Below are 144,179 nucleotides of genomic sequence, written 5' to 3'. Positions count from 1 at the left end.
TTATGGAAACAAGTCCATGTCAGAAAACCAACAAATGTAGCTGAACTGCACCAATTTTGTCTAGAGGAGTGGTCAAAAATTCAACAAGAAGCTTGCCAGAAGTTTGTGGATGGCTATCAAAAGCGCCTTGTTGCAATGAAACTTGCCAAGGGACATGTAACCAAATATTAACAATGCTGTATGTATACTTTTGACAGAGCAGATTTGGTCACATTTTCAGTGGAATCACAATAAATTCATTAAAGACCCAAACTTCATGAATGTTTTTGTGACCAACAAGTATGTGCTCCAATCACTCTATCACAAAAAAATAAGAGTTGTAGAACATATTGGAAACCAAGACAGCCATAACATTATGTTTTTACAAGTGTATGTAAACTTTTGACCACGACTGTACATACACTCTAACATACATACACAACTACAGTACATACCTACACACTCACGGTACATACATCCACACGCACATTCACTATACAAACATACATATACACATACTGTATCCCACACTTCTCTTTTGTAAAGTAAATCTGTACAGCAGATATGGGCAAAAACGTTTACAAGTAAAGAGCAAGGTACAATCGTATAAGTCAGCAATTATTTGTAATTGAAGTAAATGTAATATTTAGACAGTGTAAAAAGTGTTTGGGATGTTGTATTCAAACACCATAAAGGATTGAAAATAAAACACTCCTTGCCACAATGTGTGATTGAAGTTATGAGGTGTGACAAAATATTCTACCATTTTTTTAAAATTAATTTCAAGCAGATTGTAGGAAATGGTGTTCTGTTTTACCACACCCATATCATATTTGCCAGGCCTTCAATTGACTTTGTAAATGTGGGTCTTTCTGCCTTCACCTTTGTCTTTCAGTAAATATAGAGTGTGCTTCAAACATGGGGAAACTGCATAGGTGTATGCTGGACACAATTCTTACAGCAGTGACAATGCAGGGAAAGCATAATATATGTATGTATGTTGTAGCATATATGTATATTATGATAATTTTGGGATATTATATATATATATATATATATATATATATATATATATATATATATATATATATATATATATATATATATATATATATATATATATATATATATATATATATATATATAAAATTGCAAATTGACATTAAACTGATAGAACAATATTGGATATGCATATGGATCTTTTTAGCCACGTCAGTATTGCTGATTTAATATGAGAGCAAGAACTATTGTATAGTAATAGGTAATTCCTACTGTATCTACTTCCAGCCTTAAAATAAGTCCAAATCAAATAAGCACATTATGTCTACTGAAATGCTTATTATGTGAATATACAGATGGGAATATCAAACTACTTTAATCACACACTGACTGAGGCTGACAGAACAACATATTCAATTATAAAATCAATAAAAGCGCATGTGTTTGGAGCAAGCTATAAACATGCAGGGTATAATATGATTACATAACATAAATACAATTTAGCACACTCTAATATGATTATGAGCGTAGCGGCCAAATGTGATGCGCCCAAATCTTGTTTTGCTGTAAAACCGAGAATTAAAATGATGCCTTATTTCTGTCTGTTTAAAGTGAGGTACCGTAATCGGATTTACAGCAGTGCTTGAGTCATGGTCAGAGATTTAAGGCCCACCTTGAGGCAGGAGCCATATGTTTGCAGAGGTTACAAATCAAGATCAAGTATAAATGTAAAATACATTTTAAAATCCTACAAAATAAGTCTAAAGGAAACATTATGACTTTGATGATGCTTATTGTAAATCAAAAATATGTTAAAGCTTTTATATATGTGACTGTCAGACAAAGAGCTCCAATTACCTGATTCATCATCCAATTAATCTAAGTAATTTTGGAAAAAACATTCAGCATGGAATCAGAATTTTTGAAATTAAAATCCAGATAATAGAAATATTAAATACAATTTTATAAAATAATTTATATTCATTACCACCCAGCAAGCGTTAGAACCCACACAGGCTGGTTAGTGGTTAAGGGCTCAAAAAACACCATCCCCCGTCACAAAAGCTTTGGGGCATTTTTCTCTGTTATATGAGGGAACTACACTTTTTTAAGAATCATATTTTGCCTATCGTTCACAATACTTATAAGAGACAAACAACACCTATATATATATATATATATATATATATATATATATATATATATATATATATATATATATAATTTTTATTTCATTTTTTTAATTCTAATTTGTAATAATCAGCTCGTTCTGGGTGACTAGCAATGTTGCTAATGGGAGCAACAATTCTTTAAAAGAAATTATAAAAAGCCAGACAAAGGAATTTTTCTAGTTTGTGTTTATTAGAATAAACAATCAAACTGAGCATTTGTTTTCTTGTTTGGTGCAAAGTTACACATTAAGTTTTATATTTATGTAATGTAGCTTTAATGTAGCCGTGTAGCTTGCTAAGATTCTCTGGGGATAGTTTCCCCTGTCGCTTAGCTAAAATTAATCGAGAGTAACTTGTAGCTTAGCTTACTACATTTTCCAAGTAGCTTGCCGTTCACTGGCTAAAACTAATTATTACTCCAATATCATCCATCACAATAGAAATTACACTAAATATTTGTTTAATACAGAAGCATTATTAACCCAACAATGACCTTCTCCTAGTAGCTCCACCCACTCGGCTGATGACTTTATGCAATTCTTATTCCCAGAAAATTGAATTAATTAGAAATTAGATGAAAGACACTACCTCCCAGCTCCAACTGAGTTCTATAAAGAGCGAATGCAAATGTATGCATTACGCAAAATGCTCTCCAAAATAATCTCTCTAATTTTGAAGAGGTAACATCAGAGGAACTTTCATGATTCTTTTAATGGGAAAAAACAAACATCAAGTCTACATGACCCATTTCCTGTGAAACTCATTAAGGAACTGTTTGTATTAGTTCTAGCAGTACTAAATATGACTTATCACTTTCACCCTAGCATTCATGACAGCGGTTATTCATCCTCTGCTTAAAAGACCTAACCCCAACTCTGACCCGCTACTAAACTACCGTACAGTGTCCCACTTCCCGTTTATCTCTACAATCCTCAAAAAATAATGATCACTTGGGGTCTGACATTCTTTAGGCCCTTTTCCACCAAAAGTTCAGGAACTTTAGGTTCCTAAAACCTCTAGTTCCTGGGACTATTGGTTCCTGTAGAAGTGAGTGGTTTGTGTTTCCACCAAATTTCACAGATGTAGTAGTTTCTACAAATCAGGCTGATGACATATGGAGGAGTAGTTTAGTATAATTCTATACTGATACCATGTAAATAAACAGACATTATTATGTGAGAGTTGTTTTACTACAATGTACGTTAATTAAATACTAAGCAATAGCATGCAAATTGATATGATGTAAAAAAAAAAAAAAAAGTACAGTGTACCGAAGTGTTCATAAAAAGTCAGGCTTTTGTCTGCGATGTCCAATAGTCAGAAAGTCGTCCTCTCAGTAAATGATGAATATATGAGAGTCAGGTGATTCCTTTTGGTTCATTTCAGCTCAACACATCGGCATTAGTGTTAGTTTGTTAGCATTACCATTTTGTTCACTCGGGTTGAGGACAATAACTACACAAATAGAGTGTTAGTGACTACTTTTACCACATGTAATAGAGTAAAAAGTTAATATTTTTTGTCATTTACACACGTCCACAACGTTAAATATATCCTGTGGCGTACCCCAGAGATCAATACTGGGACCAAAAATCATTTGATCTTTATATAAATGACATTTGTAAAGTTACAAATAACTTAAAGTTAGTATAGCATAGAAGCCCCCAGACAACTCTATGTGGAATATGACTGAAAGACAATGAAGACTGAAACAAATGGGGGTGATATGGGCTGTTCTGGGTGCACCATTCAAAAGTCTGGCAGCTGCATTGTGTACAGTCTGAAGTCTGTTTAGCGTTGCTTTGTTGAAAAGAGTGAAAAGAGAATTGCAATAGTCGATACGAGACGAAATGAACGCGTGAATGATCATTTCGCGATCCAATTTTGACAGAAAAATGTCTCACTTTAGAGATATTTCTCAGGTAATAAAAACAGTGTTTGGTCAGTTGACGACAGTGACCATCCAAAGACACTGACTGATTAAACACCACCCCAAAGTTTCTGAGGCTGCTTTTAGCAGATGCACCCAGAATATTTGCTACTACCACCAAGATCTGCACCCGGTCAGACAAGTCCTAACCTGGGGTGTACCACTCTTCTATAAACAGCTGGTGACCTCTCTGCGTTGCCAACTTCTGTACATTAAAGAAGATCCATCTACGACCCTCTGTTGGTTTCCCGATTGACTGGACTCTCACATTATCTATTAGTTTAACACAGGGGTCACCAACCTTTTTGAAACCAAGGGCTACTTCTTGGGTACTGATTAATGCGAAGGGCTACCAGTTAGATACACACTTAAATAAATTGCCAGAAATAGCCAATTTGCTCAATTTAGCTTTAACTCTGTTATTATTAATAATTAATGATATTTATCTTTGTGGAAACACTGATAATCTTAATGATTTCTCACAATAAATATATATAGAAACAGATAAATATCAATATGCAACACTTTATTTTTATATTTTCTCTAAGTGCACATTTTTTAAATTGAACATTTTCAAATGATCACTTCTAAGATAGTCTTGTGAAATCACAATATCCCATTTTAACTAGCTAGCCACTAACATGTTTTAACAAATCATGAATTACTTTGCACCATGTTTGTACAAATAATAACTCATGTAAAATACAAAAGTAAACTCTCAAATTTTTAAATCATGTCACACTTTGAACTGGACACCAAATCTGTTATCTGTTTCTTTGTCAGTTAGTGGGAATCCTGGCATTGCATGCTGTTAACTAGTGTGTTGTACTCTGGTGTGTAACTTGACACTGCAACTCTGAGTGAGTCTTGCAGATGTGCATCAGTGAGGCGTGTTCTGTGTTTGTTCTTGATGAAGTTCATGTCAGAAAAGGCTGATTCACAAAGATAAGATTTTTCCTCATTGTTTGCGGAACCTTCTTAATCTTTTGGACATATTTTCACAGCAATCTGGCCTTAAGCTTAATTATGATAAATGTAAAATGTTAAGGATCGGAAATCTAAAGGGAACGTCCTTTCGAATGTAATGCAAAGTGCCTGTTTTGTGGACAGATGGACCAGTTAACATACTTGGTGTTGTTGTCCCAGAAAATCTGGAAGATCTAGGCTCAGTAAATTATGATAATCAACTAAGAAAGCTAGACAAAATTATGCAATTATGGAAAGGGAAATCCCTAACCTTGTATGGTAAAATGTCTATTGCCAACTCGTTAATTATTCCTCAATTTATTTATTTGTTTTTGTCATTACCAGCTCCATCACAAAACTTTTTTAAGATTTATGAGCGGAGGGTCTTCGATTTTGTCTGCAACGGCAAACCAGAAAAGATTAAAAGAAAGGTTTTGTACAAAGAGTATGAATATGGGGGCCTGAAACTTCTCAACCTTGAAGCTATGTGTCTGTCTTTAAAAGCATCAATTGTTCCAAAGATGTATTTAAACATTGAGTGGTACACAAATGTCCTGTTGGACAAAAAACATGTACTGCATCAAAAGAAATTGTATCCTTTTTTACAAGTGATCCCCTCCCAGAGAGTCTGCTGGGAAACATGGCGGGGTTCATAAAGGAAACAATCCACTCATAGTGGTGTTTTCAATTTTATGTGCCAGAAAAAAGAGACAATATTTTGCAGCAGTTAATATGTATGAACTCTAATATTGTAATAGATGGAAAGCCTTTCTTTTGGAAAAATATGTTTGAAAGAGGAATCATTTTTGTCAATGATATTATCAATGAGAATGGTAAAATTATGAAGTATGATGAATTTAGAGCTATGTATGGTGATGCTTGCTCAAGCTTTTCATTTTATCAACTAGCTGGAGTAATTGGGAAAAGATAGAAACAAATAATTAATAACCAAGCTGCAGCTTCCTTTCAGTAGTCTGGCAGAGGAGTTCAAGGTTTCCCGGGCCAGAGAAGTCCTGCTCTACAGAGATTCTGCTGATGGGAAAGTATCTTCAGCAGGTGTGGAGGTCAGAACAGGAAGGAAGTGGCGTGTCCAGGATGCAGTGGAGCGGGCAGAGGCAAGGCTGCGGCACAGCACCCTGGTGGGAACCGTAGCTACTGGTCGGGCTGGGCTGGGTAGCAACACCAAACCAAACTACAGCAGAGCCAGAGGAAAGGAAAAACGAAAGCTTGTCCAAGAGGAGGTTCGCGCCGAGGTGGAGGAGGCTCGCTTCAGCAGAGTGGTGGGAATGAGCAAGCAGGGGGCCTGGACCAAGTGGGAGCACATAGCTGGTCGCAAAATCACCTGGACCGAACTCCGGAAAGCGGAGCCACACCAGTTTAAGTTCTTGGTCCAGTCAGTTTATGATGTCCTCCCAAGCCCTGCTAACCTGTTCACCTGGGGCCTGATAGACGCACCTGTGTGCCAGCTCTGTCAGAAAAGAGGATCATTAGAACACATCCTCAGCTGTTGCTCAAAGGCATTGGGAGATGGCAGGTATCGGTGGCGCCACGACCAGGTCCTGCGGGCAATAGCAGACACCATCTGCACAGGCATCAACACCAGTAAGCGGCAACATCCAACCAAGAGCACAATTGCCTTTGTCCGAGCAGGAGAGAAACCTCAACCCTCCAAGAAGACCCAGGGGGGCCTGCTAACAACAGCAAGGGACTGGCAGCTCTTGGTTGACCTGGGAAGGCAGTTGCGATTCCCAGACATCATCGCAACTACGACACTCCGGCCAGACATGGTCTTGATGTCTGGAACCAGCAAGCAGGTGGTACTCCTTGAGCTAACTGTCCCCTGGGAGGACAGAATGGAGGAAGCTCAGGAAAGGAAGAGGGCGAAGTACGCAGATCTTGTGGCTGACTGCCGGAGGAACGGGTGGAAGGCCCGCTGCGAGCCTATTGAGGTGGGCTGCAAGGGTTTTGCAGGCAAGTCCTTACACTGGGTCCTGGGGCTCCTTGGGATTTGTGGACTGCACAGGAGAAGAGCCATAAAAAACATCTTGGAAGCGTCTGAAAAGGCTTCACGTTGGCTCTGGTTGAGGAGGGGGGACGCGTGGCGTAGAGCGCTACCTGGACACAAGTCGAGGTACTGATCACCCTCGGCTGGGTCGCCCGGGTGAGGGTGTTTGATTAAGACCCGAAACACCCTATGACCCCGGGAGAATCACTGATGATGTGTCCAGGTTGCACCATGAGGTGTATTATAGTACTATTATGGAACTACTAAATTATTAGTTTGTAAACCTCTAATAAGAAATTCTAGTTGGCAAAAAGGAACTAAAATAAATAGAAAAATATATAGTTTTTATTTAATAAAGAAATCTTTGAAGGCTGCCTCATACAACACAAATGGAAAATGGGAGGACTTTTTTGACTGCCCGTTGCCATGGGATGCCATATTCAAACTAATCTATAAAACTACTATCGATGTGCAAAATCGTTATTTTCAAATTAAAATTATTTATAACTTCTTACCCACAGGGAAAATGTTAAAATTATGGAATATGACAGAGTCAGATGATTGCCGATTTTGTTGTCAGGAGCCTGAATCACCCTGCATTTGTTTTGGTATTGTCATATTGTGTCTTTGTTTTGGGTGGAAGTTGAAAAAATGTGTTTAAGGATTGGTTTGTTTATGAAGCTTAACGTGGTTTCTGTTATTTTAGGAGAGTTCATTGACAATCATGATTTAGTCAATTTAATGATAGTACTCGGTAAAATGTTTATTTTTAAGGCCAAAAACAGATATTCACTTAGTATTACTTTCTTTAAAACATTTATTCAGTATTTTCTAACTTTAAAAAGTTACATGGTTGAAAATGATAATGATGCCAAAAAACATTAAAAAAAAGATGAGAAGTCCTCAAAGGCTTATTTTGAAAGTATAATTATGTTTATAGATTATATGATATCTGTTGTTGTGTTCCCTAATTTGAGTGACCTGGACATAATCTGGACTGTAGATAAATGCTTATTTTGAAAATGTAATTTTGTTTATAAATTATATGCAATCTGTTGGGTTCCCTAATTTTTTACTGTGTACATGAATGAAGGTGTGTGTTGCTGAGTCCGACTTGGACATTATCTGGACTGGGCCTGGTTTAAAAAACCCTTTAAACAAATCTAATTTCATTGACAACCAGGTCTGTTGAAGATAAGGCCCTTTTTTAAAAAATAAAACAAAATAAGATAAATAAATAAAAAACATTGTCTTGGATAAAAAAAGAAAGTAAAACAATATAAAAATAATTACATAAAAAATAGTAATTAATGAAAATGTTAGTGGACCAGCAGCCTATACAATCATGTGTGCTTCAGGGACTGTGTCCCTTGCAGATGTGTTGTCTATGTTGTGGGAACCAGAATATTGGTAGCAGAAAGAAATAACCTCTTTTGTGTGAGTGGGTGTGGATGAGTGTGCATGGGGGAGGTTGTTTGGGTTGATGCACTGATTGAAAGTGTATCTTGTGTTTTTTCTATGTAGATTTAATTTAAAAAAAAAAAAAAAAAAAACAATTTTTTTTTTTTTTTTTTAGAACAGGCCCGCGGGCGACTCATCTGGTCCTTACGGGCGACCTGGTGCCCGCGGGCACCGCGTTGGTGACCCCTGGTTTAACAATTCAATAATTGAACCCACTCGGCATCCATTGTGGCTTGTCAACCTGGAGGGCGGTCCCCACATCTGTGGTCCCTTCCTAAGGTTTCTTCTTTTTCCCAGTTTGAGTTTTGAACATTTCCGTTGCCTGGATGTGGATTCAGATGAGGGGATTTCGTCATGGTTTGTGAAGCTCTTTGAGGCACTTGTGATTAAGGGCTAAAAAAATCATTTGTGTTTGAAATTGTGAATATATTAAATGGTACTTTAAAATTTGCAATGTGACAAGGGAACACTGTAACACAAAACATAACACATGATAGGAAAAATACTTACAAAAACAGTTACTTTTAACTTTCCCAAAAAAGTAACTGAATTACTAACGTAATTATTCTTTAATAGATGTAATTAATTACTAGGGAACATAATTAATATGTTCCTTTTTTTTTTTTAACTTTCCTATATTTGTTACGATCAGCTAAGCCACAGTAGGACCCCAAAGCAGAGAAGAATGAAGAATGCTTAATAACAAAAAGCGCACATTTAAAACAGGAGGAGAAACAAAAGACACATTTAAAAGGAGTGGGGAAAAATAATGACAAGGCACTGGAAATGGCGGCGCATGGCTATGGCTATGCTGCGGCTCGCTAATGCTCTTGGGAGTGTAGAGCGATTTGGCAAAAAACACCCGTCATTTCTGTCAATTCCATGGCTGGCTCAAAGCGTGAACACTCTGTGATCACATACGACCGACAGACAATTCTGGATGTGGATGGATCGGGTCGTTATAGACTGAAAGATGCATGTACGGTGGACCTCCTCGCTAGCATGGGAATACTTCGCGGACTACATCGAGCGGCCTTTGTAGCAGCGGAGTCAAGTGCTAGCGGTGACCGCCAAAGGAGACGACGTAAGCGGTGCGAGCGGAAGCAGAAGCGGGGTTGCCGAGCGGGGCTAACAACAAAGAGAAAAGCTAACCAAAGAAGCGTGGAGTCTCCGGGTAAGAAGCCATTTAAACTAGAACTAGCCGGCGTCAGGCTGGATAATCCCTGCACACATAGCAATTCTCTTAGAATAAAACACAACTCACATAATGTTTTTTCTTTTGTGACCGTGTCAGAAGCAGACATACATTGTACTGAGGTAGCTAACTATGATGCGTTCAGTTTATCGCAACATCAAGCAAACAATCTGAATAACCCCGTCGTATCAATTCCTAGATATGGTCGAAACTATTTAAAGTGAAATACGCATAATAAACGCAACATTATTAATATTGCTACTTCGGATAATTTCAACAAACAATCCTCAAAACAGCCCACTACCTATAATATGGGCTTTTTAAACATAAGATCATTATCTTCCAAAACGTTATTAGTTAATGAAGTCATTAGAGACAACAAACTTGACATCGTTGGTCTCGCCGAGACCTGGCTCAAACCAGACGATTTTTTTGCGCTAAATGAGGCATCTCCTCCTAACTATACCAATACACATGTTGCCCGACCTCTTAAAAGGGGAGGGGGTGTCGCACTAATATACAATGAAAACTATAATCTTACACCTAACCTAAATAATAAATATAACTCGTTTGAGGTGCTCACTTTGAGGTTTGTCACACCGCTGCCTCTCCACCTGGCTTTTATCTACCGCCCCCCTGGGCCCTATTCGGACTTCATCAGTGAATTCTCAGAGTTTGTTGCTGATCTAGTGACGCACGCCGACAATATAATCATAATGGGGGACTTTAATATCCATATGAATACCCCATCGGACCCTCCATGCGTGGCGATCCAGACTTTAATTGATAGCTGTGGTCTTACACAAATAATAAATGAACCCACACACCGCAACGGTAATACAATAGATCTGGTGCTTGTCAGGGGTGTCACCACCTCTAAAGTTACGATACTCCCGTACACTAAAGTAATGTCCGATCATTACCTTATAAAATTCGAAGTTCTGACTCATTGTCAACAAACTAATAATAATAATAATAACTACTATAGCAGCCGCAAAATTAATGCTGCCACAACGACGACTCTTACTGACCTACTGCCTTCGGTAATGGCACCATTCCCAAATTATGTGGGCTCTATTGATAACCTCACTAACAACTTTAATGACGCCCTGCGCGACACCATTGATAGTGTAGCACCGCTAAAGCTAAAAAGGGCCCCTAAAAGGCGTACCCCATGGTTTACAGAAGAAACTAAAGCCCAGAAATTATCATGTAGAAAGCTGGAACGCAAATGGCGTGCGACTAAACTTGAGGTTTTCCATCAAGCATGGTGTGATAGTTTAATAACTTATAAACGCATGCTTTCCTCAGCTAAAGCTAAATATTACTCAAATCTCATCCACCTCAACAAAAATGATCCTACATTTCTGTTTAGTACAGTAGCATCGCTAACCCAACAAGGGACTCCTCCCAGTAGCTCCACCCACACAGCAGATGACTTTATGAATTTCTTTAATAAGAAAATTGAAGTCATTAGAAAAGAGATTAAAGACAATACATCTCAGCTACAACTGGGTTCTATTAATACAAATACGACTGTATATACGACAGATACCGCCCTCCAAAATAGTTTCTCTCTCTTTGATGAAATAACATTGGAGGAATTGTCAAAATGTGTAAATGGGACAACACAAACAACATGTTTACTTGACCCAGTTCCTGGGAAACTTATCAAGGAGCTTTTTGTATTATTAGGTCCATCAGTGTTAAATATTATAAACGTATCACTTTTTTCTGGCACTGTTCCCCTAGCATTCAAAAAAGCGGTTATTCATCCTCTACTCAAAAGACCTAACCTCGATCCTGACCTCATGGTAAACTACCGGCCGGTGTCCCACCTTCCGTTTATCTCGAAAATCCTCGAAAAAATTGTAGCACAGCAGCTAAATGAACACTTAGCGTCTAACAATCTCTGTGAACCTTTTCAGTCCGGTTTCAGGGCAAATCACTCTACGGAGACAGCCCTCGCAAAAATGACTAATGATCTATTGCTGACGATGGATTCTGATGCTTCATCTATGTTGCTGCTTCTTGATCTTAGCGCCGCTTTCGATACTGTTGATCATAATATTTTATTAGAGCGTATCAAAACGCGTATTGGGATGACAGACTTAGCCTTGTCTTGGTTTAACTCTTATCTTACTGACAGGATGCAGTGTGTCTCCCATAACAATGTGACCTCGGACTATGTTAAGGTAACGTGCGGAGTTCCCCAGGGTTCGGTTCTTGGCCCTGCACTCTTTAGTATTTACATGCTGCCGCTAGGTGACATCATACGCAAATACGGTGTTAGCTTTCACTGTTATGCTGATGACACCCAACTCTACATGCCCCTAAAGCTGACCAACACGCCGGATTGTAGTCAGCTGGAGGCGTGTCTTAATGAAATTAAACAATGGATGTCCGCTAACTTTTTGCAACTCAACGCTAAGAAAACGGAAATGCTGATTATCGGTCCTGCTCAACACCGACATCTATTTAATAATACCACCTTAACATTTGACAACCAAACAATTAAACAAGGCGACTCTGTAAAGAATCTGGGTATTATCTTCGACCCAACTCTCTCGTTTGAGTCACACATTAAGATTGTTACTAAAACGGCCTTCTTTCATCTCCGTAATATCGCTATTCGTTCCATTTTGTCCACAAGCAATGCTGAGATCATTATCCATGCGTTCGTTACATCTCGTCTCGATTACTGTAATGTTTTGTTTTCGGGCCTCCCTATGTCTAGCATTAAAAGATTACAGATGGTACAAAATGCGGCTGCTAGACTTTTGACAAAAACAAGAAAGTTTGATCATATTACGCCTATACTGGCTCACTTGCACTGGCTTCCTGTGCACCTAAGATGCAACTTTAAGGTTTTACTACTTACGTATAAAATACTACACGGTCAAGCTCCTGCCTATCTTGACGATTGTATTGTACCATATGTCCCGGCAAGAAATCTGCGTTCAAAGAACTCCGGCTTATTAGTGATTCCCAGAGCCCAAAAAAAGTCTGCGGGCTATAGAGCGTTTTCTATTCGGGCTCCAATACTATGGAATGCCCTCCCGGTAAAAGTTAGAGATGCTACCTCAGTAGAAGCATTTAAGTCTCATCTTAAAACTCATTTGTATACTCTAGCCTTTAAATAGACTCCCTTTTTAGACCAGTTGATCTGCCGTTTCTTTTCTTTTCTTTTCTACTCTGCTCCCAACCCGGGGTGGACCGCTAGCCTGTCCATCAGATGAGGACATCTCTACGCTGCTGACCCGTCTCCACTCGGGATGGTTCCTGCTGGCCCCACCATGGACTGGACTTTCGCTGATGTGTTGGACTTTCACAATATTATGTCAGACCCACTCGACATCCATTGCTTTCGGTCTACCCTAGAGGGGGGGGGGGGTTACCCACATATGTGGTCCTCTCCAAGGTTTCTCATAGTCATTCACATTGACGTACCACTGGGGTGAGTTTTCCTTGCCCGTATGTGGGCTCTGTACCGAGGATGTCGTTGTGGCTTGTACAGCCCTTTGAGACACTTGTGATTTAGGGCTATATAAATAAACATTGATTGATTGATTGAGTGAGGAGAGCCACGAAGGAAAATTATGTTCGCCGGAAAACACCAAGCGAGTGGAGGAAGACCTTGGAGGTGAGTAAAACATATACAATCAACTGAAGCAAATTAGCAGCAGGTGTGTGTGGGTAGGTGGCACCTTTTTTGTATGAGGCGACCCCTGGGGGCCTACCTGGTTTGTCAGAATGGAGAGGATGGAAGTTGCATATTAAAGATAGATCTAGAATACAGGAGAGGGAAACCCATGAACGTTCTTCCGGCCCGTAACCTTCCAGGTCGACCAGATCCCACACTCCCCTGCCCCACCTTCTGGAGTCAAAATGGTATTCACAGAGTGCTCTGGGAGGCCATGGATCATGTGCAGCGGAGGAAGAGGTGCAGACGGAGGACAAAGCAGACTTGTCGTAACTGGTTTGATGTTTGAGACGTGAACCACCGGATGCCGCTTGATAGACGGTGGTAACTGGAGTATGACTGCTGAGGGACTGATGATCTTGTTGATTTTAAAGGGTCCAAAGAACCTCTGAGAACAGCTTCCTGAACACGCCAAACCTTTTGTACTGGATTCTGTGACAATTCGCCAGCCTACGGTTCCAAGCAGTAGTAAGGCCGACCACAGGTCCTGCCACAACCGATGAGTTTGGTGAGCATGAAGTGAACGGATACCTTTGACTCCTGGCTGGGACAAAAAGGAGGTTGATAACCATAGGCGGTTTTAAAGGGAGACATACCTGTGGCCAAGAAGAGGAGATAATTGTGAGCATTTTCAACCCATGGGAGAGGGGAAGACTAGGACAAAGGGACTGGAAAAGATACGTGTGAGGAGAGCCACAAAGGAAAATTATGTTCGCAGGAAAACACAGCACAGCCATTGGTCTGGGGTGATATTCTGAGGGGAGGCTCCTTGAGGCACCCAGCGCTTTGCAAAAAACCTTCCAAACTTGAGAAACGAACTGGGGCCCCTGTCCAAGACCAGGTCCAGAGGGATGCCATGGATCCAAAAACATGTCTGATGAGCTATTGAGCAGTCTCTAGGGATGAAAGTAGTTTGGACAGTGGGATGGAGTGTGCCATCTTGGAGAATCGGTCAATCACATTAGAATAACATAATTACCCGGTAAGACTGGGAGACCTGTAATAAAGTCCAGGGCTATGTGGGACCATTGTCCATTGTCATGGTGTGATGTGTAGAGGATGAAGCAGGCTGGCTGGTGGATGATGAGAAGCCTTGCTTCTGGCACAGACGGAGCAGGCGTTGACAAACTCCTTGACGTCTTTACCCATTGCAGACCACCAGAATTCCTGAGCAGCCATGAACAGAGTACGCCTCACACCGGGATGACAGGACACTCAGTACACCCGGGACAAACAGCTTGCCCGCAGCGACTTTGTCGGGCACCCTGGAAGCAGCGGCTGAGTTGGACACCCTTCTCTCTACCTCCCACTGAAGTTCTCTCATCACTCGAGCCCCAGGTAGGGTGGTCTCCGCAGCGGTCTCCTCTGTAGCGGCACTCTGGAGAGGGCGTCAGGCTTGATTTTGCGCGAACCGGGTCTGTAGGTCATGGAGAAATTGAAGCGTGTAAGGAACAGAGACCAACGTGGCTGGTGGTAGGGTTGCACAATTAATCCAATTTTAATCGTGATCACGATTTCGGCAGCAACAATTGAATGAGGGTGATCTGATCATCTGCGAAATTCACATTTAAAAAACAGGCTCAGCTGCCTTTCAAACCAAGCATGTTCACAACCAACAGTCAACCAAACACCTTAGGGGCAACCGATAAGACAGTGGACTCATGTGAAAGCTAGTAAGAGTGAGTGACAAGTTCACAAAAGAGGCTAAGTGTGCCCTCGCCTCCTGCAGAGTTACTCACTGGATAACACAGGCACATATTTTAACCTTGGAACACAACCGCATCCCTTGCCATTCCATTCTCTAGTCACTCCCGCTCATTTTACCGTTTGCTCCCAAGCGAATGAACCAACAACAAATGCCGCAAGAGTTGCACAGCAAAGCTGCATTGGTGTGCACATCCAAACAAATTATGGAGTTGTGGGGACACGTTAAAGGCCTACTGAAACCCACTACTACCGACCACGCAGTCTGATAGTTTATATATCAATGATGAAATCTTAACATTATAACACATGCCAATACGGCCGGGTTAACTTATAAAGTGACATTTTAAATTTGCCGCTAAACTTCCGGTTCGAAACGCCTCTGAGGATGACGTATGCGCGTGACGTGGCCCGGCGAACACGGGTATGCCTTCCACATTGAAGCCAATACGAAAAAGCTCTGTTTTCATTTCATAATTCCACAGTATTCTGGACATCTGTGTTCGTGAATCTGTTTCAATCATGTTCATTGCATTATGAAGAAGGAAGCTGAGCAAGCAAAGAAGAAAGTTGTCGGTGCGAAATGGACGTATTTTTCGAACGTAGTCAGCCACAACAGTACACAGCCGGCGCTTCTTTGTTTACATTCCCGAAAGATGCAGTCAAGATGGAAGAACTCGGATAACAGAGACTCTAACCAGGAGGACATTTGACTTGGATACACAGACGCCTGTAGAGAACTGGGACAACACAGACTCTTACCAGGATTACTTTGATTTGGATGACAAAGACGCAGACGTGCTACTGTGAGTATGCAGCTTTGGCTTTTTTTTGCGTATGTACGTAACTTTTTTTAAATATATAAGCTTTATGAACCTTGGGTTAGGTGAACGGTCTTTTGGGCTGAGTGATTGTGTGTGTTGATCATGTGTTTGAATTGTATTGGCGTGTTCTATGGAGCTAGGAGCTAGCAGAGGAGCTAGGAGCTAGCATAACAAACACGCAGGTGTTATTATGCAGGATTAATTTGTGGCATATTAAATATAAGCCTGGTTGTGTTGTGGCTAATAGAGTATATATATGTCTTGTGTTTATTTACTGTTGTAGTCATTCCCAGCTGAATATCAGGTCACCCCCGGCTCTCACAGCATCTTCCCTACCTGAATAGCTTCAACTCCCCACTAGTCCTTCATTTGCACTTTACTCATCCACAAATCTTTCATCCTCGCTCAAATTAATGGGGAAATTGTCGCTTTCTCGGTCCGAATCTCTCTCACTTCATGCGGCCATCATTGTAAACAATAGGGAACTTTGCGTATATGTTCAACTGACTACGTCACGCTACTTCCGGTAGGGGCAAGCCTTTTTTTTTATCAGATACCAAAAGTTGCAATCTTTATCGTCGTTGTTCTATACTAAATCCTTTCAGCAAAAATATGGCAATATCGCGAAATGATCAAGTATGACACATAGAATAGATCTGCTATCCCCGTTTAAATAAAAACAATTCATTTCAGTAGGCCTTTAAACATTAACAAGACTTCCCACTGTAAAGAGTGTGCCGCCCGCCACCGGTGCAAAGCCCCTGACGAACGAAGCGGGGGTGCATAATCTGTGCACCGAGGGACCCTGTATCTATCCACCCCTTAAAGACACGCCAGAATAACGGACGTAATAACGTTTTATTTGGCTAAAGACATCCATAATTTGTGTTACTTAAAACAAAATGTGTTCATACAGTACGCCTGAAGTTGCCATGAGCCAGCGCACATTTCCATGTCTACGTCAGTTTTGATACATGAAAAAGGGCGTACGGCAGGTTTTTGTGCATACACAAGCTCTGTACATGAAGCCCCAACATTTTAATTTGGTGTGTCCGAGTGGTTGGGAATCATTGGAATAGGGTCATAGGGTTAGGGTCTCATAGTTCACTCTCTCCAGGGGTGTCAAATGACCTAGAAACTGCGCTGCATAGAGCAATCATGGGCTGGTTGTTCTTTTATTTTTTAGCGCTTGTGTGCCACTGCACGCGAAAGACAAAATTATGCAAATTGGGTTTCTGGAGGGTGTTTGTTTGGTACCAAAAGCACTGTGCCACGCTTATTCAGCACCCCCCCGCGACCCTGAAAGGGACAAGCGGTAGAAAATGGATGGATGGCACTACTAGTGGTCTACTTGTAACCGACGTTAGTGATCATCTGCCAGTTTTCACAATATATGATGGAAACTACAAGAAGAAGAACATGGAAGACAAAAATAAATTTCAAAGACTTTGCACAGAGAAGAGGATGATTGCTTTCAAAAATGAGCTACAAAAGCAAATTTGGGACAATGTGTACAATGAAAATGAGGTTGATGAAGCATATGAACATTTCTTAAACAAGTTCATAATACTTTATAAACATTGTCCATGGAAACAACTCAGTAGAAAGCAGAGAAAGGATAATCAACCATGGATGACAAAAGGATTAAAAAATGCTTGTAATAAGAAGAATACATGATATAGAAAATATATAACACAAAGAACTACAGAGGCAGAAAATAAGTACAAAATGTTTAAAAAAAACAAGCCAACTAACATACTACGAACATGTAGAAAATAATATTACAGTCAATTATTAGACAGCAACATAACATTATTAAAAATGGCACTAAGAGGAATTAGCCCCAATACTTCTCAGACGGAAACAAAAATAATAACATAAAAGTAGTTGAAAGCTTCAATAATTACTTTGTAAATATTGGACCAAAATTGGAAAAAAGGATTCCAGACCAAGTTTCAATTGAGGACTATGATACCGTAGCGAAAAAACCCAACTCAATTTTCCTCAGTAATGTGACACAGGAGGAAATAGTTAAAATCGTGAAAAATGCAAATCTAAGACTTCAATCGATTGTAATGGAATTGATATGGAAACGATAAAAAGGGTTATTGAAGAGATCTCAGGACCATTAATGTATATTAGTAACCTATCATTTCAAACAGGTAAATTCCCAAACAAAATGAAAATAGCTAAAGTTGCACCAATTTATAAGACTGGAGACAAACACCAATTTACAAATTATAGACCAGTTTTTTTACTTCCACAATTTTCGAAAATCATTGAAAAAACTGTTAAATAACATATTACGGTGTTTCACAAATAAAAATAGAATACTCAAAGAGAACCAAAATGGATACAGAGCTAATGTTTCAACTTTGATGGCTTTAATTGAAATTACAAAATAAATTACCAATACAATACATATTAAAACATGTGCGGCAAAAGTGTTTATGGATCTAACTAAAGCATTTGACACAATTAATCACAATATTTTAATAAAACAAACTAGAACGATATGGCATCAGAGGGTTGGTCTTAAACTGGATAATAAGTTATTTAACGAACAGGAAACAACACGTGAAGATAGCCAAACACACATCTACAACAGTAAATATATCCTGTGGTGTACCTCAGGGATCAATACTAGGACCACAATAGTTCAATCTCTATATAAATGACATTTGTAAAGTTACACAAGATTTAAAGTTAGTATTATACGCGGATGATACAACAGCGTTTTGTTCAGGAGAGGATACACACAAGCTAATACAAATAATTACAGAAGCAATTAACAAATTAAATAGACGGGTTTGACCAAAACAGACTTCGAATCTCAGTAAAACTAAAATAATGCTATTTGGTAACAGTAGAAGATAATTTTTATTTTATTTTTATTTTTTTTATTTTTTATGTGTATATATGTGTGTGTATGTATGTGTATATGTATGTATATATATATATATATATATATATATATATATATATATATATATATATATATATATATATATATATATATATATATATATATATATATGTGTGTATGTGTATGTATGTGTATATGTATGTATATGTATGTATATATGTATATACCTGTATATATATTTATTTATTTATTTTTTATTTTATTTTTTTTAAAAATAATTTTTATTATTTACTTACTTTATTTTATTTAATTATTTGTATTTGTTATTTTTTATTTAATTTGTATTTCATTTTATTATTATTATTATTATTTTTTTAATTATTGTTATTTTTGTTTAATCTTATTATTTATTTGTGTGTGGCGTCGCGCGGGTCTCGCTTCCTGTTGGGTGGGGTCCGTGCCCGTGTGGCCCGACCTTGCGCTGTGGGGTCTCTGTTGGCGACTTGATGTGGTGGCGGCGCGGCGCCCGTGTCTGGTCTGGATACTGTGTCTCGGTTGTTTGGGCGGTGGTGTGTTTGTGCGGGTTTGGGTTGGGGTGGTGGGGTCTTTTGGTGGGGGGGGTGTTGGTGTCTCTTGTTTGCGTGTTGGCGTTTGGGCTTGCTGGCGGGCTGGCGCTGGCTGGTATCTGTGATCCTGTTGGCGTGTGGTTGCCGGTCGCGGTTTTTTTTTTTATCGCTTTGATTTGATTGGGTGGTGCTGGCTGTCTGGGGGTATTGTGGCTGCTGTTTCTGCTGCCGTTTGTTTGTGTTGTGGGCGCCCGTGGCTGCTGGGTCTGGTGCAGGGGGGTGGCTGATGTTGTGACTGGTGGCAGCGCGCGCGCGTGGTGGTTGTCGGGGCTGACAAACTGTGTATATGTATGTGTATGTGTGTGTGTGTATGTATGTATGTATGTATGTATGTATATATATGTGTATGTGTATGTATGTGTATGTGTGTGTATGTGTACATGTGTATGTTTATGTGTATGTATATATATATATGTATGTATATTTCTGGGGGTACGTTCTGGGCCTGCCTGTCGGGTGGGGGTCGGCGCCTCAGGCTACTGCATCCGGACTGCGTGTCTGGAGCTCCTGGGTCCCGCCGTCCATCCCTTCCGGGTGCCTGTCTTGGTTGGGGCCTGCTGGGTCTGGTCCCTGCGTCTACTGTGGTGGCTTGGTGCTGCAGGGTATTCCGAGGTGCTGCGAGTCGGCCAGTTGTTGGGGTAGCGACCTTGTGTGTCAGCATGTCTGTGATCTTCTTTTAATTCTTTTTTTATTTATTTATTTATTTTTTATTTTTATAAATAGATTTAATTATTTATTTATTTTTTTCCTTTTTTAAAAAAAAATATATTTTATTAATATTATTATTATTATTATTATGTATTTACTTATTTTATTTATTTATTCCCCTACCTCAGGGGGGGGGACTCGGCGGGGCGGTTGCTGGTTGTTCCATCTCCATCGTTGGGGTCCCTGCGGGTGGGGTGGGTGGTTCCTGTGGCCCCGTGCTGGGTGGTCCTGTGGCGGCCGGCTTGGGTGGGGTGGCCGTGGGCTGGCCTCGCCGCGCTCTCCGGGGGTGGGGGGGGGGCTCGTGGGGGCCCTGTTGCCGGTGGGGCGGGGGCGGTCTTCCCGTCCGGTTGCGGGGGGTCTCCGGGCCCCTCGGGCGGGGCGTCCCGCCTTTCTGTCCGTGTGGGGTGTGGTCTCTCGCTGGCTTGGGGTCTGGCTGCCCCCCGTTTTTCTCGTGCCTTGTCCTCTGCCGGGTGCGGAATAGAAATTGAAAGATTAAATGAAACCAAATTTGTAGGTATAATGATTGATGATAAATTGAACTGGATATCTCATATTAAAAAAAATATACAACATAAAGTAGCAAGAAACACATCAATAATTGATCAAACCAAACATACATTGGACCAAAAATCACTCCATATTCCATACTTGCCAACCCTCCCGTTTTTAGCGGGAGAATCCCGATATTCAGCGCCTCTCCCGACAACCTCCCGACAGAGATTTTCTCCCGACAAACTCCCGGTATTCAGCCGGAGCTGGAGGCCACGCCCCAAATAAAAAAAGTCTGCCGCAGCTGCGATTGGACCTGACCAGCCTCCGGGTACAAGTACTGGAGTACCAATTGCTTGCCAGGGAAGATCTTCCCCAGGAAGCAAGGATTGACCGGTTTTGGGCCATGCTAGGGAGAGATGGAAGATTCCACACTCTCGTGCATTTGATGAAAGCACTTTTGTGCGTGCCACACAGCAATGCATCATCAGAGAGGGTGTTCAGCATGGTTAGAAAAATAGTGACAGAGAATAGAAAGAGGATGGACAATTCAACCCTTAACAAAGCATTGTACTTTCAAGTACAACAATGAGTAGATGAGTGTTGTGTGTGTGTGTGTGTATATGTGTAAATAAATGAACACTAAAATTCAAGTATTTTTATTTTATTTATACATATAATAAAATATATATATATATATATATATATATATATATATATATATATATATATATATATATATATATATATATATATATATATATATATATATATATATATATATATATATAGCTAGAATTCACTGAAAGTCAAGTATTTATATAAATATTGAAATACTTGAGTTGGTGAATTCTAGCTGTAAATATACTCTTCTCTTAACCCCCCCCCCCTCCCGATATTGGAGGTCTCAAGGTTGGCAAGTATGCCATATTCTCTACTGCTCGCTAGTGTTACCATATCTGAGTTAATGTGTAGAAATATGGGGAAACAATTACAAAAGTACACTTCATTCACCAACTGTGTTACAAAAAAGATCAGTTACAATAATACATGATGTTGGATATAGAGAACATACAAACCCTTTATTTATTGAATCACAAATACTGAAATTCCACGACATGGTGAATTTGCAAACAGTTAAAATTATACACAAAGCACACTACAATCTGTTGCCAAAAAATATACAACAATTCTTCTCAGCAAAAGAGGAGAAATATAATCTTAAAGAAAAATTGTAATTAAAACATTTGTGCACACGTAACACGCAACACTTAAAACCTTTAGTATATCAGTATGTGGAATTAAATTATGGAATGGATTAAGCAAATAAATCAAACAATGTACTAATATGATCCACTTCAAGAAACTCTTCAAACTTAAAGTGTTTACAAAGTACAAAGAAGAAGAACCATGACAAACATTCTGAATTTATCTCCTCCATCCATTCATTTTCAAGATAATCTTACTCATGTCACTATATGAAATATAACTGTCATGTACGTGAGGGGTGGAAGGAGACGACACCACGAGGAAGCTCAGGTTACCGGGTTTATTGTAACCTTTGATGAGTGTGTGGGTGGTGTATGCTACTCTATGTGTTTGTTGCAGGACTATGTGTGATTTTAACCATGTGAATATTACCAGACGATGTTGTAAGTGTGTGTTGGATGAATCCTTCAGCAGTCCAAAAGGGCGAGACAAAAAGGGGGTCCGTAAGCAGGCAGGTGGTCGAGGGCAGGAGAGAAGCGACAAAGTCTGTGTCCAAGCAAGGGTCGAGGATCGAGGGAGGCAGTCCAAAATCCGGAGGGAGGTTGAGGCACAGTGCTCGAGCACACGGAGCAAGACGGGTACTGCGGGAGGAACAAGGAACATGAGACGAGGGAACAAGGAGGACGAGAAGAGAGATAGCGAGGACAACAGGAGGGAAGCCAATGCTTACTGCAAGGAGTTAACGACGTTCCGGCGTAGGCTCCAAGGGTCCACTGGTCTTTATGCTGCCGCTCTGATTATTCCCAGGTGCGCAGATTGCCGATAGTCTGCAGCTGCGTCGTTGTGTGGGCGTTAAGCGCCCGGCGCGTGCAGGGGTGTGTCCTGGTATACTGCCAGCCTGAGTGCTGGAGGAACTTTCTGCAGGAGAATTGTGGGTTCGAAACCGCGCCGTGACAATAACTTACTTCACCAATTATTTTTTTATGTTTTTTTATTGTTATTACTTATGGAGTATATTGTGAATAAATAGACAAGAGGAAGTGAACAAAAGTTTTAGCAACTGCTATGTAAAGGAAATGGGGTATGATTATATAAACTATGCTTTTTCCTACTCCTTTTCGAACATGTTGAATAGAGAAACTGGAAATTGTGATGTATCATGTTGTGTGCATGCATTTTCGAAATAAACTCAAACTCAACTCAACTCAGCTCAACTTTAGAAGGTATCCTTATCCCTGGTAAATAGGGTCTTGGTTGGGCCTTTGTTTGCATTTCTGGACTAATGGCCATATACAGTATTTTACAGTGTAAAGTAAGGGGTTTATCAATCTATCTCCAATGTTGAGATGCATTATGAGTTATTCAGAGCTTTAAAAAGCAATTGTTATTTCATTGTAGTCACACAGATTGTTGGATTAATATTATATTATCATTTTAACACATTTTTGTTTTGTCTCTTTTCTAACGAGCCCTCCTGTTCCAAAAACACACTCGTACTGACCTACATCCATAAATGAAGTGCATATAAAGGTCAAATTATGAGCAGTCTTGCTACAGTCTCTACCTCCTCTGGATATAACGGGCTAATACAAACAATATTAATGTCAACCCAGTGCTTAAGAGCCTGGAGGCGATAAGCATGTTTTAAACCTTCTCTACCTGTTACTGTTGCACTGGTTCATTTTGTATAAACAATACAATTTGTACTTTTAAATAGGACAGTCAAAGTTAACGCATTGACGCATGCGGTGAATCGCAAACAATAACCCATTTGAGATTATGTGTGTAGATCACAAATTATTTTGACAGTGCATGCACCTTTACCTTAACCACAGATGGCTATGTTAAAAGGCAGGAAGGGTTTCTATACGATCAGTGACCAGGTCAATGAATACATCAGGGCAAAGATGAGAGGGAAGATGCCGACTGATGTACTCGCTGACTAACTTTGCTTCAAAATACACCCTGATGGGACTTTACTTACATACAGTAAAACTGTATGTAAGTTACAGATTAAGTGCTTTTTAAATAAAAGGTTTTGAAAAATGTTCCTGTGTTCTTTCCGTCATAACCCAAAGCTCAAGACCATAGGTGAGGATAGGGATGTAAATCCACCGGTAAATTGAGAGCTTTCCCTTCCGGCTCTTAGCTTTTTCTTCACCACGACGGATCGATACACGGTTCGCATCACTGCAGACAACGCTCCGATCTGCCTGTGGATCTCACGATGCAATCTTCCCTCACTCGTGAACAAGACCTCTAGGTACTTGAACTCCTCCACTATAATCACGTTTTTACAATTTAGATCACACTTAAGACATTTTCTTTAGAACTGATCCAAAGCGAGCGTGTCAGCTCCCTGCAGCAGCAATATTATATGACTGTGATCGCGTAGTTTAAAGCAATGTAATGACCATATGTGACACAATCATGGGGTAAGCGCAGCAAAATGATGAACGGCACATTCAAATAGAAATAGGTGTATTCATGCAGACTGCATGCCTCGGTGTAAGAATCAATTGCATTAATTGTCAAACATGGAAGTGCACTGTCTGCATTTAATTGTCTTTATGCAACAAAAATATGCAACTTTATTGGCATTATTTGTCATTAAGCATCTGCCATGTTTCCTTCTTCTGCAGTAAGAATGATGTAGGAGTGAGAAAAGTGAGTAAAATGTGAGAAAAGTGAGCTAAATGTGATAAATATATCTGCTAGAAAAGTGTGAATGAACTTTTACATTCGGCACCTTATAGTTATACAAGTGCACATATAATCACATAATGTACATACAAAACCACATTAGTAAAGATTATTCCCATCAAAAACATTTTAAAATACCATTTTAGTTAAACTCATAATTAGTAGGTTTATTAGTAGTAATATTTATTTATTTTAACTGGGGAAATGCAAGCCAGCTGACTGTGCATCGAAGAAATTGCTTGCTATTTTTATGTGCCGGTTACAACGGGGAGTCCATAAAGAACGCAGTTGAAAGCTGATGGTGTCAGATTGGGTTTGTGCTGAAACTCTTCTTTCAAGTCACCGACATCAGAGTGATCTAAAATGAAATGAAAATGTGTTCTGATCAATTAGGCTTTTGACACAGCTAATTCTGTATTTCACATATTTTGATATAATATAAGTAATATTGTCCTTTCAGAGAAACTGAAATGTTAGAAATATGTTGTTTATATGGGAAACAAAGGTCACAGAAATGCTAATTTTTGTGATGTAGAGAACATAATGTACTTTACCATTTAATCCTATGGCCTTTTGGTCACATGATATCTCTCCGGAGTGAGTGTCTCGTCTCAAGGAATGGACAATCTGCCCAGAGGTCTGTTTGAGGCTCAGAAAATCTGTAACAATACAGATTAATTATAATTCATATATAATTCCCAAAGTTATGAGAACCCAACAGTGCAAACAGCGGGAAAAAATAATAATTTCGCATTAAAGGGAAACACTTTTTGGGGAATTTTTGCCTATCGTTCCCAATCATTATGAAAGACTTTAAGATGGATGTATTTTATTTTATATTTTAATGTATTCTAACGCGTAAATAAACATAAATAAAAGTACGCTTACAGCGGAGCCAATGGGTGGTCCTCTATTCCACCCATAAAATCTAATAAAAAAACATCCAAAAAGCGCCAACAATATTCCATTTACATTTCGTGACTACAATATTAACCAAGTATTAATGATATTGTTATTATAAGCGCTGACACAGACAAATAATTTATAGTGGCTCCGTGATCTCGAGCTAATATGTGCCAATGTTGACATGACCAACTCATGAGCTGCCTTTTTATTTCCTTGCTCGTCAAACTTTATTGCAGATCATAAATCATGCCTCTCACATTGATAGTGGAAGAGCAAAGACGTATTCCGACAAGTTGGTACACTTTGACAGCCACTCTAGACCCAGAAATGGCGAGAACGACACAGAAAGATGCTTGGTTCCATCCCCCCACCTTTTTTTGCGAGGATTATGAGTAATTCTTTATCTAAATGGGAATATATGAACACCTTAGCATACACCACCTTAAAGACAGCAGACATTGTACAGTAAGTGATGTTTTATTATGTTTGTTGGCTCTCATAAAGTCTGCAGTGAGTAGAAATCAGTGATGTAGTTGGAAAAAAAAGTGAACGTCGTGATGGATTTTTGAACTTATGCTTATGCTTAAAATGAGCAAAATAGGTAACTATTAAATGTTATTATAAATGCCCATTACTACATGACATTGGCTATATAAATAAACATTGATTGATTGATTGATTGATTGACATATATACTTACAATGTGTATACAAAACCTTGATGGAGGAGTTTGGATGTATTTTAGAGTGCTTTTAAGGCAGAATAGAACAACTCATATAGGCTCCATTGTAAGCAGACTTTAGATCGCATTAATTTTCTATTTACAATGCATTAACAAAAAATATATATATATCCGTCATCATGTCTTTCATACGGAGCCCCTAAAGGGACATGGGATTTTTTTTTTTTTTAGACATGTATCTCGTGGCCACGAGAAACTTTTTATTAAAAAAAACAAAAAAAAACAAAAATTTTTTTTTTTTTTTTTTTTTTACTAAAAGTTTCTCGTGGCCACGAGAAAGTATCTCGTGGCCACGAGAAACTTTCTCGTGGCCACGAGAAACTTTTTATAAAAAAAAAAATATATATTATTTTATTTTTTATTTTATTTTTTTTATAAAAAGTTTCTCGTGGCCACGAGAAACTTTTTGGTGTGTGTTAAAATGGCAGTTTAGGAGTTAATATGGCTGTATTTCCAATTAGGACTTTCCCCCATGTGTGTTGTGGCAAAATGTGAATGCTTGATTAGTAGGTGTGAGACAAACACTTAATCTTCCTGGTTATTGTAACGCTACGTGTTTGACATTATTTAAGACTTTATAATGCCCGGGAAAGGACAGTTTTCCTCTTCTGTGTCTAAAAAAAAAAAAATTCCCATGTCCCTTTAGGGGCTCCGTACTTTCATAATGATACGATAGACAATATTTTAAAAAAAAGTGTTGTTCCCATTTGATGAAAACAGTTAGATGTGAGTTAAATACGTACTATCCAAAAAGTTAGTCATGTATTGGGAGTTTTGTTGAAGGCTGCTATGCCACTGGTTGAGGACAATACAACTGACACCATTTAAGCTCATCAACATAGCGACCTCCAATGGCTTCTCCAAAGTGCGCCATCCTGCCCTGGAGGAGGAAATGAGCAAGGTTAAGTTTAAGAGGAAAAGAGGGCGCATGAGGCCAATATTACAACTAAACAAGACCAGTCACACCAAAAAAGGGTTTTTGAGATAGGTTGTCAATCACAATAGGAAAATGAATGTATTTTACTAATATGTAGAAAAGATAATTTTACCTCTTGTGCATGTCAAATTGTGAGAAGTGTTGGGTGTTGGTAGTGCTCTGGACCAGGTCAAAGAGAACAGCCATGTGACATTCTGAAGAGAGCAAAATCATCATTATCACTGTCTACACATATTGTTAATCACAGGATTGACGTATATTAATTTTTATAAGGATTATATACCATTCATTATTAATCTATCTTGAGCAAAGAGACTCAAGACATATTTGCATTTAATGTGTTTATTAAACACCTTTACTATCATGTTCATGTTAATAAAACCAACATGTATCTACGTTAATGTGTACATGTTACTCCTTTTATGTTATTGATGTCATATAGTCAGCCCTCGCCACATTGCGCTTCAAATATTGCAGCTTGACTATATCACTGTAAGGTACAGCCTTTTTTTGTGCATCTTCTACATTTTTGGGGCGTAAATTAAGTGTTAAATGACCTTTACTTTTGTCTTATATGTATTACAGTTCATTATTTGTCAAATGTTTTTGTGACAATGCCGCATGTCCGCTGTTGTCATGATCCCAAGACGCAGAAAAGGCAAGCGTCGTACAGGCAGGTCTTTTAATTAGGAACCAGGCAGAAAGAAGAATGACAAAAGTCTAGCAGGATTTAAGAACACAATAGCTCATTATGGTATACACTAAATAATTAACCAGCACTGAAGGAGGTGTAACAAGGTGGCATGTAATATAACTAATTAACAATGGAAGAGCAGGTGTCCTGCCAGGCAAAGGAACATAAAGTAAAGGTGCTTCAAAACAGAGACCAAAAAAAGAAGTAATGACAAAACAAGAGAACCAGGACAAGAAATTATTCTTAAACAAAGGAAAATAACAAACATAGCCAAAACTGTCATGTAGGATCATGACATTTTCTATTAATATGCTGTGGCGATTGAGAAAAGGAATTCCCCAAAAGGGACTTCCTTTTCCGGCTCAAGAGTAACTTCCAGTGTAGTGTACTGTGTACAAACCCTGTTTCCATATGAGTTGGGAAATTGTGTTTGATGTAAATATAAACGGAATACAATGATTTGCAAATCCTTTTCAACCCATATTCAATTGAATGCACTACAAAGACAAGATATTTGATGTTCAAACTTATAAACTTTTTTTTTTTTGCAAATAATAATTAACTTAGAATTTCATGGCTGCAACACGTGCCAAAGTAGTTGGGAAAGGGCATGTTCACCACAGTGTTTCATGGCCTTTCCTTTTAACAACACTCAGTAAACGTTTGGGAACTGAGGAGACACATTTTTTAAGCTTCTCAGGTGGAATTATTTCCCATTCTTGCTTGATGTACAGCTTAAGTTGTTCAACAATCCGGGGGTCTCCGTTGTGGTATTTTAGGCTTCATAATGCGCCACACATTTTCAATGGGAGACAGGTCTGGACTACAGGCAGGCCAGTCTAGTACCCACACTCTTTTACTATGAAGCCACGCTGATGTAACACGTGGCTTGGCATTGTCTTGCTGAAATAAGCAGGGGCGTCCATGGTAACGTTGCTTGGATGGCAACATATGTTGCTCCAAAACCTGTATGTACCTTTCAGCATTAATGGCGCCTTCACAGATGTGTAAGTTACCCATGTCTTGGGCACTAATACACCCCCATACCATCACAGATGCTGGCTTTTACACTTTGCGCCTATAACAATCCGGATGGTTCTTTTCCTCTTTGGTCCAGAGGACACGACATCCACAGTTTCCAAAAACAATTTGAAATGGGGACTCGTCAGACCACAGAACACTTTTCCACTTTGTATCAGTCCATCTTAGATGAGCTCAGGCCCAGCGAAGCCGACGACGTTTCTGGGTGTTGTTGATAAACGAGTTTTGCCTTGCATAGGAGAGTTTTAACTTGCACTTACAGATGTAACGACCAACTGTAGTTACTGACAGTGGGTTTCTGAAGTATTCCTGAGCCCATGTGGTGATATCCTTTACACACTGATGTCGCTTGTTGATGCAGTACAGCCTGAGGGATTGAAGGTCACGGGCTTAGCTACTTACGTGCAGTGATTTCTCCAGATTCTCTGAACCCTTTGATGATATTACGGACCATAGATGGTGAAATCTCTAAATTCCTTGCAATAGCTGGTTGAGAAAGATTTTTCTTAAACTGTTCAACAATTTGCTCACGCATTTGTTGACGAAGTGGTGACCCTCGCCCCATCCTTGTTTGTGAATGACTGAGCATTTCATGGAATCTACTTTTATACCCAAGCATGGCACCCACTTGTTCCCAATTTGCCTGTGGGATGTTCCAAATAAGTGTATGATGAGCATTCCTCAACTTTATCAGTATTCATTGCCACCTTTCCCAACTTCTTTGTCACGTGTTGCTGGCATCAAATTCTAAAGTTAATGATTATTTGCAAAAAAAAAAAAATGTTTATCAGTTTGAACATCAAATATGTTGTCTTTGTAGCATATTCAACTGAATATGGGTTGAAAATGATTTGCAAATCATTGTATTCTGTTTATATTCATATCTAACACAATTTCCCAACTCATATGGAAACGGTGTTTGTACTTTCAGGTCAACTTTCACTTTCATGTATAGCCTCCTAACACCCAAACTCTTGTATGACATGCATTTTTAATTTATATTGGCTATTTCGAACCCAAAGAGTAGAACAACTAAAAAAGTTGAAAGCTGCCATCTGAATGTTTAGAAATGTTTACAGCGATCTTGAATCCAACATAGGATGTGGTATACTCTTCCTTTCACCACTAATTGGCAGTATGATGTCCTCATAAGTGAACAAAATGTTGTACTGTGGTCTACACAATCAAAAATGTGATGTCCACAAATGTGGACGCCACGTCCTAAGAGGTACATTTTATGAAGAGATTAAATAGCTGTTGATGCACTTAATTTTTGACTCCTGTCCCACCATAACACATCTGTTCTTTGTGAGACTTTGACGTCAACAATATCAAAACACAACAGTTTCGGAGTTGCGGAGGGTGCTGGAGCCTATCTCAGCTGCATTCGGGCGGAAGGCGGGGTACACCCTGGACAAGTCGCCACCTCATCACAGGGCCAACACAGATAGACAGACAACATTCAGACTCACATTCACACAATAGAGCCAATTTAGTGTTGCCAATCAACCTATCCCCAGGTGCATGTCTTTGGAGGTGGGAGTAAGCCGGAGTACCCGGAGGGAACCCACGCAGTCACGGGGAGAACATGCAAACTCCACACAGAAACATCCCGAGCCTGGGATTGAACTCAGGACTACTCAAGACCTTCGTATTGTGAGGCACATGCACTAACCCCTGTGTAGATAAATATAGTAAATTACAGTTCTTCAAGGTACAATCCATTTACACAGTACTCCAATCGCTAATTATTGGACTCCATGGTCATTGGTTTTGACTTTTCTGTTGCTCGATCTTTGCTATGGCCAAGTACACTAATAATAAATCCCTTAAGCCTGGTTTATACTATTGCGTCACAAAACATGGGTAAGCAACACAGTCTTGCTCCTCCACTGCGTATCCTCACGTAAACCCTGAAAAGCTACTTTCAAAAATACTAGTTTGTGTCAGCGGCGACGCAGACCGCAGAGCTGTGATTGGTCAGCTTTTGCCGAGGAGGGTCCCTGAGCACAGGAGAGCAGACGTTGTGTTTGAAATGCACAAAGTAACTTATGAAATAAAGCATCAATGATTTAAAATTTGCATGCAAAAACTGATATTGTTTACTTAATATATTGATGTGCTATCAAAATTACTACTGAAAGTGTAATTTTTTAGCATATGTGTTGTTGTGTCCAAATAAAGTAACACAAAGTACAAAACTCTTTAACTTTTATTACCAAACTTGTGATAACAACAGGTTAAATTCCGACGCATATATTTTCTCGTGAACACACATATTTTTCTTTAACACACACACAACGCTTCTTAATTCTGTCAATCATATTTCAGGTATTAAAGATTAAAGATTAAAGATACCAATGATATGACATATTCACAAATGTGAGCTCTAAACATTGATAACACATGCATAAACATTAACACCAGCAGGCCGTTACAATAGTTATTTAACAGTTTTGTTTATTTTCAATTACATTACTCTCTTTTATACCATGTCTTGAACGGCAGGATAGCGTTGCAAATTCGCTGTCCTCTGTCGCAACTTGTTTAGGATTTGCACAGCCACAGCCCACCTTTGCGAATGTCTTCTCTTCTTCGCGAATTAAGAAATGTGAATACTAAAAGTGACTATTGCTTTAAAGGGATTGGTTGCAGCTCCAACATTAAAGTGAATGTCGTTTCAGACGCCATTGTTTGCAAGTTTACAACCACTCTCTCTCTCATGAAGATAGTCAACTAGAGTTATAGTTGCTCACTAGTGTTGGGAGTAACACGTTACAAAGTAACGCATTACTGTAACGCCGTTACTTTCGGCGGTAAATAGTAATCTAACACGTTATTTTTTATATTCAGTAACTCAGTTACTGTTACTACATGATGCGTTACTGCGTTATTTTACGTTATTTTTTATGTAGTATCGGCTAGAAACTGAGAAGATCTGAGTGTGTTTTATTGCAGCGCTGCAGAAGAGGCGACAAGAAAGAGTCTGTGTGTATGTGTGTGGGAGGGGGCATGTCTGTGTTTACTAACAAGACATCATGGCGAAGCCCAAAGCCGAGTTTCTTAACATAGAGATATTCTCAATACTTTTCTTTTGTCGACCACAAAGAAAAGAACATTTTAGTTCAATCTAAGTTGTGTCTTGGATCAAAGATCCTATCTACTGCCCAAAACAGCAATTAAAATCTGCTGAAACAGCTACAAAAGCAACATGCTTCGGCAAAGCTAGTAAAGAGAGACACACTTCACCTGCTAAGCAACAGCGGCTGGATTTTAACGAGGCACTGCGCACTGAAGGTACACACACTCTGTCAATTCTCTTATATACTGTTGCTCTTTCATTCTGGACTTCTAGAGTGTTTGATCATCACATCACTCTAAATGTATAGACTATAAAGTTCACAAACATAAAGAGGGATGCTAGTGGGCCAGGCCAATCTTTCCTTATCTCTAAAATACAACTGGGGAAATGTGTAGTGTTCTGGTCTTCAGACATGATTTTATTTCAAAATTCCTTGAGATAAAAAAAAATGCCTGGTTAGGCTTTGTCACGTGGGGGGGTCGCAGCTCGCTGCGGGGTTGTTCTTCCAACGCAAAAGACGGCTTCGGACGACAGCGTGAAGGTAGGCTTGGATTTATTTAACAAAATCACTCACTACCACAAACACAAAAATACAACAAAAAGGCAAGCGTGCCTAAAACACAAAAGAAGCTGCTAGTTAGCAGAAGCTATGACATGGACTATGACTTACTTGGTCAGCAAGAGACATGAACCGGTGTGACACAGACAATGAACGCAGAACGAGTGAACAGAAAGAAAGACTTAAATAACACAGACATGATTAACAACAGGTGCGTGACTCAAAACAGGTGCGTGACATGACAGGTGAAAACTAATGGGTGACCGTGGAAACCAAACAAAACAAGGAAGTGAAACCAGGAACTAAAAAAGAGTCCAAAAAACAAACAGCACATGGCCAAACAAAAACATGATCAACAGACATGACAGGCTTTGTGTATGTAGTGTGTGCCTTCCTTGGTTTACAGCGATGTTGTTATTATGCTGTTTGTTACTTATGTATGTTATGTTGCAGCTATTTAAAATAGTTTTGTCAATTTGTTCTGGCCTGAAACAAATCGGCCCTTTGAAACATATCTTTGTCTTTGTGTGTTGTATGTAGACCACATTGCTTAGCAGAGTTCAGTGATGCAAATGCATGTCAAGTTGATCAACATATTGTATTATTCTCCAGTGCAATAACAGTACTGAAATGAAGGCTAAAAGGGCATTAAATGGGGCCTTAAAAAAATAAAAATTCATATAAGTAACTAAATAGTTACTTTTCACAGTAACACATTACTTTTTGGTGTAAGTAACTGAGTTAGTAACTGAGTTACTTTTGAAATAAAGTAACTAGTAACTGTAACTAGTTACTGGTTTTCAGTAATTAACCCAACACTGTTGCTCACACAGAAAACACTACCCCTTTGGGTTTTGTAAGATAACTGAAAGTCATGCGTCTGCGAGCTATAAACGAACCAAGACACTGTCGGAGAGGACGCAAGCTAAATACCTGACGCCAGAGTATATACCAGTCTTTAAAGGCCTATTGAAACCCACTACTACCGACCACGCAGTCTGATACTTTATATATCAATGATGAAATATTAACATTACAACACATGCCAATACGGCCGGGTTAGATTAGTAAAGTGCAATTTTAAATTTCCCGCGAAATATCCTGCTGAAAACGTTTGCGAGTGACATCACGGATTGTTGCGGACATTTTGGGACACCATTATGGCCAGCTATTAAGTCGTCTGTTTTCATCGCAAAATTCCACAGTATTCTGGACATCTCACAACACAAACACGTAGCGGCTACATCGTAGCCGGTGTTTCATTGTTTACATTCCCGAACGATGACAGTCAAGCTTTACCATTGGCCTGTGGAGAACTGGGACAACAGAAACTCTTACCAGGAGGACTTTGAGTTGGATACGCATGCTTGTGGAGATGGGACAACAGAGACTCTTACCAGGAGGACTTTGAGTTGGATACGCGGTACCGTGAGTACGCAGCTGCGGCTTCCAAACATTTGATCGCTTGCCCGTACGTGCGTGCCGCTATGTGCATGTCACGTACGTAACTTTGGGGAAATATATGTGCTGTATGAACTTTGCGGAAGTGAACGGTACTTTGGGCTGTGGGATTGAGTGTGTTGTGCAGGTGTTTGATTTGTATTGGTGGGTTGTATGGACGGGAGGGGGGAGGAGGGAGGTGTTTGTTATGCGGGATTAATTTGTGGCATATTAAATATAAGCCTGGTTGTGTTGTGCCTAATAGAGTATACCTGTATATATGTCTTGTGTTTATTTACTGTTTTAGTCATTCCCAGCTGAATATCAGGTCCCACCCGCCTCTCACAGCATCTTCCCTATCTGAATCGCTTCCACTGCCCTCTAATCCTTCACTCTCACTTTCCTCATCCACAAATCTTTCATCCTCGCTCAAATTAATGGGGAAATCGTTGCTTTCTCGGTCCGAATCGCTCTCGCTGCTTGTGGCCATGATTGTAAACAATGTGCAGATGTGAGGAGCTCCACAACCGGTGACGTCACGCTACTTCCGGTACAGGCAAGGCTTTTTTATCAGCGACCAAAAGTTGCGAACTTCATCGTCGATGCTAAATCCTTTCAGCAAAAATATGGCAATATCGCAAAATGATCAAGTATGACACATAGAATGGATCTGCTATCCCCGTTTGAATAAGAAAATCTCATTTCAGGAGGCCTTTAAGGTGCAGTGTGTGTGAGTAAAATGTACCTGACAGATTGAGGGCCGCTAGTTTGGCAGGTGGCATGTGAGCCCAGAAGCGTTCCGTTCCAAGGTACAAGAATCCGCTGCAGTTGCACAGTATCTTCTCCATCTCACTCAAACTTATAAACATGGGGTGGGAAGGTAGGATTAGGCTTCTACATTGCCACATGTTGCATTTAATTTCATTGCTGCTTGAAGGTCACACCTGGGAGTTTGTTTGATGCCCACAAAGCCTGCTAACAGAGGGTTAAAATGTTGGCCCTGAGTTTCCCACTTCATCTTCATCTTCTCACCAAGTGTGGTCCCTTCTGTACAAAAATTGGACACCAATTATAATGTACAGGAAGCCTACAGGTGTAAAAGTGAGTTGAATTTGTAACAATGTCAGTACAAGTTATGAACAGGAAAACCCTTTCAAATGCTGACAGTTAAGAGGACATGCACTGGAGCAGTGCACTATAAAAAGACTATTGTCTACAACATGCACACCACCCATACATACACCAATGTACATAAGCTGCTGAAGCATTACTGGTGGTACAAATTATCAGTAACAAGCATTTTACTGGCCACAATGCAGACTAGGTTCAACCTTGCCCACCAAGCGCTAATAATTAAAAACTGCACTACTGCAAGAATGTTGTGTAAATCCCCTCCCCCCTCAAAAAATACTTAGTTTTCAAAAAGTCAGATATTTTTTATTCAGTGGGTTTGATAATTTAGCTGTATGAGAATCAAAATGTTTGTCAAAGCTCCCAGTTAGGGATGGGAATTGATAAGATTGTTCCGGTTCCAATTCCATTTTCGGTAACGCTAAACAATTTGGTTCTTTATGGATTCTCTTATCGATTCTTATGTGGAAAAAAAGAGAACAAAAGGAGGGTTAGGATCAATTTTGTTTAGTTTACAGCTAACATGTCCTTACAATGCCAACAGTGAGGTCTTAAAAGGCATACAGCATATCAAAAAACACTTAGAAAAAATACTAATACTAATAAATAAATATTATTTAGTAGAAATTAACAAAATAAAACATATGAGGAAATTACACAACAATGTAAAATTTAGTTACACTTTAAAAACTTTTAACAAACGTCCCTAGAAAATATATTGGTAAAACTAAAACAAATAATTGTGCAAAGGTTTGTTTCGATTTACAAGGTTACTAATATATGACATAAGCTCATAACATGAAGATATTTCAAGCCTTCTTGTTATATAATGTTGACGTTTATTGCTTACAACGTGGGTTTTCATTAAAAAAACAAACTATTGACAAAACTCACTTTGCATGCAATGAGTTTATATCACATATTAGTTTCACAGTTGAAGTTGAATTGCTGATATGAATGGACTTTTACACAATATTCTAATTTTCAAGTTCCACTTGTACTATATAAAGACTGAGTAAAAATGTGATTGGAGGAAAACTATGGCGCTATACTTCTGTCTCAATGTTGAGGTCGCAAAGGCAGATTTTGAGGACAGAAACATGTGTTTTGCAAGCTAAAACATTAAGTTGTGAAAATAAATCAAACTCCAAAAAAAAAGAGCCAATATAAATGTATTGTGTGCACAATAAAAGTGTTTGCTATTATCCATATTAACACTTAATAATTGTTGCTGTCTGCAGTCAGACATATGTGCACTCTCGTGCCTCCTTTCTTCCACTCTTTCCATCTCATCATTCTGCGCATTATTATTTTTTCTACACTCGCTCAGATTTCTGCTCTGTGCTTGCGCAAGTTTAGACACACACTGTTAGGTGTGTTAAAAAGGCAACCAATCAAAAAACTGGACAAATGTATGCTCAGATTGGCTGCTTAGTCTCCAATGAAATTGCTCTAAAAAACTATTTTCAATATTGCGGCGCTGCCTGCATGAAACGAAACGAGCGACTTTAAAATGTAAGTTATGCTTTATTTATTCACTTAAAACATCTAAAGCCAGACATGTAAAGCTGGGGTCACAGTAGTCTTATAAATATGAGTTTAAATACGAGACATCGACTATTAGAATATCGAGCGACCTCTGTGCCCTGCGCACCTTTTTGCCCTAGAGAGACTCATATTCGGCCATTGCAAACAGCTTTGTTTACTTTGTTTCCTTTTTTCAACGTTAAGAAAGTAAACGCCTTACATCTTTTCCTTTGAATTTTTATACCAAGAGCTTGATTCATGTCTTATTATATGTCTTACTAAAGGTGTGACTCTAATTGTTGATCTTTTTGAACTATGTTTACATTTTAAATTATATTAGTTGTTTGTAGACGCTATGTACATTTTATTTCACTGAAAATTTTTAACATTTATATGTTTAAACCACTGTTAATGTGAGCTTGTCTTTAGACAATCAAGGAGGAAATCTCAAGACAATTTACAGGACAACAGAGCAAAAAGAAATTGATATAACAACGAGTAGGTTTGACTGATCATCTGAAAACATTTTTTTTACCAGTATAATAAATAAACAGAGTGCTGAGACTACTGCTGTTGTGGTTAATTGTTTGCCTTAATTGCAACTATTCCAAAATAGGGTAATATATTCCAGGCATGTGATTTGACCACAATGAAAAAGACTGAAAACATTTCCGGGGGTCTGGGGGATGAAGGCCAGCCAGGTCCCCCCACCAGTGCCCTGGTGGGCTGGTGGGGGGACAAGGGGGGCAACGCCCCCCGAAGCTCCTGGTTTTTCACCAATTTAACATGCTAAAATTAACAAAGACAGCACCATTTGAAGAAAATATTTTAGTGTTTAAAGACATGGAAACATCATTAATAGAACATACATAACCCAATTATCCTAATGAATCACTGTATATGGTTCAGTCCCAACAGTATTTAGTCACTAATATTTACATCTTGTGTTCATTTTACATCCACAGGTGTCACATTGATCAGTGTTATTATCTACAGTTTATTTACAGTATTACCACATTACTTCAGTTCACTTCACACATTAGCTTTCTCTGAGAGCCCAGCCCTAACATGAGCTTTCCTTGCAAATTTATTTAACAAAATACCAAATGTAAACATTTCATTCTTTTCGCCAAAATAGGATATACATATATGACAATAATTAAACGTGTTTAGTATTGTTTACTCATATTTGAATATAGGAAATAATAATAATGTGAGGACACTGACATATTGCAAGTGTGAAAATATTTACCTTCAAGATTGTTACACCACTGACAATAGTTTCAAGAGACTACATAAGAACTTAATATTACAAAATAGTATTATATGCAAATTTATTTCAAATAAATTGTTAACTGGATTCAATAATGCGACTCTTTGAATTTCTGTAATTTCATAATATATTTTCACGTGGCTTTTTATTTTTAGAAAAACCCATTTATATTTCACAAAGCAATAATTGGTTAATATTTAAAACAAACATGCGTATTTCGCAAGCAAATATTTTTTAGCTTACCTCATTATTAACAACCCTGAACAACTGAAGTGGGTTGTTTGGGTGGATCTTTCCTCTCGATGTAAACAAAGGATGAAGTCCGTAAGGTTTGCTCACTTTCGGTTGACATCCAACAGTACCAGCTAGTGAAAAGTTTGTTTTCCTTGCTTCAAGTTGTTTCATATGTTTTTGGCGTTTCGCATGTACTTCCAAAGCCTTGAAACCTCGTGATCCATAGTCAATATTATTGACACCACAAAACCTTTCCGGGACGATCGGTTTTCCGAATAAAATCACCAAACAAAGTCGTAACTTCCTTCTTCCCAACAGTATCAGTGATTTCCCTTTCCATCCAGTCCCATCGAAACTTATTTTTGACATGTTTATCAATTTATTTTACTCGTAAAGCGTCCTTTCTCTCGAGAACTGACATCGTTTACATATGGAAAATGGCGGTATGATGACGTTATTAACGTCATCATTCATAACAGATGTCCTGATTGGTCACAAGGAACATATCGACCAATCAACTACGGTGTAATATAAACTACGTCTCGAATCTTGATTTAGGGTCGGAAAAAAAAACCAAAACAACCGGAGATCATTTTTTTCCCCCCGAGATTAAAAAAGACGGAATTCCGACTTTAGACGGAAAAATCACATGCCTGATATTCAGTTATTAAAAATGAAATTCTAATGAAGATTTACAAGAACAGTTAAAAGTATGAACCTTTACAACAGGATTTTAAGAAATAAAGTAAAAAAATTATATATATATATATATATATATATATATATATATATATATATATATATATATATATATATATATATATATATATATATTTTTTTTTTTTTTTTTTCATTTATTTATTTTTTTATATATATGTATTTTTATCAACCGCTATATGCCTACTCAGTGGCCTAGTGGTTAGAGTGTATGCCCTGAGATCGGTAGGTTGTGAGTTCAAACCTCGGCCTAGTCATACCCCTCTCTGCTTGGCACTCAGCATCAATGGTTGGAATTGGGGGTTAAATCACCAAAATGATTACCGGTCGCAGCCACTGCTGCTGCTCACTGCTCCCCTTACCTCCCATGGGGTGAGGTGAGGGATGCGTCAAATGCAGAGGACAAATTTCACCACACCTAGTGTGTGCGTGTGACAATCATTGGTATTTTAACTTTTAACTTAACTTTTATTGTAGAGCCATATTTAGAATGATTTAAAAATATTAGAGTGGTCTTTTGCAGAAGACATTTATATTACCTATTATTTTAAAACATCAATTTTCTACCGTTTGTCCCTCTCGGGTCGCGGGTATGGCTGGAGCCTATCCCAGCTGCACTCGGTCGGAAGGCAGGATACTCCCTGGACAAGACAGGAGGTGAAGCCACCGACAGCAACACACACACACAGGATAAATATAAAACAACTCTTTTGCTTCATAATTTACTATTTTGTTAGGTTTCTTTCTCTTCTTTTCTTCACTTTGTGGACCTGACCGCAAGCCGGAGGATGTGAACATGTGACACAACCAGGAAGTGTTGCGATTTGCGAAGGCTACCCATCCATCCATTTTCTACCGCTTGTCCCTTCCGGGGTGGTGGGGGGCGCTGGAGCCTATCCCAGCTGCATTCGGCCGAAAGGCGGGGTACACTCTGGACAAGTCGCCACCTCATCGCAGGGCCAACACAGATAGACAGACAGACAACATTCACACAATTGGGCCAATTTAGTGTTGCCAATCAACCTATCCTTGCAAAGGCTCGTCCGCCCCAAATAAAATCGCTGCAGCTCAGACTGGAGGACTCTCTCCATGACCCACACTCCCTCGACTGCATGGGCTGGGTCCTTGAAAAGATTCAGCCCCCGAATTGGGACACAACAATTGACTCCATCAGGTGCAAACTAATGCTTCCGGGATAACATAACAAGCGATCTCATTAGAGACCAAGCATGTCCTCAAAATCCCCCGCGCCGCCATGCCGTTGTCTGACATTACTATGCAGGTTGCGTAATGACGTCATTCCCAACCACCAGAATTGTTAAGGGAATTGTTTGAAAAAAATGGCAAGCGATTTCAAGGAACTGATTCACAGGGAACCGCGGTTCCCATCTCTACTCCCAGTATAATGCAAACTACTGAAAAACATAACCGCTTATACAAATAGTAGCACAAATACCTCTGTCAATCAAAAGTGAGTTTGTCAAAGAACAGTGATGTTTCAATACAACTCTTAATTGGATTGTGCAAGTGATTAAAAAAAAATTTTTACTCGCCCAAGATGCTGGAATTGTTGACAACATCTTTGTCATTAAAGATACTTTTCAAGTTCCGTGTGTCCAATGGAAAAGTTTTAGCAGGTAAAAAATGACTGGTCGGCATCTGCGTGCAAAATATTGAAATTATAAACCTTGAAACAGCAAGAAACAAATTGAATATATGCATTAAGGACTGGGAGACATTTAAAACAAAGATAATTTTGATCAAAACAAGACGTTCAGAGGGTGAAAAATGTGATCTTTATGAAACATTACGCAACAAAATGATAAATACACTTGAAAGAGAGCCTGGAGAAACTTCAATAATTACCAATACCATCAGAGGGTTCAAATAATTTTAATGTCACTATCTACCAGAGCCAGATCAATTTACTTACCACTTTGATGGTTTGGCTTTGATCAGCTTTTCCCTTAGTGCCTTTACCACCTTTGGTTTCCTTTTCCACCACTATAAACAGGAAGCAGAAATTGGCTTATTACGTAACACAACATTGTGACTTTCCAAATATATGCAAAGACATTTATTTCTATGGAGCTCAAACACCTTACTTGAAGTTAAACCTCTCGATAACGTTATTTTACTCCTGCTACTACAGCCAGAATTGATTGGAAAATGTATTGGCTAATTCTCCCAAAATATATTTGTCAACATTTGGTAGTCAGACAAAGTGCACATGTTAATTGTTATCATTTTAGAGCCACACCAGCAACATGTTGATTGTTAATATACTGATGTATGTGAAGGGTTAAATATAATATGTACAAAGTTAATATGCTCAACACACAGTATGAATAAGATTACTTATAAGATACAATAGTTGGCTTTTTGATACTTTATTTTCATTCAAAGGGGCTGTTTGCAACCTTTGCACGAATGCCTAGAGGTCGCTAACTTTTCAAAGTTGTTTAAGCATTATAGCCCACCCTCTTTTGGCTTTTGGCATGATGTAAACTGTACCTTGTACGCAACACACATGCTCACAAATTAGATCTGTGTGTGGTTAGCGATTTAGCATAGTTTAGCTACTAACATTAGCTATCATTGAATGTATAGTCTATTGCACGGGTGTCAAAGTCATGGCGATGGGCCCTGATCTGGCACGCCACATCATTTTATGTGGCCCGCAAAACCCTGGTATTAATGTGCAGCAATAAAGTACTATATGAGAGAAAAAATGTACTGTAGGCTTTTGCATATCTTCTAAACTTTAATATTATCTGATAATGCAACAAGCTATTCCTAGCATTTTTTTAGTTATCAACATAAATATACAAATATCTGCTCCTCACATTGACTTATAATTTCAAAGCAAGTAATCAATTATAAGCAAATACATACAGTAATGCAATTGAGTATAATATGAGGTGATAATATATTGGCTGTTACAAGTTGCCCCTCGAGGGCAACCATAAATGTAATGTGGCCCTCAAAGAAAATAATTTTGACACTACTGGTCTATTATAACAACAACAAATTGCAAAAAGCTTCTGGACAAAAACCTCTTGGACTGTTTTGTGTATGTGCACACACTCCATGCGTGTACTTGTGAACGAGACAGTAAATAGTGACAAGCATGGATGCTGAACAAATTTCTTGGGCTGACAGGCAAGTTTGATTTAACACAATTAGTAATTGTAAAAAATCGAGCCCTTAGAAAACAAATATATATGATCTGGTAAACCATTAATGGTAACATAAGATAGCCGGTGGTTTTTAGGTTTGAAAGGTATAACTTAAAGCAACTTGCAAACAGCTTTTTAAAATAGTCTTACATTCAACTGAACAATATATTTTTTTCCATCCCAACACTTAGACAAGAACTAGCTGCTTGCTGAGAACGGGCTATCGGCCAATCTCGAGTAACCTGACAGGTCCGCATGACAGGCACAGTAGCGACAGGGGTTGGAGGGACAGGTAAACCTTTATGTAGAACGTCAACTGAGAAATGTACACTTAAATACAGAGGACCCTCTCTTTGGAATAAACTGCCACCAGCTCTTCAATGTACAACTACACTTTATTCTTTTAAAAAACAATTGAAGTCCATGGTCTAAATTGAATTATGATATTGTTGTTTGCTGTGTTGTCCATTTTATTGTATTATTATTATTATTATTTTAATTTGCTGCTAAATTGTGACTTTTGGGGCAGGTGTCTTTGCAAAAACTTAGTGTATATTTAACCTGTCCTGTACATAGTTTTGCTTTTTATTGTATATTGTTCTTGTTTCTTTTTCTCTGTGTGTGCAAATGAAATAAATAAATACATCGGTGTCCTGCTTGAAAGAGCCCCTGAGTGTCACTAAAAGTGTGCTTAGCTGTCCCCATTTAGCTTTCCACTACTGTGTGTTGGATCAATGGTTAATGTGTATTTAAAGACATCTAAATGTTTGTAAAAAAAAAATGCAAAGGAATATAAAAAAATTGTGCTGTCAAATAATATATTTTTTGATCAGATTAACCACACTTTTTAAATTTGATTAATCATGATTAATCACAGTGTAGTCCTTGCTTGCATAACTTAAATGAACTTCAAAAGACACCAACATTTAGACACAAATGCATGGACACTAATACTTTATCTAATTTCCAAAATTGTATAATTTATTTATTAGTAGACACATTTGATTTCTCATATTTTTTGGTAAGAACCGGCTAGAAATAATTTTCCCTGTGCTGTCAAATAATATATTTTTTGATCAGATTAACCACACTTTTTAAATTTGATTAATCATGATTAATCACAGTGTAGTCCTTGCTTGCATAACTTAAATTAACTTCAAAAGACACCAACATTTAGACACAAATGCATGGACACTAATACTTTATCTAATTTCCAAAATTGTATAATTTATTTATTTATTAGTAGACACATTTGATTACTCATATTTTTTGGTAAGAACCGGCTAGAAATAATTTTCCCTATTATTTTCGTATATCATTTGTGCTAATTCATCCTGTACATATACGGTAATATGCTAAGCAGAGTGCAGAACATCCCAAACGCCTACAAACGTGGTTTTAAGTTATTCCCGTATCTTCCAGAAACAATAGTAAACTCTTGACATCAGAATTATGGACATGCTTGGTGAAGAAATAAAAACAAAAATCATTATTTAGAGTCATCCATTGTCAGAACTACATACCATTAAAAAGGTAATGTAAAAATCCCAGCTGTTAAAATTAAGTTTCAGAAGATTGATTTTTAACTATAGGATAAATAACGCATCCTTGTAAATAATTTTTGTTCATTTGTTAAAATTGTATACAGTATGCAAATATTGTCAACCTTTAAAATAGTTCACATATTTGCAACATTGAGAGGGAATAGAAAAAAAACTTAAGGACTTTAATGTCCTGTTTATCTTTGCAAATAATTCAAATCGAATGTCCCCAGAGAGTAATAAATGCCATTTAGGTTTCTTTAATCCAATCAATCCAATCCACTTTATTTATATAGCACATTTACACAACAAAAATGGCAGGCTTTGTAACAAGTGAGTTTATAATACCTTTGGGTGGCTCTTCTTTTTGCATGCGGTTATGGAAAAGCTGCAGGGAGAAGTCTCGGGACACTGAGCATAGAAGGTTTCCCTGAAGGACGGACAAAGCCTCCAAAGGCAACTCCATCAACTTACAGTCAGCCAGCAACACCACAAACTCTCCTAGTTGAGGTGTACTTTCTGTAAAGACACACATGGACACACAATGTAATCTGGTGCCCTCAATTAAAAAGGAAAACACTTAAGGTTCCAAATCTATGATAATAAACTTCACAAAAATCTCAACTAGTTAAGATCACTATGGTACCTAATTGTGCTCAGTAGGTACTTTTATTATATAACTGTCTCATTTGGTTTGCTACACTTTTAAGAGAAGAAACACTCAAACACGGTTTTTATGATGTCATGAACAAAAAAACTCTTTCCTCGTAGACATGGTACTATTTGTTGCAGTCCACCGGATGCATATTGTGGAGGTCTTTGTCCCGTGGGTTCACCTGATGCTGACAAATCCTCCCACAGCCTGGATGTCTGGTGTTAAAAATGTCTTCTTTTATTGGCAGCGCAAACACGCTAGGACAGCACACAACTTTTCAGTCGGCAGCGCACACACGCTCGGGCAGCACACAACTTTTCAGTCTCTCTGGCAATGTCCAGCCTGCGCTTCCTCATTCACTCCAACAACTGTGTCTCGGCCAGGTTGCTGCTAATAAGCATGGCAGGTGATTGGATGATCAGACCCAGCTGGGTAGTCCAATCACCTGCCAGCTGTGCTTCGAGGCCGGTCTTTACAAACCCCGCTCCGCGGCAGGCCCGCTCCCCCCCCCCCCCCCCTCCACATACCTCCCAGCCCTCTGCCCGACGCGTCTGCCTGCAAACAGAACAGGAGAGAAAAATCAGGCATGTGCAGGACCGGCGCCTCGCAGAGGGCCTTCTTAACCCTCTCAAATGCCTGCTGGCACTGCTCCGTCCACCGGACCATGTTCTGGAGCACCCTTTCGGGTGAGGTCAGTTAGTGGGCTGGTCAGGTCCGCAAACCCGGGGATGAACCTCCGGTAGTAACCTGCCAGCCCCAAAAACTGCCTCACCTCTTTTTTCGTCTTGGGAGTCGGGCAGGCCGCAATTGCTGCTGTTTTATCTACCTGCGGGCACACCTGCCCTCCTCCCAAGTGGTACCCCAGATACTGTACCTCCCTGCGGCCAACCGCGCACTTCGACGGGTTGGCGGTGAGCCCTGTCTGCCTCAGGGACTCGAGCACCGCCCCCATCCTCTGCATATGTTCAGCCCAGCTGCCACTCTGGATGATGACATGATCCAGGTAGGCGGCAGCATATGCAGCATGGGGACGCAGTACCCGGTCCATGAGTCTCTGAAATGTGGCGGGCGCACCGAACAAGCCGAACGGAAGGGTCACGAACTGGTATAATCCTTCCGGAGTGGAGAACGCCGTTTTTTCCTTGGACTCTGGAGACAAGTGAATCTGCCAGTAGCCCTTGGTCAAATCCAGTATCGTGAAAAAACGAGCAGTGCCCAGCCGATCCAGGAGCTCATCGACCCGGGGCATTGGGTAGGCGTCAAAACGTGACACTTTATTTACCTTGCGGTAATCCACACAGAACCGCACAGACCCATCTTTCTTCCCTACCAGAACTATGGAGCTGCACCAAGCATTGTGTGACTCTTCTATTACTCCCCATTCCAGCATACTTTTTAATTCCTCCCGAACCACTTTGCGCTTGTGTTCGGGCAGTCTGTAGGGCCGAGACCGCACCGTCACACCCGGGCTGGTCTCAATGTGATGATGGATGAGGTTCGTGCGGCCGGGCCGGGGGAAAAGCGCTGCTTCAGCCTGGCAACATCTGCTTTCTGGGATGGTGTAAACTGATTATCACAGAGGAGGGGGGAGGGCTGAGCGGAGCGTGGGACCTACGGCCCGAGCTCCTCCCTCTCCTCGACTGTCGTCACCATGGAAACAGAGTCCGCCTCCCTCCATGCTTTCAGGAGGTTCAGGTGGTAAATTTGGGTGCCTCCGCCCCGGTCCTAACGCCGGACCTCGTAGTCCACATCACCTACTCGTCGTGTGACCACAAAGGGTCCTTGCCATTTGCCGAGTAATTTAGAGCTGGATGTCGGGAGTAATACAAGCACTTTATCTCCTGGTGAAAATTGTCTTAGTTGCGTCCCCTTGTTATACAGGCGCTGCTGACGTTCCTGGGCCCGGAGCAAATTCTCACGTGGCAAGTGACCCAATGCGTGGAGGTTTGCTCTCAGGTCCATAACGTATTGAATTTCATTTTTGCTGGGGCTTGGACCTTCCTCCCAGCTTTCCTTAACTAGGTCCAGAACCCCGCGCGGCTTCCTGCCGAACAAGGCAGAATTGAACGGCTCTCATAGGTTCCATTTTAAGCAGACTTTTGATCAAATGGATTTAATATTTAAAATGCATTTTAAAAAATCCATCCGCCGTCATGTATTTCATAATGATTGTGAACGATAGGCACAATTCCCCAAAAAAGTGCAGTTGCCCTTTAACCTTTATCAGTGTGCCATGTTTTATGTGATGTGGGCGTGCATTTGTATGAGTGTGATTGTGTACACATCTATGTATGGATATGTGTTTGCTGAAGCGTTTGTATGCGTGAGTATAAGTATGTATATGTGCATGTGTATGGATGAATGTATGATTGTGTGTGTATTTAGGTATGTATGTGAATATAAATGTAAAGTGCATCTGAAAATTATTCACAGTATTCACAGGCTATCTTATAGCCTCATTCCAAAATGGAATACATACATTTTTGTCCTCAAAATTCTACGTACAATACCCCATAATGACAATGTGGAAATATATATACATTTTTTTAAGTTGCAAAAAAGTTGCATTGTACGTAGAATTTTGAGGGGGAAAAAAAAGTATTATTTAAAAGCAATCACTGTCCCAGCCACCCAGAAAGCCTCACTCAAAACATGAATAGTGGCACCCGGCAATGGGATAGTAATTTTAAGGGCTTCTTGTTCTTTTACCTGAGGGTAATTTGTTTTCTTTACTTTTGTCTTGGACCCCTTCAAAAATTGGTTCAAATGACTCCTGGGAGCTGTTAGGAAAGAGACAAACAAGGATCAGCATATCTATTCAACCATATTCACAGGACACAAAGTTAAGCATATCAGCACCATCTTATGAACCAATACAAGATCAATCAGTATCGCAGAAATCATCCATAATACAGCCTTAGCTTGCCTTTCTTTGTAAGACAGAGATACTAATTAAAAATACAAAGTAAATAAAAAGTGAGATATTAAATACAATGTTAAATGTACTTTCTGACAGTGCCTGAATATTAAGTATAATATTGCATATATAATTACCAAATATTATATTTCAGTGTTGTCTTTGGTAAATTTTGTGTTTTAATATAGACTTTGATTTGGATATCATTAGATTGGAAAGTTGAACCTAAAGTGGCCATCAAATGTGGGTGATAATACCTCAAACAAGAGAAGTCAAATTGAGCCAGAAGAGGATTCAAATATTCTTCCATTTGCTGAACAATTTCCCTGAAACGAAGCGTCAACACCTTGTCTGCATCAGATTCCTGGTTAGAAAATTAAAGAGAAATAATGTTTCAGGAGATGTAAAGGTTTTATCATAACTTAAATTTATTGAAGCAAAACCATAAACCTTGTGAGATAATAATATTGGGGTAGAAGACAAGCAAATGCATACAGGATCAGAAGCGTGAAACTCTTCCAGGGATTCTTCCACTCTTCCATTATACAAACAGGCCTCCTTCAGGAAAGCATGTCTTGTCTCTTGGTCAAAGGACCGGGTCTGCTCCTGAAGTGCGAGCAGAGCCCTTGGGCAGACAGAAACCTTGGCTACTTTAGAGCACGTCAGGAAACCTGCAACAAATAAATTGACACCCAGTCACACATGCATGCTCATAGATGCACATAGTACAGGATTTGTAATTGGTCCCTGTGAGCGCCTTCAATGCCCGCTCCTATCGATGCTACTGTATTCTACAATCAATCTCTTTTCTTTTTTTCCCATCTCATTGTTTATTCCTCAACTTTCTTTTCCATAATTTGGCCACTATTGTGAAGAAATTATGCAAGAGGCTAGAGACATTTATTTTATTTTCAATGACTGCTATTGTAATACTAGTTCCATAAAAGGTCATGCGAAGAGGTACAACTGTGCTAATTCCACGTGATGAGTTATGCAAGCTGGCCTTTTATGTGAGGTATAATGCAGTGATGTTTAAAGGGAAACAATTGTGCCCTTTTACATCCTCACCCCTTGTCCTCATCATCCATCCATCCATTTTCTACCGCTTGTCCCTTTTTGGGGTTGCGGGGGGTGCTGGAGCCTATCTCAGCTGCATTCGGGCAGAAGGCGGGGTACACCCTGGACAAGTCGCCACCTCATCGCAGGGCCAACACAGATAGACAGACAACATTCAATATATTTCTGTGTTTTTTAAAGAGTATCAATGCTGAGTTACGTATTTTCTGACTTATAAATGCTGTTACAATGTTGGATACTCATGTTAAACATTGTCCGCATCAAATCATAAGGTTTATGTTTTATGGTGTAAGTTTGAACACTGTTTTGGATGCCTCTGTTTGTGGTATTTTGCAGTCTGGCTATGTTGTAACATCACAGCGTGGTGGATGTACTGTACGTATTTGGACATTAATTAAGCCTCTCAGCCAGAGAGGGTGCATCTCTTCTGCTTCAGGTAATGAGGTAACACGAATAAAGATAGGATAAAGTATTATTTTGATCTCATCTTGGCATGGGAATAGTATCACCAACGTGCAACATGCAGTGACATACTGTAAATGCTGCTAAAAGCAGATTTTTTTCAATGCAACTCTTAAAGGCCTACTGAAATTATAAAGTTTTTTATTTAAACGGGGATAGCAGATCCATTCTATGTGTCATACTTGATCATTTCGCGATATTGCCATATTTTTGCTGAAAGGATTTAGTAGAGAACATTGACGATTAAGTTGCAACTTTTGGTCGCTGATAAAAAAAGCCTTGCCTGTACCGGAAGTAGCGTGACGTAACCAGAGGAAGGACTCCTCAAAATTTCCCCATTGTTTTCAATGCAGCTAGAGCGATTCAGACCGAGAAAGCGACGATTACCCCATTAATTTGAGCGAGGATGAAAGATTCGTGGATGAGGAACGTTAGAGTGAAGGACTAGAATGCAGTGCAAGACATATATTTTTTCGCTCTGACCGTAACTTAGGTACAAGCTGGCTCATTGGATTCCACACGCTCTCCTTTTTCTATTGTGGATCACGGATTTGTATTTTAAACCACCTCGGATACTATATCCTCTTGAAAATGAGAGTCGAGAACGCGAAATGGACATTCACAGTGACTTTTATCTCCACGACAATACATCGGCGAAGCTCTTTAGCTACTGAGCTAACGTGATAGCATCGGGCTCAAATGCAGATAGAAACAAAATAAATAAATCCCTGACTGGAAGGATAGACAGAAGATCAACAATACTATTAAACCATGTAAATGTAAATACACGGTTAATAATTCCCAGCCTGGCAAAGCTTAACAATGCTGTTGCTAATGACGCCATTGAAGCTAACTTAGCAACGGGACCTCACAGAGCTATGATAAAAACATTAGCGCTCCACCTACGCCAGCCCTCATCTGCTCATCAACACCCGTGCTCACCTGCGTTCCAGGGATCGACGGAAGGACGAAGAACTTCACCCGATCATCCGTGCGGTTGGCAGCTAGCGTCGGCTAATCAAGTAAGTCCTCCTGGTTGTGTTGCTATAGCCAACCGCTAATACACCGATCCCACCTACAACTTTCTTCTTTGCAGTCTTCATTGTTCATTAAACAAATTGCAAAAGATTCGCCAACACAGATGTCCAGAATACTGTGGAATTTTGAAATGAAAACAGAGCTTTTTTGTATTGTATTCAATGGGGTACCAATACTTCCGTATCAACCGTTGACGTCACGCGCATACGTCATCATATCTAGACGTTTTCAACCGGAAGTGTGGCGGGAGATTTAAAATTGCACTTCATAAATTAACCTGGCTGTATTGGCATGTGTTGCAATGTTAAAATTTCATCATTGATATATAAACTATCAGACTGCGTGGTCGGTAGTAGTCATACTTGCCAACCTTGAGACCTCCAATATCGGGAGGTGGGGGGGTGGGGGTGTGGGGGGCGGGGGGCGTGGTTGGGGGCGTGGTTATTTACCGCTAGAATTCACCAACTCGAGTATTTCATATATATTTCATACATATATATATATATATATATATATATATATATATATATATATATATATATATATATATATATATATATATATATATATATATATATATATATATATATGTATGAAATACTTGACTTTCAGTGAATTCTAGCTATACGGTAAAAGTTAGAGATGCTACCTCAGTAGAAGCATTTAAGTCTCATCTTAAAACTCATTTGTATACTCTAGCCTTTAAATAGACTCCCTTTTTAGACCAGTTGATCTGCCGTTTCTTTTCTTTTCTTTTCTACTCTGCTCCGGGGTGGACCGCTAGCCTGTCCATCAGATGGGGACATCTCTGCGCTGCTGACCCGTCTCCACTCGGGATGGTTCCCGCTGGCCCCACCATGGACTGGACTTTCGCTGATGTGTTGGACTTTCACAATATTATGTCAGACCCTCGACACCGAGGATGTCGTTGTGGCTTGTACAGCCCTTTGAGACACTTGTGATTTAGGGCTATATAAATAAACATTGATTGATTGATTGATTGATATATATATATTTATTTTATTTAAATAAAAGAAATACTTGAATTATCTATCCATTAGATGGCAGTATTGTCCTGTTTAACTTCTCTGTTCATGACTGAGAAATCATTTCGGCCACCGTGTTCAATGGAGAAGTCTGTTCTACATATTTACAGGCAACATACACTTTCCCCTTCGAACTGTCCTGGATGAACTGAAATTCTTGTTTCCATTCGTTTTGGAACTTGCAAGCGTATTTATATTGTGGGAAAGCGGATGTGAGAACAGGCTGTCCCCACTCAGTCTCGGGTCCGCATTGAGCTGGAGGGGGCGTGGCCTCCAGCTCCGGCTGAATACCGGGAGTTTGTCGGGAGAAAATCTCTGCCGGGAGGTTGTCGGGAGAGGCGCTGAATAACGGGATTCTCCCACTAAAAATGGGAGGGTTGGCAAGTATGGTAGTAATGGGTTTCAGTAGGCCTTTAAGTCGATCAGAGAGTGTGCAAGTATACCTGATGTACTGTATATGTGAATTTATATGTTAATGAGATTACATTTTAACAGTTTTTGAAAAACAATAGCTATATAACTTCAAGGTATATATTTAAAACAGTGTACATTTTCAAAAGATAAATATTGATACTTTTGGAGCGGGTTGGGGGTAGTTTCAATCGCAATCTGGGAATGTGTCCGCAAACAAACATCTTGCAGACAGCCTCAAAAACGGGTTATAAATGTGACTATGGTGCAAAACATATGCAAAAATGTACACCCATGCATATCCAATACATATTATCGACACCACAAGGAAGTGTTTTAAATGTAGGATAAAATCATCAAAGGTACCCTTTAAAATACGTAATACATGTATATATGAAAGCTATAGTCTTTTAAATACGGACAAAGTTCTACACAGCTGGATATGTGTGGAACATAATATTCCTAAAAGTATTCATGGGGACACTGCAACAAATATAGTGTGTGCGATTTTTTAACAGCATACAGTATTAGGAGTAGGTGTGCCAGCCAAACAAATAATAACCTTGTGCTGTCTTCACTTTTGTATTTTCTGGAGCTTCAGGCATGTTGTAAAAGGCTCCATAAAGTTCAGACCTGAAACAAAAAACAAACAAATGACTTAAAATGAACATGTAAAGGAGAGATAGGGTGTGTGCGAACAGGTCCAGTCTTATCCATCTCAGTGGCCTAGTGGTTAGAGCGTCCGCCCTGAGATCGGTAGGTTGGAGTTCAAATCCCAGCCGAGTCATACCAAAAACTATAAAAATGAGACCCATAACCTCCCTGCTTGGCACTCAGCAACAAAGGGTTGGAGTTGGGGGTTAAATCACCAAAATGACTCCCGGGCGCGGCGCCACTGCTCCCCAAGGGGATGGGACAAAGGCAGAGGACAAATTTCACCACATCTAATGTGTGTGTGTGACAATTGGTACTTTAATCTTAATCTTTTAAATGGCTCTTTATTTTAGTTCTTCTTCCTCTTTAAGTGAACGATGAAAACTGATTTGCACATGCTTTTTTTAAATGCAAATTACCCATGCTGCCTTCATGTGTCAACACCAGTGTGTCCAATGAGTCTAAAGTGGTCCACGCTGCCTTCAGGTAAATGACTAATGACGTACCCGAGGTTGAGTTTTCCATAGCACGCTTTAGTCAGGCGGACAGCTAATTTATTAGACATTATATAGTGAGCGCCACCCAACTGGACTGAAGACATATATTTTGCCCCTAAATACGAGAGGTCGGAGAAAAAGTAGAGTCAGCCTGACTGAACTGGAGACACGTATTCCACTGTATCAGGCAAGAGAGGATATGACCGACTGAAAAACACACACACACAAAATGTAAATTTTTGTGTTTTTAGAAAAAAACAACTATTGCATTTATTTTCTTAGATACGTGGATACAAATTATTCTTGTGCACGTTGGAGATTCCTGTTCTAGTGTGTCTTAAGGATTTAAGTGGGGTTGAAGTCAGGTCTCTGTATTTGTTAGACAGGTTCTTCCACACCAAACTCATCCAAGCATGCCACTGTTCAGGGTCGGTTCGAGGCAGGCATATACGAAGGGGCAGTCAGATATGTGAAGGGGGCATCATATGTACATGCTCCTCCATCATGCTCCAGCACTTTTTTCTGTGCTAATACAATAGTAACAGTGCCTTCTTCATATCATTTGGTTGTTAGCTACAGTATGGGCCTGATTTACTGAGATTCAAATATCACGCACTAAACAGTACAGGCAATCTATAAAATAGTGTTTACTATTAGTGAGCGTGTTGCGTGTGAGTTACTAAGGCTGTGTGTACTATTGTAAAGCGGTGCAGTCTGTCTTATTTAAATGAGGATTTTGTGTGTACTATACAGGCATCATAACAGAGACATGCTCATTTACTGCACATTCATGTTATCATGCCTGTGGTGTCTTGCTACGTTTTCAAACATGCAGGAGACATCTATTACTTTGTATGGGCATTTTAGAAGCAGTCGTGCAATGCATCTACACTGACACCATTTTTTTTTTTTACCGCTAAAGGTGCATGGGAGAGGCTGCACTTATTGCGCTCAATATGCAAAAATGCATACTTCAGAATGTTTTTTTCATATAAGAAATACTTTAGTGATATATATATATATATATATATATATATATATATATATATATATATATATATATATATATATATATATATATATATATATATATATATGTATATATATATATATATATATATATGTATATGTATATATATATATATATATATATATATATATATATATATATATATATATATATATATATATATATATATATATATATATATATATTATATACTACGTGGAAAAAAAACAAATGTCCTAAAAAAAAATATTAAACGACACCAAAACGCATCAATTGAATTTGTTTTAATCAATCCCGTAAGTCATCTAGCTAGCAGATGTACAATTATGTTGCTGAATAGATAATACTGTATTAATATATATGTTTTTCCTGACCATCCAAAAATGTTGACACACACATATGACGGAGGATTCTCATCTGTCCATTGTGTGTCTGTGCAGCGCAAGCACTGGTCCTGCGGCTGTGTGTGGAACTGTCAGTTTGCACAGTTACTAAATAAAGCACACAATAGTGCTTGTAGAATGGGGATGGGTGTTGATGAATCACATTGCGCTTAATAAATAATTATTAATAATCATGAATTTTCTCCTCCCTGTATTGTGGCCGTTTTGATGATCAGCGTATTTCTTGCATATAAATGAAGACCAAGACTCAGAATGGATTGCACGCCTTATTCTGCTCACTGAAGAGACGGAATCCACCATGCACAAGTTTAGTAGATCAGCTTTGCGTGTGCTATAAGGATTGCACATGTTTTAGTACATAGAAACCTTTAGTAAAACAGGACCTGTGTGTCCAACTGCAACCTGGAGAAGAAGATTGGACTTTGTCAAGCCTCTACCTTTACACGTGTTCAACTTGAGTGTCTCACCTGAAGACTAAGCTCCTGCTGGTAGCTCTTAACCACAATAAGGTGGCAATCTCTCAGGGGGGAAATTTAAAAAATAAAAGTAAAATAAATCAAATAAAGTATCCTTCATCCACTTTTTATCAACCATCAAATAGTTATCTTAATTTGATGGCCTGATTCTTAAACTGAACCTTAAGTAGGACTTCATACACAATAGTCAATATTTACAAAACTAAAAAGTACAGTAGTCTTACGAATAATACAAAAAGGTTCTTCTCAAAGTAGTGTATCATCAAGTCAGTTGAATCATGCATGCCTCACAGTTTCTGAATTATTCACTTATTTACACAGAGAAACTTAACAGCACTGCCTACACTCTAGATATAGTAATGTTTTTTTTCAAGTTGTGTTTTACTGTACCAACTAACCAAGAGTCATCAGTTCCCCTGTTCTTTTAAATTGTATGTATTTCATTTTTTTCTCTGACCAGTAAGCATTTAAAAACTTGCAGCCTACATATTCGTTTTCATCACCGTTTAAACAGGAAGAGCAACTGATGCTCTTTTCGACTGAACAGCTCATTTGGATGGAACAAACAACTACACACAGCTTTAAAGGCCTACTGAAGTTAAATTTTCTTATTTAAACGGGGATAGCAGATCCATTCTATGTGTCATACTTGATAATTTCGCGATATTGCCATATTTTTGCTGACAGGATTTAGTAGAGAACATCGATGATAAAGTTTTGGTCGCTGATAAAAAAGCCTTGCCTGTACCGGAAGTAGCGTGACGTCACAGGTTGAAAGGCTCCTCACATTTTCACATTGTTTACACCAGCAGTGAGAGCGATTCGGACCGAGAAAGCGACGATTACACCATTAATTTGAGCCAGGATGAAAGATTTGTGGATGAGGAACGTGAGAGTGAAGGATTAGAGTGCAGTGCAGGACGTATCTTTTTTCGCTCTGACCGTAACTTAGGTACAAGGGCTCATTGGATTCCACACTCTCTCCTTTTTCTGTTGTGGATCACGGATTTGTATTTTAAACCACCTCGGATACTATATCCTCTTGAAAATGACGGCGAAGCACTTTAGCTACGAAGCTAACGTGATAGATAGTGCTTAAATGCAGATAGAAACAAAAGAAATAAGCCCCTGACTGGAAGGATAGACAGAAGATCAACAATACTACCAAACTCTGGACCTGTAACCACACAGTTAATGCTGTACCGCCTGGCGAAGCCTAGCAATGCTGTTGCTAACGACGCCATTGAAGCTAACTTAGCTACGGGACCTCGACAGAGCTTTGCTAAAAACATTAGCTCTCCACCTACGCCAGCTCTCATCTGCTCATCACGACCCGTGCTCACCTAAGTTCCAGCGATCGAAGGCGCGACGAAGGACTTCACCACGATGATCGGTGCGGTCGGCGGCCCGGAGACGGAGGAAGTCAAGGTGAGGACAGCGGCGCGGCGGCGGGCGTTGTAGCTTTCGACGACACCCCGGCCGCCATCAGAGTCGGCAAGAAACATATATTTCCCCAAAGTTACGTACGTGAAATACACATAGCGCCACGCACGTACGGGCAAGCGATCATATGTTTGGAAGCCAAAGCTGTACTCACGGTAGGGCGTCTGCTATCCAACTCAAAGTCCTCCCGGTTGTGTTGCTGCAGCCAGCCGCTAATACACCGATCCCACCTACAGCTTTCTTCTTTGCAGTCTCCATTGTTAATTGAACAAATTGCAAAAGATTCACCAACGCAGATGTCCAGAATACTGTGGAATTTTGCGATGTAAACAGAGCTGTTTGTTATTGGGATACAATGGTGTCCCAATACTTCCGCTTCAACCCTTGATGTCACACGCAAACGTCATCATACCTAGACGTTTTCAGCCGGATGTTTCCCGGGAAATTTTAAATTGCACTTTATAAGTTAACCCGGCCGTATTGGCATGTGTTGCAATGTTAAGATTTCATCATTGATATATAAACTATCAGACTGTGTGGTCGGTAGTAGTGGGTTTCAGTAGGCCTTTAACTTACAGTCTGTAGATGTCACAATCAATGGCATCATATAGCGTCAAAAAAAAAAAGTGTCCTCTTCACTTTCTCCCAGGTGTTCATATATTACCATGTAGAACATGTTAAAGCATCACCTTTTTGTTTTGGCGCCACCGTTGCAAAATTAAACTTCCTCATCTCACAATTAAAAGCATCTAATTGGCCCACCTTTGTCGCTAACCCCCACCCTCTCTCATATTGTATGCTATTAAAGAACTGTGAATGGATATATTCCGAACTTGTCCCAGCCATTTACAACAGTGGTCCCCAACTTTTTTGTCACTGCGGACCAGTCGACGCTAGTAAATTTGTCCCACGGACCGGGGGTGGGGGATTTTTTTTTTTTTGCCTTAAAAAAATACAATCATGTGTGCTTATGGACTGTATCCCTGCAGACTGTATTGATGTATATTGATATATAATGTAGGAACCAGAAATATTAATAACAGAAATAAACAACCCATTTGTGCGAATGGGTGAATGAGGGAGGGATGTTTTTTGGGTTGGTGCACTAATTGTAAGTGTATCTTGTGTTTTTTATGTTGATTTAATTTTTTTCTTGTGCGGCCCGGTACCAATCGATCCACAGACCGGTACCGGGCCGCGGACCGGTGGTTGGGTACCACTGATTTACAAGACAAAATTAAATACAATAGGATTTTGTTTTTGACAACTTTTTGTCTCTTTTTATTTCGTCAACACTGGTTTACTGAGGGCAGAGAGGATGAGCTTGGGTGAGTCTGTGTGCACGTGGACTTGACACAGCGCTTGACACAGGCGATGGACAAAAAAGAAGGAAGATGAAAAGTGTTGTAGTGTGTCCCTTTTCAGCGGATTTCTCCACTACAGCGGATCAACCTGCCATATACACATTTTGTGGGTATATTAAAATGTATTTTCAAAACCTCAAACATTTTGATTTGATAGGGCAAGACATTTGTTTGAGGAGGCTCTCCTCCCTCTTACCCTTACGTAAAACCGCCTCTGTTTATGTTGCTATGTAATCACTGTGTATTGAGGTCTTAAAGGGCTGTTTCTTTGTTGAGCCTCAATTTTGCAAGATGAAAAAGTGGGTAGTTTTATTTTTTAGCACTGCCTGGGGTTTTGAAATTTGTTTTCATAGCAACATACACCATATTTTAATGACTTATAACATTGTTCAGCTAAGAAATACTTTTTGAGATGATAAAAAAAAAATACAAAAATTTAAATATTTTTTAAGTATGCAAGCATATGTGCAAATGTGTAAGAGTATAACAAATAAAGCTCCTTGAATATTCTCTCCCGCCTACCTTTTGAAATAAGTTCTCGAGTGGCAGGTCCTGAACACACTAACCACGCCATTATACTGTATACTAAACCAATACTGTTAGCAATACAAACAACACTTGGAGGAAAACATGGCAGTGAGTGGAAACAAAGACTAATTTAAAAAGACAAATTACCCATCATAGGAGTGCTGCAGTAATATAATCTTCATCTCAGGCGGAAGTTCCGCAACAAAGTTCAGGTGGTTGGGATCAATGGTTAGTTGAGAGAAGGCCTGTGGAAATAATTTTTGCAGTAAGAATGTTGTAATCTACAGCATTTATTTATTGAAAGGGCTTGTCAAAGAGAAATACAATAAATGGGGTGCAATTCCTAATATAATGGAACTCATTAAATAAAAAAATGTTATTGTTTGTCCCTAAAAGTTTGATAAAGTATGCAATACTGTTCATGTTTTGTGACGCAAAATAACTGAGGTAAAATATATTTGCAGCTCTGCCTCAGAGCACTATCTGGGTTCCAAAATACATTTGGAGCAAAGGGGATAGCATCCCCAATATCTCGTCCCACCTCAAGGGAACTTAACTATCTGGCTATGACAGAATCCATTAATCATTAGAAGCGAGGGTGGAAAGTGGGTGACCTGGTACCTTGGAGATACTGTTCAGGGAATGTTTCACTCCTTCCAGCATTCTCGTGGACCTCCCCTCTTCAGAGACATACAGTTTTGTGTGGAGGCTGAGTAGAGCTGCGAGCTGGGACACACTAGTGTCAACACAGGCTGAATTTAAGACTTCAGCCATTACATCAACAGCAAAAGCACTCTGGGGATAAAAAAAACACACACAATTAAAGTTGTCTATTACGTTAGGTGGGAATCAATGTACCGGTAGGTAATGACATTTATTAATAAATACCATTTAATAAAATTTTTGGTGAAAATGCACACAAAAATATGTTTTTTTGATGCACAGAAGCTTACCTGAAACAAGGCGAGATATTGACCTGTCAGTTCATGATCTGACTGGCCATGACACTGCAGCATACTAAGAGAGGCATTGCTTAGGATGGAAGCAGACAACTTGTGCTGAAGACACAGAGCAATAGCTTCAGACAATACCTTGCTGGCCTGGGCCAAAAGCTGCTGAGCTTTGTGTCTCTTACGCTGCATGACATAGAGACATAGGCAACACTCAGAACACATTTATACACAACGCAATCTTGGTGTTCTGTGCTATAGTTGTAACCTTTCTAATTCTCAACATAGGTGACACAATTAAGTAATAGATATACAACAATAGGATCCAAACTGAATTGACTAAAAAGCCTGTGCCGAATTGACGATAAATAAAATAGCTTGATGTAAATTTTGAAAAAAGCCTGTCTCTATACTACAAAACCCAAAACCAGTGAAGTTGGCAAGTTGTGTAATTTGTAAATAAAAACAGAATACAATGATTTGCAAATCCTTTCAGCGTGGCGAAGTTGGTAGAGTGGCCGTGCCAGCAATCGGAGGGTTGCTGGTTACTGGGGTTCGATCCCCACCTTCTACCATCCTAGTCACGTCCGTTGTGTCCTTGGGCAAGACACTTCACCCTTGCTCCTGATGGCTGCTGGTTAGCGCCTTGCATGGCAGCTCCCGCCATCAGTGTGTGAATGTGTGTGTGAATGGGTGAATGTGGAAATACTGTCAAAGCGCTTTGAGTACCTTGAAGGTAGAAAATCGCTATACAAGTATAACCCATTTATCATTTATTTATCATTTATAACTTATATTCAATTGAATATACCAAAGGGGATAGCGGTAGAAAATGCATGGATGGATGGATACTGCAAAAACAAGATATTTAAGGTTCGAACTGAGAAACTAATTTTTGGGGGGAAATAATCATTCACTTAGAATTTAGTAGCAGCAACACATTGCTAAGAAGTGGGCACATGGACATTTTTACCACTGTGTTCCATGGCCTTTCCTTTTTAACAACACTCAGTAAATGTTTGGAAACTGAGGAGACCAATTTTTGAAGCTTTTCAGGTGGAATTCTTTCCCATTCTTGCTTGATGTATAGCTGAAGTTGTTCAACAGTCCGGGGTCTCCGTTGCGGTAAAATGTGTGCCACACATTTTCAATGAGAGACAGGTCTGGACTACAGGCAGGCCAGTCTAGTACCCGCAATCTTTTACTACGAAGCCACGCTGTTGTAACACATGGCTTGACATTGTCTTGCTGAAATAAGCAGGGGCGTCCATGATAACATTGCTTGGATGGCAACATATGTTGCTTCAAAACCTGTATGTACCTTTCAGCATTAATGGTACCTTTTACAGATGTGTAAGTCACCCATGCCTTGGGCACTAATACACCCCCATACCATCACAGATGCTGGCTTTTGAACTTTGCGCCTATAACAATCCGGATGGTTATTTACCTCTCTGTTCCGGAGGACATGACGTCCACAATTTCCAAAAACAATTTGAAATGTGGACTCGTCAGACCACAGAAAACTTTTCCACTTTGCATCAGTCCATCTTAGATGAGCTCGGGCCCCGCGAAGCCGGCAGCGTTTCTGGGTGTTATTGATAAATGGCTTTGGCTTTGCACAGTAGAGTTTTAACTTGCACTTACAGATGTAGCGACAAACAGTAGCTATTGACGGTGGTTTTCAGAAGTGTTCCTGAGCCCATGTGGTGATATCCTTTACACACAGATGTCGGTTTTTGATGTAGTACCGCCTGAGGGATCAAAGGTCATGGCCTTGCCGCTTACGTGCAGTGATTTTTCCAGATTCTCTGAACCTTTTGATGATATTACGGACGGTAGACGTGAAATCCCTACATTTCTTGCAGTAGCTCTTTGAGAAATATTGTTCTTAAACTGTTCGACAATTTGCTTACGCATTTGTTTACAAAGTAGTGACCCTCACCCCATTCTTGTTTGTGGATGACTGACCATTTCATGGAAGCTGCTTTTTATACCCAATCATGGCACCCACTTGTTCCCAATTAGCCTGTTCACCTGTGGGATGTTCCATTTAAGTGTTTGATTTCTCAGTCTTTTTTGCCACTTGTGCCAGCTTTTTTTTAACATGTTGCATGCATCAAAATTCAAATGAGCTAATATTTGCAAAAAATAACTAAGTTTTCCAGTTTGAACGTTAAATTATCTTGTCTTTGCAGTGTATTCAATTGAATATAAGTGGAAAAGGATTAGCAAATCATTGCATTCCGTTTTTATTTACGATTTACACAATGTGCCAACTTCACTGGTTTCGGGTTTTGTATATCTATATATATAGTCTTGTGATAGACTGAGGACCAGTCTGGGGTGTAATCTGCCCTTTGCCCAATTTGTCAGATGGGATGTGAAGATTTGCCGGTTGGCATCGAACCCCGGACATGCGTATGCGAATATAAGTGCATCAGTGGATCAGCTTTAAATTGCTGCAGTTTAGGGAACATTTGAAGAGCATCAGATTTTACCTCGTATCTATTAAATTGGATTTTGATGTTTTTTAACTTGGGCTGTCAAAATAAAGCCTTAACTAATGTGATTAATCACAAAATATATTGCATTATTCATGAAAACACACATTCTGACAAAAAATTGCATGTGCGTTAAAATATTGGGGTATTAAGCATATTTTAATTTTGAAAACAAGCAATCACCTGCGATTAATAATGATTAAGCCAAATTCCAAAATATTATTAATCTGATTTAAAAAAAATCATTTGAAAGCCCTAATTTAACCAAAATACTAAATAGATAATTACCCAAATTAAGTGTGAAACCTTTTTAGTGAACACAAATAATTGTGGGTAGGCCCGTATACGTAACAACAAAAAGTCATGGCTTAAACTCGAAGGTTTGGCAAAACTAAAGGTTTTTCAATAGAAACGGGCATCTTGCTAAAACTAACGCCGTTTGTGAAATATGCCACGCTGCTGTCAAGTAGACTGAAAGCATAACTGACCAACGTCAACGAGTCACATTTGAATCGGGATGTATCATGATCCGGATGTAAATTGCACCTAATCAAATCGCCAGTTGATGAAGAGGTATCTTAAATGTTGTAATTGTTACACGTGAATCGAGATTATACCGTATCAGCCGTGTTGGGCAGTAACAAACTCTTGTTGCCCTATTTGTATTTGACGTTATTAAATGTTTGGGTAGGATTTTATTAAACAAAACCCATTTTTTTAGGTATTATAGGAATTTATCACAGCTATTTATCTTTTTTATAGAGGAATGCAGTTATATACAACTGGCACTCAATGTTATTAAAAAGTATTGATTTTTAATCGAGAATAGTTTTGAATCAAGAATCGAATCTGAATCGAATCGTTACCCCCAAGCATACTTGCCAACCCTCCCAAACTTTCCGGGAGACTCCCGAAATTCAGCGCCTCTCCCGAAAACCTCCCGGGACAAATATTCTCCCGAAAATCTCCCGATTTACAGCCGCAGCTGGAGGCCACGCCCCCTCCAGCTCCATGCGGACCTGAGTGACGAGTCGACAGCCTGTTTTCACGTCCGCTTTCCCACGATATAAACAGCGTGCCTGCCCAATCACATTATAACATCTACGGCTTTTAGAGAGTGCACAACTGCGCACACAACAAGGAGACGAAGCAGAAGAACGAGGAAGATACAGCCATGGCAACGCCGACGAGGAGTAAGATGAAGAAATACGCTTGTAAGTTCCAAAACGAATGGAAACAAGAGTTTCAGTTTATCCAGGACAGTTCGAAGGGGAAGGGGTATGCTGCCTGTAAATTTTGTAGATCAGACTTCTCCATTGAACACGGTGGCCGAACGGATATAGTCACTCATGAACGGTTAGCGAAGCACAAAGCGGCGGCAGCGCAGCACCGGTCCCAGCCCAGTGTTATGGGCCACCTCGCTAAATGGAGACCCGATGGTGTAATTTATGCCGAGACAAAGATGGCTATGCTGATAGCTGGAAGCAACATCCTGTTCTCATTTGCGGATGTCTACAACAAATCCGTGAAGGATATGTTCCTGGATTCAGAGATCGCTCGCCAGTACGCAAATGGCATAACAAAGGCTACTCAAATAGTGAAAGGTAAGTGTTTTTTTTAGTAAGCAGCAAGCACAGTACAGTTAGTAGAACAACTGTGTTTTCATTACTGTGTATTTGATCAAGTCTGTCAAGTACAACAATGAGTAGATGAGTGTTATGTGTGTGTGTATATGTGTAAATAAATTAACACTGAAATTCAAGTATTTATTTTACTTTTATATATATATATATATATATATATATATATATATATATATATATATATATATATATATATATATATATATATATATATATATATATATATATATATATATATATGAAATACTTGACTCGGTGAATTCTAGCTGTAAATATACTCCTCCCCTCTTAACCACGCCCCCAACCACAAAACATTTAAAAACAATGTTTCTCAATCTCTGTTAGCAGAAATTGTACTTCAATATGTTTTGTTGTTATCACTTTTCAACACATTTGGCATTCTGGGTTGTGTCTTGTTGTCTTTCAATAAACATGCTCAGGTGATGCAGAAAGTGAACTCTTTTGCAACCACACAACTGTAATATTGTTCAGTTTAAACATAAGTTATGTCTTGTGTAAATAAAATTATGGCCCATGTAATTGGTAAGACTTTAGGTTTACATTTGTTTACACTCTAAAGACCATCTTAACTTTTCTGAAATTCAGGTTGTAATAACAGCAAACTGTAATAAATAATAGAAAATAAATACTCGACTGGAGATACCTGATGTATTAGGAATTACAATTAAGAGCAAAAACATGATCATAACCTTTTCAGCTCTCCAAATTTTTTTGGGGGCTTTTAAAAAGTTTTATTTGGCTCCTTTTGTGACTACTTTGCAGGCACTAGTTGAGGTCCTCAATGATGGGTCTGCTGAAGACACAACAGTGGATACATACTTATATACGTGGTAAAACAAAGACACCCCACTGACCAACCAGAGAACATTGGGATTGTCCTGGAAGGCCAGATGGTATTGCGGGTTATGGACAACATTTCCTTAGCTGCCGCCTTGTTGTTTGGCCTAATGTATGCCTTGGATCTCAACTATCTTCCTGAGCAAAAGTACTTTTTCGAAGTGCTGCAGAAAATATTAATTGAGCAGGATTCTCAAAAACAGAAAGCGAGTTAACTGGTGCCTTGTTATGGCAAGATTGACAAGTCGCCCTTGTTGTGACTGAAATGTCATTGCGCCAAACTTTTGACAAGCACATATGCAACTTACTTGCACTTTTCATCTTTCTTGTTTGGATCAAATGTGGCATATGTTTTGAAAAAAATACCTCTCCAAAGGACTTCCAACATGTTTCCAATTTTGTTCATTTAAAGGCCATTTTTGTAAATATATTTTTGTACAACGATGAATCCACTCAGGACACCTCAGTGGGAATACATGTGACAAAACAAAGAGATCCCACTGACCAACCAAAGAACATCGGGATTTTCCTGGAAAGGCAGACGATACTGCAGGTTGTAGACAACACTGCTTTAGCTGCTGCCATGTTGTTTGGCCCGATGTATGCCTTGGACCTCAAATATGCGCTTAGGCTGGACTTTTGACAAGCTCTACAGGGTTTCCCCTAAATGTAAACGATCATGGCGCAGCGCCCAGCAAGATTACTCTTTCAAAATAAGGTTTTTCTTTCTTTCTTTTTTTTTCCCATGAAACATTTTTTTAACATGAAAACAAGTATATTTACTTATCAGTACTAAATGATAAATGATAAATGGGTTATACTTGTATAGCGCTTTTCTACCTTCAAGGTACTCAAAGCGCTTTGACAGTATTTCCACATTCACCCATTCACACACACATTCACACACTGATGGCGGGAGCTGCCATGCAAGGCGCTAACCAGCAGCCATCAGGAGCAAGGGTGAAGTGTCTTGCCCAAGGACACAACGGACATGACTAGGATGGTAGAAGGTGGGGATTGAACCCCAGTAACCAGCAACCCTCCGATTGCTGGCGCGGCCACTCTACCAACTTCGCCACGCCGCCCCACGCTGACAATTTTTTGTAAGTTTTAACATTACAGTTGCATTGTTTAAAAACATTTTTTTTAATTAATTTTGAAAAATGTTGTAGGTAAAAGGATCTAAAGGGGAGTATTGGAATATTGAATTTATACAGAAATTAAGCATTGTCTAAATGATTTAATAGTGTGCCACTCACTAAAGCAGGTTAGGTCAATGCAACACAACAATACTATTTTTACTTAACATAAAAATATGTTGCTTTAATTAGTAAAAATAAAAATAACATGTTGCTTTAATTAGTAAAAATTGTATGTAGTAAACATGAAAGAAACGAGTTAACATTGTAAAATCATGTTCATCTTATGAAAAATAATTCAGTTTACTATACATGATTTTAATATGTGCAACCGATGTACAAACCATTTTCATGTAAATCCAACAGACATATTTTTTTCAGTGTAAGAACTTGAAGTGTACGAATTGGAGAGAAATGTAATTTTGTTTGACTCTGTTCCCCAGTCAGGAAAATATGTTTACTTAAAATCTGTTCAGTTTTTAGTGATATCCGTTTATTTAAAGATGTCTCGTTTTGTGAGAGAAATGTTTTGCACTTTTCCTTAGCCAGGTTATTGTCATAATGTATCCTGTTCTGAAAAGTCTCCATTAGAGTATACATAATGGTGTTTATTTATCATTATTATTGTTTTACTGACTTTTGTTTAATTTGATTTCTGTGTTTCTTCCCTCACTTTGTACATGGTACGCAACTTTAAAGAAATGTTGAAAAGCCAGACAGAGGAAATGTTTCTAGTTTGTGTTTATTGTAGCATTTTTTCTCTTGTTTGGTGGAAAGTTGTACACTATGTTATACATTTATATTTATGTAGCTTTGATGTAGCAGGCTACTTTTGCCATGTAGCTTGCTACAATTCTCATGGGGATAGCTTCCTCTGTAGATTAGCTACATTTAATCGATGGTAACTAGTAGCTCAGCTAACTACATTTTCCGAGAAGCTTGCCCATCACTGTGTGCAAGGTAGACAACAGGTAGGGAGAGACCAGACATGCCCATTTCTATTGGTAGAAAATACATGGATGGATGGTTTAATGGGGAAAATTTGCCTTCTGTTTTCATCACATGCACTGTCCTTATTGTAAAATTATGTTTTTTTTATCATACATTTGCGGTTTCAGCCGGGACCTATTCTGACAATGTTATCTTTAACACTTGTGTAATCAAAATTGTTATTTCTGCCATTCCATGATTATAAAACAACACAATTGCATTCTATATCCAAGTAAAATATGTAAACACTTTTGTTTTTTTTCCTATTTTACTAAGTTTTTCTATGTAAACAAAAGGCATATCTACGCTTAAATATTGGTCACCACTAACCCATTTATAATGTAATGTAATCATAATGTATCTTTATAATGTAAGTAACCATTTTAAAGGATATAAACTATTTGTCTTTACTGTGGAATTGTTTACCATTGTACTGTAATTGAAAGATAAATAACTTCATCCTAAATAAATAAACAAAAAATAAAATGGACTCATTTCGGTAAGCAAAAATGTAACCTAAATAAATACTGAACATCTAAAAGTGCATTTTTTCCCCAGTTGGAAAAATGATGCCGGACGTGATCAAGGCATTCTCGCTCGTTCGTGTTGATGGACTCTTATTGTCCATCCAATTTGAAGCTGAAATATTACCACATCAGGACATTTGGCTTTGTAATCATGTATTTTTTTCCTCTTAAATTTGTGTTACTTTGCGGCACTTCTTACCTAGCAAGTCGCGAGTCGGGACGCTGTGTGTGCTTCGTGTGTGTGTAACGCTGGCACCCCACACTGCGCCCACCGAGACAAAGATTGTGAATGACTGAAAAAAGCGGGCTTACTATGTTCAGTTAATTCTACTCAGGTGCTGAGAGCGATGCACAGGGTGAGACGTCTTTCTCCCTGTTTGAAGCGAGAGGCAAACAAACGCGAGGCTCAACAATTCTGATTGACAAACAGAACAAAAAACCTCAGCCTCCTGCGGTTACGTAATTGCTATAATTAAAACCTTGACGGCGTTTAGATGACGATTAATCATGCAGCCCTACTAAGCAGGCGTTATTAAAAGCCAGCCTAGGATGCTAAAATAATATCTCAACAACAGGCATTTATCCAGGAAAAAATTTGAGAGCTGCTGATGACTCATCATAGTAAACAACCAACCAATCATGGATGTTGTTATACGTGCAAGCACGTCTTGAAAGGAGGAAGGGGAGGGGTTTAATAGCCCATGGAGGAGGAGCGGGGGAGAACAAGGAACACAACAAATAAGCGGCGTTTGGTAATTTTAACGTGAAATAAATTATATATCGATATTACGATATTTTTTAAATTCATATCTTGTTTAAAAATATATCGATATATCTTACAAACTCGATATATCGCCCAGCCCTAGCTTACGGTAAATAAATAAAAAATCAATTCACGGACAACAGCTCTGGTTGACATCCCTGCAGTCAGTATCCCTCTTTCACACCCCTGAACACATGCGACATCTGTGGCATTGTGCTGTGTGATAAAAACAAAGAGAACATTTTCAATTGGTTCTATATTGTGGCCAACCTAAAGCACACCTGTGAGATAATCATGCTGTCTAATCAACATTTTGATATTGCACACCTGTGAGATACATGGATTACCTCTGCAAAGGAGAAATACTGACTAAATCACTCATAAATTGAGCTCATATCAAATGTAGAAAATACTAAAGGGTTTCTATCTATGTATTTGATTTTTTTTAGTGTATGCTTCAATATAGAGAATCAATTACGCAGTAAGTTTCTACTGGAATACATGATTAACTGAATTACACATACCATAAATCATATGACATTTAATTGTATTAGATTCATGTTTACTGTTATACATTAGCTGAACTGTATGAGGCATCAACTAGATTACCTGAAACTAAAAGTATTTTACATTTGTCATTGTTTCTATTTATTATTGTATAAGTTAAACATCCTTACTGTTTTGTTTTTGTATTTATTGTTTGTATTCTATTTATGTCCATATTGAAAATATACATCTATTTTTTTTATATCGCATTATTTTTTTTGGTATTTTCCAGTGTGTATGCTTCAAAAGTGGCGTTTTCGTCAATCCTCAGTGCTATGCCATGTTTTGTTATTGTCAATGGTGCCATGTGTGCATGTTTGTATTTATCCCTTTTAAGCACTTAGGGACTGATTTACTAACATCCAAATACCACGCGCTAAAAAGCGTGTGCAATCTTTAAAATAGTGTGTACTATTTATGAGCGTGTTGCGTGCAATTCACTAAGTCTGCATGTACAATTGTAAAGTGGTGCAGACTGCCTTATTTAAATGAGGATTTTGCATGTACTATTCCAGGCATCACCACAGAGACACTCATTTACTGCATATCGATGTTATCCTTCTACCTGTGGTGTATGGCTATGTTTTTAATGTACCACATAAATGTTTTCATAAATGTCATACATGTTTTTTATGTCATGAAAAAACACTAAAGGACACTAAAAAGCATCAATTGAATTTGTTTCATTCAGCCCCTTAATTCCTCAAGCAGCTACAATATTATAAAATGATATTGCTAAATACGATTTGTCTAATAGTTTTTATTTCTGACAGTACTCTAAAATGTTGACAGACACGTAGGACATAGGATGCTCGTCTGTTCATAGTGTGTGTACAGCGCACGCACTGATCCTGCAGCATTGTGTGGAACGGTCAGTTTACACTTCCTTCTGATATGTGCTAAATAAAACACAAATTACTCCTCGCAAAACAATAAAGAGTGTTTATAAATCACATTGCGCGTGCTAAATAATTGTATTTGCATCTTTTCCTCCCAGTTTTGTGGGCGTTTTGAAGATCAACATATATTTTGCATATTAATGAAAACAGAGACGCAAAATGGATTGCACGCCTTTGAACATGTTTAGTAGATCAGCTATGCATGTGATATTAGGTTTGCATGTGTTTTAGTACACACAAATCTTTAGTAAATCAAGCCTTTAGTGTTGCATCTTGCCTGTGTACAGAATAAAGTGTTGATTGATTGAATTATATTTGAACCATTTGTCAGATGAATGTTGTTTACTTGTCCTACATGTTATAACAAATATAATAAATAGGTGCAGTTGCTATCTTATTCTGCAGGTGGTTTAAAGTGAAGTTAAGCAAATTATATAGCACTTTTTTTCTCTATTGACTCAAAGCGTGTTACATAGTGAAACCGATGCATCTTTAAGCTATATTTAAACCAGTATGGGTGGCACTGGGAGCAGGTGGGTAAAGTGTCTTGCCCAAGAACACAACAGCAGTGACTAGGATGGCGGAAGCGGGAATCAAATCTTGAACCCTCAAGTTCCGCCCCAAGTGCATCAGATGTTTCAGCTGAGATTTTTATTTTGAGAACTAGGAAGCATGTCCAGACAATGACCTCTGGGGGATTCGACATAGGAGGTGAACATTCATAAAATCACAGATTTAATGAGTCAGGAATGACAGGGTCACTTGACAAGAGGTTTGTACCTGCAGCTCAGCGCTTTTGGCAGAGGTAATCTTTGACTCCTCACTGCTTAAAGTGCTGTCTTTCTCTTTCCCTGAATGTTCTTCCTCCAAAGTGTTGGGGTCACACAAACCATCCTGTGGCAGAGAAGGATTTCAAGATCACGTTACACTAATATGCAATCTAAAACCTGCTGTAAATGATGACATTATGTATTCCTCTTTAATCACAATATCTTAGCTTTTCACTATGTGAGCGTCTATGGCCCCATTCCAAATGCAATGTTGCTATGCTTCACCAACTGGTGCAAAACATTTTGGCAATGGGATATTTTCTACCTGGATATCTTTGTCCCAGAGATACGATATATAACCAGGGTCTTCTTGCACAGCCATCAGTCTTATGGTTTTACCCATCAGACTCAAGCAGTGCGCTCTCAGCTCCATACTGTCTATGGAACAAGAGCTCACTGCAGCCAGCTGGCCCAACGCCATCTGACCCAATGTGCTGCCCACATTCATCCACTCCTGCATAGGACACAAGGAAGAACTGGTGGTCAAGAGAGTATGTAGATCTGAGCAAAGAAGGTGAGTCAGATAGAAGGAGTTGGTTGGTTAGTGTCAGTTTAATTCAAACATGCTTACAATTACAATGTATTACATCACATATTTCCAGTTTTAATTACAGCATGTCCGAAAAGATGTAGGAGAAGCAGAGTTTATGTAATTCTACCCTTTTTGGTATCATAGCAATTTTTTACACATTTGTTTTTACTCCATTTGCACCACTACAGTTAATAGATAAATTAATCAATAAAAAAAATAACAGACAATGAGTAAGTAAATGATTATTAGATACATAAATACACAATAAATACAGTTTGATGAAAGGTTCAAGATGTTTGTCAAGGTTCTTCTTCATTGTACTTGGTAAACACTTTGCGTTTGAACAGTTTCTCAAACTGGATCAGATTAGTATACTTAGTTTTACTTATTTGCTTAATCCATTACATAATTTAATTCCACATACTGATATGCTAAATGTTTTAAGTGTTGTACGTGCATACACATTTTTTTAATTAGATTTTTCTCTTAAGGCTATATTTCTCTTCTTTTGATGAGAATAATTATAGTACATTCTTGCGTGGCAGGTTATAATTTTCTTTGTGCATACTTTTAGTTGTTTGCAAATGCACCAAACGTAATATTTTTGATTTAATACATAAAGGGTTAGAATGTTCCCCATGTCCAACATTATGTATTATTCAAACTGACCTCTTTTGTAACACGGTTTGTGAATAAAGTGCACTTTTGTAGTTGTTTCCCCATATTTCATTTAATTTTGTCAATTGCCTTTGTTAGATCCATATACGCTGTAGCAGCACAGTTTAACATACAGTATATTGCATTGGTAAACTCGTCCGTTATTTCGATTAATGCCATTGATGTTGAAATGTTGACTCTGTATCCCTGTTGGTTGTCTGCAAGTGTTCCACTTTTATTCATTAATTTTTCATTAATTTTAGAAAAGTGTGAAAGTAAGGAAACAGGTCTATAGTTTGTAAACTGTTTTTTGTCTCGAGTCTTATAAATTGGTACCACTTTTGCTATTTTCATTGTGTTTTCCTGTTAGAAATAAATGATAGGATACTGATACACATTAAAAGTTCTGAAATATCTTACCTTTTTATAGTTTTCATATCAATTACATTACAATCAGTTGAGGTTTTGGATATACATTTAGAGATATTCACAATTTTGATAATTTCCTATTTTGTCGTGTCCGTGAGAAACATTGAGTTGGGATTTCTGTCTATAGTGTCATTCAAGTCCTCAACTGTTCCGGGATCTGGAATCCTTTCCTCAAAATTTGGTCCAATATTCTTTACGTAGTTATTAGGGGTGGCTGTAAAACCCCAAATAGAGATAATGATTGTCACACTTGACACTGCAATACCGTTTTACAAAAGCTAAACTTTAGCCATTCACTTCTCAGTAAATATATATAATAGTATATATTTCATTGAGTGTGACTGAAGTAATAATGAAAGTCTAAATGTACTTCCTCTCACATCTTGATGGTTTCTTTCATCTTTTAAATATGTTTATACTGAATTAACAATTTGTTATTAAAAGTATTGGCCAATACTATTGCCATTGCCTTATTCTTCTTTTTAAATGGCAAAAGAGTTCAGTGTTCTTACCTCCAACAAGGACAAAGCAAATGTTTTTAGACAAGTGTTGTTTGGTGGGCAGAATTACACAAAAACTACAGCACAGATTTACAACAAACATTGGGTAGGTGCAGCAAGATCCAAATCAATGTTTATTGGAGAAAAATGTGGCCCATAAAAGTTTTCTGATAGTGCCTATTTTTGTCAACCAAACTGTCAACCCCCATAATGCAAACAGTTAATTAGTTTACTAAACACTCTGACACGCATCTAATACACAAGGCTATGTAAATTACATACTACACATTATTTTGTGGAGCTGGTTAGGTAGCAAGGAGGAATTATTAGTATTACATTTGGGTCGGGGGCTATATAAAGGTGAGGCTTAAGTTAAAGAAACAAATATTTAATTTGGTGAGAATAGAGACAATCCTGGAATATGATCACCGTGCGACCCCCGATATATAAGACGGCGGACATAACTTCCACCTCCAGGTCACAGAAGTTTGGCCTTGGGAGATCTGCAGTTTACTGTAGAACGTGCAAGAGTAGAATGCCATCTAGTGGTTGTTCTAACCTGTTCAATAGAGTTGGGTTCAGGTATACTTCGCATAAAATCTTCAATTGCTATCTCAGCGATTGTCTTGTCCTTTGCACGGGCTCGGTTTAGCAGTTCTTCACAGTGCTCTTCTTGTATTGCCAAGCAAACCTCTGCTAGGGTGAGTCGCATGCGCAGCAGTGTCCATTTGGGTGACAATAAAACTCCACAACTCTGGCAAAAAAAGTCCACATGACAAACAGAAAACACAACAGAAAGAGTGCACACAGCAAAGGTCATGAATAAATATGAGAGCTACACACTTTGTATGCTAATCAGTAGCATGTATATAGCGAACCAATTAGTATTGAGTGAACACATCTGGAGCCTTATTGTACACAGAGTGTCAAGCATACTTAATTTTTGTATACTTATATTTATACTATATATTTTTTACTTTATTATTGGCATGGAAAATTGTAACATTAGTTAGAGGCAGTTAAGCTGACTGCTTGATTTTATGTGAATTGATACCTAGTAGGCTACTAATGATGGAAATCGGTCAGTAGCTTTAAAAGTACTGAATTTGATATTTATCCCTAATATGGTACAAGCAAATTATAAGTGCAGCGCATATGTGCACCACTGGTAATGGTAAGGTTTTAGTTAATTTCGAACATGCATTCAAGGTTACAATTTCAACTTGTCTGAAAAAGGAGTATAGAAGCAGAGCTTCTTTACCTCGTTCCTTCTCAGTTTAAATTAAAGGGTTGACTTCAACAAATACTTTGGCCACTAAAGAATGGAGGCCAAGGTAGCAGCACCCTCTGCTGAGAGCACAGCGTTATCACCATGCCTCTCAGACAGCTGAGTCCACACAGAACAGGGATTTCATCAGAAACCCAATTCTACTAGGATCTAGCAGGGTTGAGGGTTGTTCATTCAATCATTTTTTTTATGATTCTATCAACATGTAAATCAAAGAAGCAACCGGTGTTCTGCTTGGCCATCCTTGCTTCTCAAGCTCTCGCACATCCTCATAAATATTGTATAGTGTCTGCCAAATAATTCGATTCTATCATCTATCTGGCGTTGACACAACGATACAGCAATGAAAGCTCTATCTGCTTCTTTTAGAATATTGCTAAATTTGTGATATGTGACATAATGAAAACATATGCCTTTTCTTAGGTCCAATTTCCTCTTGATATTGTTTGACACAGCACAGGATTCAACAATTTATTGGCTACTTTATGCAGCTTATTGGATAATTAAGTGGGCAGTCAAAAACAGCCTCTATCTGTTGGTTCCTCTCTCTTTTCAACCAAATCTTACCTCTCACAAATGAATAAAAAGGTTACTGGCATTAAAATGAGTAGAAATGTAAAACAGAAAATTAATACTTAAGACTCTTGAAATAAATTCTAATTAACTTGGGTGTGAAATATGTGCGGTTGACTTACCTCCTCTTCCAGGTGGAGGTAGTTATGAGCATTCAGTACCACACGTTCTTGATCTGAGATGGCTAACTGCATGCAGGAAAGTCCATCAAGCAAGAAGCGCTGCTTTTCTTTGTTGTCTGTAGCCATGTCAGCCAGGAATCTTCAGAAGGATGATGATGGTAAGGGGTTTGTCAGGGGAACACAATATGTAAAAGGGTGAAAGACGTTTGGGAAAAGGTTATGGGTGTAAGCAAACCTCTAACAATTGTTTTACTTTGACTTTTTATGCATTATCATTTGAAGGTTTACAGTGGGGGAATAATTACAGTATTTGATCCGGATTATGTCTTCTCACAGAGGAGAGACAGATAAAACAAGAAAACAAAACTACAAAATGATTTGATAACAATAAATATTGATTGACTAAAATAAGCATTTGATCCTTATCTGGGTCTTATCTGACAAGATCACATTCTCAGAAACCTTCTCTAAATCATTCAGGTGTTCAGTGGACAGATTCAGGCAGGCATGTCCGTGCGCTTTCTTGAGCAGAGGGACCAGGCGGGCACCTCAGTATCTAATGAATTTCAGCAAAGTGTGTTACCAATGGCTTTCTTTGTGACTGCGGTCAATTATTGTTGTCAAAATTATCGCTGTTAAAATTATCAACAAGCTTTGATAATGTTATCCCTCATCATTACCATTTTTACCCCACAATGTGAGATTGTACATGGAGCTCTAGAGTGAGGGCAGTTGACTATTTTCATCCATTTTCAAATTGTGATGGTCTCTATCAGCTTCTTGCTGGAGCGACAAGACTTCAGAGGCAAAAAAAGAAAATGAATCGGACCACATGGATCTAATTTTCTGCTGGATGGTAGTGGATGAAATACTTATTTCTTTCAACCAAATACAACTTTTTTTTTTTAACCTTTATTAAATGTTTTAGATTATGTCTGTCTCTGGTAAACTAAATGTAAATGATAAATGGGTTATACTTGTATAGCGCTTTTCTACCTTCAAGATACTCAAAGCGCTTTGACAGTATTTCCACATTCACCCATTCACACACACATTCACACACTGATGGCGGGAGCTGCCATGCAAGGCGCTAACCAGCACCCATCAGGAGCAAGGGTGAAGTGTCTTGCCCAAGGACACAACGGACGTGACTAGGATGGTAGAAGGTGGGGATTGAACCCCAGTAACCAGCAACCCTCCGATTGCTGGACGGCCACTCTACCAACTTCGCCAATGTACAATAATTGGTTAATGTCTTTGTCAAGGGGTAAACATTCAAACAAAATCAGTAAGAGTTCTAATAATTAGTTGCCCCACTGTACATATACACGCAAATTAACCAGTGCATATAATAACAAATAACGATGTAATATTATGGAGAATAAATGCAGCCAATATAATATTTTGCAAACAAATTGTGCTAAATTTGGAAACCGATACAGTTGTCCCTCAACTTATGTGCTTCAATGCTTCTGTGACAGAGCTCCTAACTCAAAACATTTGTATCTCAAATAACTCAATTTAATCGGTGCTTGCCCCTCTAAATCACCACAATTTTAACATGTAACATGCTTTTTAAAAAGGAAAAATAAACTTTTAGATAATAAAAAAATATTGTATAGAAAACAATACGGTAGATCGTCTAACAACTACTTTAGCTTTATGAAGTGATGTATTAATAATTTACAGCAATTACCTTGGAAAGTGAAATTTTACAGTAAGCTTCTTCCCATCAAATACACAATCAGCAGCTTCTCAACATTTTTAGGCATAGTGTACATGTCACCAGTTTAGATATTGTTTTATCGTCCTTGGTTTTTTATTTTACTCATTTTGCTTCAGTCAGCTAGTGCGGACTAGCAGTGGTACGCTCAAATTAGTTTGCCAAGTTGGCTACACACGGTCATGTTTTTGGATGATTTCTTTCTTTAATTCAATGAACATCATCCACTTCTTCTCAGCACTGTTTTTCATACTAACTTCCTTCCTTACCATTGTTGGAAAAACAACGTTATGTTGTTTTTTTAGCTATAGACTAATGGTAGCGAGTAAGACGAGATGTTGTGGTTGGATTTTACGGGGTTCACTGTGGCATTCCCTACGGCAACTAAAGCAAAATATACTTGTATTTCAAATATTTAATTGCACCTTAAAGCATTCACAATTAGCCAAGAGACAGCTCCTATCTCAAAATACTCTTAAGTTGGGACATGGTAAAGTTGAGGTACCGCTGCAAAATAAAACATAGCTCCATCTTGATACAGGTATACGCAATGCATTTTTACGTGCATCTATTGTAAGTCTTTGCAATTCATTTTGATCTGCGTATACGAGTCATTGCGTCAATACCATACACAATCTGGAGTAACTTTACCCTCACTCACCTCAGACCATACATGCACTCTTCATTGCTCTTTGCAGCATGCTCCATGTAGGTAAGTTGAGCAAAAACCCTTGCACATTGTTTAAGTGTCTCGCAAGCAGTTATCAGCATATGAACTTCCACTGTGCAATGTACATCTCCAGGATCATTGCCAGAAATGGCGCGTATACACTCAATGGCACCCCTGTAACACAGCACAAATGACATTATCAGATGTATTAGCTGATGTCATCGCATTGTAGATCTCTACAACACAGTTTTAGAACTGCAGCCCCTTTAAAAAGATGGGCATATGTAATTGCAATGAATAGATGGATATTAGAAATTTTATTTCAAAAGGGCAACTGAACTACTTAGCAGGCTGCATAAGGGAATTACCTCATTTCTAATGATGTAATTAAAAAGGTAATCCCTGGTACTCGGTTTATCCGTTGCTCCAGAACAATTTTTAGAGCCTCACAGCCTTGCTTTACAATTTGATCAATCTGTTTAAAAAAATATTGTGATTATGTGCAAACTTGGGAAAATTAAAGTCTAAAACTCTTAACTGTATGATATTTACCTTTCCTTGTGCATCTTTCTGTCTCTGACCTACTACAGCAGTGATCTTTGTGAGAGTGAATTTGTACCAGAAGTGCTCGTCCCCACCTAATGCTTGAGCCTTTTCCAGAAGATAAAGAGCCTGTGCATAGTTCTGTTCGTCACTAGCCAGAACAGCCACATTGAGGAAGATTCTTCCCATTACTGTCTTGTCTTCAAATTCCTAAAAAGCAATTTGATTAAACACAGGAAATGAACTTTACCACGTCGTCATCAGTCATCAACAAAAAAACAAACATTTCCAATATACTACTCACTGATGCTACCAACTGGGCTTCGGCTAGAAGCTGCCTGGCTCCTTGAAACAGCCCCATTCCCAGGCAGACCTCAGCTTTGTCTACCCAAATATCCAGACTGAACAAATTCCTCTTTTGTAGATTTGGTTCAGACATTTCATTCATTCCAGCTTTCTTTAAAAACACACAATTATAACCCTTTTTTCAGTTTATACTGTACAAAATTAAAAAGGCATATTTGACAATATGGGGAAAATACCAATACCTTCACTCAAATTTTTTCAAACTACATAAACATTCTTTAATTGTGGCAACAATAACAAGTACCTTTAACCTTATTTGGTATGTATGGGGTGGTGTGGAATGATTAATTTGTTTCAGACATGCTTTAACAAGTTACATTAATGAACATCAAATTGATACATTTGTGCAAATTGACATGTCTGAAAAGAGTAAAAAGCACAATTTATTTAATCCTACCCTTTCTCCATGTGTATTACGGATAATTAATTCACACCATTAGTTGTGCAGTATGAACGACAAGCAAATAATAAAAATTATGATTATAAATGCCTTATTGGTGATGATTAGTGGATGAAATGTGTATCTTTGTCAGCTCCTTCAAAGTGTTTGTGAGTTTCGTCTTTCGCTTCCTTGGAGTTTATAATGTCACATTTTTTAGACTTACGGTCATCACTGTTTCTGACTTTGTTGAATTTTATGTAACAATGAAGCAGATTTGTATTTTTTTTAAATTAAAAAGTAAACAAAAAAAACAGGCTCACCTGATTGCATGGGTTGCAGAGGCTTCTTCTCTCCCGTAAAAGAGTGATTGCTCTGTGGCACCTATAGTCATGGATATCATTTGCTGAAGATTAATGAGGCTACTTTTACAACAAAAACAATCCTTAGTTGTACAGCCCTTACATACCCAATTTGTTCTTGTTCTGGTAGTTTAATCAGATTCAAGAGATTATCGTGATACGGGGAATGTGTCTCCATGCCAAGCTGACTGCAGGTCCTCACTATTCTAATGGGGTAAGAAGAGAAGCAATGTGAAGGCCATGCATTATTGGATGTATTGTGAGCAACTAATAAATACAGCAAGTTTTACAAAATCATATCCCCTATGTTAATCTTGTTTCAGACATAACGTTTGCCTTTTGACACATATGTTCACCATTAATTCATATTCTATGACCTAGGCTGTTTAGGGTTACAGGTGAGCTGGAACCATCCTATCAGCTGATTTCAGGCGAGAGTTTGAGTGCACCCTGGAGGGGTTGCCAGTCAATCACAGGGTACCATTAAACCTATTCAAATACTATTTTGACAAACCACTAATGTGTCAGTATTTTTACCTGAGTCGATACAGGTCAGAGAGGCTCTTCCTCTCCAAAAGGTCACAAGCCAATGTCTCAGCTAGATGCAATATGGGCAGTGTCAGGTGACTGAGTGAAAGTGAGTGGAGCTCCGTTTCCAGTAGGTTAAGATAATACAAGCTCTGGTCCTAAAGCAAAGTACAAAACAAAAAAAAAATCAAAATACTTTGTATTGCTCCTGTCTGAATCACAAGATCACAAGCCATTTGCAGTGTACTTCTTAAGACCTAAATCGACATGAGAAAAGGTATAACAGCAGAAACATTTGTGCAGAAAGTAGCCTTACCTGCTTTGGAATGCTATGAATATTGATACATTGGGGGTTACAGTTGGTTTTGAACATGTAACGGACCTGATCAGGACAAGTGTATTTAACCCAATAATCCAGATTAGCAGTAAGTGTTGGATCCAATACAGTTTTGGGTTTCACTTCTGCGGGGGGCGGCTGGGCAAGCAGATGACACACAAAATAAAAAAGTGTTACTATAACAAGCACTTTAATGGAAACGATATTCTACAAATCAACCAAATAATAAAGAAAATTATTCATCTTTCACTTTTTTGCCTTTGCCCTTTTCTTTTTTTGTCACAGCAGTAGTAGGGGAATGACATGACTGAGTTTTTGCAAGCTCATTGGACGTCACACAAAAAACAGTCATTGACACCTGCAGAGAGAGAGAGAAAGAGAGAGAGTTTGCTTTTCAACTGCAAATTATATATATATATGTATATAGATAGATAGATAGATAGATAGATAGATAGATAGATAGATAGATAGATAGATAGATAGATAGATAGATAGATAGATAGATAGATAGATAGATAGATAGATAGATAGATAGATAGATAGATAGTACTTTCTTGATTCCTTCAGGAGAGTTCCCTCAGGAACATTTAAATTCCAGCAGCAGTGCACAGATTTGAGATAGAATTTAAAATAATTTAAAGAGTAAATAATCCGAGTTGTAGCAGAAGTCAGTGGTGTACAGGGTGAAGAGCAGAGGAGCCAGCATCGTTCCCTGCGGTGCTCCGGTGCTGCTGATCACAGTGTCAGGCGTGATGTCCTTCAGTCTGACGTACCGTGGCCTATCGGTGAGGTAGTTCGAAATCCAGGCAACAAGGTAAGGGTCCACTCACATTCTGTCCAGCTTGTCCTGGAGAAGGCGGGGCTGGATAGTATTAAAGGCACTTAAAAAGTCCAGGAACAGGATCCTCACAGTGCCATTTCCCTTATCCAGGTGTGAATGGGCTCGGTGCAGCAGGTAAAGTATAGCATCCTCCACACCAACGCCTGCCCACTACGCAAACTACAGGCTGTCCTGGACATGTTGCACCTGTGGTCTGAGGAGGCTGAGAAAGAGATGCTCCATTGTCTTCATTAGATAAGAGGTGAGCGCCACTGGTCTGTAGTCGTTCAGCTCACTGGGGCAGTTATTTTTGGGAACTGGAACGATGCCTGACGTCTTCCAGAGGGTGGGTACTCTCCCCAGCTGCAGGCTGAGGTTTAAGATCCGCCGGAGTGGTTCACCCAGTTCTGCAGCACAGGTCTTCAGGGGTCGGGGAACACCTTGTCGGTGCCTGCTGCTTTCCTAGGGTGTAGCTTCCTCAGTTGACCTCTGACCTGGTCCACAGAGATGACTAATGTCTGCATAGAGGGGATGGAGGAGGAGGAGGAAGGGGTGCTGCCATGGCTGCGGGGGAGGTGTGCTGAAGGGAGAATAAGAAGGGGTGGCTGCGATGAGGGATGGGGAGGACACAGGCTGGTTGAACCGGTTGAAGAAGTTCTCATTGGCCCTCTCTATTGTCCCCCCTATTGCTCTGGTCTTTGTCTTGTGGCTTGTGATGGTTTTCACACCTTCCCAGACCTCCCTCATGTTTTTCTGCTGCAGCTTCTGTTCCAACTTCTTCCTGTAGCTGTCCTTAGCCTCCCTCGCGTGTCATTTCACCTCCCACTGTGCTGCTCTCATTGCCTCCCTGTCCCCACTCTTGAAGGCAGCTTTCTTCTTGTTGAGGACAGCTTTAACCTCCTGTGTTACCCAGGGTTTGTTATGAGGGTAGCACCGAACAGTCTTAGCAGGGCAGGTCACGTCTACGCAGAAGTTGAGGTAATCTGTGAGACAGTGAGTCAGCCCATTAATGTCCTCACCATGTGGAAGCAGCACATCCCAGTTTGTGGTGTTGTAGCAGTCCCTGAGGGCATCTTCCATTTCAGGGGACCACCACCTCACAGAGAAAGTTTTAACAGGCTGTCTTTGGACCAGGGGGATGTATTTTGGCTGCAAATGAACAAGATTGTGGTCAGACTTCCCTAGTGGGGGGAGGGGTGTGACCTTGTATGTATCCCTGACATTAGCACACAGCAGGTCGATTGTCCTGTTGTTTCTCGTGGCACATTGCACAGCCTGGTAAAAAGCAGCCAATGTTGAGTCCAAAGTAGCATGATTAAAGTCCCCAGAAATGATGAAAGATGCCTCAGGATGTTGTGTCTCTAGCCTTGATGTGATAGAGTGCACCATCTCACATGCATTGGCTGCATCTGCCCTCGGGGTAATGTAAACACAGAGGGAGATCTCGTGGCTGAACTCCCTCGGCAGATAGTATGGCCGGAGGCTAACAGCTAGTAGCTCCAGGTCCCAGCAGCACAAGACTGTCTTTACGGAGATATGTCCCGGGTTACACCAGCGGTTGTTAATGTATATGATGAGCCCCCCACCTTTGCTTTTCCCACATCCTTTAGTGTCTCTGTCAGCTCTCACTGCGGTGAATCCCTGCAGGTCCACGTTAACATCCGGTACGAGGTGGTTTAGCCACGTCTCCATGAAGATAAACAGGCTGCTCTCTCGATACGCACGCAGTTTTTTTAGTCCATGAAGCTCGTCGATCTTGTTTGGCAATGGGTTCACATTCCCCATGATGGCGGAAGGAATGGATGGTTTGTAGCGCCGTCGATTTTTCTCTCGCTTAACCTTTATTTAGCTTAGCCCCCGCTTTGCAGCAACCAGGATTCTTCCTCAGCTATGCTGGAATGGGGTATCGTAAGCCAGCACGCCCAACTGTTTTCAGGGTGAGCAGCTCCTCTCTCGAAAAAGAAAGAAAGCTGGCTCCTGGTCTTTTAAAACAGCCAAAAGTATCCATTGGATATGTACAGGGATTCACTATGTCTTCATGGAAAACATTAAAAAAAAATAGGAAAAGTCGGAGAAAGATAACTTTAAAAGAGCTAGAACTGCAGAGCTACTGGAGATGCAGCCGCCTTCCACAGCGCAAGGTAAACATATCTGTGTGTGTGTGTGTGTAAGAATATACATACAAACCTCAAAACCAGTGAAGTTAACACATTGTGTAATTCGTAAATAAAAACAGAATACAATGATTTGCAAATCCTTTTCAACTTATATTGAATTGAATAGACTCCAAAGACAAGATATTTAATGTTTGAACTGAGAAACTGATTTTTTTTTTGCAAATAATCATTAACCCGGAATTTAATGGCAGCAACACATTGCAAAAAAGTTGGCACAAGGGCATTTTTACCACTGTGTTACATAGCCTTTCCTTTTAACAACACTCAGTAAATGTTTGGGAACTGAGGAGACCAATTTTTGAAGCTTTTCAGGTGGAATTATTTCCCATTCTTGCTTGATGTGAAGCTTAAGTTGTTCAACAGTCCAGGGTCTCCATTAAGGTATTTTAGGCTTCATAATGTGCCACACATTTTCAATGGGAGACAGGTCTGGACTACAGGCAGGTCAGTCTTGTACCCACACTCTTTTACTATGAAGCCACGCTGTTGTAACACGTGGCTTGGCATTGTCTTGCTGAAATTAGTAGGGGTGTACATGATACCATTGCTTGGATGGCAAAATATGTTGTCCAAAACCTATATATACCTTTCAGCATTAATGGTGCCTTCACAAATGTGTAAGTTACCCATGCCTTGGGCACTAATACACCCCCATACCATCACAGAGGCTGGCTTTTGAACTTTGCGCCTATAACAGTCCGGATGGCTCTTTTCCTCTTTGGTCCGGAAGACATGACGTCCAGTTTCCAAAAACAATTTGAAATGTGGACTCGTCAGACCACAGAACACTTTTCCACTTTGCATCAGTCCATCTTAGATGAGCTCGAGCCCAGCAAAGCCGGCGGCGTTCATGGGTGTTGTTGATAAATGTCTTTGGCTTTGCATAGTATAGTTTTAACTTGCACTTACAGATGTAGCGACAAACTATAGTTACTGACAGTGGTTTTCTGAAGTGTTCTTGAGCCCATGTGATGTTATCCTTTACACACTGATGTCGGTTTTTGATGCAGTACCGCCTGAGTGATCAAAGGTCACTGGCAATTAATGTCGGTTTTCGGCCTTGCAGTGATTTCTCCAGATTCTCTGAACCTTTTGATGACATTACGGACCGCAGATCAGTGGTCCCCAACCAGCGGGCCGCAGCCCGGTACCGGTCCGTGGATCGATTGGTACCAGGCCGCTGGTAAATTTTTTTATTTTTTATTATTATTTATTAAATCAACATAAAAAACACAAGATACACTTACAATTAGTGCACCAACCCAAAAAACCTCCCTCCCCTATTTACACTCACACTCATTCGCACAAAAGAGTTGTTTCTTTCTGTTATTAATATTTCTGGTTCCTACATTATATATCAATATACAAACGTACAGTCTGCAGGGACACAGTCCGTGACACATGATTGTATTTCTTTATGACAAAAAAAAAATAAAAACAATTAAACCCCCCCCGGTCTGTGGGACAAATCTTCAAACGTTGACCGGTCCGCAGCTACAAAAAGGTTGGGGACCACTGCCGTAGATGGTGAAATTCTTAAATTCCTTACAATAGCTCGTTAAGAAATGTTGTTCTTAAACTGTTTGACACTTTGCTCACACATTTGTTCAAAAAGTTGTGACCCTCGCCCCATCCTTGTTTGTGAATGACTGAGCATTTCATGGAAGCTGCGTTTGTACCCAATCATGACACCCACCTGTTCACAATTAGCCTGTTCACCTGTGGGATTTTCCAAATAAGTGTTTGATGAGAATTGATGAGGAGTGGTAGTTGGAGGTACTGCTGAAAGACACTGTGCTGAAAAGCAAAATACTTTGCACCGTTGGATAAGAAAAGACACTGTGCTGAAAAGCAAAAGACTTTGCACCATTGGATAAAAATAAAACAGTGTTATATCCTGAATTCTTGGCAGTCTGTGGTGGTCTGAAGAACCCACTAGAGGGCAACCTCTACATTCACATTTACAATATAATGTACTCTGGATCTTGATGTTTATTTTTTTAATGATACATATTATAACCTTGTGTCTATGAGTTATATTCCTTAATGTTAATATCCATGGAATACTTTAACTTTATTTAAAATTTAGGAGCTTTATAAAAGTTACTCACCTTCCATATTTGGAGTACAAAGTCGTAAGCTCTAAGTAGGTTAAACTGGTGCTCGGGTGAATTCCTGTCTGCCATGACAGCAAGCAGAGTGTGTGCTTGTACCAAGCTGTCAAGGCGTTGGACCTCCCTTAGAGTAGATACACTTTGTGTGAATGACAACCCTTGGACAACAGCCAGAGTCTCACATTTCACTGAGCTCCCATCCATTTCCTGACACTCGTCCTCTAGACACAAAAATGACAAAATATCACAAATTTGCATAATTACAGTATTCAGTTATGTTTTAACACATATTTAGTTTTGTTAAATCACCTTCATTTATTTAGTTTTGTATAAATCAATTAGCATATGCCACAAAACAAATCAATTATCACATGTTATTGTCTATCCTGTGTATTATTGTTAATATTCTGAATGTAATATTTGGACTGCACAAAATAATCTGTCTGATATTGTATATAATCGTTGCCCTTTGAAGAATGTCTGAAATGAAAGAGCAAGTGAAAGATTAAAAATACCCAGAAATTGTCATAAAAAGTATCACTGTGTTGTTTGAAAGTAGATGAACTACAAAGTCAGAAAGGTCTGATGCGTCAGATTTAAGGAATGGTACTGGAGAAAGTGGAAGGAGGTATAAGGATCATGCATCTTCTAATATAGTTTTGCAGAGACTCAAAAGTAAGTATAAGTATATTGATTTACAAAGACCTCTATGGCATATTGTATTTGGGATTTAGACTGCAGAGAATCAAAGTTGACAAAAAAGTATTCATTAAGAGAGCTGCAGCAGTTATTATTCGGATGACCTAAAACCATTAAACTTTCTAAAAACAGCTCAATCTTTGCAAACATTCCTATCACATTATTAGACCAAAAAGCCACAGATGTATATTTGACATCTACTCTTGACATCAAGCATATATCAAGTGTAACGGAGACGAGCTACTATGGGTATGTGCGAGTGTACGTTGGTAAACCTTACTCACTGACAAGGGGTGTCCCGAACTTCCACTTCCCATACGATACCAATATTAGAGCCTTGCTTATTGGCCAATACTGATATAGATCTGATTCAATATCAGCACGAATCATACATACGTGTATTATTTTGTAGTTTGGTATGTTAAAGAAGGCTTGATCAAGTGAAATTGCTAGAACAGAGAACAACTGTACATATGAAAAACACTAACCTATGTAGTATTGATGTTCTAGACTGGACTTACACTGTATCTAAGTTGAAGTGTAGTTGTAATTGGTATTTGGCGACATTTAGTGGCTACAATAATTTGTTAAATTAAGCTCATGACTTAGTAAGTAGAAAGATGTGAACATGTTTGTTACTGGATATATATTTATCACTGCTTTAGAGACTTTGTATCTGTAAGAAATAAGCTAAAACAATTATTAGTTTACATTGACAGTGTTTTAGACTGCGATATTGTTTAATTAAGGACACTTATTATGAAGGTCTAGCTTGTGTGCTATTGTGTGCTTAGCTGTTGTGGAGTTGATCACTTCTAGTAGCATATAGCCTACCATGTTTACCTTTTAAAGTTAAAGTTAACTAAAACACAAAAAAATACAAACTGCGTACGGTAAACGTTAAATTAAAATCACAGAAAAAACGAGATTGATAGCTGCGCTTTGATAAACTCACAGACTGGCGCCAGCTTGCTAGCTTAAATGCTGACATGAAAATAAGAGTCTTTAAGGTATTCCCCCATTAGGAGACAACATATCCCATTCTAAACTTATATAAACACACTGCTGAGCAATTAAGCTATTTAAGCTGTGCTCTCTTGGTGTCTCTTAGAGTGATCAATCTTTACTCATAGGAAAAGAGACAGAGGTGTTTTTACAGTGCGTTCAAGGACACAGCGCCCACCAGAAGTAATAAATAGTGATAAAATATATTATTTGTTGTATACTTTTCATTTAAATACATTTAAAGTGCTACAGAAAAACAATATTGAGAACAATAAAGGCTTAGCCATTAAAACACAAACTACCAAGAAAAAAACACTATTAATGAAGCATAAGAAACAAAACATGCAAAATAGTTGGTTTTCTAACAGTGTGTCTACTTATAATAGTTACGGGCATGTTCTAATAATATAATACAGATTCCAGTGTGTGTATAAGTACTTTTTGAGCACATTCAACTGTATCACGATTATAACAATAACCATGATCATTTTGGTCACAATAACCGTGACATAAAATGTACATATTGTTGCATTCCCAATTTGAATAAATGTAGATATTAACTGGCTGTCGAGCTTTGCACAAATAAACATGCTGAAGGACTGCTTGCATCAGAGATTTTAGATGCAAGCCGATGGAGTAAAGTGAATTATATTTATATAGCTCTTTTAGTGAAACCCATTATCTACATTTAAGCTGAATTTAAACCAGTGAGGGTGGCACTTGGAGTATGTATGGTAAAGTGTCTTGCCGAACAACACAAAGACAGTGACGGCTGCTCTACTAACTGAGCCACGCCACGCCACCCAATCCAATACTTGTTCTTTTTTTTTTTTAATATCGGGCCGATATCCAATATCAACATCGTAGCAGGACACCCCTATTGCTGACACATTAAAAGAGTTTGCATTGACAGTTTTGGCTTTTAAGTGGATTCCTCGGCTCTTGCACTCTAATTCGGCTGACTCAGTTCGAGCTTTGAGCAGAATGCTGGGGCTCAGCCAGGCCCGTTACATAAGGACCCACAAGAGTCCCTTTCCTTAAATGAAGACAGACACCTGAAAAAGCCACAGCCTGATTAAATATGAAATACTTAATTTACCCAAATTCTACTTGACCCAAACTACACATGTAAGAAATTCAATGGTAGCAAGTGAAAGCGTTAAACAGAACTGCAACATAGTGGAGTGTTTCTAATACTAATGACCAATATTAGTTGTATGAGTACTTAGTCATTAGTATGGTGAGGAACATGTCTATGATATTGAACATTGTTAAAATAATAATCTCTGATCTCTTTCAAACATGAACACATTTGTTAAGGAATGCAGTTTTTGGAATTGAACAAATCACAAGTTTACACCTAAGGTTAAGGGAGGTGACCTCTTTATGGGTAACTTGGCATATGCCTTGAAAAGTCAATATGACTGCTGTACATCAATCAATCAATCAAAATGCATTCATATACTGTAGCCATAATCACAAGTGTTTTAAAGGGCATCACAAACTGGCAACGTCCCCTGATCTAAACCCATATTTATGTATTTTTTTATGACTGTCAAGTGATTATTTTTTAAAATTAAATCAATTACACTCTTAAACTGTGATTAATCATTAGTTATTTGCTTGCATAAATACAATTTGCTTTAGGAAACAAATGCAATGTTGTAGTCAGAATGTGACGTTTTCATGGCTGTAACTACCATTGAGGACATCGAGGTCATGTTGTCTGTATTTTTTTTAGGTCACAAAAGGCTGATGTTATGACTGACTTTTGCATCTAAAGATTCATTTGGGCCAGTTTCCACCAAATCAAAACCCACTTGGAGCCACAAAACCTATTTGATCACTATAATGAAGTGAACTATAATGAAGTTAAAGCTACATATACATGTCACTCTAGAACAGACCTGGGCAAATTAAGGCCCGGGGGCCACATGCGGCCCGTTAAACTTTTCAATCTGGCCCGCAGGACATTCCCAAATCATTTTTTTAGATGTTTAAGATGTACAGTGTAGCTGCCATTATGATGTGCAGTGATGTTTTCTAATGACCGTAAGTCAAGTCTTCAACTATACCAGGGGTCGGCAACCCAAAATGTTGAAAGAGCCATATTGGACCAAAAATACAAAAACAAATCTGTCTGGAGCCGCAAAAAATTTAAAGCCATATTACATGTGTCATGAGATATAAATTTAATTAAGAGGACTTAAAGGAAACTAAATGACCTCAAATATACCTACAAATGAGGCATAATGATGCAATATGTACATATCGCTAGCCTAAATAGCATGTTAGCATCAATTAGCTTGCAGTCATGCAGTGACCAAATATGCCTGATTAGCACTCCACACAAGTCAATAACATCAACAAAACTCACCTTTGTGCACTCATGCACAACGTTAAAAGTGTGGTGGACAAAATGAGACAGAAAAAGAAGTGGCATAAAACATGTCCTAGAAAGTCGGAGAAAGTTATACATGTAAACAAACTATACGGTGAGTTCAAGGACCGCCAAAATTAGTAGGACAAAACGGCGCTCGCCAAATACTCAAATCAGTGAAGCATGTTTAATATAAACAGTGTGATTTATAACAATTGGGGAGGTTTGTGTCATGTTTGTCCTCCTACAGAAACCATACTAAAACAAAAAAATAGATTTGTTTCCATCTTTTTCCATTCTTCATACATTTTTGAAAAATCTCCAGAGAGCCACTAGGGCGGCGCTAAAGATGCGGCTCTAGAGCCGCGGGTTGCCGACCCCCGAACTATACTAAGTATTTCAATGGTTGGAATCTGCACTTTTGCATGATATACTAGTTACTATGGTAATATAATTAGTTACTATGGTCATCTAATTAGTTACTATAGTCATCTAATTAGTTACTATGGTCATCTAATTAGTTATTATGGTAATCTAAGTCACAGCAGCTCAGACGAGGCACCAAGCAGTGTGGGTGGGGAGCGTTTCCACAGAGTGTCAGCCTGAAATGCGGGGTAACACTTTAGTATGGGGAACATATTCACCATTAATTAGTTGATTATTCAAGTAACAGACTTAATTTACAGTTATTTGGAGACTAGGGGAACATATGAGGGTTAAGGTTAGGGTTACTAATAAGCAATAATTCTGGGGTTATTGAGGGAAGACTCTTAGTTAATGGCTTACTGGTTGTATAATAAGGCCATGCAGAATAAGGCATGGATAAGTACTTATTAATGACTAATTAAGAGCCAATATGTTACTAATTTGCATGTTAATAAGCAACTAATTAATGGTGAATATGTTCCTAATACTAAAGTGTTACCATTATATGTTCCCCCTACTGTCCAAATAACTCTAAATTAAGTATTTGTTACTTAGAATATGCTCCCCATACTAAAGTGTTACCCATATAAGGGTTAGGGTTACTAATAAGCAATCATTCTGAGGTTATTGAGGGAAGACTCTTAGTTAATGGCTTACTGGTTGTATAATTAGGCCATGCAGAATAAGGTATGAATAAGTACTTAATACTGACTAATTAAGAGCCAATATATTACTAATTTGTATGTTAATAAGCAACTAATTAATGGTGAATATGTGTTCCCCATACTAAAGTGTTACCAAATGCGGTTGTCCGGGACAGACGCGGCAGGAGATTTTTACAACAAAGTTCTAAAGCTTAGTGATATATCAGATATATCAGATTGTAGGTGGGTTTTTTTTTTTACCCTTCGCGTTCATATTTTGTTGTGTTTGTTGCATTTTTGTTGATTGTAAAATATGTGGATGGAGAGGGGGTGTGACGTTCATATGTTGTCAATATGAATAACTCTCAAGTCCTCCTTAGTTACCATTGTTTATTAGCAACAAATGAAACTAACAAGATAAATCATTTTAAATGAAGTGTTATGGTTTTTTATCACCAGAAAATACTGCCCCGAGAATTTAATGGCTGATGCGGAACTTTGAAAGACTCACAACGGTGCCACAAGGGACAGCGTAGCAACTACAGTACACAGAAGCATACACTAGCTAGAGCCACAACAGCGGGCTAAAAGAGCCGCAGGTTGCAGACCCCTGGTCTAAGACATTGTGTGCGAGGAACATCACCATGCGGTAGAACATCCTCTCATAATTTACGATCTTTGGTCATGCACAGCCCGCTACATCTCTAACAACGTAACAAAACAAAGTCCACTTTTGCGTTAAACATTATCCAATCAGAAGTGTGCTGTCAACATAACGTTAACATTAAATCATACTGATGTAACTAATGTTGCTTTCAACTGAATTAAATTAATGTGAAACGCTATCGGTACAACTCTGTCGTCATGTCACTCAGTTGCTGACCCGCCCTAAATGCAGAACATGCTCTCTGCATAGGGCTTCGCGATCAGTGTGCGGGGCATTTTGCTTGAAGAAGCACAATAAAATGTTAATTATTGAATGACAAGGCACTCCCTATAAAATTTTACCCCAAACATCATGCTCTGTCACTAATTAAAATATGAGAGCAAAATGTCCTTCATTACTTCCGGTGGCTCCGTGGCAGATGTCATGTGGCAGATGTTATTAGTAATTGTAGTGCAAAGCATACGATCTTGGGACCCTGGTCGTGGTTGTGAATTTGGAATATTTTTTAAATATATATTTTATTGATGTTAAATTTGTTGAATATGCTACATTTCTGGAAGTTAATAAAAAGAGCGGACTGTGACAAAATCATGCTGATTATCAAAGATGTTAGATAAGTGGTAGTTATCTCTCAATTAAAGCTTTTGCTATTCTGGAAAGTCATTGTGTTGCTCAAGGTGATATAATTTATATGGTGCTGGGATACCCATGATTTCAGAATTTCAAAGTTTCTCTTGGACAACCAATTTGGTATTTGACAAATCCTAGTTACGGCCTTGAACGTTTTTTTTTAAATGTTTTACTGAACTGCAGGTCATTGATTTGCTCAAAACTTGGGGACAGTAAGTACAATAAGAATTAAAAACGTCTTTGCAGTCTATAGCAAACAAGTAACAGATGTAAAGTAATATATATACATACATACATACATATACAGTATATATATGTATACGTATATATATATATATATATATATATATATATATATATATATATATATATATATATATATATATATATATATATATATATATATATATATATATATATATATATATATATATATATATATATATATATATATACACATACATTTATATATATATATATATATATATATATATATATATATATATATATATATATATATATATATATATATATATATATATACATACATTTATATATATATATATATATATACATACATATATATATATATATACACACATATATATATATATATATATATATATATATATATATATATATATATACACATATACATATATATACACGTATACATATATATATCTATATATATATATATATACACATATACATATATATACACGTATACATATATATATATACACATATACATATATATATATATATGTACATATATATATATACACATATATATATACACATATATATATATATATATATATATATATATATATATATATATATATATATATATATATATATATATATATATATATATATATATATATATATATATATATATATAAATAATGTAATAAAGGCACCCATAAACAACTTTACATAGTGCATCATTTACTTCGGCAGTGTCCAAACCCCGGCCGAGTCATACCAAAGACTATAAAAATGGGACCCATTACCTCCATGCTTGACACTCAGCATCAAGGATTGGAATTGGGGGTTCAATCACCAAAAATTATTCCCGGGCGCAGCCACCGTTGCTGCTCACTGCTCCCCTCACCTCCCAGGGGGTGATCCAGGGTGATGAGAATAATTTAGCCACACCTAGTGTGTGTGTGACAATCATTGGTACTTTAACTTTACTCTTCCTTGGCTTACCCACAGTGGCTGTCCATTTCAAAAACGCATTGTTTAACTTATCTGTGATAAACACAGATAAACTTAGCCAGCAATTTGTTGTCTGTTGTTTGCTGTCCATGTAGCATTCGTGCTAGTGGCGCCATCTTCATGTTCACGTTTCACTTAAAGATGCTATTTTAAAATTGATGTGCGCTGATGATAAGAAGGTTTGTCACGGAAATATTAACACATTGCCTCAGTTTTATCTAGGATTTCATTGCAGTTTGTTTTGAATGGCGCAATTGTACACCGCGCTAACTAGCATCACACAGGCATGTGATGTGGTTACTGCCTGTACAATGCGCGCCACCTTCCTGCTGTAAAAACACACACTGTGATTAATCTTTATTCATTTATGATAACACAATTTTTGTATATTAATCACATTCTTTAACAAGTAAATGTTGACTACCTTAGTATTTTTGTAAATTGTGAGGAATTAGTATGTGGTATTTGCATGTAAAGCACATCATATAAACACTGTTGCCACTGGAATCATGCATTTCCCACATTATTGAAACAAATAATGTACAACATTGTAAAACATTTTTATGTTGGTGTGTGATGTGGTGTACACTGTATTGTCAGCGAGGTGTGTCACTGATTTGTACCTGTTTTTTCTGACTTCTCGGTTTCTAAGTGAAGGAGAATGTCAATGGCCCACTGAACCTGGTGCTGGGCATCCTTTTTAGATAAGTTGTGAGAGTAAAGCCAGGCTCCAAATTGTAGCATGAAACCGACTTTTTGCCATTGGTTTTCTTCACTCTTATATGCCAAAACAAAGTACACAAACAAAGAAATATTGTAAATATATGATAGTTAAGGATGCCTACAGTATGTCAAAACTAAGGTTGTTGTAAAAAAGTTGTAATGATGTCATGATTCCACAAGATGGTAGTAGAAGCATATATTTGTTGACCCCAACAAGGTACAAGCTTACCAATAAAGAGGTGAGAGATTTCTGAAAGCAATTCAGTTGCTGTTTTACATCGCAAGAAGACAGTGCTACTTTGTGCCACATCAATGAACAATGCTGTTCTTCTTTGCCTTGCAACGTCTGCATGTCCATTAACACACTTTCACCCAGCCGTGCTTTCATCTGTATGCGATATTTCAGCAGATTTCTGGACAAATACAGATAGCAACAACCTATGGATATACTATACTTTGTAAGGTGTGTTTCATCTGCTCTCGATCGTCACTGGTTTATTTGGTTTACTCACAGTCTGTGTTTGGAGGAAGGCATATCTCTAACAGCATTATCCAGCAGCTGCAGAGCACCGTTCCAGTCTGTTTTGTCTATGTGTATTTGAAGCAACAGACAGTAAATCGATGATCTCAGGGTTAGGACTTCTTCATCTGCTCAGAGGTACAAAGAAAGAATAGTGCAAAAATCAAATCTTTAATGTATGAGAAACATGTGCTCATGTTACAAAATACTATTGAAATACAGAAACAGTATGCCAAAATCAATGTCGCTCTTACTTGGTGCTTCAGGTTTGGAATTCCCAGGAGGGACCGCTGCCAAAGTCTGAGAACCCTTTACTTTGTCCTGTTTATGGAATAAAATAAATGAATATTTAAGAAGAGTAATTGGAGTTTTCTAATATCCTCAAACTGTTTCATAAGCGCCATTGTTCAGGTATGTTTTTAGACACAAAATACGGTAATTCAAAATCCTCACAAGAGCCACATTTGACTATCCATTTTTCCTTCCTGAGCTTCTCAACAAGTTCTGCCAACACATTAATACATTTCAACATAATATATGTTTTGGAGTTCTGCTTCCTGTATACTTATGTTATTCAGAAATATAACATTAAATAAATAACACAAAACAGTAGCAGCCATTATTTGCTCCAGTCCCTGTTCAAATCTCACTTTGAAAAACTAAATTAACAATGTACAGTATATGAGTGCATGTGTTCTTACACTTGTATATTTGGTAAAAATGAGGATGAGTGCATTGAGAATTGCTTCCAGTGGCTCTCTAAGATGGTGTCTTTCCTCAGGTGACTGTGATAGAGGTAGACAAGCATTCCAGTAATATCTGGCAGCTCGAAGACACAGTTCTGGACTCCCAGCCTTCTGTGCATACCTGTGAATGACAGAATATACAGCACACGATGGCCATAATCCATCTTATGTCTCATATCTGTGTTGAGTAACTAAATAATTACAAAAAAAATAGCAGAAATAGCTCCATACAGGCTGTAAGTTATGTTAGTATGTATGTAAACCAAGGACAGCACCTGACACTAGACAGAAGCATGTCCATGCCTGTCATGTAAATATGTAAATTTCCAATGGACTCGTGAATTGTGCTCAAACCCCTCAGACAAGCAGCACTGCTGAGCATCTCATTCACTGCAGGTAAGCCATACCTAAGAATGTGAAGAGATAAATTAGCCATGAATCAGAAACCATTGATAAATCAAGTCCCCAGAACACCAAACATTGATAAAAATAAATAGATACATTCCAAGAAAGACATTACAAGCATCCATCCATCCATTTCCTACCGCTTGTCCCTTTTGGGGTCGCGGGGGGTGCTGAAGCTTATCTCAGCTGCATTCGGGCGGAAGGCGGGGTACACCCTGGACAAGTCGCCATCTCATCACAGGGCCAACACAGATAGACAGACAAGCATTTACACTCACATTCATACACTAGGGACAATTTAGTGTTGCCAATCAACCTATCCCCAGGTGCATGTCTTTGGAGGTGGGAGGAAGCCGGAGTACCCGGAGGGAACCCACGCAGTCACGGGGAGAACATGCAAACTCCACACAGAAAGAGCGAGGAATCGAACCCAGGACTACTCAGGACCTTCGTATTGTGAGGCACATGCACTAACCCCTGTTCCACCGTGCTGCCAGCATCCATCTGTTCATTCTTTATTGCTGGGCTGCACCCACGTGACCTGAAGGCATTTCCGGGTTACAGATGGTGGTGAGGGTCACACACTGCTGTTTATTTTCTTGCAGAAGTGCCAAATTTGTTGCGTTTTGAAAGGTTTAGAGGTGTATATACAAGCCAGACAGCATGAAAAAAATAAGTGAATGTAATGTAATGGATCCATACATTCTTACAAATACATACTTTACTGTTAAAGATTCATCATCACGAAGTAGACTGTTCAAACTATCTAGTCGACAGCACTCCTGTTACACTCACAAGTACAAAAGTATGGAGACACGTCATTTTTTTACATCTAGCTGTGTCCTGCATTCAGCAATGAAAATAAATGTTAGACTTATACGTGCATTACCCAACATTTAATTGCCATGTATTGCAGTGATCGTGACCCATGAGAATAAGTGGTTATACAAAACTATTTTACAGTCATTTATAATTCATGTCTGCAGTTGTTTTAATTGTGTAAACTGAATATTGTGTCTTATTGTTTAGCTATTCAGCTGTTTCCCTGTTATTCAACAATGTTTGGTTTCCAACAATATTAAGCAAAATCCAGTAAGTCATTGCTATATAATATGCAGCATACGAGAGACTATTTAGAGATATTTTCTTGTGGCTAAACATTGTATCAAAAATGCTATGCAAGAACAATGCATGTATCCAATTCATAAAGAAAACTGCTCATATGTAAATACAGTATATGGAGAATAAGAAAAGTACATAAAACAATTTTAAGGATTTTACAGTTTACGTTCATACAGACAGTGACAAAGTGGTAACTGCAAACTTTGGCTCCACTTGACAACCATTCTGTGTTTTTGTTTATCTGTTTACCTTAAAGCCAAAACATCTATTGAAACCATTTCCACAAGCAACAACAGCACATTTTCACTCTGCTTTCCATTGACTTATTAGTAGTAATACGCTGTGTTTGACCTCCATGTGCTTGTATCAAAGACAATATCAACCGAACATAATGTCACATGCAAATCAGTAATATAGCTAGTCCTCTTTCATGTCTAGGGTGAGCTAGAGTTTATCACGGGGGAAAGGGCTCACATCCTAAATTGGTCAAAAGTAAATCCCAAGGCACATATAGACAAACACTCATATTCACACCTATGGATAATTTAGAGCAGTGGTCCCCAACCACCGGTCCGCGGCCCGGTACTGGTCCGTGGATTGATTGGTACCGGGCCGCACAAGAAATAAAAAAAAAACATATTTTATTTTTTTAATTAAATTAACATAAAAAACACAATATACACTTACAATTAGTGCACCAACCCAAAAAACCTCCCTCCCCCATTTACACTCATTCACACAAAAGGGTTGTTTCTTTCTGTTATTAATATTTCTGGTTCCTACATTATATATCAATATAGATCAATACAGTCTGCAGGGATACAGTCAGTAAGCACGCATGATTGAATTTTTTAATGACAAAAAAATACCCCCCGGTCCGTGGGACAAATTTTCAAGCGTTGACCGGTCCGCAGTTACAAAAAGGTTGGGGACCACTGATTTAGAGTATATGACTAGCCTAACTTGCATGTTTATGGGATGTGAAAGGAAGTACCAAGACAGAACATGCAGAGTCAACACGATCTCACTGAGAGGCTGACCACCGTTGGCCCACATCACAAGCAATACTTGATAAAGAATATTGACTGCTATTCTGCGAAATAAGCCCATGCACCCCGGTGGAGCTTTGCAAGCAAATAACTCACCCACTCCTCTATGTGTGAATTCCATAACAAAACATTGAGCTTAATTTGAAGGCCATACACATGTTGGGGGTCTATTACTCTTAAGATACAGTATCATAATAACATGACAGATAGGTCAGTATCCTTACAAAAGGCAAGGGTTGGAGCTGAGGCAGCTTGATGCAGCATCCTCAAGCTGCATCGCTTTTTTAGTGCAGTTCAACACTAAGCGGTACTCCTTGGCATGGTGGCAGAATGTGGCAAGTTGAGACCATATCTGCAACTCCACTACAGCATCAGTCCAGTTGCCATTAGACACAATGGTCACCAGCTTTGCATAAGACAAAAGCAACAAAAGGAAATATGTAAGACAATACTGTGATAAAGGAGGCAAGGGATTACGTTTAGTGGACAAGAGTGGAGAAAAGCACAAAACAATTACATGAAGGAATTATCTACACAAGGGATGAGAACCAGTGGGACAAAAAAAGTTATAGCCAGAGACAGCGATAGGGGACAGATGAAGGACAATGAGGATAAGGGTGAGATAAGCGTTGATTTAGAATAAAGAAGGAACATTAAAAAGAGAGTAAAAGGCCTTTAAAAATGATGGAATGTAATAAAGGACGCAGAGGTGAGACATTGTTATATAATGCTGGCATGCAACAGGGAAAAGAGCAGACACAGAAAGATCTAAAAGTATATATTTAGGGCAGAAAAAAGAAAGAAGAAGTAGAACCATCAAATTGAACAGAAAAGTAGCCAAGGGAAGAAGTAAAGGCTCAATGTCTAAAGTGGGTGAACTACTGAGTAGATGTTATTAACCTACAATCAGAGGAAGACAGCTGCAGGGGCATATTAGAATATGTTGCTATGATCTATTAACTATTGACTGTATATCAGCAAAACATGAAGATATGAGTACGTACTGTTGAGAGACTGGGATCATAACTCTCCAAATTACTAGGAGTCTTATTGGACTGGAGCATCTCCACTTGAATCAGCACACGAGTCATTGGTGACATTTCTTCATTCTGACAATGCAAATTTGGAAAGTAATTCTTAGAGTTTGTTGTATGCAGCACCTGTTGGGCATACATCACTATTTCTTCACATATTAAAGGTTGACTATGAGTTATCCACTCACTGATCTCAACACCTGAACGTTACTATGCATATTTAGCAACACATTGTTACAGTATTATAGTGGTAGTTTGTGGTAAAGTGCATCATGCTGAAAAGTGTGTTGGTCTTTTTTTTTGCTGTAAGACAAACACATACAACCCCTTCTAGAATTATCATTGCTTACTTGTAATGGTTTTGATTGTGCGACTGTACATAATTGCAATGGTGAGTGTACATGTACCTTTGATGTATCAAATTATATTTCCCAATTACTGTGTATATTAAATATTAATCACAGCATAAAGGTCCTTTTTGATAATGCACAACTTGCTATTCAATCCAAAAACATTTCAAAATACTATCAATCAAATTATATTTTGATATACTGTAAACGCCATGTATTATAAGACTGAGTTCTTAGTTAGCCTGGTTAGAAACAATCTAATTAGTTTTGCGTCAAAATACATCAAGTTAAGTGTTGTAGGAATATGGTGCCTCATCAGTCAATTTGACAAATGTATAAAACTGTAATCCCCACATCATATGTGTCCCACTGTTAATGAGCAGCACAGGTAAATGTGACATAAACATTATCACAAGGCTGTGAATACAATGCTATAATGTGGAAAAGGCAGGTGTAATTACATTGTTTACACAGTGCATCAGGAAGGCGATATTGGGGATCTTAGTACATAATCTACAGCACATTCGGGGTCTCAAAAGTCTGGCTGTGAAGGCAATAAAAGCCTGTGGCTTATTTTTATTGGCCCATGGCAAACAGTACTGTAAAAACGAAACCAACCATGGCCCGCATTAGAACATTACAAAAAAGGAATTGGGCCACACCGAAAACAAAATGAAATGTTCCACAATATCACACTAATTGTCACCCAATGTAAAGGTTTAAATGTGCAAGTGCAAATTAATATAATAAAACAATATTTTTATTTTTATTTAATTTGTAGTTTTTATAAAAAAGGTAACTCTTATGTTAATATAAGAAAGCACTTCTTGTGTTTCTTGTGTAGTGCCTCTGTGTAGCTCCGTTACAAGCCCGGGATGCTTCCGTGTTTAACTTTGCCACACCCGTATAATTACCTTGTTTACGTTAGGAATGTCCAGGAGGAAAATGTGACTGGAGGATTTGGACATTGTTAACACAGTATTATCATGGATCTTACGGCAGAAATACAGAGGTGGCCATCAATTACACGGTGAGAGGCATTTTGAACATGGCCAATTTCAAACCGCCAAGACAGTCACAACATTTTTTACATGTTTATTTATTTGTTTTACTCTCCGTTGTTCTCAGATGGCGGATGAGTGACGGATGTTCAGGTTTTGTGTTCGGTGTTAATTCAGTCTTTGGCAGAGCATGGTGAATTGACAAATTGTCATGAACCGCCATCTAAACTGGCAATGTGTGAACCTCCATTTAGACGCGGCGTTTAGACAATGCCTTCAGCTTGCTGTCAAGTTCAAGCAGATGTTCTGGCAAGACACACACCCTATTGGAATCCGTGTATAGAAAGTCATCTGGAAATGTAATTGTGACGCATGCATCCCTTTTGAAGTAATCTTTCAAGTAAGTACAATCTTTATCCATGTTAACGCTGGGACACAGCTGGTAAAGATCGGCTGGGCTTAGCAGCTCATCAGCCAATCAGTAAATGAAGACAAATTTCGGCCACGATCCGGTCCCACGACTAACATAGATTAGTATGGTCTGACAAGTAAAATGGCACCTTTTCATCCATGTCAATATTGCCGCCAGCTTGCTTTTGCAGGATGTTCTTGATCTGCACCCAGGTGGCCACTACTTGCTTCTGTACAGCGATTGGAACTGTCTCCCCTCTGGGGTTGCAGATGGGTATGGTCAGGGCGTAGTCACATAACTGTGGGGACAAAGTGGTGATATTGTATATGATTTACAGCAATTAAAAGCTTATTAAACAGAAGTTCAACCTGTCATCAGCAGGCTTGTTGTTGCACTGCAAACTGTTATCCATAAAGTGAATTACTTGAGTTCCAGTTTGGCTGTAGGGTAAACTAGTGGGAAGCATTTGGTGGCCTCACAGTCAAGAGATTGAGAGTTTGAATCCGTTCTCCCTGTGCATACTACCGCTTCCGCCCTATACATATGCTGTTCATATTTTTTGCCTTCACAGTATGGTTAGGGTAAATGTTGGCCTTGACTGACAATTATGTGAAACATAGCCTATGTCACAGGAATTACTTCATTATTAATTCTTAATAAATGTTTTACAAAGGACGCAGAGTGACCTTTTTAAATTATTGTGTTAGGACAAGACATTTCCTCTTTGAAGACTAGCAGGTGTCTGTTTTTGCAGAAACCTGGGCAAATGTGTTGTGAACACAGAGTCTTCATGTGTTGACATCCCTCTTGATCCACTTTCTGATAAAAAAAAATCATGCAAACATGACCAAGTTTCAATAATCCCAAACATTATCATTTTGCTTGATTTTACCAATACTGGTATGGCTAAAATCCATTAAAGTAGGTATTAATCCTACCCGAAAAAGCCTTAGTGGACAAATATTTGAAGCATTACATGTATATCTGTTTATACTATTGTATCTTTTAGGTTACTTTAGTAAAAGTAATACAATGTCAGGCTTATAAAATGACGTTTACGATATGTTAAATGTCAAAATAGGTAAAATTTGACAGGAACAGGATATGAGGCTTAAGCACGCCAAATTGTTTGGCCTGTTCCACTAAGTGTCACCCTAGTTTATTCGGACACAAGAGCCTTTAAAGAGGCTATAGACACGTGAAATCAAAACAATGGCGCAATAAAACACTGCCACTTAACACGCACCAACATACCTCTCGTGCTTTGTGGATTTTCTGGAGAATATCAGGGTCGAACATACCAGCTTGGACAGCAGACACCTTCTCAGATTTGGTTTTGCCCTTGTCTTGTGGCGGGGCTTGCTCCACATTGTCAGGTAACTCCAGATGCTGGATCAAACCTCGAGCCACAACGTCACACAGTAGCACCAACAGAGCACGATTACTAGGAAGAAAAAAATAAATATCTCAAAATGATTTGAGATATAATTGAGTAGTATCAAAAGTAAGTTATGCATAACAATATACAAATCATTCCTACCCAGTGGACTCTTGGAGCATCTCTACCAGGCTTTGGAACGTGGGAATGAGACATTTATAGTCTCCACTAACCAGCAAGTGCTTGTTGTAGTTCCACGAGTAAATGGATGCATTTGCCACAAGCCACGGTTCCTTAATCTGTGTGCCAAGCTCAGCTGCTCGCAAGAAAGTAGAGGCGGCATAAGCAGACAAAAACTGGATCCAGTCCCTGTGTGAGGTAGGCTAAAGTAAATATCAATATAAAAATTTATACATCCATTGGCTACTGCCATCTTCATTCGCTTATTTGGGGTTGGATAGTGGGGGAAGCAGCCTAAGCAGACTTCCCTCTTCCCAGCTATTTCGTCCAGCTACTTCAAAAGTGTTCTAGGCCAACAAGGAGACATAGTCTCTCCAACGTGTCGTGGGTCTTTGTCGTGGGCCCCATACCAGTCGGATGTTCCCTGAACAACCAGATGCCGGAGCCACCTCATCTGGTTCCTCTAGATGTGGAGGAGGAGCGACTTTACTTCGAGCTGCCCCCGAATTAGTTGATTTTGACCGCAAAAATTGACTCTACGAGAAGAGCCCCGCCATCCTATGGAAGAAATTAATTGCTGCAGCTTGGAATCGCCATCTTGTCCTTTCAGTCACAACCCTAAACTAAGATTAACCGATAAGGTCTGCTCATTTTTCACCACCACAAACTGATGCAGAGACCGCATCACTGCTGATGCTGCATTGACACATGAAATCTATTTGAAATTCAATATTTGGCAAATGTTAATTTCGTAGGCAATACTGTAGATAGCACTGCCTTACTTTGCTGCCTAACCTTCTACATTCCTGTTGTGACTACCAAGAGAGTAAACATTGGGAAACTTAGCCACCCTGCTAACCTAAACAATCTCATTCCTATTCTCTCCAAATCAAAGCCAACATCGAAGCCTGTCAATAACACCATCAGGATGGGTCTGCTCAATGTCAGGTCTCTGAATTTTTGATTGATTGATTGAGACTTTTATTAGTAGGTTGCACAGTGAAGTACATATTCCGTACAATTGACCACTAAATGGTAACACCCGAATAAGTTTTTCAACTTGTTTAAGTCGGGGTCCACTTAAATTGATTCATGATACAGATATATACTATCATATATACTATCATCATAATACAGTCATCACACAAGATAATCACATTGAATTATTTACATTATTTACAATCAGGGGTGTGGAGGGAGGGGGTGGGGGGGTGGGGATGGGGGATATGGACATCAAGTAGTGGACATAGAGAGAGAGAGAGAGATCAGAAGGCATAAGAAAAAGAAAATGTATCTGCATTTGATTGTTTACATTTGATTATTAGCAATCCGGGAAGGGTGTTAGTTTAGGGTTGTAGCTGCCTGGAGGTGAACTTTTATTGCGGTTTTGAAGGAGGATAGAGATGCCCTTTCTTTTATACCTGTTGGGAGCGCATTCCACATTGATGTGGCATAGAAAGAGAATGAGTTAAGACCTTTGTTAGTTCGGAATCTGGGTTTAACGTGGTTAGTGGAGCACCCCCTGGTGTTGTGGAAAATAACAAATCATTTTTAGTCAATGATTTTATTACCACTTCTAAACTTGATTTTATGTTTTTAACTGAAACATGGCTGGAACAAAATAACAGTGCAAGCATTCTGATCGAGACAGCACCCCCCAACTATAACTTTATTGATATACCGGTATGTAGTTCGGGGAAAAGAGGTGGAAGGGTTGCTGCTATGTGTCACTTGGTGATTTTACATCATTTGAATACCCTGTGTGCTGTGTTGAAATGCTCTCCCAAAATTCTCCTGTTAATTATCTACAGGCCACCTAAATATTCTGCAAATTTTTTCGATGATTTTACTGAATTATTGTCTAGCATCTCCACTGACTTTGACTGCCTGGTTATAACTGGTGATTTTAATTTTCATATTGACGATTTGAATGACAAGGGCGCAAAATAACGTTTTACTATTTTAGACACATTTGAACTGTCACAACATGTGACAGAGGCTACTCATTGTAAGGGACACACTCTGGACCTGATTATCACAAAATGTCTCAATGTTTCTGATGTTCTTGTGATTGATCCTTCATTGTCTGATCATATCTGGGTTTTCTTTAATATTTCTGTAATTCCGGACACACAAACAGAATCAAAGAATGTCAAAAAGCGGTACATAAATGAACATGCTGATGTCCTCTTTAAAAACGCCATCTCTTCACTACCACCTCTAAACCCATGTCATGCTGATGATCTTGTAAGCAACGTTAATTCCAAAATTGTGAATATCATAGATACCATTGCACCTGTTACAGTTAAAACGATTTCTGGTAAGCAAAAGGCACCCTGGAGAAAATCTGCTGTTGTAACAGCCCAGAGAAGAGAGTGCAGGAAGGCTGAACGAATCTGGCGGAATACAAAACTTCATATTCACCATGACATCTATAAAGAGAGCCTCCAGGCCTAAAATTTAGTCTTAAAAAGTGCTAGAGAAACATTCTTCTCCAATATCATAAACAGCAACACTAATAAGGCCAAAACCCTATTCGCAACCGTTGACAGACTGACCAACCCCCCAACACAAATACCAGCCGAACTCCATTCCACGCAGAAATGCAATGAGTTTGCATTATTTTATACTGATAAAATTGAAGGCATCAGACGCACCATCAATATCTCAAGCAAAAAAGTTGTATCACCACCCCATTTAGGCAAAAGTAACACAGCAATCATGGCAAGCTTTAATGCCATAGACTCTAAAACTGTAGTGGAAACGGTGACAGCTCTAAAGTCATCCACCTGCTGCCTTGATGTTTTAGCTACCAACTTCTTTAAGAATGTTTTTGACTGTAGCTTGGCCCCTCCTCCCAGCTTTCCTTAATTACGTCCAATACTCCGCGCGGCTTCCTGCCGTATAATAACTCAAAAGGCGCAAAGCCTGTGGAGACCTGAGGTACCTCCCGCATTGCAAACAGTAGGAGATCCAGCCATTTATCCTAATTTGGTTTGTCCTTGTGCGTAAATTTACGGATCACGGTTTTCAGCGTCTTATTTAGCCGCTCCACCAGCCCATCTGTTTGTGGGTGGTATACGCTGGTGCGGATCGCTTTAATTCCCAATAATCTGTACAGTTCCTTTATCGTGCGTGACATAAAGGACGTACCCTGGTCAGTCAGAATCTCTTTCGGGATTCCAACTCGGGAGATGCCTGTGCTACACTCTTTGCAGAGATGGAGCGCAGAGGCACTGCTTCGGGATAGCGCGTTGCGTAATCCACCAGGACTAACACAAAGCGATATCCCCGTGTGCTCGGGTGGAATGGTCCGATGAGGTCCATACCCATTCTTTCGAAGGGGACCTCCATAAGCGGCAATGGGCACAAGGGCGCCTTCGGGGTGGCCGCCGGGTTCACCAGCTGACAGTCCAGGCAGGCAGCGCACCAGCGGCGCACGTCTGCCCGGATGCCCGGCCAATAGAATCGGACCATGACCCGATTGAGTGTTTTATTATACCCCATGTGGCCAGCCATGGGACTGTAGTGTGACGCCTGGAAAACCATTTCCCGTCGGCACCAACAACTGGGTGATTTCCTCTCCTGTTTGAGTGACACGGCTCACTCGGTATAATCTATCTCCAATAACTGAGGAGTGAGGAAATACCCGCGCTGTTCCTGGGCGCACCAGCTGACGTCGACGTAATCCACCTAGTCCCAGGCCGCGCGCAAAGTTTCATCACGGGACTGCTCGAGGGAAAACTTATCCGTAGGGTGCCAGTGGGGGGGCGGGGGGACCTCCCGCGAAGCCCCCGCCGGTTCCCGCTCGGCAGTGTCGGATGGACTCGCGTCGTCACTGAGAACTGCGCAGATATTCCCCTTTCATACGGTCCGCAAACGCACCCCCACGCATTGTGTCAGTAAACGCTTAAACCCCAGCCAATTTATGCCCAAAATTACTGGGTGCGAGAGGTGCGTACTTACAGCTACCTCGACCATATGCTTTTGTCCCTCATACCAAATTTCTACTGGCACCATAGGGTAGTAGTGCACATCCCCATGAACACACCTGATTTTTAGCCGTGTTGCCTGCCTCAAAGCCCCGGGTCAAACCAGGTTCTGGTGAAACATGGTCTGCCCGCAGCCTGAATCCACCATCGCCTGGTATGTACTCCCTTGTATCGTTACCTCGATACCGTACGTCTCACCCGGGCCGGGGGAGGGCACTGAAGGGCCAGCCACCCGGGTCACGCGCCCCACCTCCACCTGTTGAGGTCCCTAATGCACGTGACCGGGCCGCCCATGCCTCCAGCACGCCTGCCCAAGCGTTTGAGGGGCCGTCTACGCGGGAGATGTTCTGAAGGCAGCAGCCGGGACCTGCGGAGAAAGAGCAGCAGAATGGTCACACAGGTCATGATGCTGTGGATTGTGCTCTCCTCTCCCCTCCTCCTGTCGCGCGCTCTGTCTGTGCGTTGTAGGTCTCGGTTGCGCGCTTTGTCCGCGCGTTGTGTGTCTCGGTTGCGCGCTTTGTCCGCGCGTTGTGGGTGCCGGTTGCACGCTTTGTCCGCGCGTTGTGGGTGCCGGTTGTGCCTCGCGGTGAACGGCCAGGTGGTCCTCGGTGAGGGTCACCGCTGCTGTGAGGTCCCGGGGCCGGTGGTACCGGATCCAGTTGGCCGTCCGCGTCGAGATCGCCTCCAGCAACTGCTCCCGGATGATCTGGTCCAAGAGTCGGCCGTCTCCCTCTCCCGGCTGCAGCCAGCGCGTCGCTGCGTCCTAGAGCCGCTGACCAAAGGTGAATGGCCGGTCCTCCTGCCCGAGACGCATGGACTGGAACCGACACCTGTAATCTTCAGCGGTGCCTCCCGTCCGGTCCAGCACCGCTTTCCTCAGGTCCGTGAAGCGCATTCTGGATGCCGCCCGCAAGCTGAGCGCCGCGCGCTGCCCCTCCCCCATTAGGAGCGACAAGAGCCGCACCCCCCACTCTTCCTCCGGCCACGCACATGCTAGACCAAAAACGTCCAAAAAGGCATGGGGTTCCTCTACCTCCCCCATGCGGTGTATGGTGACAGCCGGAGGCATTGGCCGTGCCCCGCCCATCTGATCCGCCAACGCCCGCAGGACTTGGCACTGTTGGCGGCTGCTCGCTGCCACCTCTGCGAGCACGCCCGCAAGAGCCGTCAGGGGATCGCCCTCCCCCGCCGCCGGTGATCCAGCCAGGTTGGGCGCCAAATTGTGGAAACCTCTTGCTTCCGGGTTCGTGGGATCACGCCCCAAGGACATGACAGCTGCATTCATGTTCTTGAACAGTGATTTATTTTTCAATAAATGTTCTTTGTGTTCCTTTTCAGTCATTGCGTTATGTGTCAGTCCTCGCTCTCTTTCATGCTCGTGCTCGTACTTGTTCTCCATCATCAACAACCTCCTCTCTTTTCCAACCGCTGCCTTTAACAGAGCGACAGGTGATCAGACAAATACTCACAGCTGTGTCATCTACGCACCTGTCACTAATCTCGAAGCCGATCCTGACACACCCCGCTTCGCTGCATGTCCGCAGGCCACGCCCACTCCACAATGGCCAACCCCCGGTAACCCTCAGAGGTCAGGGCCTTTGTGGGCCTGTACTCCTATTATAGGAGATTTGTGCGTGATTTCTCACAACATGCTGCGCCATTGAATCACCTGGCAGGGAAAAATGTGCCTTTTGAGTGGTCAGCTGACTGCGATGCTGCTTTCACTCACCTCAAGCAAGTACTCACCTGCTCACCAGTTGTTACACTGCCTAACTTTTCACTTCCTTTTAAAGTGTACACAGACGCTTCTAAAGACACTGTTGGAGCAGTGCTGGCTCTGGAGGATGGTGGTCTGGAGAGAGTAGGAGGCTACGCCAGCCAGGCCCTCACACACACACAAAAGATGGTCTACGTTTGACAGAGAACTATGGGCTGTAGTGTGGGCGGTGCGTGAGTTCAAACATTATGTGGGGATGTCGCGTTCTCCATCATCACTGACTATCGCCCTCTGTTGGGCCTCTGACACATGGCTATTGATAATGACCCCACCGGACGAAGAAGCAGGTGGGTGCTGGAGCTGGATCCGTTCGACTGGACCATGGTGCACAAAGACGGCTCCCACCATAAAAACGCTGACGCACTGTCCCGTCGCCCGGCGACTCCTGATCCCGTTGAGCTAGACACTACAGCAGTAGGACTGCACACCGTGGCTTCCGTGGGGGCATCGGATGGCTGTCTGTCCGCAGACGGAGAGCAGGCAGACATGGCTTCTCGATATTCTCTCTGTGGTGCTGAGGGAGAGTTGCAGTCACTACAGCGTCAGGACACAGACATTTGTACGGTGCTGGCTTTGCTGGAACAGGGCGTTCCCCGTCGGCCTCGCAGACTCCCCCGCGGGTCTTCCGTTGGTGTAAGGAAGTTATGGAATGGGTTTCACCGGCTGTCAGTTAAGAAGGGACTGTTGTGTCGTACGACACTGCTTGCGACCGTGGGAGAGCCGCAAATTCAAGTTGTGGTTCCCGCCTCCATGGTGCCGGGGCTTCTGCAACAGTTACATGGGGGTCCAGCCGCTGCCCATTTTTTTGCGGAACGTGTGTGGGAAAGGGCCCGGCAATCTTACTAATGGCCCTTCATGCTGAGAGACATCCGAAGGTGGTGTGAGCAGTGCAGAGCGTGTCAGACCCGCAGGTGCCCGGTCCCCGGGCCAAGGGCTCCCATGGGGGGTCCCAGGTTTTTCGCCCCCTCCAGAGGGTGGCCATGGACATTCTGGAGTTGCCCTTAACGTCCCGGGGGAACAGATATGTTTTAGTGGTGGAGGACTACTTCACTAAGTTTGTCACACTGTATGCACTGCCCAACCAAACAGCTCACACTGTCGCTCGCTGTCTGTTTGAGGACTATGTTTTGATGCATGGTGTCCCCGAAATCCTGCATAGCGACTAGGGTCGCCAGTTTGAAGCGGAAATCATCCAGAGACTCTGCCAGTTGCTTGGAATAAAAAAGACACGCACCACTGCCTATAACCCCAAGTCTGATGGCATGGTGGAGCGTCATAATCGGACTTTGATCGACCAGTTAGCCAAGATGTTGATTTTTCACGGGGGTGAGTGGGACACATATATGAGGCAGGTCGCCTTTGCCTACAACACGTCTAAACACGCCAGCACCCGGTTCACCCCCTTTTACCTCATGCACGGGCGTGAGGACCTGGTTCCTGCAGAGACACTAGTGCCCTCTAATGTCCTGGACTCCCGGGGCTCTGGGATCCTGACGGACTATGTTTCAGCTATGGCTGAACGGCTGGAGTTGGCCTTCAGTGCAGCCACGCTTAATTCAGTGGAGGCGCATGAGAGACAGAAACTGTATTTTGACAAGATTGAGCTGTCATCGGGCCCACAAAGAGGGCACATTGGTGTGGCTGAATAACCCCACTGAAAGCCGTACTAAACTGGCGCCGCACTGGAAGGGCCCATATCGAGTGATGCAGGTGCTGGTCTCTGGAGGGGAAGCGGGCTTGACATACCGCATCATCAACCCTCTGGACCCGATGGAGCAAGCCCAAGTAGTGCATTATGACAGACTGAAGCCGTACACGTTGCCTTTGCATGCACAGGAGGTGCCTTCCTCTCCCTTCGCACTTGGGAGCTTCCCTACTATGGAGGCTTTACCGCTTCCCCAGGTCCCACAGTGCAGTGACTTGGACAATGGACTGCGGGGGGATTCTTTGGGGCTTAGGCCCGGACTATCTCGCAGGGGGTGCTGGCCGTGTCACGCCCACATGCCAGCAAGGCTGTGGGCGATCAGCATTCTGCACACCTGGAGCTGATGATCAGACCTGCCTTCATAAGCCTGCACTACCTGCCATCCATCCATCCATCCATCCAATTTCTACCGCTTATTCCCTTCGGGGTCGCGGGGGACGCTGGAGCCTATCCCCGCCTTCCGCCCGATTGTAGCTGAACCTGCCATCCCTCGCCGGAATATAACCGGAAAGCTTTTTGCTTTCCGTGTTCTTCCTCGTGCTTGATTTGTCCCCTGTGCCCACAGTGTTTTCCTTCCGTTGCCCTAGATCTCGACTGCCTCCCTTGATCACTGTATGATGACTGAATTTCCCCCAGGGATCAATAAAGTACTTTCTATTCTATTCTATCCTATCCTCGACCCCCCCTCGCATGGACACGGACTCTGACGCCTCTCTCTCGCCCCTGGATCTTTCGCCTGCTTACGGACATCCTTTTTTGCCTCGCCCTATTGGACTTCCAGTTTGGAACAACACCTCCCGGTCAGACACTCAACAGATAACTGCTTCACATAGTCTCACACCATACACACTCTTGAATTTAGTCACACTCCATTCTATAGTTTATTAATTATATTGTTCATTATTTATTATATTGATGACATATATAATAAATACATAGAGCATTATTGCCCCCTTGTGGAACTGTGCTGTCACAACTCCCTCCAACCATAACAAATATTTAATATTGGAAAAAAAAAATTGTAATAAGTAGAGAGTAAGTTCGTAGTAGTAACCAGTGCTCCTTTTCTGCAGAGCTGCGTTGTGTTTTTGCTACTACAGCGATCGAACGAGAAGCCTCGGTCCGCAACAGTCGCAGTGTGGGAGCGCCGCAAGTTTGTATGTTCCGTAATTAAATCAAATAACAACGCGACACAAATAGATGGACATGAAGATGACAGAAAATATATCTCTGCCAAAAATCCACACTTTGTGTAAATTGACAAATAGGAGACTTATATAATATGTAAAAAAGAGCAGGAAGCAGCTAATTTATGTAAAGTTCAGGAAGAAATTGTCAGCCAGCTGCTTGATACATGTCTCATCTATAAGGTACATGAAGGATCCCAGAAATTGTTTTATTTAAATGTTTGCCATTTTTAGAAATCATATATTTTATATCAGTCATACCATTTAGAAATCATTCATGTAAATTGTGTTACAAATTGAGAACAGAAAGTGATCATTTTGTGTTAGTAATTGCTATGAATTGGAAAAGGGGTAGGATTGAATAAGCTTTGTTTCTTTCCATTCCTTTTCGGACAAGTTGTAAAAAGAATTGAAAAAATGTAAAATATGTGATGTATCATATTGAAACTGTATACATGTTCAAAATCAACTTCAACCTATCAACCAACCAATATGTCAGGGTTCCCTACGATGTAACCTTACAATGTATTAAAATCATAAATTGCTATAAAATTAATTTGGTTGCAAGTTAGTGTGATGAAGAAAAATCCCATAATTTTACGAATTTTCAGGAAATTTCCCCTATTTTGAAATGGAAATGTTGATGGTCCTCTTAGACACACGTACTAAAGGTGTTTGTGATATCCTCTGAGTTTTTTTGCTGCTTAAATAACTACAACATTAGCGCCGCAATAAACATGTCGCTACTGGTCTGCTGTTTTCTAAAAAGTAATTTTTCGAAAACAACTTAAAGCCTTGTCCGGCTGTTTACTGACATATACTATTCATGTTTAAATAACTTGTACTGCAAATTAATATTGGCTCTAAATATCGGTTATCGGCCTCCTTGACTACTACAATCGGTATCGGCCCTAAAAAAAAAAAACTCTCTAGTTTTAATAACCAAGATTTAAATGTTGTTGTTGGGTTTTTACCTGTAAATAACCCACTGTGGATCATCTTCAGAAACACCTCCATCCTGTGGACGGACTGCTGGGCTGTTGAGCTGCACACCTTGCATTTGTATCTTTTTGATAGTAGCCTGAGCAAGACAGATACCATTGATTTACAACTTTACAAAATAATATTATGCATGTACATTTTTTTTTTTTTAAATATAAAACAGTTCAGAGGTGTGACATGCAGCGAAGATACAACAAGAATAAAAAATACTTTGAGGAAGTAGCCAGTTTTATGCAAATGAGCCGCTACTGACCCAGGCCCTTTAAGTGAGGGAGTGGTACAGAAAATAATTTCCTGTGAGAGCAGCTTGTCGCATGTTGAAATGATGTGTAGGTATTATTAGAATTATTAACAACAATTATTATTAAATTCCTAATTATAGTTTTTAGTGTGTACTCACATACCTCAGCAGTAATAAAACACATTTCTGCTAAAAGACGTAACTTTTTCACACAGGGATGATTTTCTTCAAAACTGCTAACAACTTCAGTAGTGGTGTCTTCATCCGAGCATCTAGATTCTGCATGAAATAAAAGATAAAAGTACTGTGACATAGAATACCAATTACAGTAAAGCTACTTCTTGTAGGTCATAGTATTATTAAAGCTTAAGGCGTGAATATATATTCCCTGCAAAATCATACTGGGAACTTTTTTAATACACGGTGGTATCTTAAATAATGAAGAAATGTTATACTTGAATGGATCTTTACCACTTTTCATTTGCTAAGATGATGTATATTGCAGAACAAATAAGGACTTAATGAGGATAATTGCATACACAGCAAATACAGCATGTGTTCAAATTTAAGATTAGACATTTTATTTTTAATATGCAAGTTTTCACCAACAACTATTGGTCGCTTTCTTGAAAGAATGTGTTCTACCATAAATAATTAAATAAATCAGGTTCAACACTGAAAACTGTCGACTAGAAGTCACCCACAAATAATCCAACAGAAATAGAAACATTCCAGGCAGAGGCAACTAAGAGAGACAATAATATTGAGTAATTACAATGTGTGTAAATTAGTTTTCAATATAAAACAATCATAGTTTTTTGTAACTCAGTACACATGCTAACGTTTTTATCCGCATATATATTTGATATTTCTTTTCCTCAGAGATATGATTCTTTCATTAAGCATCTTACTGTGACACTTGGGCATCTTCAACTGTCCCTCATCATAGAGCAAACAGAATCGACAAGCGACTCGGCACACATCCCAGACTTCCTGTTTTCTTGCTGTCTTTGCAAGTGTTGCCCACAGCTTTAGCCTAAACAAGAACAGATACAATGTCACAATGTAAATCATTCAACATGGTTATTTGTGGAAAACCAATCAGGTTCTCTCCACTTGCCATGAAAAGAAAGAAAGATACACAGCTGAACATTACAAAATACTAAGTTAAAGAATTTGGACAGGAAATTGAGGTAAATTATGGGAGGCCGTTGAATTACATTGTTTGGTAAAGCGAACCAGCCATTTCTAATGTTCCACATTTCAAATGGAATCATATATGCACCTCTTCTTGCACCACTTCCTACAGTATCAATACAGTAAATCAAATATATTTGTATTTAATGTACAGTAAACACAGGCGGTAATAAAGATCCATTCATCCATCCATTTTCTACCGATTGTCCCTTTGAGGGTGGTAATGAAGATAACACATACAAATATCATAAAGACGCATAGTTCCTGCACTTCTTTACAACAACAATACCGTTAGGGTTGGGTATCGTTTGAATTCGAACGATTCCGATTCCGATTCTTTGTTTCGATTACGGTTTCTGACAATTCTCGAATCCGATTCTTTTAAGAGGCAGGGTCAAAAAAAAGTTTAGGATATTTTAAATGAGCTAGCTAACCTACAGTCTTTCTGAATGAAATAGTCTGACATTCTCCATCAAATTTTAATTATATTAACTTTTTAAGAACTTTAATATAAATTACTCACAGGGCTGTTTTCAACTAGAATATAAATATAAAATCTATGAACTTGAATATAAATATTATAAATTATGAATACATTTTCCCAGGGGTACACTTTCCTCAAGAGAGCTTTATTTTTGAAAACCTCATGAAAACACATTTACACACACAAGTGTATGATGCTGCAGGAAACCTCATGAAAACACATTTACACACACAAGTGTATGATGCTGCAGGAAACCTCATGAAAACACATTTACACACACAAGTGTATGATGCTGCAGGTACTTAAAAATGTTACCGTGCTCCCACTGATGGGCTAACCTGGTGCAGAAAAGCAAATAAACAATAAGAAACATCTTGCAAAACCCAGTCCAAATTAGCAGCAGGTACAGTATAAAATCAGAGACAGTTCTTGTTTAGGAACATGACCATATCCGCCTTCTCAAGCAGGATGCGTGAGCGTTCTGGACAGATAGTGTCTCCTGCTGTGGAAAATACACGTTCGCTGGGTGTGGAAGAAGCTTGAACGCATAAATAGGAGAAAGCGAGATATGACAGCAAAGGATAAGTCTTTTGTTGGTTCCACCGGACCACCACCATGCAGCAGGGTCGTCAGACATAAGTATCGGTGGAACGTCCTGGTACATCTGCAGCTCTCTCTCCACTCGTTTCTTGATGGACATGGAGCTCTGTTATTTCGCGGTTATTTCATGTTTTTTGTAAAGTAAAGCCACACTTTCGACCGCCGACGCCCGCTATCCATGCTTGAGCTTGACTGACTCGCTTGGCTATGCTAACACTTCCGGCGGTGGGCGCTTCTTCGTTGGTGTTCAGCGGCGTCTTCTTCCGGTTCGGCAGACATATTTTTTTCCGGTCGGCGGACTGGTATCGAAAATAGGAATCGAAATTTAAACTTTTGAACGATTCCGGGAGAATCGGAAAGTTAGTCCCGGTTCCAATCGATACTCGATACTCGATACCCAACCCTAAATACCGTACTCGCTTTGAGTTTTTACACTGGAAAAAAGACAAAAAAAACCACCTCTCTGTGTTGTCAGCATTTTCTCCTTGTCGATCAAGGTATCCTTCCAACTTCTGTACAGCTGCATAGTAATGCTGAGCCTCAGCAGAGAGCTGAGCTAAAGGCCCGCATCCAACACTTGCTTTGGTAACTAGTAAAACACAAAGTCGCATCAAATATGTTGAAAAACTTACAAAGCTGTATTTTCCCAATTCATTAGGGACATATCGTACATGTTATGAATGCACAAAGAAAACGTGCATTGGTTTTGGTGCTTTTCTTGGATTTGAGTAATTATTTTTGATGTATTTAACATGGATTAATAAGAATGCATGTTTATGCAAAGCAAGAAAGCAGGATGCACCCCAGAGAAATGTGTAAATCAGTGCTTCTTCAGTCATGACAATAGCTGTCGCAATTTGATTAAATCAAACTTTAAAAAAAATATATGGATACATTCCAGATTGGTTTAGGGCAATTCGTCAACTTGTTCTATGTCGTTAATGATGTAAAAACTAAATTATGTGCCTTATGCCCTAATTGGTGTTGAGAAAAGTTGGCCATGTATTAAAAAAAAGATGACATCAAAAAACAAGCCAAGGGGAAAAAAGGTCATAGTAAACCAGTGTCATAATCATTGGAAAAACCTGAACAACATGGTTCCATGTAAACTGTGCAAATTATAAATGGCTTCCCACAGCAGCATCGCTGCAATGCACAAGCACTTGAAAAAGCAGCATCATGGGAGAGATTATCTCAAATGGCGGAGAACATAAAACAACTCTATCCCTGACCGAACAACAAGCATTTAAAGTTCCAAGACACAAGACAATTGCTGGTGTATTTGGGGGGAATTAATTTGTAAAATGTGTCGTACCAATATACAGAAAAGTTTGATACATAGGAAAATTAAATGTACATATTAGGTGATACATTTAAAAAAATATCGATATATATTGACACTGAAGACAGTTAGATACATAAAGACATTAAAACTACATATTAGGTTATTATTTTTAAAAAAATATCAATATATATCGATTTAAGAAATAATTGTTAGGTTCAGCATTAGATTAGTTTAAATGTCATGGTTTAAGCGGCAGAGGGGGGATTTAGTCATTTGATTATGAAGAGCAAACACAGACTACAGTGTCTTGAACAAGGGAGATGGGTCAAATGCAGAGATATAATTTCGCCACACCTAGTGTGTGTGTGACAATCATTGGTACTTTAATTTGAACTTTTAGTGCTTTTGTACGGGTATTGTTGCTAAGCATGCAGTCTCTGTGCTATATGTTATCATTGCTATTATAAATCTTCGAATGCAGTGGAATGTATTTTTGAATACAGGTACCACAATAAACATGAAACGGTTTAGTTTTTCACAGCATAACATCCTATATGCACAGTGTCCATACATCAAAAATAAAATAAATATTCATGTGTTCAAGTGCATGCAGATGGGTGCCACACATTGTGTAAATTAGTGGTCCCCAACCACCGGTTCGGGGACCGGTACTGGTCCGTGACGCATTTGCTACTAGGCCGTACAGAAATATTAAATAATTTATAAACGACTCCATTTTCTTAACTTTCGCCTGTCTCACGAGACACACGAATAAGCTTGTTTAAAGATGTACAATAAAACTCCTCATAGGAAGTTGACATTTTTTATATGTGTTATAACTTTGTGACATAATACAATGAACATTAATGAACGTATACAATATAAATGTGACATTTGCATCTCGTTGCAAAGAAACAAGCCCAGGGCTCCCACTAATTCAGCGTTATAGTGAGTTGGATTTTTTTCTAGCACTTATTTTTGCTGTATTTATCTTGTACAAGTGGAAAGCCAGTCCCTGAAAATAATGCCTACATTACACACGTTTGTGGTGAAAAAAAGGTTGGGGACCACTGGTGTAAATGAAAAACGATTATCAAGTGAGAGATGTGACGAAGGCAAATTGTTGTCAAATTAAAACTCAAAGAAGGAAAATGTGTACGCTTAGGGGTGCTTTCTGCATTCAGCACCATCTGGAAATCAGCAGGGGCCAACAGTTGACCCACAGTCAGAAGTAAGGGACGGCAATCTGTATCCTGTTGGGTCTGCATGTCCTTCACCTGACAGAAACAAAGCGACAGTTTACACATCATACTGTACATCGACAAACACAATATTTCCAACTTTAATTATTTCAGGTGAAAGGCACGGTACACCCTGGAATGGTCACCAGTTAATGATACAAAACCCGAAACCAATGAAGTTGGCCCTTTGTGTAAATCGTAAAAAAAGAAACAATACAATGATTTGCAAATCCTTTTCAACTTATATTCAATTGAATACACTGCAAAGACAATATATTTAATGTTTGAACTGAGAAACATAACTTTTTTTTAGACTTAAATTTAGACAAACTTTATTGAACCACAAGGGGAAATTGTGGATTTGCAAATAATATTTAACTTAGAATTTAATGGCAGCAACGCATTGCAAACAAGTTGGCACAGGGACATTTTTTACCAGTTTTCCATGGCATTTCCTTTTGACAACACTCAGTAAATGTTTGGGAACTGTTGTTCAACAGTCTGGGGTCTCCGTTGTCGTAATTTACACTTCATAATGCGCCACACTTTTTCAATGGGAGACAGGTCTGGACTACAGGCAGGCCAGTCAAGTACCCGCACTCTTTTACTATGAAACCACGCTGTTGTAACACGTGGCTTGGCATTGTCTTGCTGAAATTAGCAGGGGCGTCCATGAAAAAGACGTTGCTTGGATGGCAATATATGTTGCTCCAAAACCTGTATGTACCTTTCAGCATTAATGGTGCCTTCACCGATGTATAAGTTACCGATGCCTTGGGCACTAATAACCCCCATACCATCACAGATGCTAGCTTTTGAACTTTGCGCCTATTACAGTCCGGATGGTTCTTTTCCTCTTTGGTCCAGAGGACACAACGTCCACAGTTTCCAAAAACAATTTGAAATGTGGACTTGTCAGACCACAGAACACTTTTCCACTTTGCATCAGTCCATTTTAGATAAGCTCGGGCCCAGCAAAGCCGGCGGCATTTCTGGGTGGTGTTAATAAATTGCTTTCACTTTGCATAGTAGAGTTTTAACTTGCACTTACAGATGTAGCGACCAACTGTAGTTACTGATAGTGGTTTTCTGAAGTGTTCCTGAGCCCATGTGGTGATGTATTTTACACACTGATGTCGCTTTTTGATGCAGTACCGCCTGAGGGATCAAAGGTCTGTAATATCATCGCTTAAGTACAGTGATTTCTCCAGATTCTCTGAACCTTTTGATGATATTACGGACTGTAGATGGTGAAATCCCTAAATTCCTTACAACAGCCCGTTGAGAAATGTTGTTCTTAAACTGTTCGACAATTTGCTCACGTATTTGTTCACAAAGTGGTGACCCTCGCCCAATCCTTGTTTGTGAGCATTTTATGGAAGTTAGTTTCATGCCGAATCATGGCACCCACCTGTTCCCAATTAGCCTGTTCACCTGTGGAATGTTCCAACTAAGGGTTTGATGAGCATTCCTCAACTTTCGCAGTCTTTTTACCTTGTGCCAGCTTTTTTAAAACGTGTTGCGGCATCAAATTCCAAATTAGCTAATATTTGCAAAAAATTAAAGTTTACCAGTTCGAACGTTAAGTATCTTGTCTTTGCAGTGTATTCAATTAAACATAGGTTGAAAAGGATTAGCAAATCATTGTATTCTATTTTTTGCACAACGTGCCAACTTCACTGGTTTTGGGTTTTGTATACGGAGACAACCATTAACATGAGAGCAATTTAGAGTCTCTAATTAATCTAAAATTTTTGGGACATGTGAGAAATAACTGGAGAAAACTTACACAAACGATCAAAACTGAGATTCTATAACCACCTGACTGCAAATCAGACATGCTAACCACCTGTCTCACAGTGCTGCCTACAAATTAAATTGTCCAACTGAAAGTTGTAGATGGATTGGGCAATGTGATTGTACTTTTGTTGTTCATAACCCTGTACTTAAAAAACAAATGGCACAATAATGATTTCCCTAAAAAACCCTGGCTTGAATCGAAATTCAATTCAACAGTCTGAAATGGTAAAACTGGTTGGCACCGAATTCTGCAAACCTGCTGCATAAGCATAGCGGCTTTATCCTCGTTGCGAGAGGGCGATTGATAGAGGTTCCCTCTGAGCTGTAAGAGATGGAAAGCTGACGATAATCTTTCTTTTTGTGTGCCGTTATCTAGCAGCATGGCTTTTTGTAGGTGAGTGATTGAGGCCTCCAGGAGTCCGTCCTCCTCTTCCATCACTGCAAGCTCTGCGTGGACCAGACATCGGACTGGGAACAGCATACTGGAAAAATTTAACACAACTCTTAAGATTCTAAACCAATACGATATGTATATGTTCTGGACTTCGAAATAGACAAAAGACAGATAGTTTTGTATATGTGTGTCAAAATAAAAAAGATTTTTGAAAAAATTGTGATTCTTATTTGTAACGATTCTTATTCGATTAAGAAATTCATGAAATATATTTTTTTTAAACACCCAAAAAACCACATATATACTGTATATATATATATATATATATATATATATATATATATATATATATATATATATATATATATATATATATATATATATATATATACTTTATATATATATATATATTTTTTTTTTAATGTATTTTTTTTTTTTAATCGATCTTGTACAGGCATTCGCGCAAACCATATTGTTGATGTAGATGCCCGTATCTGCTGTACGGATCTAGTTTTCTTTTAAGTACTATAGAAATTTATCAGAGCTTATTATATACTTTATGGAGAATGTAGTTCATCATTGAGCTGGCACCCAATGTTATTAAAAAGTATTGATTTTAACCGACAATTGTTTTGAATCAAATCGTTACCCCCAAGAATTTAATTGAATCCTGTGGTGCCCAAAGATTCACAGCCCTAGTTTTATTTAAATACAATTAGACATAATTAACACATTAATTCAATTGAATACCATTGCATGTCTTCCAGTGCTTGGGCCACCCTGGACAGAGGTGTCTTCACGTGTCTGCGTAGATTGTGCTGCAACAGTGGGAGACAGAAGCTCCACTGGGTTGCACACACTGCCTGCACGGCCTGCGGGTCCCCTTCTCGTACAGCAGCCTGTAGACAGTGATTCAGCTTCCCTATCTCCTTTAGACGGGCCTACGAGGGGAAAAAAATCTTCTGAAGCAATTAGAAACATCATCTCTTTCAATAATGACATGTAATTAATAACATTTTAGTACTGTATGAGAGTTTATATAAGTTTTAGCATTTTCTATAAGTAAAACACTACCTCAAGTAAAATATGTCCTAAAAAAAAATGTACGGGAAACTATTCATTGTGAAGTGCTCATCGAATTACTAAAGTGACTGCTTGTTTAACACGTTCTCAGATGTGTCTGATGATTGAGCACCTCAACACTGGATTTGGAATAGTCATTCATCTTTGTCTCTTTCTTCTGGAGGTTTATTTCACAGTTGACACACTCCATTATTATCTGTTCACCGATACTCTGAAAGGAAAGAAAAAATCTAAAGTCAAAAGAGTTGGTTGGGATAACAAAAATATGTGTTAAACCACAGTAGATCTTTATACAACAGATATGGCATCGCTGTACCTACAGTAACTAGGAATCAATCATATGCCAAACAAAAAGACTGATTCAGATAAAATAAACAGCTGTGTTTAATCTTACACCTGCTTGATGTTTTTAGGACAGTCTCCAACACTTACCGTCTCCCCTGTTGACTTAATTTGTTTTAAGCATTTGATTGCCACTTTTTCATTCTTTACTTGCAAGGCCAGCAAAGACAGCTCCATGAGTAAAGAAACTCTGCAAATCGAAAATAAAACATAATATATCTAATTCAAATCACGTCAGATTAATTTAAACTGTGTGTAATCAGTAACTAGATCCTGGTGTATCCATGTGTCCATGGCACAGAGTAATTTCCTAAGTGGACAAAACAGGAAAATAGGCTTGTGGGATAGCTGCAAACCTGCTAGATGGTTCAAGGGGTGTCCGAAGAGATGCTTTTGTGGAATCCCCCAGTAGACTAAAAATCTCCTCAAGCTCGTTCAAATCTTTTTTTACAACTTCATCCTCTTTTATTTCCCCTAGCCCCCTATAATCAATGGGAGACATCTCAGAGTAAACATATGTATACATACATGAACCTCTGAAGTATGTTAAAGTTATTACATGCAATCCTATATAATGTACTCAAAGTAAAGCAATGGGGTTCTTATGGTGTAAATCAGAGTCATTGGTAGTTATGTTTGCAGTTGCTATTAAGAGCCTTAAAAAGTTAACAGGGCCGCCTCTCCTGATAAAAAGATCATGCGCTATGCAGTGTACCCAACAATCTGTCAATTAATTAATGACAGGGTGCTTCATGATAATTTTTTATGTAAACATAACTTCCTGCTCTGTCACTGAAAATAATATACCGTAATGGCACATTTCCCCTAATATTCACGTTGTTACCTGTGGCGCGCAGCGTGAGTGCTGGGCTGATAAACAGACAAACTGGGATTGAATCCTGACTGGGGATGTGTCTAGAGGAAATGCCAATTTATGTTTTAATTAGTGGTGTCAAAAATAATGAGTTAAATTGTGAATAATCACAAAAAAGTATTGCATTAATCATGTACTGTATACGCGCAGATTAGTCACATAATTTATTTTTACCGCACGTTATTTTACCTTAACCGTGGATGATAACCAGAAAGGCTGAGGGTTGTTAACGGTCAGTGATCAGGTCAATGCATATAACAGTGCAAAGATGAGTGAGGAGACTCCAACTGGTGTGCTCACTGGCAAATTTCACTTCAAAATAAACCCTGGCGGTACTTTATATAAAACTGCTATTCTTGTATGACATTCTGACAATACAATTGCATTTGTGTCCAAATATTGGGCTCTTTTTTTTAATTATGCAAGCCAGTCATAACCTGTGATTAATCTTAATCAAAATTCAAATCAATTCAAAAAAAAAATCTGCTTAGAGCCCTAATTAATCAAAGTTAACAGGTTATATGCAAGCAGGAGGGGCTTTCAAATTTTAAGAAATACAAACGGATAGATGACTGGTAACAATTGACAATGCTTCTCTATGTTGCGTTTTAGAAGTATAAAAATACGTATTCAATCAAAGAAACACAACCTAAATTGAAGCCACAATAATAATATTGTGATATGATCGTTCAAATGTGGCAATTAAAGGCCACAAACAGTTTACGCTCCCAAATAAATCTAGAAAAGAAAAAACTCTTTACTTAAACAAAGTAACTACAACCTACACCATCAACGTTCCTTACCTTTTAAATTGTAGTATTTTGTAAATGACTGTTAATGTAGTCGACTGCCGGATCTTTTTGAGCAGAACTTCCTTTTTTGACAGGTTATGCCACACCTAATGCAAAAGGGCTGAGGTTAGAATTGATACAGGCTTCTATGTGAACTGTAATTTAAATTAGTTGGCATTGTAAGAAGTTGATGCATTGATGCCTGAGTAGTATAGAAAAAGTACAGTACAGCAGGGAAAGTCATCATGCCAGAGATTTACATCTGGTTTCCAGAATAAAATTATATAATTCATGGAGTCTTGGGCTATTCATGTAAAAATATATAACACATTTATTGTAAAAATATATACATACATGCATTACACATAAATGCGACCCCAAGAGGGACATGCAGTAGAAAATGGATGGATGGATGGGCATTACACATAACATCCATCCATTTTCTATAACGGTTGTTCTCATTAGGGTCAAAAGTAAGCAAGAGCCTATCCCAGCTGGTATACCCTTGACTGCCAGTTGTAGGGCACATACTGCATAGACAAACAAGCATTGTCACTTATATTTATATTTATGGAAATTTAAAGCAGACACAGGGAGAACATGAAAATTGCACACACAGATTCCCAAATACAGATTAAAACCCTCGATTTCCTGACTGTGTTGTCAACATGCTCACTCCTAGGCACTGGCCTATTTATAACATATACTGGACAGTATACTGTATATAAAATATTAAGGAGATTGGCACGGTTGGCACTAAATCTATTTCAGTTGGGTAATTTTTATAGTGAACATCTGAGACCGCCCAGCATTAGCGCAGATTTTCTTCAATTTCACTTGCCATGCTTTCCAGCGCATAGCGTACAGTGGGCGCAGACAGTAGCAATGGAAAGTTGTGTGGGTTCATGCATACCCTTACTACTGTGCATGCTACAATTAATAATGTAGGGAAACCTGTTACAGTATATATATTCTAACCGAAAGGAATCTTTTACATTAGTTGGAGGATTTGTGCAGTTTGTCATTTATTATAAATGTTTTACATCCTACACCACCTATCAAACGTTTAATTTGGCGCTTAATTAGGTTATGATATTTGTGTGAAGATGTCCAAATCAATTTACTCTATATAGTGTTATCTTTTTTGACATTCTGATTACTTAGATTGCAACATAGCCAAGTGAAATCTACAATACTAGAATACTTAAAACATGTTTCCATGTTGTACGCATGTGCACAAGGGGTTGCACAACTTGTAGGACGACCAGGCCTTTTTTCCCCAGCAATTTTACATTTGTGTCATTATGAGCTTCGTATTTAGCCTAACTTAGGAAATGTTACAAAGTACGTGCATTCAGATTGATGGGTGGCCAAATATATTTTTTTATCAATCAATGTGCAGAAAAAGGGATGTGTTACTTTTAAGCCCAGTTTTGTGCTTTATAGAGCTGTATTATTTAATACATTGATTAGATTTAGATAGCGCCTTTCTAGACACTCATAGCGCTCTAAAGTGAGGGCACATTATCCATTCAGTGGTAGATGGCTAAACACTTGTAGCCGCAGCTGCCCTGGGGTAGACGGATGAACATGTGGCTGCCAAATCACGCCAATGGCCTCTCTAACCACCACCAAACATTTATACACCAGTGTGGGCTGCACCGGCGACAAGGTGGGTGAAGTGTCTTGCCCAAGGACAAAACAGCAGTGACTTATGACAGAAGAAGCGAAACCCTCTGATTACTGGATGACCTACTCTACCTCTTGATCCAAGTCAATATAAACTGCGCTAGAGAATATATGCATCTGTAAATACCTAGTGTGTGAATGTGTTGGCCCTGCGATGAGGTGGCGACTTGTCCAGGGTGTACCCCGCCTACTGCCCGAATGCAGCTGAGATAGGCTCCAGCAACCCCCACGACCTCCAAAGGGACACGCGGTATACAATGGATGGATGGATGGAATACCGAATTAATACTGACAGAAGCTAAAATATACAACATTAATTGGTTGTTTGACAAATGTAGTTGATGACCCGCGCTGTATAGTTTGATACAACAGATCAAGTTGGGGTAAATCCAGCATTTTAATGATAAAGATAGGGATAAAGAAAATGGCATACTATTCTCCTGGAATATTTTTTGTAATTTTGTATATTTCCATAGCTGGTGATGCTTACATTTTCAGACTGAATTACTTGGACATTTGTGATAGCAGAAAATATTATTTATTATCTACTGCATATTTTGATCAGGGTTACAGTTGAACTGATGCCTATCTCAGCTGAAATCAGGTGGCAGACGGGGTACACAATACCAGGGTCAATAACAGGGCACACATATACAAACAACCATTCACAACCACATTCACACTTATGGACAATGATTTCAAGTCTCCAATCAACAACTCAGAAGGAATGTCTTTGGAATGTGGGAGAAATCCAGACTTTCCAAAAAATGCCAACCCTACACAGCGAAGTGTGAGTCGGAGTCTAACACAGAACCTCCTGGCTGTAAAGCTGACATGCTAAAACCACAAAATCACTGTGTAGCCTTTCAGAGAGTATGTATTTTAACCTACAGCATATCAATCAACTGTTAAACATATTTAGTTTTTGAATATTTTTACATCCATAATTAAAACATTTTGTAGAGTCATAAAATAATTTACCTGTAAACGAAAAAGTTTGTAATAAAGATTTGGACAGTGTTTTTTGATAAATTCTTCTGAAACTCTTGCATAGCTTCCAGCATCGTCCATTTTCCCAGAGTCCAAAAGACAGTCAAGAAGGTGCCTGAAAAAGAGCATTAAGAGATTTAACAATTGTTTTTGTTTCTTTTTCAAAATGTGTTGACTAGCTGCATTTGTAATACTTTACATTAAACAAACAATTGCTTTGTGTCTATTGTCAGTGTTGTAATTACGCATACAGTACGTGCATGTTTTCAGTATTAAACCACAGCCTATCATTCAATGAGAGAGCGTAACTGTTGACTGACATATCATAACAGAACAATTAGTTCCAAAAATAGACCCTGTCGCTTTGTGAACCCAATTAAAATTGTGACTTGTTGCATCATTCACATCACACTGCAGACGAATTGTACAATATTTGTGGTGGTCAAAAACAAAATTAGCATGTGAACCTTTTCATGTACATAAGACAGCTTACATCAGCACACTTTCTCTCTCCATTAGATGAGAATAAGCAAGCCAATTAATCGAGGAGCCAGAAAGCTGTTGCAGCACATGAAATGCTGCTTAATTAGCTCTGTACACCAACCATCCCCATGAATGCAAGATGAGCACAAGAGTGCAGTGAAGGGTCACTTGCATCATGAGTTCTGCCCTCCAGCCGTGGTCTTTGTCAGCCACCGCTTCCAGACTTTTGACCACCTGCTTGAGAGAGGAAATCAGGTGGCGGCACCGCCCTGGTTGCAGGAGAGGACGTACCATCTGGAGATATAGTACTGAGGCGTTGAACACAATGTAATGAGTTCTGCCGAAAACAAGTAGAACAAAGAAACAGACACTTATTGTGATTTACATGTAAGTGATGTATTATCTCGGAACAACACAACTCAATTCAAACCTATTTGTTAACACTGAACGCAAAGGTCTGATTAAATGCAAAACAGTGGGATTTAAACTGTTATCTAATAAGCCACAGAAGAAAACTCTGTCAAACCAGATCAATGTTAAATATGTAAAATAGATGTTTTAAACCTAGATGTACACTGTGAGTGCTGCTAATTTATCCACTAGAGAGTATATTTGTATCATCTAAACTGGGCATATTTTTGTAAATATTCTCTTCGGTGTTGCGGATTGCACATTTGATCCTGTTATTTAAACTTTATACATTCGTTAGTAAAGAGCGGCAGTGCTGATGTCCAAACAAATACAGTACTGTATCTTAACGAGGCACCAGGAAATGTATCTATGTATATATTCATGATCTCTTTAATCCAACAACAAAAGATGTTTGAATTTAAAAACAACATGGTACAGATGATTCCAATGTGAGGAAAAGGTCAAAGTGAAGTACATGTATATTACTTAAATTATGTATTCCTTGAAATAAAAAATTAATGGAACAGAAAATCTTAGTGTGTCACTGAACTGCACACACACGTATGACCTGCACTGTAAACATATTCAAGTCAGAATATTTTATGTTGATTACATGCACACAAGCATACTGTACACATGGCCTGTGAATTAAAACAATCTATATTTTAGAAGGGTTACATACCTTTTTTCTCGCTTTGCAATTTCAATTGCTTTAAGAAAACACTGCACATTCTCTTTAAAGTCTTCCTAAAATAGAAAGAATGGGGAAGTGAGAACGCTTCACCTGACACATACCGGATGTACAGTATAGATGGTAATTGGACAGACAATTGATTAAATTCCTTTGTTTGCTTCCAAAGAAATGACAACAAGTGGCAATAGAAATATAAAATAGAACACTGTTCAGTGTATCTTATGTGTGAAGTAACCTAAGCAACCATATCAAGAAGCAGTGCCTAATTTACTGTACTCACCATGCTCCCTGTGGCCGAGGGACTTACAAGCTGGCCTTGGCAGATGAAGGCCCGACACAGATATTGATCAGCCGGTGGGTTGCACTCAAAGAACTTCTGCAGACACGCCGCGCTTATCTCTAAACAACCCAGCTAAAATTTAAGACCAAACAAAAATCAACATAATTGGGAATGGATATACTAAAGAAGTTGCATTTTGTATACAAAAACATGAGGGTGCACGATAAATGTCAGACCTATAAGTACCGAATCAATCATTAATGACGTAAAACTAATAGCGACGATAAATGAGGCTAAATGCTTTAGGGTGAGAAAATAAAGCATTCTTTTCTCTTATTTATGTTGTAGGGATTCAACGGTCTATTGTTGAACTCACTGTAAACAAACATGGCGTCAATTGTGTGGGATTTCTTCACAGTTTCAAAGGAGGACAAGTTGCATGGTATTTGCATTAAATGTTCTTCAGACATTCCGCGAGGGCGGAAAAAAACATTGAACTTCAACACATCAAAGCCGATCGGTTACTTTAAGATCCAGCATCGCTTCAACCATGTTTTGAAAGCTTATAAATATGTCTGCGCTGCTACGCTGTAGTAGCTGCTCCAAAGCCAGCCACAAAGAAAGGTGTGCACAAACTAAAGTAAACTCTAAATTTAATAATACATACACATTAATTAGTATAGTATAAGTTAGTAAATCAGTACCGGTCTTGAAAAGTAGGACATTATCTGTATCGACTAAATATCATGTATCCATGAAAAAAACATTGTATTGGACACTTATTAGGAACCCAAGCACAATCTATTTAACAACATGTACCATTGCTGTGAAAGTTATTCATTTAAAGCATAGAAAACCGTTTTGGACATAATGCAGTGCAGTTCCAACTTCCACACCCCTGCTACAACAGCTTGCACTCCAGACTGTTGATCCAAATGATCTGAATTGTAGAAAACCCAAAACCAGTGAAGTTGGCATGTTGTGTAAATCGTAAATAAAAACAGAATACAATGATTTGCAAATGCTTTTCAACTTATATTCAATTGAATACACTGCAAAGACAAGATATTTCATGTTCGAACTAGAAACTTTTTTTTTTTTTTTTGCAAATAATCATTAACTTAGAATTTAATGGCAGCAACACATTGCAATCAAGTTGGCACAGGGGCATTTTTACCACTGTGATACATGGCCTTTCCTTTTAACAACACTCAGGAAATTTGAGAAGTGAGGAGACCAATTTTTGAAGATTTTCAGGTGGAATTATTTCCCATTCTTGCTTGATGTACAGCTTAAGTTGTTCAACAGTCCATGGTCTCCGCTGTTGTATTTTACACTTCATAATGCGCCACACATTTTCAATGGGACACAGGTCTGGACTACAGGCCAGTCTAGTACCCACACTCTTTTACTACAAAGCCACGCTGTTGTAACACGTGCAGAATGTGGCTTGGCATTGTCTTGGTGAAATAAGCAGGGACGTCCATGAAAAAGACTTTGCTTGGATGGCAATATATGTTGCTCCAAAACCTGTATGTACCTTTCAGCATTAATGGTGCCTTCACAGATATGTAAGTTACCGATGCCTTGGGCACTAATACACCCCCATACCATCACAGATAATGGCTTTTGAACTTTGCGCCTATAACAGTCCGGATGGTTTTCTTCCTATTTGGTCCGGAGGACACGACGTCCACAGTTTCTAAAAACAATTTGAAATGTAGACTCGTCAGACCACAGAACACTTTTCCACTTTGCATCAGTCTATCTTTGATGAGCTCAGGCCCAGCAAAGCCGGCGGTGTTTCTGGGTGTTGTTGATAAATTGCTTTCGCTTGGCATAGTAGAGTTTTAACTTGCACTTACAGATGTAGCAGCCAACTGTAGTTACTGATAGTGGTTTTCTGAAGTGTTCCTGTGGTGATATCCTTTACACACTGATGTCGGTTATTGATGCAGTACCGCCTGAGGGATCGAAGGTCACGGCCTTGCCGCTTACATGCAGTGATTTCTCCAGATTCTCTGGACCTTTTGATGATATTACGGACCGAAGATGGTGAAATCCCTAAATTCCTTGCAATAGCTCGTTGAGAAATGTTGTTCTTAAACTGTTCGAAAATTTTCTCACACATTTGTTCACAAAGTGGGGACCCTCGCCCCATCCTTGTTTGTGAATGACTGAACATTTAATGGAAGCTGCTTTTATACTCAATCATGGCACCCACCTGTTCCCAATTAGCCTGTTCACCTGTGGGATGTTCCAAATAAGTGTTTGATGAGCATTCCTCAACTTCCTCAATCTTTTTGCCACTTGTGCCAGCTTTTTTGAAACATGTTGCAGGCATCAAATTCCAAATGAGCTAATATTTCATAAAAATAACAACGTTTACCAGTTTGAACGTTAAGTATCTTGTCTTTGCAGTGTATTCAATTGAATACAGGTTGAAAAGGATTTGCAAATCATTGTATTCTGTTTTTATTTACGATTTACACAACTTGATTGGCAACACTAAATTGGCCCTAGTGTGTGAATGTGAGTGTGAATGTTGTCTGTCTTCCGCCTTCCGCCCGATTGTAGCTGAGATAGGCTCCAGCGCCCCCCGCGACCCCGAAGGGAATAAGCGGTAGAAAATGGATGGGTGGATGGACAACATGCCAACATCACTGGCTTTGGGTTTTGTATTTGTGTTTGCGAAGCATACGGTCAATAACATGAGGGAAAGCTGACGGAATCAGGATATTTGGTGAATAGATTCACAGTACAGTTTGTCGGAATGCGAAATTAAAATATTTTGCATTGGGTTTTAACAACGAGTCCAGTGGTCCTCTATGGTATGTGTACCATTAGTGGTAAAAGGGCTCTATCTAGTGGTACACCAAATAATCAATTGATTAAAGTACAGTGTTTTATTTTCCTACATTTAAATCCAGTGTTACTATTCAAACTGTATGTAATGTTACAATGGCTAAAATAATAAATATACTTGTTAAATGAAACATATGCCTTCTTTTCAATGAATACTTGGACATACTATGCTACTGTATTTTAAAGTTGGTCATTTTGGTGGTACTTGGAGAGCCAAGTTTGTTCTGAGGTGGTACTTGGTGAAAAAAAGTTGAGAACCACTGGACTAGTCCATTGTCTAATACATAAAGGCAAGTGTAACGTTACTTGAATAATGTTTTTTCTGATGAATAATGGCAAAAAACTAAAGTATATTACAGTACAACATATTGTACCTATGACTTTAACATAATTAGGAAGGAAAATATGCAGACGTCAGTGCTAATGCCTGGCGAGCCGCACTGAACATTGGGCTGACAGCTTAGGGCTGTTGGCTCATTGGCTGTCAATCATTGGATATGTGTGTATCAAGCTCCGAGAAGGGTACAGGGTCAGTCCACGTTCTACGCATAATAGTATATTTCCAAGGGTTGTCAATAATCGAAGTACTCTTTTAGCATAACACAATAAATCAATATAATTATATCATTGATTCTCCAATGAATAGGAGGCATGCATTTATGCACAATATTAATTTCCCATTAGTTAGATACATCGACCAAAGCATCATATATGTAACAACATTTTAGCATCTATACCAAGGATATTCAACTAGATTGTTTGCAGGCAACATTTCCAGAGAGCTAAGAACTGGGGCTTCGACTTCTCCCTTCTCTATTTTTCTTATTTTGTATATTCCAAAGAACCTCTACAGTAGACATTTGATGTTGTTCTATTTAGCTAAAAGAGTGCTCTGCTGTTTTTAAGGAACACAAAATGTGACTATCTCACAAGTTTTTTTAACTGAACTTGCGGGCCACCAGTTGAATAGCCCAAATGATGAAAAACAAAATACCAAATGTGGAACTTTGAGGAACACTGCTCATATAATTAAAGAAGGGGAATACTTGTCTATTGACTGCAAATCAAGTAAACAAGCGACAGCAGTAGCTTAGTTACATAAATCACATTATATAACTGTCAAAATGGAGAGAACTTAAAAAAGGATGTTCTAAGTTTGCTGGCAATGTTAAAAGGTCAACGCAATATCTGCCAATGTGTTTACAGTGAGAATTGTAGTGTTTTTAAGAATTTGCTTCAAATACGTTTGTCTCTCAAGTATTGAACGGAATTCGGCAACCCCATATTGTGCCATTCCCTTGGGATTTGGCACACGGGCTGCAAATTGAATATACCGGCTTTATACAATTCCCTGTAAACTTGCATTAAATATAACATGGTTAGAGTCATCCTCACCAGTAATGATTCTCTATTTTCAGGGCTTTAGATCAACAATGTCTATTTTGCAGTTATTGATCACATGATTTGTGGAGAGATCAAACTTCCAAATACCATTGCAATTAAAGTATTTTTTAACTTATACAGAGGCTGGCAAACTGTCAATTCTGTTAAACTCTCCTACCTGCAGAGCTTCTTCCCCACAGGATACATACAAATGTGGGTCAACGCTGAGTGCACCTTCTGGGCTTCCAGCTGCTGTCATCGCTTCCAATACATTAAAAGCTGACTGCAAAGCTCCACAATCTGATATACAAACACAACATTGCAATAAACATTGCAAAATGTATCTTCATTTTATCTAAGCCAGCTTGAACACAAACCGTGGTTCGCTTTGGCTTTGGCCAGGTATTTGATGACATCCAGGTCCATGTTAGATGCCTGAGTCTTTCTGCAGATTGCAGATCATTCACTATGCAACACAGGAAACATACATTTGTTTTCTCACTCTTAATATTTACTTTATTCGCCCCACAATAGGTGCCTTGAGTCACATTAACCAAAATAGTGAGAATTAGTCTATTATAGATGAAATGACGTTGGCATTGGAAAATGTTACTCGCTTTAATCATTATAATGGCTTGAAAGAAGAGTCGCTATCGTTGTTAAGCCATTTTTGTTTTGCCACCAGAGACCAATAATGAGCTATTTAAGACTTAAATGAGAGTAACTGTCAGGACTAAGTATAAGGATTTGCCGCATTAAAAGTTACCTTAAAAGCCTTCACCCTTAAAAAAAAAACGAAATTAGCATGTTGGTGTTTCTGAAGCCAAGCGCATTACAAGTTACTGTTAACCTGCAAAGGATGTTTAGTTATATCCAGACAGTAAAACGCGACAAACTTACCATACCTGGAAAGAGAAGAAAGTACTCCCCTCGAAGATAAAGGTTGCTGAATTGGTAATCGTCTCGTTTTGTTTGTCAACGTTACCTAGCAACATCGCCCCACCTCAACATCCGCACTACGGCAACTAAGAAGGGACAAACATACTGCAAAGTTCTCACGTCCATTCATAAGCCATGTCCACACGAACACAGAGAGTTTCAAAAACACATATTTGGGGTTAAACCAATCTCCATCCACACAAGTGTAGTTTCAAAAGTGTCTATGTATACACACAAACACAAACACTTGCTGTCATGCACATTTTGTCCAATCAGAAGCCTGAAAAAAGCAGCAATAGCTGACTTGGTGGCATGACACCTCCTGTTATGTTTATTTTGATCGACTTTGGACGTACAATGACATGTACATTATCTTTAAAACCAGCCTGCACATACACACAGAATCCTGGGAACAGTATTAAAGAGTGAATGCACATCTGTGCTGCTGAAAACCAACACTCATGTTCAGCAACATGGTGATGTATTACATGTGCAGTGAAGTGTACATTATTTCTAAAATCAGCATGCAATAACGAGCCAAAGAAACATTTTTGCATGTTTAAGAGAATTATAAAGCATTTAATCATGGATATAGTCCATCCATCCATTTTCTACTGCTTGTCCCTTTCGGGGTCGCGGGGGGTCGCTGGAGCCTATCTCAGCTGCATTCGGGCGGTAGGCGGGGTGCACCCTGGATAAGTCGCCACCTCATCGCAGATCATGGATATAGTGATATGGTAAATGTGTAACAAAGTGTATATTGTCTTTAACATCAGTACACACTACATGGAGGACGCTACATTATATATTTTTTTTAGTTGCTTGGTCGCTTTTTACGCGCGAGCATCTACAAAAATGGAAGCAAGACACGTAAGTTAACTTCATGATTTGTCATTAAACTAGGCTGACCATATTCTGAAATCCCAAAAACAGGACACATATGCGTGCCAAGGCATATATGCTTTGCTTTATAAATAATATATTTATTTTAATAAAGCATTTTTTCTCCTCTGTTGATAGCAGTGTTGGCGCTAGGTCCAGGGACCCCATCAAGTCCTAAAAATGGGGTCCCACAGTACATTTTTGGGGTCCCACTTTTTTGTAAGCGTTTTGAAAAAAAATTATAAACATATGCATTATTCTGATATGTCTCACATTCTACATTGTGTTTTGGAAAAAGGTTGTCATAACATTACTTAATTCATTAAAAAAAATAATAAAAAAAGAAAACAAATTTGTATACATATGTAAATGTATTCAGTTATAAACATTCATTCACTTTCTTCTTTCCTTCATGGATCTGAACTTTACCGCTGCTGGTAGTTTTTTCTATGTTTTATTTAACAAGTTGTAGGTGTATTTATTTCAGTATAGAAGTGTAAAAAGTGTTTTGCTTAGTTCATGAAATTATGATTATGGTGTGCCAGGGCATACATACATTTTATATTTAACGCTTAAATACCTGGAGTCTACATCAACTTCATATATATCCCTCATTTCAAAATGTTTTTTTTTTTTTTATGTTGTTTGTTTGTTTTCCGCCCTTTTTTGTCAAACATAACTATGTTTTTTATGGCAAACACACAAAATATGCAAAATGTTCCACAAAAAATATTCTTCAAAGTGGAATATTTGATGTGAAGTAATCGGAACCTTGGGTAGGTCAATAATTCATAAAAACATTGATTTTGATTCAATATTATCTTTTGAGCAATGACAGTTTGAAAGAAAAAAAAAACAGCTTTGTTTTATTAGTCAACATTGCAACTTTTTCTAAATTACATTTCACCTTTAAGCTTTTTTATTTCACTTTTGTTATGTTTTTGTTTATTTTAATAGTATTTTTAGAATGTGCCGTGGGCTTTTAAAACATTAGCTGTGGGCCACAAATGGCCTCCGGGGCACACTTTTGACACCCTTGCTATAGATAATAAAAAATTTAATCTGATAAATCTATCGCAGAGCCTGGCGACGCATGCGCGGTTATCATAACGCACAGTCAGCAATTCTGCATAAGGTAAACAATGACGAAAAACTGTCAGCGATACTAACTTGTCAGCCACTTCTTCAAGAGACTCCTTTTGAACACTCCTCGCACATTAACACTTCAAAAGACTAACAATTGCCCCGTTTTTTGACCTGCAAAGTATGTTTTTGGGGTGGAGGAGTCTGCTCGGCTGCTGGTTAGCTTGAAGCTAACAGCTAACTTGTCTCCATCCTCGAACAATGTGGATCTAGTGGGAGATAAAAGTGAAGTTTCCATGGACTCACAAAGACTAAAATAACTCATTTACTGGAGTTAAGAATGTTTACACTCACCTTAGTGTTTACCATGAAGTCTTTATTTTGACAGCCCCTCGCGGTAAACTTGTCTGAGTGCAAACTGAGGCAGTAGTTGTCATTGATAAAACTTTTGGCGAATCAAAATAAAAACGCAATAAACGTTGTCGGAAATTTGACCCAGCAAATATAAACAAAAAAAAACACTGGCGGAAAGCGATAATCGATACAATAAAAAAAAACAAGCAAACCGGGTGTCATGTCTGTCTCTCCACTCCCTTTACCATGAATTGATTAACGTGGATCCGACTTAAACAAGTTGAAAAACTTATTTGGGTGTTACCATTTAGTGGTCAATTGTACGGAATATGTACTGTACTGTGCAATCTACTAATACAAGTTTCAATCAATCAATCAATCAATCCCTCGCTCTCTCGCTCTCTCTGTCTCTGCCCCTCCCTCACGAAAGCTGCTGGTGCGCACACCTTTTGTTTTCAACCCCTTCTTAACCCTGAACGTACATTGAAAATACACACAACCCTAACTCAAAATGCCGGACATTTGAGGCATTTAAGAAACTCCGTCCGGACAGCCCGGACAACCCCGCAAAAGAGGACATGTATGGTCAGTCCACATGAAACAAGGACTACAGACATAAGATAATGTTGCACCTTTCTTGTGACAGAAAGCAAAAAGTCTTGCTTGTCAAAGTTGTCCCATCAGGTGGAGGTTCCACAGCGATTTTATCCAAAACAGCTGACTGTCATTTGCATGAGTGTCGCAAAGCCCATTTTGATCTGTTTTTTTTTATTAATGTTGAGTGAAAAGAGCAGCATGTTTACATTCAAACATACAGTAAGTCATCTTATAGTGTGTTTAAAGGCAGCAAGGCAGTGTTGTTGAGCTTGGAAATGACAGCGCACAACCGTGACGTCATCACAAGTCTCCGTTTGTGCCGTATACACGCATACGCTAAGCGGAGAGTTTTGGAACTCTACACTTTGGCCAGCGTTTGTAAAAGTCTGCGTTTTTAATAACAAAAGTATGTGTCTGCGTGTGGACAAGAGGCCTAAATGCAGATATAAGTATGCGTTTATTAGGTATCTATGTTCGTGTGGACAAGGCCTTAGTCTCGCCTCAGAATAAGAAGGTCTACCGTCAAACTGGGACACTTTCGCTTTGATCGACGTGACAAAATGTGAAGCATGTCCTGTTAATGTCTATAAATGTAGACAACATTCAGCATTTGGGTAATGCATATGTGTGTACTAGTGTAAACACCATCTACCATCTGTAGTAGAAAAAACTATCTCCATTCACCCTGACTTACTTTACAATTTGAAATTACTCAGGTATTATGCTGTATTAATACTAATAATACAATGCAAAAACTGTGCTTGTGCTCACGAAGGAAATGCCTTTTGTACTTTGATATATTATATTACATTTGGGGTCTGACCTACTAAATATTTGCATGTATCAAAGCACATGCAAACTAAAAACACTTAAAAAATACATACATTTATAAATAAATAAAATTTAAAAAAATAGAAAAGTAAAACACATGCACTATATACAGCACACAAAGCTGATCTACCAAGCTTGTGCGAAGAGGATTGTGTCTCCATTTAGCTTGTCTTCATAATCATGCAGAATATACGCTGATTATAAGAACACCCTGGGAGGAGATGCAAACATAATCATTTAGCACACGCAATGTGATTTATCAAGGCAAAAAAATATTAACATCTATATTTAGCACATCTGTATTGTGTGTGTAAACTGGCACAGTTACACACACATGGCCTTACCGGTCAGAAGGAGGCAATCACTGTAATATAACAGACAATAAACTGAGACTTAGACTTCGACTTCCTTTTATTGTCATTCTAATTTGATTTGAACTTTACAGTACAGATAAGAACAACATTTTGTTGCATTAGCTCGTTGTAGTGCAGATTAAAAGAGCAATAAGGTGCAGATATAAATAAATAGATTACTGTACAGATAAATATATTGCACTTTTGCATATGCATCCATGTATGTTATATTGTCTTTATATTCCAGCGAGTTAATCCGTTTTTGGGGGGAATTGAGGGGATTATTATGATGCGTTCAAGAGTCTTATGGCCTGAGAGAAGAAGCTGTTACAAAACCTCCAGGTTCTGCTAGGTAGGCTGCGGAACCTCTTTCTAGAGTCCAGCAGTGAAAACAGTCCTTGTTGGGGTTCGGGGTGGGAGGAGTCTCTACAGATTTTCTGAGCCATTGTCAGGCAGTGGCTTTTTGCAATTTCCCGGATAGGAGTCCTGATGATCTTTTCCGCCGTCCTCACCACTCCCTGCAGAGACTTCCAGTCTGAGGCACTGCAGGCTCCAGTCCGGATAGATATGCAGTTGGTCAGTAGGCTCTCAATAGTGCCTCTGTAGAATGTGCTGAGAATGGAGGAGGGAGCTGTGCTCTTTTCATCCGACGCAAAAAGTGCATGCGCTGCTGAGCTCTTTTTACAAAATAGTTACCTATTTGCGGTAAAAGAGAATAACTGCTTCTAGGATGAAATCGGAGCGGTTCAAAAACACAAAATTAGTTTACAGTTATTGCATGCTCTGTGTACTAATGTTTCAGCATTTTGCTCCTCCTCTGCAGTCTTTATTAGTACCCCCCCTCCTACCTCCAAGTAAAGAGTTGTAGAGTTTGATGGCACAAGGACAAATTAGTTCTTAAATCTGTTTGTACTGCATCTGGAGAGGAGCATAATGTCACTGAACAGGCTTCTCTATGAGGGGCCTTTCGGGACATTATTCAGAATTACCTCTTACATACACTACTGAAATGCTCTTACATAAACAACTGAAAAATGGTTTTCTCACACACAGTAATGACATGCTCATGCATACACTACTAAAACGCTCTCACACAAACGACTGCATTTTTTTCTTCACACACACACTACTGAAAAGCTTTCACACAAACTGAAATGTTTTTTTCTCACAGAATAATAAAAACGCTCTCATACGCACTACTTAAACACACACACACACTACTGAAACACTCTCACGCTCACTACTGAAATGCTCTCACACACTACTGAAATGCTCTCATACACACTTCTGAAATGCTAAAACGCTCTTATACACAGTGCTGAAAAACTCTCACTTACACTACTGAAACGCTCTCATACACACAAATAAAATGCTCTTATATATACAAGTGAAACAGTCATTTACACACTACTGAAACTGAGAGTGTTTTATTAATGTGTGTGAGAGAAAACATTTCTGTTGTTTGTGTGAGAGTGTTTCAGTACTGTCTGTGAAAGAAAATGTTTTCAGTTGTTTATGTCATAGTGTTTCAGTAGTGTGTATGTCAGGATTTCACTTAAAACGGTAGGCATTTCAGTTAAAATGGAAGGCATTTCAGGTCAACCGGAGGGCCTTTCGATCAACAAAAATGCCCGCCCCTTTTCAGCCACAATAGTGCCTGCCCAACTGCCGGCAAGTAGCCTAACCGAGGCAGCAGCTCTGTTTCACAGTTTACTGGCTTTAGCGGAGAAGATGAGAACATTGTCAAATGCGACAACAGTCGGCTGATGCCTGACTGTTGCACCTCCAAGCCGCAAAACCATGAGCGGTCACATAGCGTCACCTTTCCCCTCTCAACAACAAAGTAGCATGGTCTCACCTACTGCAGCTCCAGCTTTGAGAGAGTGTGCATTGCAGCGTTATCAAGTGCAACCCTTCAGCTCATGGACATCAAGCACGAGGAGGAAAAGATAATTAGAAATTATTTCTTTTTACATGATTGTTTAATCCAACAAACCGTAATGCACAGCAACATGTCATGGTTGTGAGCTAAACAGTTAGCCATGTGTGCCCCCACTACAAACAAGCTAAGAATACAGAGTTTCCGCGGGTCTTAAGAGTCTTAGATCTACTGCAAACTTGGTGTATGTCCTGCCGGGGACCTAGAAAAGTACACTGTCAAATCAGATAGTATTGTTTGTGGTGTTGTAGCGGTGGTGCTCTGGTAACATGCCGGAATGTGAATCAAATGGTGGCACATTAGGAGCTAATCAAATCAGTTGTTCCTTACCTGGTGTGAAAAATCGGAGCATGAAAACAAATCTTACAATATATTTGTGTCAGTTTGGAGAAGCAGCAGGAGCACCACTGCAGGAAGCTAAGCTGCTGTGCGAGAGGGCAGCTGCAGTTTAACATGTCTATCCATTGAAATGTAACTAAAAGATGAGCATTTTGAATGTCTACTTACTGTATCAATCGATCAATCAATCAATCAAAATGTGTTTATATAGCCCTTAATCATACTTGCCTCAAAGGGTTTTACAAACCACAACGATATCCCCCGATCTGAACCCATATATATCGCTGTCCCAAGCCTAACATCTATTTAATAACTGTTTTTTCATCCTTTCTAATTTGTTAGATGTCATTTCTGCAGTGCTGTTGTGCCAAGCATAATCTGATTTTGTTATTTGGCCATATAGGTTGTTTACTTGAACAGTGTCAGGTTGCCATGTCTTAAAACTAACTTTACTGATTGTTGTTACTGTTGTCTGTGGTTACAGTCTGCAAATCATCTGTTATTTTCTGCCCCACACTGAAGCAATATTACACTGCATATTACCGCTGTGATGACATACATCCTTCATCAGCATTTGAAGTTAAAAGTCAAATTCTTGAGTAAAAAATACTGATTATACATTAAAAGTATGTATGCCCCCTTTTCACGTTTTTTTTGCTAATTGTTCATGTTTATCTCAGAATAAAGGAATGACTGCTTATTTTATGTTCCCTTGTTACATAACATTTGTATCACTCAAAAACACCAGTCTTATTTTAAGGTGGCTGCTGTGTTGTGTTTTTAGTGTTTTCCTGCCTTTTCCTCTTGTCTGCACCTGTGCTTTTAGTGATTTGTCCTCGACGAGGGGCGGACCTTGTGGCACACCTGCTCGCAATTAGCACTCCGGTATTTAGACACGTCACTGTCAGCTTGGCCTCGCCGGTTATTGTCTCCTGCACCTCCCACGTGCATGTGCCTGCTTCACTTCGTCAGTCCCGGTATGTAGCCTCTCCTTATTCCTGTAATCCCTCACCTCTTTGTGTTTGCTTCCTAGACCCCTGAGGTAAAGCGGATTTTCTGTTGGACTTTTTGCTGGGTTCAGTGCGCCCTGGTCTTTTCCCTGCCGACCACAGAAGAACCTGTTTTTGTTTGTTTATTCATGGTGTGCACTTCTGCCCCATCGCCTTTTGTTACTCGTTTTGGACTAATTAAATATTCCTCTTTTTGTAATTCAACCTTGCCTCCCGTCTCTGCATCCTGGGATCCCCTCCTTGATCAGGTCCTAACATGCTGAACTCTGACCTTTGGATTGACACCTCAGTTGACAAATGATGAGCTTCCATGCCTGTCCACTGTCATGTCTGTGTTAATCATGTTTTTGTTTTGCTTGGGTTTTGGGCTCTTATTTTAGTTCCTGGTTGCACTTCCTTGCTTGGTTTGGTTTCCATGTTCACCCATTAGTTTTCACCTGTCTTGTCACGCACCTGTTTCACGTTTCGACTCACGCACCTGTTTTCACTGATCACGTCACTATTTAAATCTGTCTGTTTCTGTTGTTCGTCCTGGCGTCCTCACACATTCACACTCTGTTCACCCTCATGATCCATGCTGCTCTTCCTTTTGCCCCTCTTGTCATGTCAAGTAAGTTTTGTTATTGTTCATAGTTTTTTGCCTTTGTGCTAGTGTTTTGTTTTCATAGTCTAGTTTTGTACTTCCGCCATTGTGCGCGCCTTTTGTTTTCATAGTCAAGTTTTTTTCCCTCCGCTGTGAGCGCTTTTTGTTTATCTCCTTTTGAGCCTTTTTTTTAGTTAATATATTAAACATGTCCTCACCTGCACGCCACGTTTGGTCCAATTCCTTTGCACCACGGGAGAACAAACCACGCCACAGACCAAGTCTTGACAGATGTCGCCAGCAGAAGAGTTCTCCTGCAAAATTGGATGAGGGAGCGTGGGAAGTCCTGCACGCTATGGAAGCGGAAACACTGCGCTTTTCCCCCAGGGAGCGCAGGGGGATGATGTGGGGGCCCGGAGGCAAGCTGGTGCCGATCGGCGCGTCACTCCCGCCCCGGAAACGTCGCCAAGGAAAGACTTCCGCGAGTGGACAGGATGCACCACTCCTGCGGGCTCCTCCCCCTCCGGGCGGGAATGGAAGTCAGCCAGCCTGGCAGCTCAAAGAGCACTCCACAGACCTGGAGATTTTTTTTTCCAAATTCTTTACCGGTTCAATCCAAGCCACCCAAATTCCATGCCCCGCCCCCCAGGACTCAAGCCACGCCCAAGTCACAATTTTTTTTTCACCCACAAAAGCCCAGGTGGGGGGGAAAGAAAGACTTTTTGGACAGTTTGGAGGGGAGGATTCTGCCCCCCTCCTGACCACCCTCCACCCACCCAAAGAAACGATTCCAGACCGCAGGGCGCGCGTCTGGTATCCGCTCCTTGAGGGGGGGGGGGCTAGGGCTGGGAATTGTTCAGTTGGGGTGGCTCAGCATCGTCACGCCAAGCCACAGCCTCCAGCACGACCACCACCACCAGTCTTTCATCACGCCAAGCCACAGCCACCAGCTCGGCCACCACCACCTGTCTTTCGACCTGCCAAGCCACAGCCACCAGCACGGCCGCCACCACCAGTCTTTCGACCTGCCAAGCCACAGCCTCCAGCTAGGCCACCTCCACCAGCTCCACGCCAAGCTCCACCACGCCAAGCGCCACCAGTCGCAGCTCCACGACGCCAAGCGCCGCCAGTCGCAGCTCCACGACGCCAAGTGCCGCCAGTCGCAGCTCCACGACGCCAAGTGCCGCCAGTCGCAGCTCCACGACGCCCAGTGCCGCCAGTCGCAGCTCCACGACGACCAGTGCCGCCAGTGGCAGCTCCACGACGCCCAGTGCCGCCAGTCGCAGCTCCACGACGCCCAGTGCCGCCAGTCGCAGCTCCACGACGCCCAGTGCCGCCAGTCGCAGCTCCACGCCAAAACCAAGACACACCATGCCAAGACCAAGACACACCATGCCAAGACCAAGTCCAAGACCCCCCATGCCAAGACACACCATGCCAAGACCAAGTCCAAGACCCCCCATGCCAAGACACACCATGCCAATACCAAGTCCAAGACCCTCCATGCCAAGACACACCATGCCAAGACCAAGTCCAAGACCCCCCATGTCAAGACACACCATGCCAAGACCAAGTCCAAGACCCCCCATGCCAAGACACACCATGCCAAGACCAAGTCCAAGACCCCCCATGCCAAGTCCAAGACCCCCCATGCCAAGACCAACCATGCCAAGACCCATGCCAAGACCAACCATGCCAAGACCAAGTCCAAGACCAACCATGCCAAGTCCAAGACCAAGTCCAAGACCAACCATACCAAGTCCAAGACCCCCCATGCCAAGACCCATGCCAAGACCACCCATGCCAAGACCCATGCCAAGACCAACCATGCCAAGACCAAGTCCAAGACCAACCATGCCAAGACCAAGTCCAAGACCAACCATGCCAAGTCCAAGACCAAGTCCAAGACCAACCATACCAAGTCCAAGACCAACCATGCCAAGACCAAGTCCAAGACCAACCATGCCAAGACCAACCATGGCCACGACAAGCTTCGCCACGCCAAGCTTCGCCGCCTGCTTCATCTGCTGCTTCTACACCTGCCATGACGACGACGCCGCACCTGTCTTCTCGTCGGCCACGGATATGGCCGCTGCCTGGTCGTCCGCCACGCCAAGTGCGCCCACGTCATCGTCTGCCACGGATGTGGCCCTTCCCGGGTCGCCCACCTCGCCTGTGGCGGCGGCGTTCCACTCGCCGCCGCCACATGACTATGCCTCGGTGGATTCGGGGCCACTTAGCCTGGCGACCCACCGCCATGTCCCCCTCCCGCCCCCCCATGACTCTTGTTCATTTTTTTGTGTTGGGACATCTGGGATCTGTCCGTAAGGGGGGGGCTCTGTCATGTCTGTGTTAATCATGTTTTTGTTTTGCTTGGGTTTTGGGCTCTTTTTTTAGTTCCTGGTTGCACTTCTTTGTTTGGTTTGGTTTCCATGGTCACCCATTAGTTTTCACCTGTCTTGTCACGCACCTGTTTCACGTTTCGAGTCACGCACCTGTTTTCACTGATCACGTCACTACTTAAATCTGTCTGTTTCTGTTGTTCGTCCTGGCGTCCTCACACATTCACACTCTGTTCACCCTCATGATCCATGCTGCTCCTCCTTTTGCCCCTCTTGTCATGTCAAGTAAGTTTTGTTATTGTTCATAGTTTTTTGCCTTTGTGCTAGTGTTTTGTTTTCATAGTCTAGTTTTGTACTTCCGCCATTGTGCGCGCCTTTTGTTTTCATAGTCAAGTTTTTTTCCCTCCGCTGTGAGCGCTTTTTGTTTATCCCCTTTTGAGCCTTTTTTTAGTTAATATATTAAACATGTCCTCACCTGCACGCCACGTTTGGTCCAATTCCTTTGCACCACGGGAGAACAAACCACGCCACAGACCAAGTCTTGACATCCACTGCCTACAATAGCTAATGTGTCTGTGTTAAAGGGAATAACAGAATATGTGCTTTCACGGTAGATTTGTGGCTCAGAGAGAAACGCATAAATGAAGATGTTTGGGGGACTGGAATTGATCAAATATGTCCAAATGAACATATTTGACAGAAATAAAAATATGAGTTGATAAAATAAAACAGATATTGATAACCACTGCCCATTGTGGGGTGAGTATTGTGTATTGTATTTAGTATTACTATTATGTATTGCATTTCCTATAGCAGTATTGCTGATACATTCTTATTTCAGAGTCAAGACACAGCAGCATGACCATTTCAACAAAGACGGAATAAAGAGTCAGAAGTTGGCTTACAAACATAACTTCTCTCCACACAAATATATTGTGTGGAATAATCAATATATTTCACATAGAAACAAGACCTTGTTCCACAAACAGTGTGTAGAAAATAAAATATTTTGTTCTCTTTTTTATGACAGAAATTGAATTTCATTTAAAAAAAAATTATTTGTTGAAAAATATAATATTTGAGTTTGAGTTTATTTTGAACATGCAAGCATACAACATGATACATCACAATTTCCAGTTTCTCTTTTCAACATGTTCGAAAAGGAGTAGGAAGAAGCAGAGCTTATTTAATCCTACCCCTTTTCTTTACATAACAGTTGCAAAACTTTTTGTTCACTTCCTGTTCACAATTTTTTCACAATAAACTCCATAAGTAATCACAATAAAAATAAATAAATAAATAATAGTAAGAATTTAATAATAATAATTGGTGAAGTAAGTCATATTTCATATGATGAGATAAGTAAGATTACTTTAAGAATGAATGAATGGATGGATGAAATAAATTGAGAATGTTTGTCATGGTTCTTCTTCTTTGTACTTTGTAAACACTTTAAGTTTGAAGAGTTTCTTCAAGTGGATCATATTAGTACATTGTTTGATTGCTTTGCTTAATCCATTCCATAATTTAATTCCACATACTGATATACTGAAGGTCTTAAGTGTTGTACGTGCAAACAAATGTTTTAAATTACGTTTTTCTCTAAGATTATATTTCTCCTCTTTTTTTGAGAAGAATTGTTGTATATTCTTGGGTAGCAGGTTATAGTTTGCTTTGTGCATAATTTTAGCTGTTTGCAAATTCACTATGTCGTGGAATTTCAGTATTTTTGATTCAATAAATAAAGGGTTTGTATGTTCTCTATATCCAACATTATGTATTATTCTAACTGATCTTTTTTGTAACACCGTTAATGAATGAAGTGTACTTTTGTAATTATTTCCCCATATTTCTACACAGTAGCTCAGATATGGTAGCACTAGTGACACTGATCCTATTGATAATGAAAGACTGATACATGGCATTCCAGTCCAGCTTCTTCAGCTCTTTAAGTCTTCTCTCTGGGATAAACAGATGGAGTAATTTTCTCCAAGCTTAATGACAGCTGGAAAAAAACTTATTGCATCATAAATGTAACAATACACATGGGGACACAATTAATTCAGAAATAACTTGTCCCCCAAAAGGTGTTGCGTTCTGTAGAAACTCCTTCCCTTATATTAATTTAAAAAAATGGACTAAGCATAATAGATTGTTTAATACTAAATCAAGTTTAAATCCTGTCAAACGTCAAAATCATTCACAAATTTCACCCTTGTAAATCACTCCTGTCTAAATTCATCCAGGCTGTTTGTTCAGACTGCGATGAGGTGGCGACTTGTCCAGGGTGTACCCCGCCTACCGCCCGAATGCAGCTGAGATAGGCTCCAGCGACCCCCCGCGACCCCAAAAGGGACAAGCGGTAGAAAATGCATGGATGGATGTTTGTTCAGAATGCTCTTTTTGTCATGATGAAAAAGAGTCAACTAATCATTTATTTTTTTAAATTACAAACTCCCAATTATTCTGGAATGAACTTTCTGTTGTACTGTTCCATATGTACAATATACTGTTTAAATTCAAAGAAGAAATGTTTCTGTTCTGAAAATATAAATATCATAAAAACTCGGAGTATGCTGTCAAACTGTTGTGTCTACTAGGAAAATTCCATATTCACAAATGTGGGTAATGTCATGCAAACCAAATAGTTTTTAATTTTATTATCCAACCATCCATTTTCATAAAAACTGTAACCCACTAATAATGACAAAGCAAAATAAAAAGGGCATGACCATTTTCCACATTATAAAAAATGATTATACCAAAGAAAAATCAATATGTAATGCTTTTATTTACTTTTTCTTTTATTCTTAAGTGATTTTCTTATTTATTTTATTTTTCTGTCTTTATTTGTTAGTGTTGCTTCGAAATATTGTTAATTTTTTCAAAATGATGACGAAAATAATTTGTTCATACTTATTTTGAAAATGTTTAATGACATGTTTGTTTTTATTCCTAGATTGTAAAATATTTATACTATGTTGTTAATGAAATACATTTGGGGGAACATGTGTTCTTCCCTGTGTGGAGTGTTCCTGTTTCCATCACATGACAAGAAGGCCATCCTGTTTAACTATGTACCTAATATTCATCACTGAACTGTCATAGTTAACATTTCTATATCAAAGCATTTCAACTGTGTGCATTTTTTACTAAAATGTGGTAAAGCATTTTAGTAGTTCATGCAAAATGTTGTGAAGTGTGTATGAGAGCGTTTCACTTGTGTGTATATTAAAGCGTTTCAGTAGCATGGCTGAGAGCATTTCACTTGTGTGTATGAGAGTGTTTCAGTAGTGTGTATGAGAGTGTTTTAGTAGTGTGGGTGAGAGTGTTTCAAAAGTGTGTATGAAAGTGTTTCAGCCGTGTGTGTGAGAGCATTTCAGTAGTGTATGTGTAAGAGATAATTTTGAAGAATGTCCCCGACGGCCAGTCATACTTCTCTGGTCGCTCGTGACTGTGCGGAGGGTGGCTGGTGGTATCCAGAATGGCCAGCAGTTTGGTCATGGATCTCTTCTCTGCAATTATTACCAGAAAGCTTCATGCCAACCACCGAGCCGGCCCCTCATAATGAGCTTGTCCAGTCTGAAAGGAGTTCCTCTTTGAAGTGCCCCCCCAGCACACCACAGAGTAGAACAGCATGCTGGCAACCACAGATTGGTAGAACATGCACAGGAGGTTGCCTGCAGATAGTGAAGGATCGCAGCCTCCTGAGAAAGTACAGTCTGCTTTGACCTTTCCTGTACAAATGGTTTGTGTTGCATGCCCAGTCCAGCTGCTCGTCCAGCCACACCCCAAGTTACTTGTAGATGTCTACAACCTCCATGATGTCATTCCCGCCCACAGGAATTGTTAAGGGAATTGTTAGAAAAATTGGAAAGCAAGTCCAAGGAATTGATACGGTGGTAACTGGTTCTGGACAAGAACCGTTTTTGGATACCCATCCCTACTTCACGGTATAGTACATGCAACATCAGAATCAGAATCAGAATCAGAAGAGTTTTTATTGCCATTGTTTGAGGACGGGTTTACAAACTAGGAATTTTACTTGGCGCAATCGTGCAACATAAAACACATATAACACAGAAAAGAATAACAAAAGGCCACCCTATTTAAATAGGGTGGCCAGCACCATTTTTGCACCTGTAAACAGTCTTAGTAGATAATCAACAAAATGTCCACACTGTTTAGCACTTGTTATATGGATGTTAGTAGATCAGGCCCTTGGTGTGCTGTCAGGTACTGTTAAA

General features: G+C 39.5%; 1 protein-coding gene across 10 annotated transcripts; it reads right to left on the bottom strand.

The window, feature by feature from the left end:
- Window positions 1-24,344: 24,344 nt before the first annotated feature.
- On the bottom strand, window positions 24,345-129,670 carry LOC133657441 (cilia- and flagella-associated protein 46). 10 transcript variants are annotated; one of them, XM_062058773.1, is made up of 61 exons: window positions 129,581-129,670; window positions 129,058-129,146; window positions 128,859-128,980; window positions 124,433-124,564; window positions 124,141-124,205; window positions 123,339-123,384; window positions 123,220-123,281; window positions 122,556-122,679; window positions 119,898-119,992; window positions 118,577-118,702; window positions 118,311-118,410; window positions 117,991-118,089; window positions 117,546-117,736; window positions 116,658-116,883; window positions 114,520-114,637; window positions 112,535-112,664; window positions 110,706-110,830; window positions 109,958-110,073; window positions 109,526-109,632; window positions 99,873-100,079; window positions 99,587-99,776; window positions 98,481-98,630; window positions 96,540-96,644; window positions 95,760-95,941; window positions 93,235-93,366; window positions 92,915-93,080; window positions 92,468-92,534; window positions 92,206-92,341; window positions 91,923-92,106; window positions 91,594-91,747; window positions 83,290-83,513; window positions 82,875-82,970; window positions 78,432-78,539; window positions 78,161-78,319; window positions 77,854-78,002; window positions 77,424-77,522; window positions 77,278-77,338; window positions 76,514-76,666; window positions 76,219-76,419; window positions 76,035-76,141; window positions 75,658-75,840; window positions 73,274-73,412; window positions 71,850-72,044; window positions 69,438-69,626; window positions 69,123-69,236; window positions 58,477-58,659; window positions 58,145-58,318; window positions 57,671-57,768; window positions 51,711-51,781; window positions 47,610-47,785; window positions 47,372-47,478; window positions 46,907-46,977; window positions 43,891-44,061; window positions 40,756-40,826; window positions 40,376-40,481; window positions 34,885-34,987; window positions 34,686-34,798; window positions 27,237-27,318; window positions 26,931-27,067; window positions 25,094-25,198; window positions 24,345-24,897 (listed from the first exon to the last, which is right to left on the bottom strand). In XM_062058773.1, the coding sequence occupies exons 2-61, from the start codon at window positions 129,104-129,106 to the stop codon at window positions 24,788-24,790; spliced, it is 7,761 nt and encodes a 2,586-aa protein (XP_061914757.1). In that variant the 5' UTR covers window positions 129,107-129,146; window positions 129,581-129,670; the 3' UTR covers window positions 24,345-24,787. The 10 variants fall into 10 exon arrangements, with proteins under 10 accessions (XP_061914757.1, XP_061914755.1, XP_061914756.1 ...); XM_062058771.1 differs by having other exon boundaries at window positions 123,220-123,384; XM_062058772.1 differs by having other exon boundaries at window positions 123,220-123,384; window positions 129,586-129,639.
- Between the last annotated feature and the right edge of the window lie 14,509 nt (window positions 129,671-144,179).

This window comes from Entelurus aequoreus, linkage group LG09, assembly GCF_033978785.1.
Source record: "Entelurus aequoreus isolate RoL-2023_Sb linkage group LG09, RoL_Eaeq_v1.1, whole genome shotgun sequence".
Taxonomy (NCBI): domain Eukaryota; kingdom Metazoa; phylum Chordata; class Actinopteri; order Syngnathiformes; family Syngnathidae; genus Entelurus; species Entelurus aequoreus.
This window is presented reverse-complemented; position numbering and strand designations above follow the sequence as displayed.

Bases quoted from the DNA above. Each gene is read 5' to 3' on its own strand.
- LOC133657441 (XM_062058771.1), bottom strand. From the start codon at position 129,106: ATGGACCTGGATGTCATCAAATACCTGGCCAAAGCCAAAGCGAACCAC. The intron at 100,080-109,525 runs GTAAAAACCCAA...TACCTCACACAG, and splicing joins CCACAGTGGGTTATTTACAG to GGACTGGATCCAGTTTTTGT. The intron at 27,319-34,685 runs GTACATTTTACT...TGCTCTCTTCAG, and splicing joins AGCGGCCCTCAATCTGTCAG to AATGTCACATGGCTGTTCTC.